This window comes from Haliotis asinina, chromosome 7, assembly GCF_037392515.1.
Source record: "Haliotis asinina isolate JCU_RB_2024 chromosome 7, JCU_Hal_asi_v2, whole genome shotgun sequence".
In the NCBI taxonomy this organism is placed as follows: domain Eukaryota; kingdom Metazoa; phylum Mollusca; class Gastropoda; order Lepetellida; family Haliotidae; genus Haliotis; species Haliotis asinina.
This window is the reverse complement of record NC_090286.1, coordinates 39,553,097-39,692,546: the sequence shown is the minus strand read 5'-3', so window position 1 is coordinate 39,692,546 and position 139,450 is coordinate 39,553,097. Positions and strand designations below refer to the sequence as shown.

Genomic DNA, 139,450 nt, shown 5'->3' with positions numbered 1-139,450 from the left:
GCACCTATCCTCTAACCAAACATACCCCACGTTACAGTTATTCTTAGGGCCGCCCTTATTAATACCTCCTGCTGATCTAGTATATACTCAACAGCTGTTTGACGCAGCGGAGCAAATGCCATTCGGACAACTGACCGAAGTTTATTTTACCATTAGTTTACGTGGAGATGATTCGCACATGATCCCAGGCAGAAGCAAAGTCTCTGTAAATATATAACTTTCACAGAAACAAATAACTCTGTTTATATTGAAAGGATGACCCAGTGTGATGGAAGATTTAGCACCTGAGTTGAATCTAGACTTGCCTATTTTACATCTTTCAGAGGCAAATATGAACCCTCTGAAATGAACATATTTACCGTTAACAAATTCACAAATTGTCTTCTTAAATTAATAAGAAACATGGGACGTGGGGACATTCTTCCTTTAAAAAATGAAACTGTGGTAATCTGGACTTTACACATATCCTGGACATACAGGGGCTGTATTCGTTTCACGGTCTGACTGAAAGGTTAGGCTTTTGAATAACAGAACGGACTGGGCGGAAGGGGAAATAATATGGTTCAGTGACTGTAGCATAGAGTAGGTCCATGACTGCCCCATTGTAGTCTTGTGAGCATTGTTGTTGTAGGTTTTGTTTCACCAGATCCTGGGCGGTGCTCGTGACACGCACCTTGTGGGCTGACGGGATCGGGGTTGCTGCACTCACTGTAGACCGAGGCAAGGTCTCCGAAAATCTGAAAAAAATATGTTTCACGAAAACAGAGAAGGTCATGTGATTTGATAAGGGATCTCGGTGCGGTCGGAAGATTCTAGTCATGTTTCATTAAGGGTTGTGTCATTGGAGTAGGACCTGTCTGAGATGAGAATTACTATGTCTGAACATGAGACAGATTAGGAGACCACCATTATATAGATCGATGTTCATTATGTCAATCATTTAATCGTCTTGTTCTGACACGATTCCTCACAGGTCGCCGTCATATACTGGAATATTGATGAGGTCACCGTTAAACATCAAATATATAAATAAATAAACAGCAAACATACAAACAAACACACCCAAACTTGGTGACTATTGCACTCAAAGGTATCCTACAAACTATGCATTATTTCCTATCATTTCCTATCCACGTTTCTTGCTTCAAGACTCATGAAGATCCAGGTTAGAATTGATCTTCAGAAACCCATGTTTGTCGTAAGAGGCAACTAACGAGATCGGGTGGTCAGGCTCGCTGACTTGGTTGACACGTCATCGGTTCCCAGTTGTGCCAATCGATGCTCATGCTGTTGATCACTGGATTGTCTGGTCCAGACTCGATTATTTACAGACCGCCGCCATATAACTGTAATATTGTTGAGTGCGGCGTAAAACTACACTACCTCACTCATTCTTGCTTAATTGAAGATGTGTGATGTACGATAGTGTACATGTTTGTTCAACACCGCACTCAGCACTACAGTGTGTGATCGTTGGTCATTATATCAATCACTGGATTGCTTGGTTCAGACTCGGTTATTTACATCATTAAACGACAAACTGAGTGTTTAACATTGGTTGTTTGACAGTGCCACTGACAATTTTCAGCCACATCAGTTTAGTGTGATTAGATGGTTTGTCGGCCTTCGTTCGAAATAGTGTGTGTTGCACGCGCCAAGCAAGTGTTTATGGGCAAAGGAATTAGAGGGCGGGTTGCTGTTATGAACAGATGTAGGTTCTGAACAACAGACCCGTGAAGATCCCGGGGTAGAATAGGCCTTCAGCAACCCAAGCTTGCCATGAAAGGTGACTATGCTTGTCGTAAGAGGCGACTAACGGGATCGAGTGGTCAGACTAGCTGACTTGGTTGACACATGTCATCGGTTCCCCATTGCGCAGATCGATGCTCATGTTGTTGATCACTGGATTGTCTGGTCCAGACTCGATTATTTACAGACCGTCGCCATATACTGAGTAGCTGGAATATTGCTAAGTGCGCCGTAAAACTAAACTCACTCACTCACTCACTCACTCTGAACAACACATACTTGATGTGTGGAGTTGTATGGAGTGATCAGGGCTTGTGTGTCAACAGCTGGTTTCCCATGCTTTCTTTGTTCCGATATCACATACTGACGAAGTATCCATTTTTGATCGCGAAAATATCAAGCCCAACTATACAATAAAGGGGCGAAAGAAATTGTATTCTCAACATGAACGTAAATTGCTGTCCCCTGCTCATTACTCTTCACATTTGCCAACCCTATGTTTCATAAGACGTCACGTGACCTGCTATGCGAAACTCGTGGATCTGATTTGTGTGACATCGTATCAGTGTGCTACTGGTCCACTAGCTCGTGGCAAGTAAAAATCATGTCGGGTCAGTAAATTTTCACTGTAGCTGTCTCGACTGACTATTCATTGGGTCATTTCGTAAGCATATATCACCCTCTCTGACTAGTTACGTTATAAAACACTGCAAGATTGTGGGCTGATAAAATGTCCATCATAAAAGCAGTTTAATGATGAAATCTATGTCTACATTCAAATTTCGGACTATTTTTAATTACTTTGTGGGTTGGTAACTTTAGGCATAGCTAGTCCGACCTGTTAGCAAAATTTGGAAACTATTTCACACACCGAATCGTATCAAATGTAGCACATACTGCTGAATGCGGCGTAAAATTAAACTCACTCACTCACCCATCAAATATAGCACCATCCACTATGTTTGTTTCACTTTCAGCAGCACACAAGTGTATACGTTTGTTTGCGAGGCTGTTTATACTGGAGACAGTAGTGAGGCATAAGTATACATAAGTTTAAAGAAATTGCCAACACTGGAGTAACCTTAAAGGAGCAATGTCATACCCCATATCCCTAAAAGTACATAATGCATTTCTCTCCATAATACTAGCTATCAGCCCTCAGGGAAGCAACCATACAATTTGTTCAAAAATTATTACGCATAGATTACAATATTATATAAAGTTCTAAAGCATTAATGCAACGTTGGATTTAATAGACTCTAGCGCCCTCTGCCGGCCGAACATTATTTCAAGCGAACCCTATAGAGTTATGTCCCTTGTCAGTCAGTTCGGCTATGACAGTTTCCGATGTATGGAGCAATCGTTTACGTTTCATATATAGCAAGTGTACTCTGTTGGGAAGATGTGTGTTCTCTTCGAAGTTTCAATTATCGATTTCAGGCAAGCCGTAATTGATAATATTATTTTCTTGCAAAAGTGAGTGCATATGCCCTCAGTACATAAAATATAGGCCAAAATGTTGTGGACAATGTGTGACACTGTCATTTAATAGCAGACCTTGACATTACAATCATCTCGAAGGTCTCACACCCTTGTTTAAAGAGCAACCATTTACTTACAAAATGACATCCATACGAATGCCGGAATTTAGGATTCGGAAAAGTTTTGTGTTCAAAGCCATCCATCTACTGTGTTGCAAAATAGACATTTGTCTTTCTGAAGCGTTTCTTTCACTTGCAATTTTAACTTGGGAGTGAGTGAGTGAGTTTAGTTTTACGCCGCACTCAGCAATATTACAGCTATATGGCGGCGGTCTATAAATAATCGAGTCTGGACCTGACAATCCAGTGATCAACAACATGAGCATCGATCTGCGCTATTGGGAACCGATGACATGCGTCAACCAAGTCAGCGATCCTGACCACCCGATTTTAACTTGGCATAGCGTTTATAATTCATACTACATATATTAATATGCTATTGTGTTACTGGATTGTCTGATCACGATGGAATTGTTCATACATCGCTGTCAAATGTCATTTCTACTGCTAAGCGATGTTAGCATTAAAAATACCATCTACTTTTTGCACAAATTGTATGATGCATCTGCCTGTATTGGATGCATCTGCTTGCACATATGGTTGCAGATTCGAGCACCTGTTGTCATCACTGATGTCCAGTCATCTAGACAAATTATATTCATCGTTGTTTCGTCAGATAACCGAGGCTGATTCTTCTCTAGCGTTAACATTGCATATTTACTGGACCAATTGGCAATACATCATGGTACAGTTACTTAGTTCAGCGTATAAAACGCTCAATAATGCTACTTAGTAATAGATCCAATGATCAACAGCATGAGCACCGAACTGCGCAATTAGGAACCGACGCATGTGCCAGCCAAGTCAATGAGCTTTAGCACCTGAAAGTGCAAGTGTTCCTATATTCTTTTCCAGAATTTCACCCACAGTGAAATACAAAGCGTGTGAAGAAACCTGGTAAGGAATATAGGAACACATGTACTTTCATGAGTTCCCTTATTCCTGTGATATAAGACTGATGACGAATTGATTTAAAACTGATTTTTTAAAATTGCCTTCCATGCTGTATCATGGCGGATTACACTGGATTACACATGGCTGGATATCAAACAAGGACCAAGTCGTTCAGTGCTTCAACCACAGACAATATAAGCAGATACATTCTAGCTGCGATTTGCTTTTCATGCTTCTGCCTAATGTACAATCCATCGTTAATCCCATCGACAAATACCCTTTACAATACACGAGAAACAACTGACATAACATTTGTCGCTTGGGGCAGGATCTTTAATTGGTTACGCTTGGTCTATACAGAATCAAAGATTACCACCAAAGGATCTCAATACTATAGCACCATCCGTTTCGACATTCCTTACTTCAAACACCTAACCAAGGCTAATGACTCAACCTGGGCTATATATATTTGATTTACACCCAGGAGCTCCATCTGGTACGCTCCCCATAGTGAAGTTCAATGTCGTCGCCAGATACTCATTCATCTGGCAAATATATCTTTTTATGAGCCGCGATCTATGCAGTAATATGAAAAGCCAGCCACATGGAAAGAGAACGAACCTGAGAAGTGTCTCCACGACCAGGCAGTTAACTTTATAAGGCTTGTTTTCTGTTCCTATTGATCAAGGACCCGTAACGTTCATTGAGAAATTGGCCCTACCGAGAAACGTGGTTTACCGCAACTATTTACCTACAAACTAATTATAAATCCCACTTTTCATTTGGGCTAAGAAATGAACCCGCGGTCGGTGCAAGGACCGCGAAGTATGGCGAAAATCCAGGTTTGGGCAGGTCCCTCTTGCAAATATTTGTACGGAGATTGAAGCAGACGACACATTTTAGCCAGCACGTGGCTCGTGCAACAAGCGCGAGCCAGACTTTTCCCAAGCTAATCCTTCTGTCAGCTCCGCTCATGCCTGTTCACGGGTCCACTTTGTTCGGACATTCATGTGAAATGCAGAACATCGCAGATCATGCCAGAACAAACGATAGGTGAAGTAACATTCGCGTTTGAGGAAATTTGATATGTTTCTGATCTTTTGCCAATGTTCGTGACGTCTCTGGTCCTATCGAGCGATGTCCGCGAATGACGTTGAAAGGATTTGGACACGGCTCTTCAACAGTACTTCGAATCCTAGCTATGCTGGTAGCTTGGGGGATAAACTGGGCTATTCAAGGGGAATCAGGCCTCTGGTAGTTCTAGAATCCCCACAAATGCGTTCGTGTTAACAGCACCATCTCTGACATTGCAAGACAACAATGGAAAGATGGTTCAATGAACGCTGAACCTTCAGACATGTATCAAAGATCCCGCCGAAATCTCCTATATTGACGTGTAACTTATGACATGCTGCGTTATAACATGTATGTTACCTAAAACAAGTTCATAAATAATTCGACCATTTAATGGAAATACTACTAAAGTACCAAACAAATATGCTCGTATGACATGTAACAGCTCTGACAATGAAAGGTACCATTCGGTCCGTGCTGACACCATATATTCGTCAAAATGGTAAGCATTTACCTTGTTTCAAACATGTTATCGATGGGTCAGTGTTGTGAAATGCTACTTTATTAAAACTTGGAGGTAAACACCATTTTAAAATATACTGAACAGCAAAAGAAACGCAAAATTTGAAATATTAAGCGTCATAAAAGTAAGCGTCAGTTCTATTCAAGAACTTGACAAAAACCTGTGTTGCGTTTCTTTTTGGTGGCAGTATAATTCATGTTTGTTTAAGGCCAGGAACGGCTAGAATATAGCTTATTATTTGGGTATGAGGGAACCTGGACAGTTTTTGTAGCCTGATTCTCCCCGATTGTGTTTCTATGTTCATCTTTATTCCCTTGTCCGTTGGTTTCACTTAAATCGAAAACTTCAAAGACCCGCTGTCGCTTCAGGCCTTCCGCCTGCATCAAGTGTAGGCGCCGTGATATAATTAAAATATTGTTGAAAGCGGCGTTAAACTAAATTGACACCTACCCTGGAGAAAAAAGAACTTTTCGCTTAATCTCTTGAGATATGAAACTATTAAATATCAACTTTTCATCTGAATGAAAATTCCTGCTTGCCAAGATGAAAAATAGATGCATTGCCCAGCAGAGAGAGAGAGACAGAGAGAGAGAGACAGAGACAGAGATCTATTTCTTGTTTAACGTATTTTTGTCCAGAACAAGGTGGAACTTTCATCTAGAAAATACCTAGTTTGTCTGAAAGATCTATTGGAGCGCTAATTGGCTAGGTGAAACTCTATGGGGTTCACTACACGCTGGTTGCACACTTCATGGTGACTGCGGATACAGATGGTTGTATATCCCTGCCAGATGGACACATTCCAGCACTAAAAAGGTATGACCATATGTGTATATCCGTGTGAGGAACCATAGACTAACGCTTTGTCTCTGAGTATATATCATGCTTATAGTAACAAACAAACCCATTTAAATTGAAAAGGAGTGCCAGGGGGACCAGGGATTCAGAACCAGAACCTGAGGAAATCTAGGCTTGCTTCATTTGGAGCTTTAAAACTGCAAAGAGGGCTAGGCAGTATGGAAAATAATGTGGTTCAGAGACTGTAAGGCAGTCTTGAGGAAGCCGATCAGACTTGTTTGTAGGCATGTAGAGAAACAAACGTCTGAAGCCATCGAACCAGCCTGTCTTGCCATGAACGGTCGGTGCAAGTACCACGACGTATAGCGTTCATTTCCCCTTCCATCTCTGCGATGTGATGCAAGTCTAGCTTTCTCACCAGCTGAATCTTTCATCTTACTGGGGTGCCTTTATTAATGTAAATGGAAAATATATTTCTATCAAAATTATATATAATTAGAGATTAACCTTTAATCTACCATCGAACGAACAGACTGTTCATTGAGTTTGGTTGTTTAACGTTTGGATGACAGTTAGTGCCAGGAATAATGTTATCTTATCATATATATATATATATATTTTAAAAAAAACTATAGATAAAATGAATTATGAGCCCAGAACAAATCCAACTTTCAGCCCATAAGCAATCTAAACTTTCCCAATCAGTCTAGACTTAGGTTTGGACACCTTCTCACTACAAGTACAAACAGCTTAACCACTGTGAATGGTTTTGTGTAACCATTCAGTATTATCTGGGCCCCGATCCACAAAGCGTTCCTAGCACCACGGCAGTCGTAACTCTATGATAAACTACACAGTTACGACTGGTCGTACAGTTACGAATGCTTTACGGATCGATAGGGTTTCCGATCCACACAATGTTTTTAGCGATAAGTCATCCGTGAGCTTATGATAAACTATAGATCTACGACAGGTCATAATATTGCGAAAGCTCTGTGGATCGGAATCCGGACCATGCAGTGGGTGTAATAACCACAAGAACCCGAGTGTTAATCAGTGTTCATCATCGGGTCGTTTGATGGTAAAATGTCAATACAGTTTCATTACTGGACTTCGGACTCGTGTGAACAGATGTTAGACTGAAATAGCCTCCTTCCGTAGTTTAAAGATATACTCTAACACTGAATAAGTCGATGGACCCAAATTTAATTTGCACCATATGTTTATACTGCCTTATGTCCTGTGGAAATCAGCGCCAAAGACTTTATCACAATCAGATATTAGAGCTTCCTGAAAACCTCCAAATCGTCCTTTTTGTCTAATGTTGCTTTTTTATGCTGATTGCACTACACATAAGTGTTTCAAAGTCACGCGACAACTTTTGCAAAAAGATAAAGGTTTCTTAATATTTTGCTTACTATTTTCTTATGTTTATGCTGATCCTGTGAGTAAAATAGGAACTCAATGCCTCGTCTCAAGAAGAGGAAAGTGTACATGACAACCGTGTCAAATATATTATTAATGTGGTAGCCTAGTGGCTAAAGCGTTCGGTCGTCACGCCGAAGACCCGGGTTTGATTCCCCAGGTGGTACCATGTGTGAAGTCCATTTCTGGTGTACCCTGCAGTGATACTGCTGGGATATTGCTAAAAGCGGCGTAAAACCCCAGTCTTTCACTCACTTATAACGTAGGTGGTGACTACCTAAGATATGTGTCGGTAAAAGGTTCAAGAAACACAACAGAGTGTTGAATTACACAAATTCTAACACATGATGGATTGTATGGCAAAAACCGACGGAAACAATTTTATCACAGGTGAACAAACCCGACAGTACTTGTGGTCAGGATGTTGTGGTCGATGATGTCAGAACCTATAGCGGCCATGGGTATCAATACAACTCCTGAAATGAAAGATGCCGAGGCGCTTTCGTCTTAATGGCACCAAGCATCTGGCCGCGTCAGTGAGAAATTAACGCAACCGATAAAGTTGGAGAGTAACTTCCCTTTGATGATCGCTTGACGAGTAGCCTACTCACACCTGTCACTGATTCCTTCAAGGAAGAGAAGCGCTGAGTGACTCATCCTTCGAACTGTGTGGCGTTTCATTACAACATGTTTCCGTTGAGACTGGAATGAAAATTCCTGGGCTGAAGGTGGTTATAATTCTTCCCGTTTTGTTGTTAACAGTAACTATGCAAGGGTCAAGATTGTACCAGTGTAGACTTGTCTATTGTTGACTACTGACAATATCACAGATTACTTGTAGGTGATTTGGAAGAGCAAAGTTTAAAATAATGTTGTATGAAAGACACCACAACCAGATTTTCCACATAGTAAGTCACAGTCAGCCAAAAAGTAGACCAGAAGATCTACTTGTTGTAGGTTTAAATCCCAGTTCTTCAGATAAAAATATTTTTGCCTCAATATTCATCTCACGTGTTATTACGTCTTGCATCTGGTAATACGCGTTAACTCCCCTTACGACGGCCAAGTAACAGATATTACCTCCCCTTGCCGAGACAATTTGTCAATCTGAAAATTAATACATGTTACTATCAGGCAGACAAGGGTGTTTCAAGGGAGAAGGGAATATTTATTCGGATCTTTTTGGAAGATACCAGGCCATCCATACATCTGCAGCTGACGTTTTGGCCAAATTGCCCCGCAAGTTACCTCCCCTTGCATCAGGTAAATAAAACGCGTTATCTTTCACCACAAGGTGTTTTGTCGCCGTGGCTCTTGTCGTCTTGACCCCTGACCCCATCTATCAAGATACGATCACAGTCCCCGACTTAAGTCCCTACTCGTTGTTCTCCCTAAACCACAGGGGTATCATTACGGGGGTGCTCACACGGCCGATTTTGAATATGAATCAGAAAGGCTAGCGTCATGACCCCAGCTTTCAGAAGCTGATTAAAAGCAAAATGCGGGCTTCTGGTTGAGTAGTTGCGCTGGTCCCAGTGTTACACTGACTTTTGTCCCCGCAATATCATACAAGGGTTGTCTGTAGAGAGATGGGTACCGTTGAGAGTTCCCTGGAAAGATAAGCGTCATGAATGTGATTGAAGTTCGGAATATGTACTGTCAAGTTAATGTATAAGCGTGAGACATATCACGGTCTTTTAACTGGTCGTTCTCGTCTATCATCGGCATCTTCTAAAGAATAAATTTAGCGTAAAGACTGACGTTTGAAACAGGCAGCCTTACGTTCACCCGTTTTGAAGAACTAAATAGGTCATTATGTCGTTAAAAAATAAACTTAATCATATCAAACGACTTGGGCTGGTCTCAAAGAAGCTTATCTAACCCGAATCGCTTTTGGTATTTGCCTTTTACATATAGGTGGAATTCTGTAGTCTGATTCGCTGGGTAGAGCCTAGCTTAACTCATCGCCTATGTAACTATATGGGATTTCTTATGGGAGGCACGGATGTACCTGTATCTATTTTTAGTCGCTGTGTCTCACAGATGGTACGCTGCAAGTCGAGTTCTAATACCACAGAATGAGTTTAGTTTTACGCCGCTTTTGGCATTATTTTAGCAAAATCACGGCGGGGGAAATGGGCGTCACACAATTTACCTATGTAGGCAATATAACTCAGGTCTTCAGCAGGACAAGCGAACGCTTTAACCATTAGGGTACCTTCACTACCCTGCTGATGTGAGATAAGACTCTTCCGTTCTCAGTGAGTGAGTGAGTTTTGGTTTACGCCGCTATGAGTGATATTCCAACAATATCACGGCGTGGGACACCAAAAATGGTCTTTACACATTCTACCCATGCTGGGAATCGAACCCGGGTGGCCTGACGAGCGGACGCTTTAACCACTAGGCTACTCCACGGTCGAGTACAACGGGACGTATACTATGACTGAAACATGAAGTCATATTGATCCGACCTCTGCCCACTTGTTTTGGTGTTCCCTCACCACCCGCCCCGACAATGAAGATACAGTCATAAGTAGCTGCTTCTATACATGGTTACAATACAGATATACTATTTCCACAGGGACAAAACATTCATTCTGTGAACACTTCCAACTCAAGCATACCAGCTGAGCCTTTAATCTGAGTTATCAATAAACAAACTCAGGTATGTTTGCAAAGTAGAACCGACCCTGGATACACTTTTTTATAAACGTAGATAAATGTGTGTGTGCTTGATTTATTCGCGAGTCCTTGAAGTTGGATAAACGATTCATGTTCATGATAGCTGTAATTTATGAAGGACAGGGGTATCGAATGCAGGTATGTGTCTAACATGTAGTCGGTCAGACAACAACTGCGCTGTTCTCATTATATTTCATGTAAAGGACCGAACATTCGTAGGAATGAGATGGGAGTATGTGTATGTATGTGCGTTCGTGTTTGATTATGCGTGAGCGTATGCCCGAGTGCGTGCATGTGTGTGCGTACGTGTGTGTGTGTATGTGTTGTTTTGTTTGTACTTCGTGCAAAACCGAGTTCGTTTTTTAAAAAAACAGTATTTTCATCAACATCCCCAACTCTTCGTTTATCAAACAGCTACTGTTTGGGTCATCTTTATCACGGTAAATGTGTTTTTACGTTAACGCACATTGTTTTTGATGTAAGGGACTGTCTGTGATACCCCGTTTTACCAATATCTGAGATACTAGACGTGGGCTTCACATATGGTACCCGTGTGGGGAATCGAACCCAGGTTTTCGGGATGAGGAGCGAGAACTTTAACCACCACTCCCCTTGAGACGTGAGTATGGTTTTATGTCGCTTTTAACAACATTCCAGCAATATAACGACGGGGGACACCAGAAATAGTCTTCACACATTGCACCCATGTGGGAATCGAACCTGGGTCTTCGACGTGAGGAGCAAACCCGTTAACCACCTCACTACCTCACCGCCCCTTGAAACACAAGTAATTTAGGATTGTGTGATGTCGATCTGGCTCGATTTGTTTTGTTCGTACAACAGGCTAAAGTGATTCACTTGATGATTCTCGTGAGTGCTGTTACTAGAGATTATAGACTTAGTGTTACTGTGCACCACTGCCCCGGTTTTCTGGCTGACGGGTTGACTGAAAGAGGCTGAGTCGTAACGGTTTCTGGCTTGTATTGCCAGTGTGTAAACAGAGAATATACCCAATGGTACACCATGATATAACCGACTTACTGCTCAACGAGAAGTTAACCCATATCACTTGCATGCATTTTGACTTACACCTGAGCCATGAAATTTTTATTATACGATGGATCTCACCCTTTAAATGCCACTTCTAATACTGGTTTTCTGCTTTATTGGTGGAATACACCGACCTCGGTGAGTCAGTCTTTTACCATTTACCGTTTTTGATGAATGGTTAACGCCGGCTCTGCTTAATTGCAAATACGCTGACCTTCCGATCCCTCTTTGGTCGAGACTATTAGTGTGCTACATTTCATTCAGTTAAATGCTCATAGCGCTACAATATTACCCCAGGCAATAGAACAGTATACAGGCGATTTCCATTCTCAGCTCCATGGGTGTACCTCACCTAGTCTACCCACAGGTGCTTGATTACTTGAGTCCTATTGTCATTTAGACTGTCGGGTACCCATTATACCGATGACCAAATAAAAACTTTATCTTTTGTGATGATGGTGGGTTAGGCGTACATGGACCAGTGAAACGTTCCAGTGAACGCTATAACCTACCTACTCAGGACTGAGTGAGTGAGTGAGTGAGTGAATGAAATACAGTGATTGGCGATCCAGGAGCAGACATTCCAGTCATGAACAGCATGAGCATCGATGTACGCACATGGGATATGATGACGTGTGTTAACCAAATCAGCGAGCCCGACCACCCGACCCCGATAGTCGCCTCTTACGACAAGCCTGGGTTACCGAAGATCAGTTTAAACCAGGATCTTCACGCGTCTCCTGCAATGGAAGCCTCACATTACAACCAATGTAGTTATGAACAAGTACTCTGAACTATCATCAGTCGGGACTTTCTAATTAAAAACGGCACATCTCAGTAGCAACCTTTAAGCTTCCTTAACACCGTCCGAAGGGTTGACACATGCACAGTAGACGCTCAATATGAGAGTTAAACACAGGACGTGAGATCCCTTTGAAAACAGAATATCACGACACTGAAACTGGAAGTCCTGATTCTCATGGGTACTAGTGCTGGAACATAAGACAAAAAACAACAATAAACAATGAAGAATTCTTGTTTTCACGCCACCCTCCTTGTCCACACATCCCGTCAATGACTCTCGCACATTTAGCATGGCGTCAGTAAGTTTACAATCAGCCAAGCATGGCAGGTACTATTTGGGTAAAGGCATGGGGTATTTTTCTTGTATGGGAAATGATTAGGAGGTTCATTGATGCGTTATGGGTTCCCGCACCCGTGTTTCATATAGTCCTTCCGTCTCTGCAGGCTGTTTACGTTTCGAACATAAAAAATAAGAAAAATGTATTTGATCCTTGGACGGGTCGCTCTTGCTGTCAACAAATTATTAAGTTGAAGAAAGGATAAAGTGTCGGGTGAAAGACACTATACGCTTGAAACTTTGGGTGAAAGACACTATACACCTGAAACACTGGATGAAAGACATTGTACACGTGAAACGCATGGTGAAAGACACTATACCCTTGAAACACTGGGTGAAAGACACTATACACCTGAAACACAGGGTGAAAGACACTGTACACGTGAAACGCATGGTGAAAGACACTATACACTTGAAACACTGGGTGAAAGACACTATGCACATGAAATACTGGGCGAAAGACATTAAACACTTGACAGACTTGGTGAAAGAGACCATACACTTGAAACGCTGGGTGAAAGCCACTATGCACATGAAATACTGGGTGAAAGACTCTAAACACTTGAAAGACTGGGTGAAAGACACTATACACTTGAAACACTGGGTGAAAGACACTATGCACACGAAAAACTGGGCGAAAGACACTATACAACTGAAACACTGGATTGAACAAAACAATTATAAACGTTACCATGCGGGAAACAGTTGATCAACCAGTACGATCTGAAAGTACAAACCACCATGCCATCCCTATCACACACATAAACATCGAAAAACAAATTCTAGTTTTGTTGTTGGTGCTTTGTTTTGGCCAGTGTACAAAATGGGCATGTAGTTTCTTTTCAAGCAGTTTGCATTGAATTTATTTCACAGGTGAAAGTTTTGTTGAAATAAAGAGGGAGGTCATTAAAAAGCACACACACATTTGTTATTTGTCGGTATGACTGATTTGACGTGTAAACGTTGTTGAGGTGCTTTCTTTCAATCTTCCTTATTACCAGGTAGCGTCATCATTTCTTGGACAATTCATGCTCTTTTAACTATACTTTATAATTACATATCAGTTTGTTCTGAAAATTGAAACTTCAATTTCCATTTGATTTTCCATTTCATTGATCATTATTATAGTTTTAGGGAACACTCAGCAATATTCCAGCTATATAACTGCGGTCTGTAAATAATCGAGTCTGGAGCAGACAATGCAGTGATCAACATCATGAGCATTGATCTGCGCAATTGGGAACCGATGACATGTGTCAACCAAGTCAGCTGGTCTGACCACCCGATCCCGTTAGTCGCCTCTTACGACAAGCATTGTGGCAAGCATGGGTTACTGAACCTCTATTCTACCAAGGATCTTCACGGGCATCGGATGAAGAGGAAATAAAACATCAACATAAAAACGAAATTGTTGCGAAGGCAAAGATATCCTCAAGAAATAAGGTTAATTTGTATTGGATGGATGACAACATTTCATGATCTGAAGTCTAAGTGACACGAGCCATAACCTTCATCTAACAAAGAAGTATTCTGAAGCACCGGGACAGACAATGACGGTAAACATTTTTCCTTAACGCCTAGCAAGCAGCCATTTCTGAGTGACTGCTTCTGTCTTTTCAAAACCATTCATAACTGCAGACTCGCCTGAGAGGTCAAACCGTGGCTCGCTGAATGGAAAGCACCCGTTTACTCTTGTACGAACAAATCACTGTTCAGGTTTATAACGATTCCCTTCACTTGGTCAAATCAAGGGACCATTCATCAATACCAACACACCTCGCCCTTGTACAACCTTAAAACAAGCTCCCCATACTTCTCCTTCAGAGGAACCACAGCCCCGAGATACAGTCGTGAAGTACGTTGTGGTTCATTTACTATGATATGAAGCCTAATGCCCCTTGGGTCTCGTGTAGCTTTTAAGGTTCAAAGGTGGCTAATTAATACCCTCATGCAGGTAAACCGGAGTAAAATGGCTTCAATGGGTGTCAGAACACCTGCAGGTAACCACAGACGTATTGTTTTACTGTCCAGCGTTGCACGTCACTGTAGGTGTTTGTGCTGTGTCAGCACATTTAGATTGCCATAGCGTGATAGCACAGGATCAGAATCGGATACGGTTCAAGACGGCGTGTCGTACAAAGTAATATTAGGGATTTTATGGCTAAACATTTAAAGAGTGCGCACCTCACACATATATGCTCACAGGGACCCGGAGTCGGGTTTCACAGAACATATAACGGTGGCAAAATGTTGAAAGAGATCTCCTTGAACATCTATGTTTCACAAGTTTCATTTAGAGGTTACGTATGTTTTGGCGAATTCAGCTTCGAGTTTCACTGAACGTTTCTAAGGAGGGAAATGTTATATGAGATCTTTTAGAACAGTTTATTTCACAGGTACCATTCATAGTTGACATATGTTTGGTTGGGGAACTCAGCGTCGAGTTTCAATGAGCGTTTCATAGAACGAGATAAAAAAAATATTTCACAAGTTTCATTTTACTCATGGAAGTTTTTAATTTCTATTCCACGAAATACATTTACAGTTTCTTTATGTTGCCACAAATGACTAGTGAGTGACTGTAGTTTAACGCCGCCTTTTGCAATATTCCAGCAATATCACGACACCAGGAATGGGTTTCACACATTGTATCCATTTGGGGAATCGAACTCAGTCGTCTGGTATGATTAGCAAACACTTTAACCACTAGCCTACCCTACTGCCCGCTGTCCGGATCGAACCCTGGTGTTCGGCGTGATGAACGAACGGTTTAAACCACTAGGGTACCCCACTGTCCCCATTTGTGACTAAGGCAAATGAGGCGCTAAAATGCAGTCCGCTCATTACGCACCAGGGTCCATACATCAAGAAAGTACTCTTTATTATTATCCCCCAAGCCTGTATAGCAGTGTATACTCAATATTGTCACTACCCACGGGAGTTTACAACCTGCCCTAGAAGGTTTACAACCACATTACTACCAGGTACCCATACAGTGCTGGGTGAACACAGTCTTTATTATCATTCCCCCAATCTCTCTAGCTGTGTATACTCAATATTCATTCTCACTTCCCTAGAAGGTTTACAACAACTTTACTACCAAGTACCCATACAGTGCTGGGTGAACACAGTCTTTATTATCATTCCCCCAATCTCTCTAGCTGTGTATACTCAATATTCATTCTCACTTCCCTAGAAGGTTTACAACATCTTTACTACCAAGTACCCATACAGTGCTGGGTGAACACAGTCTTTATTATCATTCCCCCAATCTCTCTAGCTGTGTATACTCAATATTCATTCTCACTTCCCTAGAAGGTTTACAACAACTTTACTACCAAGTACCCATACAGTGCTGGGTGAACACAGTCTTTATTATCATTCCCCCAATCTCTCTAGCTGTGTATACTCAATATTCATTCTCACTTCCCTAGAAGGTTTACAACTACTTTACTACCAAGTACCCATACAGTGCTGGGTGAACACAGTCTATATTATCATTCCCCCAATCTCTCTAGCTGTGTATACTCAATATTCATTCTCACTTCCCTAGAAGGTTTACAACTACTTTACTACCAAGCACCCATACAGTGCTGGGTGAGCAAACGTACATTTCGAATAAAGCATCTTTGTATATGTCACCGTGATTAGTGCGAATACCTTTTGTTTTTTGTCCTTTGTTTATTGATTAATGCCACGCACAATATTCCATCTGTTTGGGTCTGCGACTTGTCTATTCTGGGGAGGTGGGGTAGCCTTGTGGTTACAAAATGCGTTCGCTCGTTACGCCGAAGACCCGGGTTCGATTCCCCATATGGATGCAATGTGTGAAGTCCTTTTTCAGGTGTCCCCGCTAAGATGTTGCTGGAATATTGCTAAAAGCGGAGTAAAACTGAACTCACTCACTCACTCACTAGTCGATTGTGGTCCAGACAATCTAGTGATTGGTATTGAGGATAGATCTAGATATTCAGGATACAACGATATATAGGCATCTAGACCACCCGACTCTATTAGTCACTTCTCAGAACAAACACAGTCGCATCTAACGACCGCATGGGTTGGTGATGGCAGTGACGCTGACCCGGAACTTCACGGGTAGTGTAGGGATGGCTACATTGAGGGCTTCAGCATTGCAGGGAGGGCTAAGCATTAAGGGAAATACTATGGTTCGGCGACAGTGAGACAGATTAGTTCAGGGCACTGTACCTTCATTCTTTGGTGAATACGCAGGACTAGCTCACTACAATGCATCGTTTAGGAAGCGGAATGAGTGAATAGTCTTTAACGACTTGTCTCATCTCGACCAATATAAGGAAAGGAGTACCCCGCGTAATTAAATTGTGACCTGTCCGTTTTCAAGAGCGTGTACTTCACATAGCGTTGTCATCTGAGACTGATTTAGGATGAACAAACAAAACATAAAAATACCAACGTGTCGTATAGATCCGCGTAGATATCACATTCCTTGCCCTCCGGTCATCTGTCCATGTCGAGTTATTCACAGAAATGGACTCAATGTCATGTTTGTTTTCAGATGATTTACACTGCATTCTCAACACCGAAAAGACACAAACATACAATTTTTTTAAAACATAATGCTAAATGATTCATGTCTTCTTAAAAAATGCAAGGCATGCTCAAACACGTAAACACTGAAGGCTTATTGAGTGAATGAGTGAGTCTGGTTTTACGTCGCCTTCAGCAATGCTCCAGCAATATCACGCCGGGGAGACCACGAATGGTCGTCACATATTGCACCCATGTGGGGAATCGAACCCGGGTCTTCAGCGTGTGTCGAGTGAACCCTTTAACCACGAGACTACCCCACCACCCCTTGAATATTTGTAGCGAAAGTTAAAGCAATTACCATGATTAACACGAATTAGATATACTGATATTGAAATATGAATATGCAGATTAAGCAAGACAAGATGCTAACTGACTCTTCAATCAAACTTACGTTACTGTTCAGGGGCCCGTTTCACAAAACTCCCGTAAGCCTAAGATCTCGTACGTTTTCTCGTGGCCATTGTGCCTCCTATACTGTAACACAGGAGGTACGGATGTTACGAGATCATAGGCTTACGAGAGATTTGTGAAACGGGCCCCGGACTAGTCATGGAGAAACGTTTTACGTAGAGCTCATAACCACAGAATTTGAGACGTTAGTTTTAAACAGCGAGTCGGAAAATGTAGGAATGTTGGAACAGCCTTCGAAATTAACGCCGGTCCTTAGGCTCGAAGCCGACAGAAAACCGCTCGGACCCTAAACTTTTGTTTTCAGCAGGTCCTTATCCTTATCCTTTATCCTTATCCTTCTGCAGGTCAACGTCCTTTCCATCCCCAATAACTATAAGAGTATTAATTTTCAGAAAATATCACTCAGTTCTAGTTTAAATTCTAAATTATACTCACCTATTTTTGTTGTCACATTTTTTATTTGCCCATTTACTGATACTGTAGCTATAATACAGGGCCTACACATTCCGATCAGAATCATGTGTATGGTTCTGGATCCTGAAGACGTGCATCTTTTCAGGGACAAGGACAAACACTGCTGGAACGACTACATGGTGTATACTTCATGAATATTTCAGGTTTATGTAATGTTATTGGAAACACACACGCGCACGTACGCACACACATGCACACTCGCCTTTCCTTGCACATTAAGCTGGCACGTCGTACCATAACTGGAATATCGGTCAAGTAATGGTAAATTTATGTATCTTACAACTAGTAAGTCAAACTTGATGTTTGAGTAGGTACAGTGAACTGTTACGAAAATATTTCCCCATCTTCATATGAATCTAACAACTGTATCATTACAGTAACTACCCGTGAAGATCCGGGTGAGAACTGATCGTCATTAAGTCATGCTTATCGCAAAAGGCGACTAACGGGATCGGGTAGTCAGACTGAATGACTTGATTGGCACATGTCATCGCATCCCAATTATGTAGATCGATGCACGTGTTGATCACTGGATTATCTGGTCCAGATTATTTACAGACCGCCGTCATATAGTTGGAATCCTGCTGAGTGCGGCGTAAAACTAAACTCACTCACTCACTGAAATGTTACAGCCCTAAATAGAGCAAGGAGAGATTTTGCATGGGTTCTAAATATCCCGGATATTTCAGTAAGACTTACTGTGAAGTCACATGTGTGTTTAAAGTTATGGTTGATACTTTTTCAGAGATATAATCGTTGGTCTGAGAATGTTACTGAACAAATATAGAATTAACTGCTTATGAATGCAGGAAGTGTCGACACATGCTCGGACCTCTCGCGGAGATGTTAACAACAAATTAGTCGCTGCTCAACTACTGATTTCGTCTTCCTGGAGATGATATCCATCGACCATTGTGAAGACTCGAACAATCACAGGCCTTTATTTGATAACATCATAACATCCACATGCACCCGTGACGCTAGCTTTCATATGCTGATGCACTACTTGAGATGGGCATGTACATTTGAAGTTTAATAGCTTTATGATGTATTACATTTCATATCCCCACTGCCTAGGGTACCCTTTGTACGTTTTATGCAAAAGTAGGCCTACCTCCGTTGTTATATGCAATTACATTGAGTTCGCTTATTCACAGTCTTTCCGCTTATAGTGTACACACATTCTTTGAGAGTGAATTGCATGTATCCTATACTGTCATTGTGACCCAGAGAAAGCGTTTAAGACGTGTTAATTATAGTTTAAAGATTTATTGTGACTGGGATCATGTCTTCCCATTCATTTCTGCACGACCACGGGAAGTTATATGACCTTCACCTCAAGGTGCTGAGTAAGACTGCTGCAACGAACGACTTAATAGCTGTCGTCTACGCCCTGCAAGAAGAGCAATTCTGTCGCAATATATCGTAGTTAAAGGTGTGGGGAATAAATTGGGATAAATCGTTGTTTGTGTTATTGTAGATATTATGACCGCAAAGAGGATTTGAAAAGTAGAGAGCGACTGTTGGTGCGTTAGATTAACGGCGAATGAAGCGAGCTGATATGTAAGATAATGTCACAGTTATGCCAAAACAGAGCTTCCAAACCCACGAAAGAAGCACAGCTTGCGATGCGATTCCTGAACCATTCTGAAGCCAATGCACAATTGCAAATTCGCTTCTGAAAACGATGTATTCAGACCTTTTTGTCTGATTTTACATTTTCTTAAAAACCCAGTTTGGCGTGAGAATGATCAGTCTCGTGAGAGCGTGATGGGAGTAATAAAAGCGTGGGTCTCAAGCCAGGTGCATGAGAGTATGGGAATGGGATTGCCCGGATGTGACGACTGATGGACCTGTGCAGTAGCCAATAATGCATAAACGCTAAACATTAATGAGTTTGTGTGTGTTTTTCACAGTGGTGCCGGGTCTAACATTAAGACTTTACATTAATGGCAACACTAACTAGCGTGTTACTTGCTTTGCTGAAGACCCATCCAGTACATCAAGAGCCTTTTTGTCAGTTCCACACATGATGCGATCTGTTTGAGTGAACCGTATTTACCAATATTCCAGCAATATCCAGGCGCAGGACACTAGAAATGGACTTGACACATTGTACAATAGGAATCAAACCCAAACTCAGCAAACACCTTAGCCAGCCGACCTCCAACATATACGTGAAAGCTAGTATTTTTTATCTAACGAATTCGGTTGGTAAGGAAAGCTGACATGGTTGACACATGCCATCATATTGTGTAGATGGATGCTCATAATGTCAGTCACTGGATTGTTTGACCCAGTTTAGAATAATCACAGACTGGAACTTTCGTTGGATGCGACCTTAGTCAACACACGTCCTCGGTACTCGCGTTTTCATGTAAAAGCTGACGTAAGCGGGGTTCGAGAGGTCGCAATGTGTGACCTTGTTTATTGTTTTGTCGTTCGTGCGAACATGATTGTATGTGTGTGTCTGCGAGCGTCCGGGAGCGTCCGCATTAGGGAGGTGATACACAGATGTTTAAGCATATTCACATCCACATGTTCCTGCGCTCATATGGCAGTTTCCTGAACGTAATGTGAGGATACACGTTTGGACACCGTCGTCCCTTCATCCCACAAAAGTGCCAATTAGGTTAAACATGGCTCATTAGGACCAAAGGCCCTCTCGGTGTTCATGCCGAAGTCGACTTTTACATGGTTTAGCACCAACGTGGTAAGTGATCCCACTGCACCGGTCAACCAACAGACGCCCCTTTCTCCATATCTTAATCAACCAAATGACTCCCGAGTTGGGAGGCCATTAAACGAGACTTTTAGACCTCCAAAGTAATACCCCACCGCTTTAAGTTCAAACACCTTTCTGTGGATAATTACATTAATCTTCGTGAAGGAACCACCGGTGATTCTCTGCCATGTTCCGGTAGGGGGCAGCTTTGAAGCAATATCAGCAACCAGGTGAAAATCCGACGCCGTTTGAAGACGTAATGAGGCATTGGATCTGTGCACAGATCAACCAGAGCTGGTGTGGAGAGAAGACAAACAAAATGCTGAATTTGCTTAGGTTCGTTTTACGACTTGCTGGCGAGAATGGATCCAGAAACGACAATGGGAGGATTATCCTCTTCGCGCGTCCGTTTTCAAGCGGATTTGAGGTTTGTAACTCAAAACTGATTCATGAAATGTTCGATGACCCTGGCGTCTGTTTCGCTGGATATTGGTCCATCAAGGGAAACGCGAATGAGATGCAACTGTGATTAACAGCTAGTTATGTCATGGAAAGAAACAATTTACATGGCCACGTCGTAGGCAGGTCCATTCGTCAACATTAAAATGTGTGATGTCTTTATTGTGATGCAGACGGTAAATGGATCAAGTACTCGTCTCCCACCGGAAATTGCTTCAAGTCTAGAGACGCAGGTCGGGAACTGACAGTAAATTAGAGGGGTATGTAGGTACCAAGAAGGAACAAAACACGAAGATATACAGTCCAAGATTAACGGGTGACGGTTTAATGCGTTAGATACATCATAGTATAATCTCACAATAAATCTCTCAAGTAAAGAGACGTTTAATTAAACTATGTATAATAAAGTTACTTAATAGACTGTGGGGGACCAATCACCTATACAGCCGCTGTTGGCTGTACGTGGAGTAGAATTCTATGGTTCGGTTCAAATCCCACACAAGCCAGATTATGTTTCTTGGTTCGTCAGCCCAGGGCCCTGCATCCAAAATTAAGCTGACGGGATGATAATTAAGTGGAATGCTGTTCAAGTCGGCGTTAAGCGGACCTCACACCTGATTGCTGTCCGGATAATAATGATAGTAATAACCAGGCTCCAAATACTTAGAGCACTTGACAAGAAAATTTTAAGATCATAAGTAGATTGTTTGTATCTCTCAGAGGTGTGTATTTCTGCTCCTCTTGAAACTGTTTAGTGTTGGAGAAAACTTAGTAACATCTAATTTAATGTCCTACCAGAGTACAAGTTCATTTGGTTGGTGTGCGTCGCACTCAGCAATATTCCAGCCAGGACCAGAATATACAGTGATCAACAGCATGAGCATCTATTTGAGCAATTGAAACCGATGACATGTGTCAGCCATGTCAGCGAGCCTGACCACCCGATCCCGTTAGTGGTGCTCTTTATTGAGAAAGGTGGGGTGCACACTTTTTCATCCGAGTGTCTCTGGTCAGAAGTTGTTTAACAACAGCCCCCTACATGCATCTCTTCGGATGTTCATTAAGGATTGGAGTTGTACTTGTTGACGTTCAACAGCAGATGGGAACAGTGTCTCAGGCGAGAACAAGAACTGATTTTAGGGTACATTAAATATTAAGCAGATTCATTGACGTGCTCATGTCGATTCTACTCCACCGGGTTGAAACGTCTGTTGAATCGCATCATACACACTTGCAATACGATTTCACGAAACGTTTCCTATTTTCTCACTTCCTGTTGAATCAAAGGGCAGATGACTCTATTTCCCAAAGCCTGTCCCACGTGTCTATTGAACACCGGGAAGGAGGGAGGAGCGATCGGTCAGTAAATGTGGGGGTTATTCTTCATTAAATACCTCCCTTCGTCTTGATAAAGACCAGCTTGGCATACGCATACCCAACGAGCCTCTCACCACGACCGAGTGTGTGAAAACACGATCCAGCAAACACTGTCCTTGGGGGTGGAGGAAGAACAAGACGCAGCCAATTAAAAGAAGATTCCAGGAGTAACGACAATGTGCGGGCACCTGTGAACAGTGTGTCGTGACGGAGCGGTAGAACGTGACTGGGGTACGGTCAACAACGGCTGGTCAGCACATGATACAGTGTAATGAACAAGCCTTTGTCGTTGGCGGCTCCAGAAACACGTACATTGGGGATTTCCTCGGTTTAGAAAGTGTTGGGGCGGTTTCGCGACATTGGGTTATTTTTAAGACTAAAAACAGTATACAGTGTGTGTGGCTTTGTCAGCACTGTCACTAACGATCACTATACACCATTTCCCAACTCCATATGTTTTACAATCTTGAGCACCATAGAGTAAATGGTTATTATTTTTATGTCCTTTTGTCAGAGCCATTTCGTCTGAAATGTTTGGTAAACTAATCGCCGGGTTGGGGATTAGCCTCATGTACAAGTAACTAAACTCGGTTTAAGTAAGTGAGTGGGTGAGTTTACTTTTACGCAGACTCTACAAATATTAATTATTATAGCTTTATGGTGGAGGTCTGCAAAAATCGAGACAATCCAGTGATCAACATCATGAGCATCGATCTAGGCAACTGGGAACCGATGACGTGTCAACCCTGTCAACGAGTCTGACCACCCGATCCCGATAGTCGCCTCATACGAGAAGCATGGGTTAGTGAAGATCAACCGCTGGATCGGGTTGTTGCTGGGAAACATTGGTCGCTTGAAAACCGAGTTCCCTCTTCCTGTTCCATTTGTGATACCACATGAAATAATTTCATTAAGAAATACTCAGAATTCAAGGCACGTTTAATTATATGTATTGGGGGTATGGGAGATGGCAACGCATACACGTACTTTCACCTATCCAAAACTCTTATCTTGTTTTACGTAAGCATGTTACGTCCTCCAGAAATGTCTCCTTTGCATTTACATGCTTCTTTACCCTCTTTATGGCTCGTTTTTCTGTCACTGGTTGTTATGTTAATGCTCTGTCGTTATGGTGATTTATCGAGCCCTTGCAATGAATTCAGGTAAATAGTATTTGGTACGTTAAATATGACGTTTCAAGTTATCAATGTAAAGTGCAGAAGCTTAATTGACAGTTCCTGTTTAAGGTGAAGCTTAACGGGAATTAAATTACAAGGAAATGGGGAAGTTTACTTTATTTCACGTTCGAGTTTCCAGAACAGAAGCTGGTCTTCGGTGTCCCTCGTCGCGATCAAGCTAACGCTGACGGCGTAATTAACACTAATCTACCATTCCATTTTATATGATTACTTACACACACATCATTTCCTTCCCTCCCTTACACACACACACACACACACACACACACACACACACACACACACACACACACACACACACACTCACACAAACACACACACACACACACTCTCTCTCTCTCTCTCTCTCTCTCACACACACACACATCTCTCTCTCGCCATTAAGGTGTCATGATGTCACGGGATTTCATCTTCTACTCTCGCCAGTGGATTTCATCGAATGCTTAAACTCTCAGATCTGCATCACTTCGGGCTTTTCTCCCACATTAAGCAGGCACTCCGTGATGTAGCCGGGATGCTGTTCAAAACGCTGTTAAAGCCAACTGACGTCAAATAGTGTACACAGTATACTCGTAGTAGCCTTCCAGGTTTATCTTGTGATTAAAACTCTTTATTGCTAAAGTCCGTTTTGACCCTCGGTCACCTATGAATCCTGACTTGCAACACGTAGATTGCTCGAGTTACATCCTGATACCAAAGCTCAATTTATTCCTTCTGAAGCAAAGCCAACCCGCATCCTACTGCTTGAGAGATATTGTGACAAGAATCTTTGACATTAAATGCTGACTGTATCATAAACTGACACCCGCCTCCCCCTCGGGCCGCACACATAAATTGGACCCACTGCTCGTCCCCACCTCCCCGTGAACTCCCGGGGACACTCAACACTTGTAAATCACATTCCGAATGTCATCCAGTGTCCCGGGTTATCTCGGACGTCGCACACTGGGGTGCTCGCGAGACAACCCGAGCTACCGTCCTATTTTGACGACTCAGCACCTTTCGGGTATGTGCGATATGATTGATTAGAATAGGACGGGACCACACGGCAAAGTGAATTACGATTTACAGATAGGATTCACGCTGACTGCGAATCTACGCCTTGATAAGTCGGTCGCACATCAGGTGCGACATTGCCACAGAACAATGACTTTTACAACAAGTTAAAGAGTGTTTTAAATACATGGAATATATTATATAAGCATATTGCGATGGGCACTGTAGACTTCAGTGTGAAGCAACGGTAAAGAGATTGTTGACTTGTAGCAGTAAGCTTATAGCAACGGAAAACGTTAATTAAGCTGCACTAAGAATGCATTTTTTCTCTCAATAACACTCAGCCTCCAGGAATGCTACCATATGAATTATTCTCTGTTCGCCTTAAAGTTTCATTTATTCATTTCAGGCAAGTCGTAAGAGGTAATAAGTCTATATTATTGCATCTGCATGAAGATAACGTGGGTTCATATGCCCCAGTATGTATAATACAAGCCAAATATTGTCAGGCATGTCTGCCATTGAGCCTTAAAGGTACTTAACTGGGCATTTTGCAACCGCTAGCACAATATGGTAAGCATATTGACATGAACAAGCGCAGAGGCAACAGTAAGCACATTGTGGTTGGGGAACACCACATTGCGGTGAAGAGACAGCATATTGCAGTTGGGCAATAACATATTGCGGCTGAGTTGCAACATATTGCTGTTCAGTGAGTTGCGCAGAACACATTTGAACATGTATTGAAGTGTCAAACACACCGTTGGGGTAATGGGCATTGCTGTGATTTTACAATACAAAGCACATTGCTGTCAAGTAACAGCGAATACAGTATGCGTTGAACGTGACAGCAAGCACATCGTGGTGAAGTGATGTTTACAATAATGTGTTGATCAACAGTATTCTAGTGAAGTAATAGAAAGGCTGCATAAAAAAAAAAAATAAATAAAAAATTGAACATTTTTTTATCAAAAGTGACGATTGCGGTTGAGCTTATATTTATATCATTTTTGATAGAAAAAATTGTGACGAGGGAGAGGAGGATCAGATTTTTGTTTTGTTTTGTTTCTCTCTCCAAAAAATATAGCTTGGAAAGTTTTGCACGTGTTTGTAAGTTATAGATTTAGTCACACTCGTCCATACAGACATTCATTTTTTTAGTGGACAAATGAATGATCGGGACGCAGCCAAGTCAAAATTATTATTTTTTAGATGGCAATACAAATTGTAACAAATAAAAGCGATGGCCGAGAAACATGTCACTTTTTTATTTATTCTAAAACTTATTATAACGGACGGCGCACCGTCTCGCTCCCTGCACCACATTACTTCCCTACTGCCCAGCCCTTTCTACATTGCTGAAGCCCCGTACGAACAAGACTAAATTTTATCAGATGTAGATTCTGAATCCCCCACCTCACTGGGGCTTCTTTCCAACTTAAGAGGAATTTCTATCACAATTCTCTGTATTCAGAGACTAAACAGCCAACGTGCTAACGGTATCTGTGGTGTTGTGGGGTGCCACTGCAGGCTATATTTTACAGCCGCTTCAAACAATGTTGTGGGCTTGGTTGTTGGTTGGCTGTCTAACGCGGCACTCTACAATATTCAGACAATCCAGTGATCAACAGGATGAACATCGTACTCCGCAACTGAGATACGATGACATGTATCAAGCAAGACAGGGAACCTGACCACCCGATCCCGATAGTCACACTGTTTAGTGAAGACCAAATCTTAACTGGTTTGGCCTGGGGTGCTCATGATATTTGTACGTTATATATTCTTTCAGAGTAATCTTACATCGTCTTCACATTCCTGAATACTCCATATTTCACGGAAAGTGACACCTGAATAATCAAAAGAATATCACGATTCACGATCGAATCCGAGCCTTAGGCGTTACGAGCGGACGCTCTAACCATTAGGCTATTCCTGGCAAACACTGATGAAGCTGATACTCTAACATCTTAATAGGAAGTAATTTGGCCCTGTGACATCTTAATGGGTAAGGTAAATTGGCCCTGTCAGGCAACCATACACCTGCTAGAACAACCTGAAAACAAACTGACATGTTGGCCGTCTGGGGTACAGCCACATACATTGCGAATATACGGGAGCAGCGATCATCAGCTGTGATTTGTAATGCCACGTCCTCGCATCGACAGACGCCATCTCGTTAAGATCCCTACCCAATAAATATCCCATGGGGAACTAGTCGCGAACTCCACTTAAAAGAACAATAAACGATGATGGTCGTCCGTCATGACGAACATAAGGATATATCTCACTTTGACTGCGCGTAATGAAAGGAAACATGCGGCAGGAGGTAGAATCAGGTGGCATGGCCGACATACCCCAAGGGACATATAGCGATGAGCCAGCGCGTTATGCTGCATTATGAGGCGTGAGACGGGGCGAATCACTCACCCCCTTGCCTTTTGTACAGTGGATCTGCAGGACCGGCGGAAAGCAGGTGTTTTGTGAGAATGACTATCAGTGTCTGTCTATATTCTTACGCCGTACTTTAACTGGAATACTATTCAGTGCAACGTTAAACGTCACTCGTCCACGTCTCCGCAATCCATAATTTAGACGTTCAAGAGAGAGATGTGTGTTGGAAGTAATGATACATGTCGAATATTTTACGGGTGTTTCACCACCGTCATGCAGACTGTCCTGTGGAAATCTTCCGCACACGAAAGTTAGTTTTCAGCAGAAACGACGGATCAGGTTCAAACATATGCTCCTTCAAATGTGTACTTAAGCCATCCGCAGCTTAAGGAAACAACTGAGGTATTTAAGTCGCAGATGGTCCAGTGAAAACTACCCTCTTCAAATGTTCACTTCCACTGTAAATAAATAATAAGAGCTCCGTCGGTAACCCCACTCCCCAATCAAACGCCTACATTACAAACTGACATGCATACCACACCCTAAATTTTACATTCAATAAACTAGAACAGGTATAAAAAAACAATCAATGAACTTATTTCAGTGTTGGAATTTACACCGGGGGAGGTGGAAATATACGATGTAAAGAGAGAGGTGGAACTTTTAAATACGTAAATCCGTCAAGATCCGGGACAGAATTAGTCTTCAGCAACTCATGCCTGTCGTAAGAGCCGACTAACGGGATCGGGTGGTCAGTCTTGCTGACTTGGTTGACACATGTCATCGTATCCCGGTGGCGTAGAACGATGATCATGCTGTTGATCACCGGGTTATTTAAACACCATACCAACCAAACTTTTCAGTACATCGACGCTCATGATATCAACCACTGGACTGTCTGCTCCAGGATCGTCAGCCACTAGATTGTTTGCTCCAGAATCGTCAAGCACTGGAGTGTTTGTTCCCGGATTGTCAATTACTGGATTGTCTACTTCTGAATCATCAACCACTGGATTGTCTGCTCCTGAATCGTCAACCACTGGATTGTTTGGTCAGGATCGTCAATCACTGGACTGTCTGCTCCTGAATCGTCAACCATTGGATTGTTTGGTCAGGATCGTCAATCATTGGATTGTTTGTTCCAGAATCGTGAACCATTGGATTGTCTGCTCCTGAATATTCATGCACTGGATTGTTTGGTCAGGATCGCCAGTCACTGGATTGTCTGCTCCTGAATCGTCAACCACTGGATTGTTTGGTCAGGATCGTCAATCACTGGATTGTCTGCTCCTGAATCGTCAACCATTGGATTGTTTGGTCAGGATCGTCAATCATTGGATTGTTTGTTCCAGAATCGTGAACCATTGGATTGTCTGCTCCTGAATATTCATGCACTGGATTGTTTGGTCAGGATCGCCAGTCACTGGATTGTCTGCTCCTGAATCGTCAACCACTGGATTGTTTGGTCAGGATCGTCAATCACTGGATTGTCTGCTCCTGAATCGTCAACCATTGGATTGTTTGGTCAGGATCGTCAATCATTGGATTGTTTGCTCCAGAATCGTGAACCATTGGATTGTCTGCTCCTGAATATTCATGCACTGGATTGTTTGGTCAGGATCGCCAGTCACTGGATTGTCTGCTTCTGAATCGTCAACCACTGGATTGTTTGGTCAGGATCATCAGTCACTGGATTGTCTGCTTCTGAATCGTCAACCACTGGATTGTTTGGTCAGGATCGTCAATCACTGGATTGTCTGCTTCTGAATCGTCAACCACTGGATTGTTTGGTCAGGATCGTCAACCACTGGATTGTCTGCTCCTGAATCGTCAATCACTGGAGTGTTTGTTCCCGAATCGTCAATCACTGGATTGTCTGCTCCGGGATCGTGAGCCAGTGGAATTCATATTGCTGGAATTTAGTAAACAAACACAACAGTTGCTGAAGTTGAAGTATCCCTCTGTCCACCTCATTATTGAATGTAATAAATGCACAAATACCTTTATATGATTGAGTAAATTAAACATTGACGTCTTATCCACTATACAGCGATATAGGGTCTATATAAGTAACCCGTATAGAGCTGGTTACAAATATTTGTTGGCAGAAAATATTTATTAATGTTACTGTTCGTGTCCGGCATTTCGATAAAATTCATCAAGATTAAACGTCTCTTTGATGTCAATACCCGTAAAGTATTTTCCATCCCGTGGAAAGTTGAATAACTGAGATCAAAGGTTTCCGTAAAATGTCCTTAAACGTAAAACAATATCTCTATAAGTCCATATCGCATAACAATCAGCGTGGAACTATGTGTGGCCTACATTCAACCTCTCTAAAGTGTTCCCACAGAGCCCTGTAGGAGAAAATACCTGCCCAAAGATCAGGTGCTTAGATGACGACGGGCGTCCAATCTCGCCCTATACTTGACACCGCCTTGCAAAGTCGGGGATAACGCACATCCAGCCGTAATCCTGTAATTGCCTTCAGAAACAAATATTTCTCTTGATGTACTGAAACCGTTACAGAATCGTTACAGCGGGATTACAGTGACTGTTTGCTACTGTCGTGTTAAAGCCTTAAGTCAATCCATAAAGATATGGGTGAACGTTTGATAATACCCTCTGTTCATAATACGGCACCGACAAGATTAAACTTAATCCATTATATTATCATTGTTTATGTATTTGGTACAGCTCATGAATAGCGACACAATTTAAAATAGATCGTGTCACCCTTGGTTTGAGGGAGTTACTTTCAGACATTTTACTAAAATTATTCACAATTAATAGGTATCTTCCATCTTTTGTACAGACTGGAAAATATGGGGATTCAGCCATGTTCACTGTTAGTCTCTGTTACTCCTATAGACCGCCATGCATTTTCAATCACTGTTTTGAGTGCCTTGTGTTGTTTCATGACTATTGAAGACATTGGGAACGTAAAGGCAGTGTTTACCCTTAACCCCGCAGGATACAAAACGTCGTGGGTCCTGGTAAAAATGTGTAGGTCCTATATTTTAGCTACATTATAGGTAATTCCCAGCAAATGAGGCCTTAAGGACCTGCAGAAAACAAAAGCTGTGGGTCCGAGAGGTTTTCAGTGGATTCGGGCCTAAGGGCGGACGTTAATATCGAACGGTGCTTAAGAGAAGGTAGACTGATGGTTTTGATTAATCAGGTTGGTTCTCTGTCAAACGTATGTATGTATGTATGTATGTATGTATGTATGTATGTATGTATGTATGTATGTATGTATGTATGTATGTATGTATGTATGTATGTATGTATGTATGTATGTATGTATGTATGTATGTATGTATGTATGTATGTATGTATGTATGTATGTATGTATGTATGTATGTATGTATGTATGTATGTATGTATGCATGCATGCATGTCTGTGTGTGTGTGTGTGTGTATGTATGTATGTATGTATGTATGTATGTATGTATGTATGTATGTATGTATGTATGTATGTATGTATGTATGTATGTATGTATGTATGTATGCGTATACTGTGTATCAAGTATACGTGTCTATACTGTATAAAAGATAATACCCTATCATATATATCACAACTAGACGAATAAATAACAGGAACACATACAGTTTTTTCGCTTTCTGCTTCTACTGACAGGGCTAGTTCCTTTGTTATGTGGAGGCAGTCGCATATTTTGGCGTTATAGCATACATTTGTATATTTTATCATTGCAGACATAGGAGATTGTCGCTTGAGTATCGGGTACATTAATACTTGAAACGTTTTGTAACACCCGTAAGTCGCAATGCTTACACCCGAACCGCAAGCAAAGCAAAGAAAGGGACAACGTGATGCATGATACAAATATGAGTCACAGACTGGCTTGTTCTTATATTTCTGTCTGGTATCATATCGTATGCAGATTTATTGTCCCAAACGAGACTATTATATTTTAACAAAAGAATATATACATGCTTTTGTCACATGATCTACCCACATAAAAACGGTTGACACTATCCCTTTGTGTTTCATTTTGGATGATCATCTGTAACAGCATTAACACCACGTACACACCATCAAGGCCCCATTTACATCGTGCAGATATATGATACAATAATGTAACACTGTTGGTACAAGTGCTGTTTATAAGTATAGACCTGGGGAGGGTTTCAATAGAGAACTTAGTACATATTATTATTTCATTAAAAAAACATCTCAAAAAATGATTTCCGAAAGCATCGATGTATGATTTTTGGTGATAAACTTACATAACTTCGGTAGCACATTTACCTGACATTGTCAGAGTAAAATATTTATTTTTTTTTGTCAAAGACCTCGTCGTCTTTCTTTACATTTCCTGGTGACATCTGATCCTGTTTTCACTGAGTAAAGTTATGATTGATTCGATTAATATTTGCAATAAATATCTCCTATGATTATGCTTTTATGAAACACCTGGATGAATCGTAAAAGTATAAATATGAAAGGTCAACCAATAATAATTCTCAGTTGTTGGCCGAAAAACGTCTATGCATGCACGTACGTACGTATGTATGTACATGTATGTACACACACACAATCACATAGTGCCAGCACAAGTTCTCTAAAGAACTCGTGCTGTAAGTGGTCTGATATACATTTGAAGCGTCTTAAAATGACTCTTAATTATCATCAATATGGCTCTTGTTCCGTAGACCTAAATGATCTGTCTAATGTGCTAGAGAACAACCCAGAAACTACATATCTAAGGTCGATAAATGAATACATATTCTAACGGGATTGGGTAGTCACGCTCACATGTCATCGCAGTGGCGTAGATCGATGCTCATGCTCTTGATCACTGTATTGTCTGATCCAGACAGCATTGTTATTTACACACCGTCGCCATACAGCTGGAATATTGCTGTGTGTGACGTAAAACTAAACTCACTCAACACAGATGTACGCTATAATCCACGTAATTTATTTAACTCCATTTCGGCAATATTTAAGCCACATTGCGACTGGAAGATAGTTCTACATACAGGAGAACCACGCGTTATATATAGAACATAAAGATGACCACAGTACTACAGCTAAGGTGAAACATTCGGACACTCTGTACAACCGTATATATATGTATAACTATGTAAGGGTGTACCTTTTTTAACCCAATGCCAAATTCTATGGGTTTAATGTATTTATTTAAGCCACATTGCGACTGGAAGATAGTTGTAAGTTACTATGCCTTTTGACAATGTGTGAAACTAGTATTTATATAATAAGATAATATTTATATTGTTCATCTATCATACAATCTGTTTTCATTCTAGTCTAAACGTTTTAAGGTGAGAAGGACTGTTTCATGGTCAGCACCTTTCCAACGCAATACACTTGAAAACACACACAAACTAAAGTCACATTACTTGCGTTTCGCCTATTTTAACAGCGAGTCAGTGTTCAATATCGAAATGTAAATATTCTCAAGGGTATGATTAAGTATGTAATGAAGCACAAAACTACCTGTTTTCCAAACAGTGGGGTGTTGGCAGGGTCTGTGGTGTCCCTTAGGGACCCGCATCTCCCCGGGGTTGTGGTGATTAAACAAGGAAATTACACATGGCAACACTAGCTGATGTAGATGTGATCAGGCATTACTGCAAGGCCTAACACCCTTGATCTGGTTTATCAAATAATTACTTGTATAAACACCTGTGGGCTAGCTTTTCACACCAAACGTCTTACCCCGTCAACCGTAAAATACCCCTTGAGATTAACAAGTAACCAACCGCAGCGAACGGTACGCTAAACAACGTGTCTACTAGGGACTGTAAAGATTAACTTATTGTTTAGTTCCTCACTTAGATTAGAGACCCAGGAAGCACTGAATATCTCATGATAGGGTATTGTTTGAATGTTTTCTTAATTTTATCTTTTTGACGAAATGTTTTGCTTGTTAAAAAATTCAATACGAGACCTGTTCGCTCTGGCACTGGGTAACAATAATGGTGCATGGGGAACATAAGTTTTGAAATATGGTTGCAGTCTCGCCTGAAAATATTTATGATTGATGATGGTATTGTGATGGAAAACTTACTTCCCAGCAACACAAAGTAGACCACCTCACTCCCTGAACCATCTGTACTAACGTATAATTTCTGTAATAAACATATTTCACAAAAATGATAATAACAATTAAAAAAACATAGCAAAAAAAAGAAAGAAAAAGAATACAAAAAACAACAACTACAACAACAGTTCCTGCTTTTTCCTCATAAAATAAATTAAGAAGGAGAAAGAGATTGATTTTATTTTAATTTGAAACTGTGGCAATCTAGACCTGCTACATATTCCAGACTTTGTTTGAGTGGCATATTTAGAAGCAGGAAGTGATACAAAACAAGTGTGTATGGATGACCACTTCTTTAATTCTAGAGCAGGATGTTCGATACAGGTAAACACATATCAGTAAGTAACAGAACTGTAACGATGTCAACAAAACGTGCACATGGTGGGAAGTGAAGCAGTGGTTTGAATCCCATAAAGCTGCAACCTATGATACAATATATAAATATAACCCATACTTGTTCAAGGTGATTAACGCATATTCTTGTGATATGAAACGTGCATAGGGTTGTGTCCCTTGTTTGCTAGGACCTGATGATCTGTGATTAGCATCAGTTTCACCTCGACCATGACTGATCCATGAAGGCCTGTCTTTGGTCTGTTCGATTTCCATGATGGGTAAACTGGTGTTAAGCGTGACCGGTTCGATTTCCCAATTAGGCGCAGTAGTAAGACGGATTCCGGTCAGTTCGGTTCCACACACGGGGTCCAATGAGTGGAACCTAGTGCTTGGTCCGTTTGATTCCTCAAATGGGTGCAGTTCTTGATCATTGGCTAGATCGTTTTGCAAAATAGTTGAAGCTTGGTCTATGCTCTGTTCGATTCTGATGTATAGTCTTACATGCGGCGTAAAACCATACTCACTATGGTTCGGAGTCATATGGAATCTAAGTAACGGCCATATTGATAATGGTGACCAAGGTTACCTTAGTTGCTTTGTATTGGTGATGAAAAGAAAGTGAAATAAGCTGCTGGATACACTATCAATTACAGCTGCACTTAAGTGCAGTTCAGCAATGTTCAAAGTACTCCTTCCTGATAATACCTCTATAATTAGGCCTGTCAAACCGCAGCTGTACATATCGTCCTAATTAATCCCCCACTTCACTGTCTGACAACAGGGTCTTACCTGTAGGTGGCTAAATGTATGAAACAAAAAAAACCCATCTTGTTACAGATAACGTAATCATTTTTACACCTGTATGATATGAGCGGCAGGTAAACAGAGTGGGGTTAAGAGGGCTTCAATAAATCATGGTGAAACTCTCAATCTCGCAGTAGTGACCGTGTTATCCAAAATGCATGCCATACATTGCGAACTTTTGTGTAAGCATAACCACTACAACCAAAAGCGATTATACGCAAAAAGTGAATTTAATAAGTTACACGATACAGGATATATGGACGTGCTGTTAAGTGAACATTTAAGGCAGTTTTTTATTCGATTCCCCGCGTTTGATCCTGTGATGTCATAAATGGAAACTAACATACGCCCAACTGATTGAGTACAAAGGTGTGCTCGCGTTGTCTATGGTTCAGCTCGTATGACATAACACAATGGCACGCCTAGACTCTACACGCTGTTTTGTGCAGTGACAACACACAAGCTGCCATCTTTCTCAACAGTCCTCAAATTCAGTCAACAGCGCCCAAGATTCGACAAATTTTCATTTTTCATAATTTTGCTGACGACAATGACCCAAGACCGACAAGTTTTATGTCTTATTTTTGTGATTTTGATGACGAGAACGTTGGTAGTGATGATGATAACGACGACGATGATGATGATGATGGTGGTGGTGGTAATGATTGTAGTGTTGGTTCACCCAACAACAATGGTAATGATAATAAATAGGATGATGCAGTTGCAGATGCTAATTATCATTATTATTATCTGAGGTATTGAAATTGTTATGCAGAGTTGCATCCTTAGGCGCGTCGTGATCTTATGATCTTTGGGTGAGCCAAGGTTCTCGCTGATAATGATCACCGGATTGAACACCATGTCCTGAGCAGTGGTTGTGCCCGTGGTGGTGAACATTGTTAAGATCCTTACTAACTGAGACACGGTCCAGTGCAGCTTAGAGTGAGTGACTAATAGAGTGAGTGAGTGAGTGAGTGAGTGAGTGAGGTTTCACGCCTCATTGAACAATATCTCAACAAATATTACGGCAGTACACCCGGAATGGGCTTCAGATATTGTACCAGTGTGGGATTCGAACCCTTGTGACGAGCGAACACTTTAACCACTAACTGCGCTCCAGTGCAGCCTAGAACACTGCATGGTGATTATATACTAGGTAGATAACAAATTCACCTTAACACCGGTTCTGTAATAATTCAATTATGTATAATTGTCCTTAGTTCTTGACCTATAATTGGTACCTCTCACACACATGAATATGTTCCACATGCAAGACCTGAACAGATGGAACGGTTAACTCTGTGGCTAAGCTGATATTTTCCCTGACATTCTTAACCACACACACAAAGTTGCGTCGTTAGAAGAATTTCCTTCAGCTTAATGAAACAGTAAACAAGGATTATGGAACGTGGTTGTTCTTTGTCAATATTATTTCATCACTAAAAACTGAATTCGTACGTGTTTAATTGTCTGTATAGGTTTAACTATGCAAGTATGGTTTTTGGCGCTCTGAAGCTACTTAATTTAGCTGGTTAGAAATAATTTCGTTTACTCTTTCACTTTTTGCTATGTCTGTGTGCACTGCAATCAAATTCCGGGGTGACTTCATGCCACAGGAATTCTGAAACCCACGGGCAGAAAAGCAACGCTATAAATTTATGTTCGCGGCCCAAACCGTTTTAAGAGATAAAAAAGTGTATATACATATATGTCCGCAAATGAAATTATGATCCGCGAGTCGATAACGCCATCAATCACAGTGTAAGGGAGGTAACTCAAGTATATCGCTCTACTTCCCAACTTGATGTAAGTGAGAAAAGATAACGGCAGGTAAGTGTCACTGCCTGTAACAAACGCCGTCTACCTGACAATCAGCGATAGGTTTGTGTGCTGAACAATCAACAAGTGCAACGCTGTGTATGAAACACGCACACACGACAAGTGATTAATGAGGTATTAATTCCAGGCTACCACTAAACAAGGACGATAGGTACACACCAAGAAATACAAGTTAACAAACTGCTCTTTGTTCCCGAGTTGAGCGCCAATATAAAGGTTATTCAATAGGCGAGTGCACGGGCCCTAGCCGTGGTATTTCGGCGTTTCCACGGCTGTGTCTGTTTTCAATAGGACGAGCTGTAGGAATGTAGATACAGCTCTCCTCTACATTCATCACAGTTGCTGAAGCGGGCAGTCTCGGCGAGACAGGTATCTGGTATTAACATGTATAAGCCTGTGGCGTCATCGTTGATAGATGTTAAAGAACATATTTCAAACTTAACATTAACCCAGATGGGGTGCTTGCAAGATGTGAAAGGACACAGTTCCAGCATAACCTGGTATGGATAGGTGCTGAAGCAGTAGCTTAGTAGCTTGGGGAAAAATGAAAGAAGCTTGGGAAACATCTGCAGTGGTTGTACATCGTGAGAGAGAGAGCGAGAGAGAGAGAGAGAGCGAGAGAGAGAGAGAGAGAGAGAGAGAGAGATGCTGCTCACGGAGAAAGGGGAGATAGAGATAGGGAAAGAGGTGAGACAGAAAGGGAGAGAGGGAGGATGAGGGAACGGGGAAGAGAAGGGAGAGAGACAAAAAAGAGAGGAGGTGGGGAGATAGGGAGGAAGAGGAGAGAGGGAGGGAGAGAGAGGGGAGAGCGGGAAAGGGAAGGAGAGGGGGGAGGGACAGAGGTAGTAAGAGAAAGGGGACGGGGCTGTTTTGACATCTCAATGGAGGGTGTGTTTATTGTATTATTATTGCTCATATACATTTCGCCGTGCGAGATAGCCAGGTTCAAAGCAGTTTCTACTTGTTTACACCAACCAAGGTCTCGTGTACAGGAGTGCAGGACACACGACCTACAACGGATCATCTGGTTATAATACAATACCGCTTCCTGACGCCGGGAACCGCACAACCAGACGGTATCTATGTCTTGAGTTCAATCACTAGGAGACGCAGAGGTACCGAGGTAACGCCACATCAATGTAGGTTTACAGATACTTATTGATATCAATATATCAGAATTGATACTTCTGGGATAATGAGTATTTAGGGGAACGTAATATTGGCGTCTGGTCCGGTAACTAGGGTCTGGTGGATTTTTGTTTATTACAAACTTGAATAAACTCTGTGATATCTAATCTCTATAGTGGTGTCTACCGGTGACAGCCACCATAGTGTGTCTGAACTTGTACTGTGACAGACTTAGGTCACAGAAGATAGATATACAACTACTTACAGTATCTATTTAATATGGCATTAAACTATATTTGAAACAACCTCCATGGTCAATAAAAGTCTGTCTGGGTATCAATAGTATATTAAGTTACAAATACATGTCCCGAATATTTAGTATTGAGTGGGTGGCTGTTAAACAAGTTCACGTGATAGGTCGGTATTGAGGTTCGTTGTTAATAATTGACAGGTAGCCTAGACAGCGCCATGCAGGTCATGCCAAAGACGAGAACGAGAGTGGAGTGAGACAGGGTTGTGCTCTGGAGGTACCTACATTAGGCTCAGTCATACTTCAGTGCTCGGCTAAGCATCAGTTGTGTGGGACGGTCGGGGGCTGCAGTTTGTCAATCGCTGTGTCAATACCGTCCTCCAATGCAGTCAGACCCCGTCTCGATATGACGCTGTAGACGGCTTTCAGTAAACTAGCGTGTGGATTTAGCAACAGTAGCGCTTGCAATTGTGCTGTGGACCTCCCTCCTCCGACACGTGGGTAGGGGAGCGGAGAACAGCTGATCAGCAACGTCTCTGGTTGACTTACTCGAAAGGACAGTAATAACAGGCATTGCGCTGGGAGTGTGCGTATGCTCTGTACTAAATTGGACTATTTGCAGACGGAGGAAGGAGTTTTTCGCTGACTGAAATCCAGCTATGACGTCAAAGCGACGTATTCATGTACCCGAGATCATTTGGTGTGGTTCAACGGAACGCCTTTTGTGTTGAAGGAATTTCATGCGTTTGTGTGTAGGTAAAAGAGGAATGATTCATGCATGCAATCTCAACTGACCCAGCGGTAAACACGAACTGGGACGAACTTAATGTCGAGGAATATCCAACCCCGTATCCGCCTGTGATCGCCTGTGATGGTGTCTACCCTATGTAGGGGGGCACATAAACATATGTAAGTCACGGTAGTGGTGTAAACCTGTCTCTGTCTTGACAGTCTGTGGCAAACACTACCTATGTGTATTATTTAATCTGGGATCTATATTCACAAAGAACAGTCTATACCTGTTCGATTATATCACAGTTTATCTTTACGTGATTGAATTGCTGGCATAGTGTGCATATTTGTCGGTGATTCTTATCAGTGGTTTGTGATTTACTTGTTAACCCTTGGAGACTGAACAGACCTCGATAGAGGATGTAACAGATGTTGTATAAGAAGACAGAGTTGGCAGCCGCACAGGAAGACGGTCCCAGGTGATAATCTGAGTCCGGGAATGTGTATTGATGAAGCGGACCCGAACAAGACGTTGCCTTACACCTGCCAAGGAAACCAGGTTTTTAAAAATTGACATGTTTTGTGTTCTTGTAACAACGGATGTTCACAATGATGTGATCGTTCGTCAGCTCGTCACGTCTGGATAATGCACATGAATATAGGAATTTGTGTTAAAGAGGCAGGAGTTACTGTTAAAGAGGCAGGCGTTTGTGTTAAAGAGGCGAAGAGTTCTGTACATATATTTGAACGTTTCATTCTACAGTAGATGGCGTTTTATTTGGAACTTCCAATAACCATTTTGAAGCAATTGACATGACTGTATGATCACTCACCCATATGTGAACCAGAACACAGTGAGGACGTCATGACAACAAGTATGACCAAAGACCAAACCAAAGATCTTATCCCCCGGGCTGGTGCCCCACCCGGACAGGTGCCCGTCATGAGGAGAAGTCGATCCCTCAGTGAGCTCCCTGGGAGTGTTAGGGTACCCATTATCAGACGGACGGACAACGAGAGGATGAGGGCGAGGTTGGAAGCTAGTGCCCAAGGGTTGGAGGAGTTGAAGCTGTTGCGAGAGCAGCAGCAGAAACAGATGGAAGAGGTCCGGACGACGGCGTTACAGAGGAAACCCCCATCTTCGTCGTCAACGTCATCTCAGAATGGACGTTTTTCTCAGAATCAACCACAGGTAGGCATTACGTGTTGTTCATTTTAAACCTTCACGGATAGTCTGTATCAGGGTGTTGCTTTTAAGGTGTGTTTCATTCAAGGTAGCATTCGAATGGTCAAGAGAATAAACAGACATCAGTACAATAGCGAGGTACCTCTGTTAGGCAGTCGTACTGAAATAGACATGATATGGGTGTCGTGGGCGTGTGTTTAGTACAACAATTCGGTGTTACTACCGAATACAATAACAGTTTATTTCTGATCTATTGTGTGTCGTCTGTGAATATATGTGTGTGCCGTATGTGAAGGTCGATTCATAGACTGCTCAGGAATGTAGTCATTCGTCTGTATTTCCTTCGACAAGAACTGTATTTGAGCTTAAATCCGATGGGGTTATATGATGAATGGCCTGACAGACTGAACCAATGCACTGGCAACGTCCAGTCACGTATGCCAGGCATGCAGTGCTGTCACTCACAGCATGGCGTGCCACGGCAACTGCTGCATCCTCTTCTACATGGGACAACAAAACTGAAATCATCATGCACTGAGACAGGTCAATTACCACTTATACCGTAATACGCATGCCAAGGTTATATACCACCAAATAGTGGACACGTACAAAGGGTAGATATACTAGTTGATGTGCATTGCTTGTCAGTTTGTACATATACTGGGAATATATTTGTATAGGTCAAATATATTCCAGACAAGTACCATGTGGATATATGTAGCTTATGTGTAACATACACGAAAACATATGTAAATACATACACTCTCTTGTGTTTGTATGTAGGCATGTAGTGGATAAGCATGCTACATAGGTACGACATACTAGTGCATGTATGGTGCTTATCAATTTCTACTTTGACTAGAATTGTTTATTCATGGATCATATAGTCTTTACCTATAGACTATATATTACTGCACGTGCACAATTTGTCATTTTCTACATAACTAGGTATGTGTGTGTAGTTTATCAACTAAATACTCAACAGACTAGATTTCCATACATACTAATTGTTCTGTCGATTTGTACATAGAGACTGGGCATTGTCATAGTTTTCGGTTATAACAAATGAAAAGAGGATGAATATTGTTCCATATTAACACAAGGCAAACGACAATGGATGTTAAACATGAGCAGCATTTAGAAAATGCAGAAGCATGTGTTGTACGAATAATCCAAGAGAGCTGGGATACCTAATCTGGTCAACACGAGAAACACTATGCATGTATCAAATGTCCAGCCTGCCCCCTTGACTACGCCCCCCTACACTCACTCGAACAACTGTTGCCAACACGAGCCGATCAAAAAGGGGAGATCTGAATTGAATGGCAAGACTTACTGAAACTACCCATCAGATCCCAGCGTGTGTCCGTAACACTAGTCCAGACTCTTGTCAAGCGTTTCCATGCCACTGTTACCTCTGAATTTACTGAAGCAGGCGGTATATCCGCGGACTGTAAAGCGATATACAAGGTTTAGGGGATTATAATGCTGTAATTAAAAGGCTAAAACTCCATGTTTTGTTACAACACATGTGAACTCTAATTTGTGAATGAGCATTATGCAAACATGACTTTGTTCTATGGACAAAAGATCTAATTTGCATTAAAGGATTTTCACTTGATTTTAGGCTTATTAACGTTTTCATTCACTTTGGGTCATATTAACGAGTATCCAATGTCCGCGGGCAAAGCTAATGTCCTTGGCTCATTCCACACTTATGTTTGCGCGTTGCAGCTGATATTTTGTGTTTGATGTAGGGTTAATATGTGCACCCATTGTACTTACTCTGTGCTTTTTCTCATACGTGTAAACGTAACATATTTTCGAGGAGATTTATTTTCTCTTTATTATGAACATACCAAACAGCGGCAATAATCAGTTTTGTCATTTGAAAAGGACTTAAGTAATAAGATAAAATAACAATTGTACGTCACTGATTTGAAGTTGGGTACGCTTTTAGTACAGTGGATGTAGAATTGGTAGATAGATCAGATGCTTGTGGTATATTTTTCATTCAAGATGTTGCTCGTTACCGCGATGATACCCGTGAGTTTGTGAAATAGGTGTGTACAACACCGCCTACGTGGTCCCCCATCTCTGTCTTCCGGTGTATCCCGTCAGTTAATATACGATTAGCAGTGACCCTAAATAGCCCCTTAAATATTCCATTCAGTGGCTGATAGGTGCCGGCGTTCTCGTGAACATGTGTAGAGCGACGTCATTGTTTGCTGTCCACAACTACAGCATCGTCACGGGAGGACGAAACTACCGCTCGTTTCCAAGCATAAATCACGAATCTTCAAATGTTCATTTTTTTACAGTGAGGACACGTGCTTAAACAGAATAAAATTCGCCTTCGTCAGGTGAAAAAAAGACAGTTTACTCAGGTTTGTAAGTCACCGGGCGGAGACACACCAAACAGCTTGAAAAGATCATGTAGAAACATAGCAAACTGCTAGGATCGGTAGATTTACAGATTAGAGAAATATGCCAGACATGTTGGTGTCTTGATGCAAAACCCAGTCACTTTTAGGCTTGGATTAACGTAGCCCGGCCTTTGCCAAAACTCTTTAACACCACCTTGTTACCAAGCCAGATAGTCAAGCCAGTAAGCCAAATTCCACCGAAGAGTAGTCATAACGCTTTGTAGAAAATGTTTGAGTTGGAACGAAGACCTAGACAGACCCCTACGATCTGGTCACTTTTCTTTGAGTAAAAGCTGTGAAGCGCTAGGAGGTGGTCAAGGTGATTAGATGCCAGTGTTAAGTCTTAAGGAAACGATTGTGTTGTGGTCAGTGTTGGTCAAGAGTGACCCGTTAAGGTGTTGGACGTATGTGTAGGGTTATGCTTGTTTGGAAACATGGGTCATGAAAGGGAAAGCAGATAGTTTAGGCTTTAAGGTGTCATACAACAAACTGAAATCTAAGGGTTTGCAGAGGTTTCGAGGGTTAAAGTGAGTTTTCATAGCCTTTTCTGATGTGTCTTCTCTGTTTTACGATTTCAAATGGAAAGAAATCGTGAGAGTAATTCAGGGGTGTTTCCTTGATATTAATGTCAGATCACCAAGACTGTAAATATATTGGTACACTTCGTCATATGCTTATATTGTCTTATCTGCAAACATGTCTACGTATTAAAACAATCATTATCACAAGTTTATGGAAATTAGTTAGACGTTTGTAACTTTCAACATCATTTCACGAGGGCTGATAATTTATTAATTTTTCCCACAAAGGATTTCTAGGAATAATAATAAAAAAGCCGTTAGACGTTTGTAACTTTCAACATCATTTCACGAGGGCTGATAATTTATTAATTTTTCCCACAAAGGATTTCTAGGAATAATAATAAAAAAGCCGAAAGTCGAGGGGTGTCTCTGTACTGTATTGTTAGAACGACGTTACAATCGTTGTCAATGATGTGCGACAACATCCGTGTCATGGATCTTTTTTTAACATTCAGTACAAATGGAGTGAACTAGGCGGTCCCAACCACACAGTCAACTTGTGGTCTTCAGAAGATTTATCGTGAAACACTTCATCACCACTTAGTGTTCCACCCATTCACACAACTTAAAATTCTTTATATAATCTCTGCATTTCTAACCAAATCGCCCTAATTATTTTTGTAATTTCAAACGTTTCAAAACCGAGATCGCTGTTAAGGCCTTAATCCGAGAATAACAAGGTCTACTTGCGAGAGATGACAAAGTGTCAAAATAATTGGTCTTCGGTCATTCAACAGCACAAATGTCACGGTAAACGTCACTACAATGCGTTATCTCACCCATGTCGGGCACCTGTTCTGTCCAGTTACCTCCATGAATAATTGGGAAACTCAAATACGGGTCTCAGATGTGGGTAAATACTTGTTATGTGGGTAGCCGAGGCATCCATCTATTTTAGCGTAAAGACGTGTGACGTGTTTTATCACTGTTCAGTTTCTATGTTATGTATTTTGCCTCAGACCATAGAATTATTCTGTTACGCGCCTTTCTAGATTGATTGATATCAGTTTACATTATGAAAACAATGTTCTGCGTAAACGTCACGTTATATTTCATGAACGGTTGGTGTAAGACAAGGTTACGGTGTCCCCCCTAACGTTTTTCGTTAAGCATGAATACATTATGAGCGCATGCTGCTATGTAGTGACATACATTCCTGTGTATCAACTGCAGTTGATTGTGTTCTATAGAAATACATCAATGTGATTTAATTTGAGTGAAGGCCATTTAATAAGAAGTAATGCTTGATCATTTTATTCCGAGAGATCAGACTTAAGGTAGTGTTAGATAGTGATTATATCACGATGAATGGACACTTGTAAGGGGGTTAGTGGGATTACCATTGCGGTCACCCAGCGGTCAACGAGTTTCATCTCGTATTGATTAATCGGCATTAGACCTTAGCTGGACAGGAAGATACGGCGTTAATAAGAGGATGAAATAGATCTGGAACCTGTTTGATAGTGCCAGACATGGTTGGTTAGGAATTCTTCCACATATGAATATCCATAGGATTATGGATCGGCTAATATTGCATCAACACGAGTCTTAATTAGATGTGGTCAGTGCAATATTGACTTTCGGGCACGCAGAGTTTGTATAAACCAGGATTTGGAATGCTCACGTCAATAAAATGTGTAGTTGGTCACAGGCTCTGATTATTTGTGCGTGTATATGGGAGTAAGTGGGTGATTGAGCTTGGTTTAAATTCTTTTGGGGAAATATTTCAGTTTTCTCACGTCACATCAGCTTTATGTGGGAGGAAAGGCCGAAGTAGTGCCGGTCTCAGACATTTATCGCTGTGACGATCGTTAAAATGTGGTACTTTATGCCACCTTGCTTGTTAGCTTCACGTGGGAGGAAGGAATAACTAGAAAAATGGCCAAAGTAAGTCATTATTTTCAAGTCATGTACTATTTTCATAATCACTTGACTATCTCGCATTCCAGAACATGTATAACAAGCATTTCTTAAACATTTTTGGATTTTTATCCGAGAATGCTCACATCTAGGCAAATGGGCTTAGTTCCTGTTTTATGCACATTGCACATGAGGTTCTCATCTTACTTAAAGTGCACCGGCAGCAAAACAGGTCGATCAAAACATTTACGCTTCAGTCTATGCTAACAGAGCAGAAATTCTGCCACGAAAGATTGCATGATAATTGCTGCCATCTATGACACTTGATGTGAAGAGTGGTAACGGTGATATGATGCATTAAAAGCTTTCAGATCTCGCTTCAAGGACGCGGCTGACACTTAGCTCTGAATTACCCGTAGAACTTAAGAACGTCATTACGTTTCGTCATGGAGTTATAGCTTTCCAAATAATCCTATACATGGGTTCATAAACTGTGGGAGAGACTCACAAATGTGAAAGGCATGTTTGTAGTGGCTTAACGTGTACAGAGTAATGAGCCATGAATAATAGCCAACACAACCAACTGTTCTCAGCTGAGCAGTTAGTGTCATTCGTAACGTTTTATCACGTCTGTCACATGTCTACCGTCTGATATTTGCACCAGTTCTTTAATAGAAACGAGAAACCGGGGCATGCCTTGTTTATTCTCATTAATATGCTATGTGGTAGCAACATATTTTACCATTATTAACTGTTATATGTATATTACGAAAATATTACTATTAATATATGATTTAATTTAACATAGTGTGGTATTATTATGTTCATCTGTGCGAACTGGAGGCGGTAGGGTAGCCTAGTGGTTAAAGCGTCCGCTCGTCATACCGAAGACCCGGGTTCGATTTCTTCCAAGGATACGTTGTGTGAAGCAAATTTGTAGTGTCACTCGCCGCCATGTTGCGCGAATATTGTTAAGAGCGGTATACAAAATTGAGTTTACTCACTCACTCAGTGCGAACCGTCTCAATTTGTTCCAAACAACGTAATAGATTTCTATCTTTCTAAGGAGGTGTAATGCCAAATGTTATACATATGCCCACTTTCTCCATCTCACTGCTTACTCATGTAAGACCAGGCCAATTCACAAATCAAAGCTTTGTCTATTTACATGTCAAGTAATTGTCTATCTGCATATCAAATCACTATCTGTTCACGTATTATGATGTTTGAACAGACAGCAGAAGTTAGCTCGGACGCCGGATGTGCTTGAAGTTAGTCACCCATTCGATTGAACGTGCAAAAGTATAAACTATTTACGCGCGTTAACTGTCGCAGAGGTGAAACGTCAGCGGTGGTAAATTGCAAGCAAACAAAACTGATTACATCTCATTTTTATTTCCCAAATAGTCAATTTCACGCGGGTGTGCCTCTCTTAACTCCCTCTCACGTAAGAACAAGGTAGATATCAGCTCCTTATTGCGTCACGAAGGACATTTGGGCCATCTAGGACACAATTACCCTTTTTCAAGGTAACCCTTCATGGCTGATTGTTCTTAATGACTCTGACTGGCATGTCGGTACTCATCAGTTCGGCAAATAAAATCAATTTTAGCGGCAGGAAGCTACAAACCCTGCGACGGTCCCTATCATATTGCGTAAAGCTGGTTCCTAATTGTACTGTGGCTTAACAATGCCTCTCTGTATGTGGAACGCAGCGGTTTAATTGCGTTTGTTTGGCAATGGTTGGGTAAACACGTTCTCAACACATCCTTGTTTACTTGCGCCTATGGAACGAAATCTACTTTGATATTGCTTAACAGAACTAAGTCAGCGTGTTAGATTGACGGTTAGATGTGTGTCCAATTGTCTCCAAGAAGTTCACCGTGTGTGTCATGGCAACTATTTTATGTCACTAGAGCTGGTTGGTTTTCATTTAAACAGCTGTAATTAAAACAGTTTTGCTCAGAACGTAGATGTAGGACATTGAATACTGCGTCTAATCAAGTTCTAATAATCATCGAACAATGTTCTAAACACCGAACAATGATCTTTTCCAAACTGTAAATTTTGAATGTAACAAAGTGACGTCTTAGGCCCCCTAGGTTCGTTACATCTAGCGTTCACTATGGACACCAAAGACGTTCAGCAACGTTGCACGCATCCCTACATCCACGTTTTTTATGATTTATCAAAATGATCACGTCTCCAGATATTAACAGAGAAACTTCCCTTGGGCATTCAAGGAAGCCTTATATCTCCTTTGACGACTGTTTGACTTCTGCTGCTTGTAATAGGAGTGCACATACATCACTGTGTTAACTGTGTCTTGAGATATACTTAGCGAAAGTATATAGGTCGACGACGGGTTATATGTATGTTTTACATTGCTGACTGGCACTTCCACGTGAGTGGTGACGCGACGAATGGTTGTGCATTTTATACCTACAGCGAGGTATTTCATCCCGAGGGTAACGTTTGATGGGGGAATTATGATGATGTATGGTATGTAATGTACAGTTACAGATATATATCTAAAGTATATGACCTTTGAGAAAACAGATTCAAGACACCCAAATACTAAGGTAAAAGGTACAAAAAGCTAGTTAATATTTTCGAGCGCTGATGGGACATTGTTAATATGTTACTAGGTCCCATCAGCACAGGTTATCATATTACATGTATATCACGTATACGGAAATAGAAACCAACGTTTATGTATTTCTATGATAAAACGGAACTCTTTTATCTTTCATCGTCGTCTTTGTTTGACTAATTTATAGCACAGGTATGTTAAAAGCACAAACAAGCAGTAAATTGTGTGATACCTGTCCTCGATACCGTTTAGACCGTAAAAAGCAACGATTGATCACCGATCGCTGATCTAACCACAGAGATAAACCTGGCCTGTCTTAACACATATCTGCTACCTTGTGACTGGCCCTTCCAAGGGCTGTTATATCGGTATGTCAATATCATCTTCTGTTTTGCTTGTGGCTTACGAGGTCAGTCGGTGACGGGAGAATGACAGGTGGTATGCAGGGAAGTATGCTGGCTCCTTCTGAATTTATGCCCATTGTCTACTTTTGTGTTTTACAACAACAAAACATGAGGAACATGCCGTGATTTGGTTGTGGTTTGGCCATTTGTCATCCACTCCCTTCTTTGTGTATGTGTTCCCGAAGAACTTCGTGTATTGTTAAGGTTTCGTTGCCATTGGTTCAAACATATTGAACCACTTTGTAACATAGGACAGACAAATGGCGTCTCTGGAGTTTAACGCTCATATTCGGTTACCAATTGTGGTGTAGCACCTGTTATTACATGTTTGCTGTACAATCATCCTTGAGTGAACATATTTGCATTTTAGTAATTGGAATCCTTTATTGCAGTACATGTCGTAGATCTTAGTTACATGAAATTGTGTTCTTGAACTAACACTCCTTTTTCCCAATGTGCCCCAAATTTTCTTTGCAGCCACGCAATAGATTTATTTTATAAATACTGATCTGATTCCCATAATTATGTTTTAATCTGTTTAAGAACAGCTATGTTACTCATCAAATACGAACGGACACGTTAATAAGTGGTCGTAATGCCATAATGAATCTAACAAGACCGATGCCTTTGAATCGTTTGATCGGGCAAATCTGTGTTTTGTTTTGCGACGTGGTCTTTTAGTAGCCATAATGTAACAAACGAAAGTTTTTAATTCGAAATGTTTATGGGTAACACTTTATCTGTACCGTGTTATCTCCGGCAGCCTGCCGCCAAGGTAATCCCAAATTATAGCTCCTTCTTGCTATCTGCACAAGCATCGGATAGCTTTCGTTGATTCCAATCGTAAGGCTGGAAGTACTTGTTTTCTACCACGTAACACTAACAATACACCATTGAACAGTGAACTTTCACTCCTGTAGTATATAATTAAATGATGATTAACCTACTTCTTCCAGTATACAATTCTTGCAAATGTAAAGTTGTTGATTTTACTCGAGCTAGTCATAAATATTTAGAGACATATAAATGCCGTCTATGTGTAACCCATTGACTTATGACGTCAATTTAAGACGACAAAACACAATGGTAGGTGAGTGAGTGAGTGAGTGAGTGAGTGAGTAACGCTAGTTCACTATATGTAAGGATACAATCGCGACCGTATGGTGCCCTCCCTGGTAATATTATTATCTGGAGATCAGTGCTTCATGGCTTAAATAGAACCCGTGAAGGTTCCGGGGTAGAATAGGCCTTCAGCAACCCATGCTTGCCATAAAGGGCGACTATGCTTGTCGTAAGAGCCGACTAACGGGATCGGGTGGTCAGGCTCGCTGACTTGGTTGACACATGTCATCGGTTCCCAATTGCGCACATCGATGCTCATGTTGTTGATCACTGGATTGTCTGGTCCAAACTCGATTATTTACAGACCGCCGCTATATAATTGGAATATTGCTGAGTGTGGAGTATCGGTGAATGATTCAAGTATTTCTCTGGTGATACATACCCTACCACAGCTAGCATCAATACTCATTCCACCAGCCTTGATCTACTTTATGCTCTTTTACTCCGTACACACTGAACGTTTGAGTGGACTGATTTCCTACGCATGTTTAACTTAACATTTTTGTAATGTAGGCCATGTCAGAAATCTGGACCTCCTAAAGCCTTTTCCCCTTCACCGATAGTCTTACGCTCATATTAAAAAAGACAACTTGTTATGTATACCTTTTTTAAAAACATACTATTCCTATGCTGAGGACATCTAATATTGACTTATGTATAACGCCTATTGAAACTGTCATGTCACAGCCCGCCGAATCCCAAATGCCGTAACAAACCGCCATTGAGGGTACGAAATTCCTTTGCGATTGCCATGTCCGTGGAATTTACAAAGCCTATTTGCCGATATGTCATCAATAATTGCGCTCTTTGGAGGCTATAAATTCCCCATCGCTCGAAGATCCTCAAACCCATACGGCCACAAATGACCCTTTTCATAAAACCGGATTGGAGTGATCCTTGAGAGTGTTTGCCCCTCCACCAGCAGACAGTTCTAACCGACAGTAGGCTACCCATGGCAAACAGAGACGTGTGTGTTCAGGAGGCCCAGATGACAGCGTCCAGAGAACTACAGGAACATGAATGTAGATGTGTGTTTGAACAAAGTATTTCTTATAATGGATGAGGCGGTATAATGACTGTATTGTTTGATCCCCGCCACGTGTTGGGCGACGCAAGGGGGTGATTCTAGTCTGTAACTTCAGAAAGATGGATGGGGGCATGCCCCTCTCACAGTATTCTGAGACATGGATATGGGTAGATCTATGTGGAAGTTGTCAACTTCATGAGCTTGGTATTAAGTATTAAAAGGTTATTGATCCCTACATCAAACATCAATAACTTTTCGTACTATTCAGCGTTACAATACGCCGCACCATAACCCACTACTCCACAACCCACCCCACCCCATCCATGAACACTACATTGGATGCCGTACACAAATCAGGGTACACCACATTATACAGCGTACACTATACTACACTAGCGCCATGACTCCTCGTAATGGTTGTGGCTCAAAATTGTTTATCAGCAACCGATACTTGTGGTAAGAGGCGACTAACAGGATCGGGTAGTCAGACTCGCCGACTTTGCTGACACATGATACCGCTTTCCAGTTGCGTAGATCGATGATCATGATGACATTGTGAATCACTGGATTATCTGGTTCAGACGTGATCACATATATATGAAACTCATGAGGCGTTAAGCAACAAACAACCCAGTACCGATATTACTTCTGCTACCACTACACCTCTACAGATCAAAAGGAATATTGCAATCCCTACTATCCGTTCATCTATGATAATACCCACCTACAGCTTCAGGTACATGTCACGTACAACCCAGCAAGACCAAACAAGATGTCACTGAGTGCTTCGTACCCGTGGAGGTTGGACTTGAAACTTATCAGATTTGTTTCTGTGGCGTCGTTCCTCATCTGCAGTTGCATCGGATATTTAGATATCAAATACGGGCTCCTGTGACAATTTCCATAAAAATTAGGAGTCAAATTGTTTAAACCCTACACTGGACAACCCTCGTCCGTTGCCATAAGGTTCGTCAGGTACAACATAGTCATGGTTCAGTCATGAGAAAAGCTGTGGATATTTCTACTGCTGTTACGGAAATGCGACCTTCGAGAAGTGAATAATTCAGCGTGTTTACTGGCGTGGAAATTACGACTGATATATATTCAGATAAATTGTAAATACAACATTTATGCGTAGAATGGGTATACGGCATATATACATATTTCATATTACTCTGTGTGGCGAGGGGTGCTGCAGGGATATCATTGTCATCCCATTCTGTTTCTGGAGAGGCTGAGCACAGTAACACAGGTGGTTCTCACAATGAATCTCTTGTCTAGTCTTCTGTCTCCTGAAAATGTTTAGGATGATATTTAATGAAAACGTTATAGTTTTTCTCCAATGATCCACTAAACATGTACATTCCGTAGCCGTCGCCATATAGCTGGAATATTGCTAAGTGCGACGTAAAACTAAACTCACTCACTCACTCACATTCCGTAGTGTAAACATTGCGTAATAAGTGAAGCAAGCATATGCATGTACTTGTGACAATGTAAAATCAGCAGTGTTATATGCTCTACAGATGTATTAATAGTGTAAGGTTACCATCCATGTTTCAATACATAGATCGAGTAAGCGAGATGGGTTTTATGCCAGGAATGTGCTTCACCCATTCCTGATATGAGTTTTATGCTTCACACATTCCTGGCATAAAACCCATCTCACTCACTCACTCACTCAATGGCACGACAGCCAAACGCTTGAGCCACTAGACACCATACAGCCCATTAATGTGTAGAAGGGTTGTGTGGCTCAACGCCCCATTACTGCATATTGGTGCAGTGGACCAACAAAGCGCATCTACTCATCTCGACTCACCTGATTTCGTTTTATGTGGACTCAAATGATGTATAACGAAAATAATGCTAGAGAATGTGGCAAAAAATCATCTCGAAAGACACGTCAAACAAATGAAGCTGAATGCATTAGTGTTTCACGGCCACTTTGTGGTAATATTACCAGACTCTAACGCGACAACCAAACCTCAGACAAACGAGCCGGGACACGAACTAGTGTTTGTAGAAGAAGTGTGTAAAAGGTTCTCTCAATATGCGCAAACATGCACACTGATTACAAGTGTTTAATCAAATGTTAAACCTATTCATGTTTTGTCCTTATTTCTTGACCTAGATCTGTCCGCCATTATGTGTATGCTGAAATTAGCCATAGGGTCACTTATAATTTTTCCCTCTCATTGATACCGAAGCCAGGTATATGTTGTAGTCAGTATCCGCGCGCTTAAGAGGGATAGTGTACTCTGTCAATGTGACGTTAGCCCTAAAGTTCTGAAGAACAGCACTACAAGGGATACACCGATATAAACAAATATTTATGAGGTCACCGAGTCAATTTGTGTTGTGTTTAACTCGCCAAACAGACCGGAGAAAGTGACTGAAACCTCCATACACTGTCCAGTTCCTTGTGAGTTACAAACATTTGTGATTATATAGAATCATTTAGAGGGAAAATCGGTCAATATTGTCCATATTGTACACACAATGCTGCAAAGACTCGGCTATGGATCTGTAGACGGTCTTCATGCCATATGGCCTTGTTCCAAGCCCATTGTCTCCAGTGACCCGTACATATGTAAATTGATTTATAATATATACGTATACACATCTATTAAGACCACGCAGGAATGTTTATGACGTGTTGATGATATGTTGGGTTTGCTTCAAGTACTTACAGTTAGGAACAGTTGATCGGGTTTGGTTGAGTGCATATGTATACCCGCGACCCCAACAATACCTATTATTGCATAGGAGTCAGATACACTCTGCTAACTGACTTAATGAATATTATATCGACTGGCTTCAGTATCTCTGTGTAGGTGTAAGTGTAATTTTGTCTGTAAGAAACATATCCACGTGTGTTAAGGGACAATGAAATTAAAAAAATGCAAAACAGCAAAACCTGATAACCATATAAGGGTATTACAGTAGGACAGGATCTTGAAAGACAGAAATCAATGTAATACAACCCGACGCAATTTACACAGATTGTTTCAACCCCACAAATGATGTTTCGGTATCCATGGTGTCAAAGTGAATGAGATTTAAGGTCGCTTTATAGTTTTTGTTTCTTCATTGTAGACATGGATGCCCGTACATGGATAGAACCTATACTGACGAACGTATCAATGCATATGTATTTAATCATACATTAATTACTAAACATATAACGTCAGTGCCGAAGGGCACCCAGTGACTATCCTCGGGTACAGATTCCATCTGGTGTATTGATCAAAGGTTAATTCCATGCGCATTTGTGTCAGTGTCCTTCACGAAAACATTACGAAGAATCACAAAGAACAGTGTTAAAAAAGACAACTTAAGGCTGTATTCTTCTCCTAATCTAAATGCAGAGATAGTATGAACTCAGGTGATATGATACGCCAGGTCTTATCTGCCACATTGCATATCTTGACCATGTTGAACGTACAAGCTTGCCACCCTCCACAGACCAGAGGTGTAATGTTCATGTAGTCTATCATCTGACGTGTGGACTGCGTGTGTCAAGTAGTAGTTTGTTTTAGTAAGTTGAGCCATTTTTCTCGAAAAGTTCGTAGCCATCTGAAAACTTTCATTTCAGCCAGTGTGTTAAGATTGGACTTAAGGCGTCCCTTGGGCTACGAATATTTCGAGAATAGCCAGTCTAATACATTTTGTGGCAAGTTCCTAAAAGACAGACACTTTTGTTGCATTTGATCTTGGACTAATTATCACAACCACATCAACAAGAATTTCTTCAGGGTAGGAGGTGTCGTAGTAACTACCTGATAGCATTTTCACTGCCACGGGTCCTCAAAGGCAGACACTTTTCTTGCATTTGGCGTAGGACTAATTCTCTAAACGCAAATCCATCTCTGACCTTGGCCCAACACAAGGACCATCCACCTGAAAACAACCCACGAGGACCCTTCCCTGGTGACATGTGATCCCATCACAGGATGAACAGACTATCAGATGACCCTATTCCCGGGCCCATTATTCATACAAAAGGTAGTTTTATAAGATTTACGATCCTAACGGGGGCCACTCCGATGTACGGTTTACATATCATAAAGCATCTTTAGTATTACAGATCCGATATTATCTGTCCTTCATGCCCAGGATATAATGGTTTATCAGTCCCTGGATTTGTACAGTGCATAATAACTTACGTAACCCGATCAGAGAGGAGAGACTATGTCTTTATATGATGCTATTCTCATGTTTATGATGGTGCGGATGAGTGGTTGTTGAATTCTGTGATGGGTAAAGTATCTCCCCCATTGCTTTGGGCATTGTAGCATCTGTGACATTAAGTCCTGAGATATCTCTCACGGCCACTTATACATCCATCCACTTATACATGTCCATCTTTGTGAATATGATGCGATGATGCTCAACACATTGACCAAACTATGACCAAACAATGACCAAACTAACAATCAACACATTGTCATATATGGGGTCCTTACAGAAAGGAATTTGAACTTTGCAAAAAGTGCAAGATCGTTTTATTCATTATTCATGTGCTTGGCACATTCACAATACATAATTGTACACAGGCTGTGTGATTGTGATTTTGAAACATAAAAAGGTGATGCACTTTGCTGTGCTCCGGGTTTCACCACTATCTGATAGTGATAAACATGAACACCTACATTATGCCAAGCAATGGATTGTCCGGTGCACAATACAGACGCCAGATTGTCAAGTTGTAATCTTGATGAGTTAGGCTTTCGAAAAGAAACACAAAATCACACGCTGATAGTACAGTCGAAAGTTCTTGCAGATGTGGAACAAAGAGATTTATCGCTTTGTCTATAAAAAAAATGATAGTTTAAACACGGACTCTGTCTTTTTCCTTGACCAAGGTGCATGTGGTCAGTTCATTTTTTATATCTCTTGGGCTTTACAGGTTATCAGTATGTTAAAATGCTGTTTAAAATGCAACACTGCTCACATATACTGATATGTTGAGATGGTATGCACCCATGGAAAGGCATAAATTACATATTCAAAATGGAGACTGCATACTATCATCTAACACCTGGAATGTCATGCGCGATAACATGAGGTTACATTGCTGTTTTTACTTTTGTATCATTACAAAGTGGACAAGTTTGAATACAGACTATATTTCACAATGGTTTGATTTGATATACTTCTTATAATCTAAGATTGTTACCAACATAATCACACGTCCCAGGCCGATCAAAATCCCGGCTAAGGAATACTGTTTCACTTTTTCAAAGGCCAATCTCGAATGAGAGAGCTGGAATACCGCGCCGCACCTATACATACCGTTTACATCGCGCACACATTCGGTTTTCGCTACAAATGTTTTGTTGACATTGTGCAAGAGATTAAATTACAACCTTAAAGCTGTTTTGTGAAGGCTGCTCATGAACACGTATTTTTGTTAATTTCAGTACGCTATAAAACACAGACATTTATTGCTTTTGAAATATGATATACGAGCCTGGTATTCTGGATATATCTTGATTTTATCAGTAGACACGCTGGTTAGGGAATGTGGTTTGGTACCTTTGTACTTTGCTCTGGCATCTGCGCATGTTATTAATCTGGTTATGGTTATCGTGAAGTTCTTCGACGAACGTGATGAATGTGGGGAATAGCGTGTCAATTCCATGAGTGGGTATGCATGCGAATATGAGTGAACGAGTTTAGTTTTACAGCGCTTTTAGCAATATTCCAGCAATATCACAGCAGGGGACAGCAGAAATGGGCTGCACACATTATGTACACGTAGGAAATCGAACCGAGGTACACTGCGTGACGAGCGAATACCTTAACCACTAGGCTACACGAATATATGAGCCTGGGGACAAAATATGCATAAAATGATATAAAAATCACAACACGCAAGTACGCAACAATTTCAAGCAGTAACTACAAAACTGCCACGAATGTACATCATCAATAATTATTGTTCCTCATACAAAGGAAACTGTATCCTGGACAGGACGGTTGGCCATTTTGGTCTCTAAATTATTTATCGTTATAACCTCCAGTCTCTAAGCAATAGACGCGCAGTACCTGCTTGACAATGAATATTTAAAGACACAATTAATGGTGGCCAACTAACATCCATACCGTAGATTACCTTCCTGGAGATTTATGTTATCGTTTTACGCTTTTACGATAGACGCCGTTTGTTTCGGCAAACACGACAGCTATGGATACTTTTCACAGACCATAATCGTAAATTTCAAAGTAGAAACGCTGAAAGTATGCTCTGGCTGAGAGGATCTGAAAGTAAATGACTTGAGAAGGTATTTTCTGTATGACATGAATGTTTTAATTTAGTTGCAGAGTTATATGTAGACAAGATCCATGGCATTAATGAGCCTGTTACATATTTTATGAAACGACCCCTTGTAGATGTTTTTCGGCCAATAACTGAGAATGATGATTAGTTGACCTTTCATATTTATACTTTTACGATTCATCCAGGTGTTTCATAAACGCATAATCATGGGAGATATTTATTGCAAATATTAATCGAATTAATCATAACTTTACTCAGTGAAAATGAGATCAGATCAGGAAATGTAAAGAAAGACGACGAGGTCTTTGACAAAAAAAAAATATTTAACTCTGACAATGTCAGGTAAATCTGCTACCGAAGTTATGTAAGTTTATCACCAAAAATCATACATCGATACTTTCGGAAATCATTTTTTGAGATGTTTTTTTTTACGAAAAAATAATATGTACTAAGTTCTCTATTGAAACCCTCCCCAGGTCTATACTTAAAAACAGCACTTGTACCAACAGTGTTACATTACTGTATCATATATCCGCACCATGTAAGTGTAGACTTGATGGTGTGTACGTGGTGTTAATGCTGTTACAGATGAGCATCCAAAATGAAACACAAAGGGATAGTGTCAACCGTTTTTATGTGGGTAGATCAAGTGACAAAAGCATGTATATATTCTTTTGTTAAAATATAATAGTCTCGTTTGGGACAATAAATCTGCATACGATATGATACCAGACAGAACTATAAGAACGAGCCAGTCTGTGACTCATATTTGTATCATGCATCATGTTTTCCCTTTCTTTGCTTTGCTTGCGGTTCGGGTGTAAGCATTGCGACTTACGGGTGTTACAAAACGTTTCAAGTATTTATGTACCCGATACTAAGCGAAAATCTCCTATGTCTGAAATGATAAATATACAAATGTATGCTATAACGTCAATATATGTGACACACACACACACACACACACACACACACACACACACATACATACATACATACATACATACATACATACATACATACATACATACATACATACATACAGTCCAGGCACATTTGAAGCAAAGCCCTCAAACATCACATTGTTTTGTAACAAACCTGTAACACAACTGTTGTATAGATACATTTAAACTTTGGTTTTTTTTATATACATTAAAGTAATGAGCAGTCTCATGGCAATATTTCTGTTTCCCATGTATGGTTAGGTCGAGACATCGGTCAAAAACTGGCTCCAGAATGATGAGTCCATATCTTCTTCAAAATATAAACAAACCCAAACCATTGTAATGTTCAGCACAAAGAGTGCAAGGATAGCGTGTATAACACATGTCATTAGTTTGTCTAAAGAATACGATAGACACTCACGGAGACGACCCCGTGCATCCGATAACTTGTTGTCAGTAGCTAATGGTTACCTTCTGTCGTTCTGTGTCAAAAAACATTCTGGCTCTTGCACATCGGGACGTATTATTTTCCACGAAATTGGTACTCTTTTGGTCTTGTGTAATTTACTGTATTTTAATATTAGAGCCACGTCTCCCTTGTTCTGAATAGAGCCTGGATCACATACACCACGGCGATTACTATTACAGTATATTACGGTATTAGGTAAATCAGTACATACAACCGTCTTGCTCCGCGAGCGTTCAGATGGATCAAACATAGTAACAATCAGATGTCAATGACCCAATCGGGCTTCATAATCTTCTATACACCTGACATGCACCGGTATCCTATAAGATGACCCAAAGCACGTCAAGATCCATATATTTCATACACTCGAACTGGATCATCCCTTAGTACCCGTAGTCTTGACTACACTCAGATTTTTTTATTCTATGACGTTGTTATTTTCTAGTCATTTATAAGCGTTTGTGACCAGTGCAATTACACGATAAAAGAATGAAATAATTACATCATTATCTCCCATGTTTTTCGTTTGACTAACACAAGCGTATATTCGAAACTGAATTTCATATCTGTGCAGGTGAGGTTTCAGCCAGGTAATTAGCCCGACTCACGCTGTCTGCAATGGTTGCAATAGCAGCTTTACGACCTACCAGAACAACAACGGTGTGAACTGATCCTATCAAACAATTTGGTGAAGATCGCTGTACATGGTGTTCTGTACGGTCATCAGGGACAGCTCCGGCAGTGGAACTGGTTTGGCGTAAACATTAAGATATACCGTGTGATCAAATCCATGCAAAGGAACCTTTGATAATGGCGTTTGTGGTTAATCGTTGATGAGAAAATAGTACTAAAACATCAAGGATGTTGAGAGTAGAGAAGAACCCTGCTGGTTTATAGTCATCGTTCTCGAGGGTAATCTGGCAGATACAGCGAGGTACGATTAAGTGCAGTGGGAATATGTAAGCTTCATCGTGCTGGGTTAGGGTCATCGTTCTTGAGGGCGATCTGCCAGATGCAGCTAGGTACCCTCAAGAACACTGGGAATATGTAAGCGTTACCCTGGTGATTCAGAGTAATCTTTCTGGAGAGTAATCTGGCAGATGCAGTTAGGTACCAAAATGGAAGAGAACCACCGTATCGGGATTTAATCGCATTATTTTCAAATTAAACTGCGTTTATCTTTTTTTATTGACAGAAAGTAGAAAATTAATATTTACAAACTATCCAATATCACCTAAGCTCAGGCTTTCATTTTAGATTTTCAATAGTATGTTCATATAAGTTTGACAGTTATGTTTTCCTTTACAACAAACAGAACCTGTTTCTGAGGGTGGTCAAACCTGAGTATTCCTTTGCGAAGACGTTATATAATTTATAGCGGTAAACGTCACGACTACCAACACGAACGAAACTCGTACTATATATATTATCGGAAAATATTTAAAGCTGATATATTAAAAGTATAAGTTCATAGCTCCCCTTCGGGTTTGAGGCATGTAGCCAACATTATTTGTTAGCAAAGTAATTAGGTCATAGTGCCAGTTTTGACTTAATCACACAGATTGCCAATAAAACCAGAGTGTACCCACAACAGATGTCAGAGCAACAAATCCTCATGATTCAATATTCAGAAAATGGGACACCGACCCAGAACACAATAGTCAGCAGTTTGTCAAGAATTCCGAAGTCACATTTCTGCTATTAATAAGTAATAACATGTGATTGATGGCTGTGCTTTAGGTTTAGTGATAACACATCTGTCAAACCATGATCTTCTCGCTATGCCTGAAATCCTTCCTTATGCACATGTGATCCGTAGACACACAGGCTTTTATGGCGCATTGACGTAAATTGATTAGTGGGAACCCTGACACTTACTAAGGTCATTTATCTTGATTTCACGTCTAAATGTTCTGTTTTATGTTTTGCGGCTTGTTTTGTACTACAGAATCGTCTTTATGATAATCTCGAAGCTGCACGATCTTCAGATGCACCATGCTTGAAGCCTTCAAGTTGAATCTGTTTAATGGTTAGTACTTGGTAGACTGAAGCAGAAAGACAAGTAGTTACACGGGGTAGTTGTATTAATCGTATCTGTGAATTTAGGTTGGTTTGAAATGAGAGATACAATGATCTGCCATGTTACGAGGATCTGCTGAATATAATGTCTGACGCGCTATATACTTTCGTTGTAACAGATAGATATATTTTATAAGTGATTAACTGACCACTGTGGCTAACAGTCTATATCAACTATACAGTGTTGTTCAAGTTACGCTTAGGTCTTGAGAAACTATGATATATTTTTGATAAATCAAACTTGGCATTTTCATGGCTTGCTTGATTTTTGTTCTGTATCCATGCTTCTTATCACTGAATATTTATTTCAAAGTGGGGGATGCTAAATCTGTATTTACATTTTCTTTTAAAACAACTAAAACGCCACATCACCGCTGATAGTGCTTGGCATTATCAGCTCCAAACAATATATCAAAACTGAATGCAATACCGAAATAACTAAATATCATAACAATATAACACAGATTTCCAAATTAGCCGTGTTGTCTGTCTCCGAGTGTCAGCTTGTGCTGTGTACTGTTTGAACTTTCTGAAGCAGAAGCAGGTGCAAATTAATTTTTTAATTCTATTCAAAGTTTCCAAAATCTAGGTGCTGTCACTGTCTTAATATAGTTAACGAATCGTTTACCTTGTGTAAACCAAGATGTCTTTTGATGCCATGAGTGGAATATTTTCCATTCCCAGAGACATTTTGGACAGTTTTGGGGCAATTGTCAGTGTTCGACCACCCACTTCTGTACATAACCTTCTGTCGTCAGGACAACATATTGACGTTCTGTCTACATTCCTTGTCATGTCTCAGAACCATCGGAATTCCTACCTGCTTTACTGGCTAACTTCAATTACATTTTCATTGTATTAAGGTCATGTTCTCTGACCCATAGACACATATTAAACACGTGTAATTATTTGATAAAGAGCGTAATTAAGGATATATTGGTATTTGTTTATCTGTGAATTACCGTAGGCAATTTACGCGTTTTTGTCGTGCCCAGTACACGTAAGGACAACAAACAACTCTGGACAGTTAACAATGGTTTGGGAATGAGAGCATTCGTGTCAGAACTAATGGAATTTTAGACCAGCAAATTGAGACTAAAGTTTCAACAAGGTGCTTGTTTGCTTGTGTTGGATTTACATCCTTTGTGTCAATTGGTGATAGGTGGCACCTCCAATCTGATCCGTTGTACATACCTAGGAATTGTTAAATGTTAGATTCTTAAGTGGTTTAGGGTGTTAACTACGTTTGAGAAGATGGAAGGTAGAGAGTACATCTTTTAATCTACTTTTATTGACATTATACACGAATACTGCTTTCATAGAAAGGGCGTTTATGTAAAGCGGTGTCACCTTTATGAAAGACAACAATTCAGATTTGGTAACTCAAATATAATTACAAGAACATTGCAACATCATACAACATAATATGTTATTTTAAACAATAACCTGAACATGATGGTGATCACTGAATTGTCTGGTTCAGACTACATTATTTACAGACATCCGACGTATAGCTGGGATATTGCGGCGTAAAACTAAACTCAATCACTCACACAAGACCGGCGACAGCACGCTTTATCCCTCCACATTCACTTATGATTTCCACCTTATCGTGAGCAATTGTTAAACGGTGATACCATGCATTCGCGAAAGGCGAGCGTTTTTATACTAAAGATGGCACTTTTCAAAAATGCATGCAATGGCCTGTCAATTGTTCACCAAGACATTGGACGTGCGCTGAAACAGAACCAAATCCCACACAGGATTTACTTGCTAGGTTAAATTAAATATCTTTGTGATGAATGGTATAATATCTAGGCTGATTCTACCCCCGACAAACCAGGCATTGGTGTTATCACAACTGAAACGTATCGGTATCTGACCTTGTCCGGGCGCTCACACATGCCAGTATCATGAGGCAATTGCTCACCACATATCAATGAACTGAACGAACAATGTCTATATCTCATCATACGGTGCCAGTAACTTGGTGCTACAACGCAGCGGGAGTTACATCATCGTCGACATGTTTAGCTCTTGAACTTTGGTTGATTATAAAGGTCAAATGCGTGATGATTTGTGCCCTGGAAACTTGAGAGTTGTCTTGATAGTGTATCTATACACTATCTTCTTGATCATTTAAGGAGCAATGTAGAGATGTGACAAAATACAGGCAAGTGAATCTTATCTTGTATTATCTACATATTTAAAAATAACTGCGCACAGTTGCTGTTCTTGGAGAGAACCTTGTGCTTCTACGAGAATACGTACTTGGTATCCTAAACACAACACTGTCTATCTGGGCACACCTTCCCTTTGGCACATATCTAGGTACCCAGCTCACAGCACCCTATCTGGGCACATCTTCCCTTTGACACATATCTTGGTACCCAGCTCACAGCACCCTATCTGGGCACATCTTCAATTTTAAACATATGTAGGTACCCACATCGCAGCACTGATTATCAGGGCACACGTTCCCCTACCTATCTAGATACCGAAAACACAACACTGTCTATCTTGGCACATCTTCCCAAAGACACACATATAGGTACCCACCTCACAGCACTGCCTGCGCATATTTTCTCAAAGACACTTATCAAGGTACCCAAATCATTGCACTGTCTATCTAGGCACATCTTCCAGATACCCAAAATACAGCGCTGTCTATCTGGTCACATATTTCGTATACAAGTATATATCTAGGTACCAAACACGCGGTGTTGTCGCCCCAGGAGACGTTTGAGTTTAGGGTAGTTTGTAGCAGGTGCTTGGCGGCCGCCACTCCAATCAATCTTGATAATGTCTTACTGTGGGGTCCAGGGCGGAGCCCCGTGAGGACGTTCAATAGGAATGTGTTTAAGTGGCGTTTTTTATGATCAGGATAATGAAATAGAAATTATCTATCAACATTAAACAACCACATGGTGACATGTTACAACACAATATGACATATTAACTTATTAACATGACATATTCACAAACCACAAGACTCATCTGAAGTGTTGAAACAATTTATTGATATCATAACATCAACGTCTTGACAGATGGACCTTCATTTGCCAAACTGTTTATCCTAACTGACCAGATTCTGGTTAATAATCTGTATTACCCTTCGCAATAACTGAACTATTTGTCTAGGCAATGGTGGCTATTCACAGTATGTCAGTGTTAATATAAATAGTAACATACAACAGGCAAAAGGGGAAAATCATACACAACAGCAAAAAGCATGTTTAAAGGCACATCTACTTTAGGATCAAGTGTCTCGTCATTTGCATCTTACAGAAATTTAAGACCGTTTAGGATTATTTTGGTCAACAGTTCAGTCATGTATTTTTGTGGAAAGTAATTTCTGGTTATGAAGTCCATGTATGTCTGCATGTTAGTCACACAGTTTAATGTTGAATGTCAATGATTTAAATGTTAACTGAATGGGTTGTGATATTTAACTACCTCATAGAAGTACGATCTAAGAATGAGAAGCCCAGGGTAAGTACAGCCACCCCGTGATTGCCAGGGGTGTTCTGTATAGACAGCCATTATTTAGAGATTTTTACTTTATGTACTCGGAAACGGCAAGGTGGCGTTCTAGCACGGTTCTTATTCTAAAAAGAGCAAGATAAAACATTCACCTTTAATATGTCTCGTTATAAGAGCTGTAAGTTAAACGGGCTTCACCCTTTTAACTATTCTGTCAAAACTGTTTGAAGATAATCAGTGTTATACCCCTCGGGCTTATTGCTTGACCTTTATCACGGGTCGGTTTTTGGTTTTGGGTGGATTTCTAATAATGCACGCTGAGGCTTGTCCTTTCACTTCTGAAAAGAATATATGATTTACCAGAGTATTTCTGGCACAAAGAACCACATCGTTTGAGAAAGTAAGTACTATCCAGTTCATGCGAGCAATAGCCTCTGTTATTAGATATAAAGGGACTGCTTGTGAACAGAAAGAGCTCGTGTGACCTTTCAGCCCATATTGGCTATAAGCGGTAGGTGGGCCTGGCTGCACTAGATCCACAACCTAGAAATTGAAATTATGACTCTTTAATACCACGACACACTTTCGCCGACGGATCACGCTTAATAAGTTGATTATAAATAGGGTATAATATTTCTACTTTCCTTTTAGCAGATTAGTTGATATTTCAAACTGATATCGGATTAAATGAAGGTAGAAAAATATTTATACGTCAATGGGATATTTATGAAATTTTGGAATAAGTTTTTTTTATTGCATGTTCATAAAACCTATAGGCTGTATGTGGCAAAGTATTTTGTATTGTATCTAAGTGTACTTTAGAGGATGCAAGAAGACTTTTCACTCATTGTTAACGTTCACTGAAGCCTTTAGGGGTGACGGGCTTACCTCAATGCATTGAAGAGAGAGGCAATATATATGTCTGTAAAAGCGTAGGTGTCCTTCATAAATGAATCATAATGGCAAGAATTTCCTGTGTCCTTGAACAGAATCCCCCTTGGGTTACTCGGGTATACAACATGAACGATGTAAATCTTTTCCGACACTGGATTAAGGACTTTGTGAGTTCTTTCCGTGTGGCTGTTTACCTAAACATACAAGTAGTTTTCTTAAATCTCTTCAGGATATTTGAATTGAAATGTATGGCAAATATTGGTAAAAGATAATGCCCCGACGACGAGTTTCAGTAATGTGAAACGTTTCTAGTGAATGTTGTTTTGCTCCGCAGCTTGTATTTTTTCAACGTAAGAAATATATTGGAGCAAACCGTATTGTTTATCATGCCACGTGGATGTGAACGCATGGGAATATGATACGTGTACTTGAAGGCTACCTATGAATGTTTCATGACGGATATTAAATTACATTCATACATGTAACTGATCGGCTGCTTTGAATGCTCCCTTGTTTTAGCACGTCATAATATTTCTCTATACGCCTATAGCTGGTTTTCTGCACGTGCCCAGTACAGCGGATACGCATTTCCAAATGAAGCTGAGTGAGTAAGTGACTTCAGATTTTAGCCGCTTTTGCACTATTCCAGCAAAATCACGCCGGGGTACATAAGAAATGGGCTTCACACAAATTACCCATGTGGGGAATCGAACCTGGGTCTGCGGTGGGGACTATCGAACGCTTTAACTACTTGGCTACCCGATCATAAATGGAGTGAATTTATAATTTAACTATTGAAATTTAATCATGAATTCACTACATTTATGGTCGGTAGGGTAGCCAAGTAGTTAAAGAGTTCGGTTTTAATGTTGAAACCAGGAGGCAGCAGATCACAATGAAATGGATTTTGCGCGTTTTCTGCTTCCCCCTCATGTATCAGAACACCAAGTTAATCCGACTTTTCCCCGTTACCACAGAAACAGACCGGGTTAGCAATTTCCTGAATCACGCTTCGTGAGATAAATACGATTCCAGTAGTAATGCCAAAGAGTGGCTGTAATGCAGTGTTTCAAACAGTAATGCAGTAATACGACTGCGTGTAAGAATGGTGTGGGAGGGACGCAGGTCTTTGACCTTTATCACTTAAAAGTAACCTACCAGCATGAGTATTATGTGGACAAACGTATCAAAATAATTAAGGCGAACCGAGGTTCCAACCCGTGCATGACGACCGCAACTTTCCACGACTAATTGCAGCTTCGCTGTTTCGCACTGGGTCATTCATGCCTTCCTATTGCTCCGCAGGCCTTGTCTGAGTTTAAGAAAAAGGATCATCCTACCATTTATCATGCATCAACATTAACAACAAACAAACAAACAAAAAACAAAAACAAACAAAAAAACCCCAACATAACACACACACACACACACACACACACACACACACACACACACACAAACGGCGCAAACCCAATTCACTCACTCACCCGTGTTTCTTAAAGTTTTAATTCGTAAATTTCTCAACCTGAATTTTATAAGAATCAAGTTATGTTTATTTTATAACAAACATTCCGGAGAGTGAAAGCTATTCCAACTGTGTTTGATGTTTGGGCCACTGCAAAGAAACATCCCACTGTTAAGTACTCTTACACCCGTCTTTCCACGTCACAAACCCGTTAATGAGACTTTTGTCAGCCATCATAGTATTCTACGTTCCAGAGACAAAGGGACATGCTGTTTGATCTTACATCCTATTACAATAGATATAGTTAAATACCTATTCATTATACCGAAACGTGGCCCTGAAGTCACACATATTCGTATGTAGTAAAGATGTGAGTATACCACATGCGTCAAGAGGTGAAATACAAAATACACAGAGTGCTGTGGCAAGGACGATGTATACCACCTGCCTTATTTAAAGAATGTGACGTTCTGCTGTAAATTAAGCCTAAGCGTGAACATGTTCTCTGTAAAAAATGTTTGCTTTATTTCTTAGCGTTTTACGCTCAGTCTTTGGGGTTAAAGAAAATTATGTCTAAAGGAAAGCTCTGTAATAATGAGCCAAATACATGATTCTGTGTTTGCTTGCGGGTCTTTCTTACACGAGTGAATGACATTAGGCGTGTTTCTGGACGTTATGCGCTACTAGACAAAGGTGTTTTATACGCATGTGTTGACACGCTGATAGATTTGAAGAGAAGTCCTATAATATTTGTCATAACAGTGTTGTATTCCTGTGAATTGGATTGTACAGTGTGGCCACCTTGAAGAATAACAAACGAAGTAAAACGTGTCTGAGATATGCAAGTTATGTTTATACACTAACTTATTGTGAGATGTTAACTTTTTGGACAGCTTTGAACAGTATTAGATTGTTGACTGGTCTGCTTACAGGCCTTGGCGTGAGGCAAAACAATGATGTCATTGTTTCTATGACAATTGGTACTTTTCTACCCGCACAAATACAAATTTATTATAGACATGTGCCTATGAAGCACTGTTGAAACATAATGGCACCGTGTGTTCACAAAACATCCAAGGCAGGTCAGTTGTTTACATGAAAAAATACGCATGGGAACCTTTTAACTAAGTTATGGGAAAGTCAAAATTGGAATTGCATGGGTATGTTTTGTCACTGATGCGGGAAATTATCAAATTGCCTCCAAATCCAATACACGTCCATAGAGATCTCGAGCAGAAATCGTTTTGGAAGCTTTTGCTTAATGCCTTTGAAGTTGTAACCCTGACCAAACAACTTATGAATACGAGTCGGAAAGACTAGCGAGTAGCGAGTGCACGCTCGATCGAAATGTTGTTCAGTGTTGAAGTGTGAATTGATGACTGGAACTGTTTGATTACTCGTCAACGTAAAATAGACAAGTGACTATTGGGAAGCCTTTTGAAGAGGCTTGTGAAGATCATATCGAATCCAAGGTTTCATTTGATAGACCCCTACTTTTTGTTGCCCAAGCACCCTTCAGCCCAAGTCAGTATCACATCTAGTATTCTATTACAAATATCTCATTGCGTCACCGAGACATGAGTATACGTCCATTTTCCGCTCATGTGACAAGCGTTATTATCTCACTTAATCCAAACAACTGGCCCAGAAACTAATCACAGGTATGTAATTGGCGCCACCTGTGGTTCAGGCATAACTGTGTGGTTATCTGACCCATCAAGCAGGTAGGACGATAGTTGTATGGTCACTTTGCCGAGGAAAAAAGGATGGAGAATGTACCACAGCCTGAGGCATCAGGTCATGGTCTTTTGGGACAACATGTACTTAACGGGTCTGACAAAACTGTTCCCAGTTTTTTGTGTAATAGCGGACAATAAATGAACGAATGGGCGACAGAACCTTCCTGAAAATACTTCTTTTGAGTACGTTTCGGGCTGGTTGGTTGGTCAAGTGGTTTATCTTTCAGTCGCGATACCGGACTCCAGGGTTCGATTCCCAGCTTTGGTTCAAAATGTCAAATTTAGTTTGTTGTGTTCCCGGTTTTGATGTAGTCAGAATACTGTAATACGTGGCTTAAGGTCCAGTTGATAGGTATACCTATCATTGAAAGTATATCGTAGCATTCACGTTTCACTTATAAAAGCCCAACTGTAATGTCCCCCATGAAAATGTTAAATACAAAAGATTTATTTGCTAATCTTAGTAACATCTCGTTTATGTAGATGGATGAATTTTAATATATATGACTTCTGTCAGAATGCAGGTGCCGATGAAACACACACTGAGCATAAAAATTAAGCAAAACAGCGATAAGAGTGACATGTGTGGCTCACTGAAAATCTATATTGACACCATGAGTTTGCCACGGGGTAGCAAAATGGTTGGCTAGTTCCGTAGACCATTTAATCATGTATTGTCCACTGTTACAAAACAGCTAGGAAGAGTTTTGTCAGACCCATTAAGTACATGTTGACCCAGAAGTACGATGACCTAATGCTTGTCACGACTAAGCGGGTTCGGCTATTTAGATTTAAATATGTAAATCAGATGCATGGTGACGCCCGACGTAACGCCTCTCATCCACTCACGTATAATCATAACGATCAAGAGAGGTCATTAACACCTCAAAGGTCAATATTGACTCCCCAGTAAGCTTGGTGTCAGAATGTTTAGTACTCGCACACATAGGACCATAGGAATTCCACGGTTTCCGCGGTGGTGAAGCCTGCACGTTGTTTCATCATGAATATCATCACATCCACGTGATGCTGGCTGAGTGTACCCGATGTCCGCAAAGGACGTTACGTCGAGTGAGAGAGTATGGTTTTACGCCGCTTCTAGCAATATTCCAGAAACATCACGTCGGGGGAGTTGTGAACTGGCTTCACACATTGTACTCATGTGGGGAATCGAACCCCGATCTTCAGCGTGACGGGCGAACGCTTTAACCAATAGGCTACCCGTCGCCCCTGTTATGTCGATGTACCGTTACAAGGTATTTCAGAATGGCCATTGATATTTGGCAAACTGGCCGGACACATGACCTTAAACAAATGGCTATCAATTAGAAAGTGTTGACTGCGATGTCCAACACTATTAACACACTTATTGGTATGTCACGCTGCGTGTGGATTGTGACACTATTTACACCACATGCGCCCGTCAGCTTCATCAACCGAAGGTCCAATGTCGGGACTAGTTTCTACATACCTGCACTCCCTTTCACAGTAAACTGAAACGACCTTCATTAGAGAGGCCGTGACCCTGGTGCGGTCACCTCGTAACGCTGACACGGGAGTTACCGACTTCACAATTGGCTTTGCGTGGACAGTGTTAATACCATTATCACTTTAAGAACCGTTGATCATATGTGGACAGTGTTCCAGGCAATAGTTTCAATAATGACACCTGGTCAGTGTTCACAACGCTGGTTTATAGTAAATGGAAAATATACATGGGCTTATAGTAAAATAACGTAGGTTGGCTTCTATAGTGAAAATCAATATATGCTGGTTTACAGTAGCCAGAATACTAGTATACGAATTGGTATGCGGGAAAATGAAACAGAAGTTGGTTTATAGTGAAAAAACATATATGCTGGTTTACATAGTGAAGTAACATATAAGCTGTTTTATACTAAAACAAAATGAAAGTTGCTGCATAGTAAACAAAATATACGAATTGCAATTGGTTCATAGTAAAACAAAACATATGTTGGTTTATAGAAAAATCAAATATACGTTGGTTTAAATTAAAATAAAATATACGTTCATTTATGGCCAAATAATACTCATCATTATGGTGAATGTACTTCCGTATTTTGACATGTACCATATATTCCCATATTTTAACAGGTATACATTGACTTGCCTTTGCACGTGTTTGTGATTGGCGGAACATGCGCTAACCTCACCTTTTGCGAACACGTCCATCACGATTCGATAGTGGTTCTTAGGCCTGTTTATGATATATGAATGACACGTGGATAGTGATCATGATGGTAGTTTGTAGCAGATGTAGTTGAATAAATGAAACGCGACCAGTTACACGACAGCAGTGTATATGGACTATGGTCTTTGTTAATATGTCCACGACAGTCTCATGTGAACGGCTTGTGAACATTGTGTTCACTAAAGTGGTTGATAAAGTTTTAAGTTGTACATGGGGTTAAATGGTGTAAAGTATGTTAACTACACATGGACAGTTTCCTGTATCTGAAAATAACCACTCGCGCATACGTGTCATGGTAATATTTTTATTATATGGATGGCACGTGGATATTGTCCATGAAAATAGAAACAAAGTGGCAGAAGATACCAAGATAATGTGCCTGGCTGTGTTAATAATGTAGAAATGAATGAGTTTATATTTTGTAGCAATATTCCAGCAATATCACACAAGAAATGGGAAGAATATACCCATGTGTGGAATATACCCATGTGTGGAATCGAATCCGGCGTGACAAGCGTACGCTTTAACCACTAAACTACCCCACTGCCCAGAAATGAATGACACATAGGTGGTGTTATGGCTTTGGTTTATAGCGCTCATGCCTTAAATGTTAACGATATGCATGTTCTCATTGCGATAAAATGCCTTTGTATAATCAACAAACAGTAGAGCTTCTTTAGTTGGGTACAAACACTCAGCCTGAATACATGCATATGAGTGTATTGCAGTGTATTTGATGTTCGAAAATATAGGCATCGTTGGCTAAAAAACAGACACCTCGCATTTTGTCATAAACAATTTCATTGTGACAGACTGGGCACGTGTTAATACATATAATTTCATGTTTGTATAATGAAATACTCACTGTTCGGGTGCAACGTTCCTTTATATATATATATATATATAAGTGTTCACGTTTAACTGGACTGGTAAACAAGGTCGCCGTGTGCCCCTGGTCTTTGATGTCAGACAGTGGTTGACATTATAACATGATTTATTATATCCCCCGCACTGACGTTAGAGATCTTCATATATTTGCTGTGATACATTACTATTTGAGAACACGCATTACCGACAGTTACAATTAGGAATAAATAATAACTTCTTCCTTTATGTGAAATTTTGAGAACATGGTCTATTTAACTTTTGATTTTAAGTTACTTTATCGTAAGTTAGTGTTCTCAAGCTGCCAGGGGTTTAGTAGCAGTGTTGTTAGATATATACGTATGAAACAAGCGTTATTAAGATATTCAAATGTATGATTTACATGCAAAATATTCAAAGAGCCACCATGTTGTCCCCCTTCAGCTGTATGTTAATGTGAAGTAGTGATTTAGATAATTTCATGTAATCAGCTGAGTAGGGGACTTTAGTAAACAAGTTATGTCAGGACTAGAAACGACACTTCACTGATTGTTTCATATGATCGGCTGATCGGATGACGTTTGCAAATAAAAGTGACGTCAGGATTAGAAAGACACTTTTTATGGTTTCTTATGATCAGCTGAGTGGGTGACTTATGCAGTCAGACCTCAGGACCAGAAACGGCACTTTATTATTTGTTTCATGTGATCAGCTGATCGGGTGACATTTGCAAATAAAAATGACGTCAGGATTAGAAAGACACTTTTTATGGTTTCTTATGATCAGCTGAGTGGGTGACTTATGCAGTCAGACCTCAGGACCAGAAACGGCGCTTTATTATTTGTTTCATGTGATCAGCTGATCGGGTGACATTTGCAAATAAAAGCTATGTCGGGACATCTTACTGATTATTTCTGGTCTGAAAATTCAGATTTCCTATAAATAACCCAGCAGTATTTTTATTCCTATTTCCGAGGGAGCCATCCGTTCTTGAATTCCATTCAACACGGAGATGACCCTGCTGCCCTCACCATTTACCCACACGTTGGTGTGATAAATACAAAACCCTCTAGAGGATCGACTTTATTTACCCACAGATCTCATGTAAAACATTTCCCTTCCCTGCAGTAGGAGGTAAATGCGTGGCTGTCAAATTTTCAGAACTGTAAAACAATTAGCTACTAGCATACGGCCATTACGTAGTTTTCCAAGGAAAAACGTCAAAATGTATGGACTTTTAAAGAAACACTGAAAACGTTTACCCAAAATATATAACGTTGGAAAAAATCCACGAGATGTGAGGTCGGTTGCATGAGAAAAAAGGTATAAAGTAATCATTTTATGAACTACTTCAGTGAAAAAGGTCTTTGTTTTTACAGTCGTGAGAATTCCAATTCGAACGCAGTCAAAGAAACGTCTCGGTGTAGTGTTTGAAAATATTTTGGCTGTGCCATGTGGGGATGTCGCGGAGCCGTAATCCACTATTCAATCAAGGAACTATTGTGGAGAATTCGATAGCAAATTTATGCAAATATTTACTGGGGGGCTCATTGCAACCACTGTCATGCGACTAGGGGTTTAACTGCAATCTACAACGGGTTTCCAATGTTCAAATGGAATTATCTAATCCTGGAAAAACAAACTCGGCCATTAAGCAATTTGCAAGGTCACCTGAAGGACGAGCCACGTTGAGCGTCTCTCTGTCAGTGTTTAAGCTGCCGAGGAAATGTGAAATATTTTTAACATCCAGTACGTTGAGATCCCCGAAACGCAGATATGGACAGTGTTTTATATATTGATCCTTGTGTACATTAAACTGTTGTCAGAGCGATAGCCATAGTTCGACGACTGCCGGTGCACTACACGAACAGAACGACCTGCAATGTCCATGTCTCAAACAGACATTAGGTCAGATTAACGCATAAAAATACAGATGTATGTTCAGACTGCACCTCTCGGTTTCCTGCTGTGAAATGGACAAGTTTGAAATTAATGAGTGAATTAGTTAGCTTTGAACAGTGTTTTGAGCTACATCACGGTATGTCAGGTTGATCTGCCATGAAGCCCGGTGTGATGAAGGGCTTAGCCGGTGTTTACCACCTTGGTGAAATCATCCGACAGGTATCATACGGACTAACATGGAGACTTACATGTCATCAGGGGCGAACTGTGATTCAAAGACAATACATTCGGTATGTTTTAAAAACATTTACACCGAACTAACGGATGTAATTATCAGGTTGTTGTTTTCATGCATTTGCTGCATATGTTGGTGAAATCACGATGGAAAATTTGAGTTTGTTATAACCGTATTGTACTGTTCATTATAAGCAGTGTACAGGGGGCTATGATTTAATTGCGTTACCGACCAGATTCAAAGAGTGAGTGAATGAGTATGGTTTTACGCCGCTATTTTTTAGCAATATTTCCAGCCCTCCCGCTGGAAATGCACACAGTGCACCCATGTGTCATCGGGAGTCGAACTCATGTCTTCAGGATAGATGCAATGACCACTAGGCTACCCTACCTAACAAAAAAAATATTCCGTACAATAACAGGAAGGCGTACATTAACATCTATCTTTTAAACCCGGTTCCACGAAACCCGCTTCGAAGCAAGACTTCCTGTGAATGACGTCACCCCACAGCCTACCACAAACTACAAAGACTGGGCTTTGCACTGGAACACTATAGAAGAACTGTGTGCCAAAAGATAACACCATAGTTACTGACACATCAATGCGTAACCCCTGATTCACAGAAGGCAGTAAAAGTTGTTGAACGACTTAGCGGAGATCGGTGTGCCAGGAGTAATGCAGATGAGCTGTAAATAGTTTCGTTGTGAATCTGCCAGTTTCCTTATGTTTTGTCAGTTGTATATTCCTACAAGATAAGGGCGGAAAGATAGCATAGTGGTTAAACCGTTCGCTTGTCACGCTGAAGACCCGGGTTCGATTCCCCACATGGGTGCCATGTGTGAAGCCCATTTCTGTCGGCTCTGTTGTGATATTGCTGGAATATTGCTGGACTATTGCTAAATCCGAAGTAAGACCACACTTACTCTTAAAACGTATACAACTGCAATTTCTCTGACTGCCATATAAACTGATTAAAATTAGTCTTATGTAAACAAAGTACTTAATGTCAACATCATGTGTAGGTGTATCTGTTGTCAACAAACAATGACAGTGCATTATTCAGTAAATGAACATACCTGACAACACGTGAGTCTGGAATGCGTCAGTCTGACCTACATGGACAAAACAACAATATATGACTGTGCAAATATATTCCAGTATATCATCCAAGCATGACATATCTATCCTATAATAAGTGTTGTTCAAATACTAGATCCTGGGGATGACAGATGGCAGTGATAGCAGCAATGTATTATTAGCAGACCCACGGTTAACTTAGGACTATCTCTGGGAGGGTTAGACTTAAATCCTTCAGACACAGTCTACATTGTGCACAGCAGAATACTGCTTATATCTTCTTGGGGTAGCCGGCTAAGACATGCTGTCTCATCACACGTGGTCTTACCACAAATGAAACGTGACACGTTAACTGTTTTATCCATTTTGAAATACACTGAACACATGTCATTACATACAGGTGCTCAATGACACACAATAACATGTATACCTGGGGATCCTGTGAAACATGCAAACTGATTTCTATGCAGTAAAGGGGCTGTGGGATAGCGTAGAGGTTAAAGCGTTCGCTCGTCACGCCGAAGAGCCGGGTTCGACTCCCCACATGGGTGCCATGTGTGAAGCCCATTGCAAGTGTGCCCGGCCGTGATATTGCTGGAATGTTGCTTAAGGCGACGTAAAACCATACCCCACTCACTCACTCTATACAGTAGGCATGGCTTTGCTGTTTTAGAATGTACATAGGCCATGCTTGAACCGGCAGTTTAGAGTGTTGATGGATGCATGCATTATAATCCTTCACCTCTGTGTTTATGGCGGATGTCAGTAGTTGGCCCTGTACGCTATCACTGAACACACCTATTTGGCAGTGATTCGCACACCCCTGTTATGATGTAGACTAGTGCAATTGAGCTTTAACAGGGTGTTTCTATTCGTTCGCCCTCTTCGTTCGTCGTGTTTATTTTTCGACGTAAAAATATGCCTTGGCATAATTTTCCAAATGATCTCCAGGGACCCATTCAATAATTGGTAAACTGAGATATGCCATGTAGCTTTTGTTTGGAAAGTGTCAACTGTTTTGATGGTACTGTAAAACCTCAGGATGGAATTTTTCATATCATCCTCACGGGTACCCATTCACTGCTTGGTGACCTGAGGCATGTCATTTGCCTAGGTGACACCACACCACGCCGTGCTATATGTCCTCCAGTGTGTGGCAGAACCGCGGCTTTACAACAAATCCTAGACCTCTATGATATATAAGTATTGCATACAGTCGATAGATATATTCGACAGATTCTCTCAGATGTATTCGCCCATATCAAGATGTCCCAGACACGAGAATTATGTACCGAAAACCCGTACAAACATTGTTATAAATGATTCCCGTCGCTTATTAATACAAATCAAAATGATTTGGGGAAAGACGTTACGTCCATTTCAGGCTTCATTATAACAAAACGTTTACAGTGTAGAATCTCTGATGCGAGAACTATACGTACGGTTTAACAAAGTCGGCTTTCAGAGTTCTGCTCAATTGTGAAAGGAAAATTGAATATTGGCTCGTCTACCCTTGTCAGGTGGGGGGGGCGACTGGTAAACTGTTGTGAAGAAACTACCTAATGAGTACATTCTGGGTGGTACCACATATCCATGAAAACACGTATCTCTATTATCAGTGTCACCTGTCAGCACAGGATTCTATTGGAGACAGCTATTTGTCGTGCCTGCTATGCCAGGTAATAATGAAACCAATTATACCCGTATTGGTTATGATATCGGTGTGAACCCATGGTAGACATAATACATGTATCTGATGTGTTCAAAGGAGGCGACATACGTCATATGCCTAAATCAGATTAAAATTACTTTTACATCACTTTATTACAAATATTCCAACAATCTGACGGCGGAGACACCAACTCGACATTATTTTGATAAAATTATAATTTCATTATCGAAATATGATGGAATGATTAAATGGACAATAACATATACTGTAATATATTCTCCTGGGCTATACATTAACAAGTATCAAGATAATTGTGCGTTGACGTTTTTCAGATCCGCACAGCGTTATTCAAGTAACGGCTTCATTCACAGGCATTCAGATCTATCCTCTTGTTATATGCAATACAAATAGATAAAATAGCAAATCATATAATTCTGCACCTGAAACTAGTTTGTTCGTTATATGCTTACACATGCCAATACATTAAAAAATACATTTACACTCTTACAACGTTTACATTTCACACAAACTGTCAGTAGGTAGAGCGTGTGTCTTTGTTAATCCAGAGTGTGAAGCCCTGAATAGACAGGTCGTTTTCTAAGCTACCCTACTTTTGTCAACGTAGCGAGATTCGAACGAAGACAAGATGAGCAGTATTTGTTTGCTTTCCCTCACAATTTAAGTTCACGTAGTCCGCCCATTTGAAAGAGAATGCAGCATTTGGCTAAGCATGTTCCTGGATTGCATTGGAATGTCGAGTGCACCACCATTATGTGCAGGCCTGGGAGTATGGATGGCCAGCAGGGACAGGTTGTTGCATAAGAGCTTTTCGTGCAGTTGTACGTGTGAAATTCCAGATTGTATGACTCAGATCCGAGCAAATATTGTATGTCTCTTGAGAGCGAGATTTATTTACCTCTGTATGCTCTTAAAATGTTATTGGGTCCTTCAGAACTGTTTATCTATTAATCGCTGATCTACTTTATATACAAATAAACCAAAACATAACCGCCATTTTAGGTTGCGTGTTTTATTAGTGCTCATTTAAGTTTGAAATTTGAGCTTCACTGTCTACCTGACACTGTCATGCTGGTAGAGTTTACTAATCAGTTATACATACTTGTTAATTGGCCTATGGTGGATTAATACAATTTATGAATCGTTTAGTTGAAGGTCGTATCGACCCTTCAAGTACTTTAGAACTGGTTTATGTATCGTGCTCATAAGTAGTTTAATAATAGTCATTAACTTCTTCTCATTCGACATTTATGAAAAATGCTGCAATGTTATAATGACTAAGTTTGTAATAAGTTATATACACTTTAATATGGAATACTTTACTGGTCATTCTGGGATCTCAGGTAAAATATAACGGATTTTGATTTTCAGAGGCATCATAAATGAATTTATGTAATCCTACAAAATGTTGACTGTTTAAGAAGATACACAAATGTTAATTTTCACTGGCTGATTTTACAAACCTTCCTTCTTCTTCATGAGTACATGCTATACAGTTCCGAATTTTCTGAGGTATGGGCAAATAACATTACTAACGTTACGGAGCAAACAGGTCTGACTCACAGTCATCTCTCTGTTGTCTCAAAATGGCGAGCGTGACAAAGACGGAAGTGAGAGATGTGGTGGGCTCTTGGTGCCGTGACTGACATATCACCCCTTTCACTCCACAACGCGCCATCTACACGGACGGACATCGCTGCTAACCCTCTGGGCGCTATTACTAATTAAGATAATAAAAATCATTGAACTTGTTTGTACATTGATAACTACCTAATGTTTCTATTAGTCACCTGTACGGCGAGATACGTCTTAAATATTGTTTACTGGCGTTCCTCGTCTGTTATGACTGGAAAGATGGCGACATTTAAATTTTCACTAAGAAATGCGTTCAACCATACTAAATCACTCATACATGTTCAGGAATATGGTTTTCCATAGTATGAATTTTTATTACTTATAAATACATTACCCAGAAATATAATTGTCAATGCAAGAGAACCTTATGCCTACAGTTGCTCTCTCGCGTGTAGCCCTTATTACATAATTTCTTTTAACTGTTGAGTTTCAAAGACTATCGCTGCGAAAGTCATACCTTACAGTTGTCCGTGAACACGAGTTATCGCCCCGCAGGTTATCCATACAAAGCACGACACAAGAATAAACACATGTAGAAATACGACCGGGAACTGTAGGAGAGGCGGACATGTTTGTGGGTTTGGGGGCTTTTAAACACATGGAATAATCCAATAAATATCTCCAGTAGGGAGACTTGTACAATTTTGGACGAAATATGTTCACAGGTGGCGAGTCATTCAAGGATCGAAGAAAAACATATCACATGTCACCTTTATGCGTGAATCTTCCGAGAAGTCTGAAGTTAAATATTGAAGCGACCTCTCCCAAACTTATTCAGATACCTCTGATGAATATTATGAGGGTATTGAATGTTCTCGGGCTCTGTGTAATAAAAAGGAAAATGTTCAGAGGATAAAAATGAACACGTGATGATTCGGGGTCTACAAGCACCTCTACTGATATCAATAGAGATCTTACCTAGAGACCTTACCTATCTTGTACATTTCATTTTTTGTTCAAATGGTTCAGGAAGTGTTTTGTGAAGGGTGTGTGAGTTTACATATCTAATCTGCCCGTTGACATTGATGATATATAACATTTCATGTCCCAAAGCTTGAATAAAAGGCAACTATGCTTGTCGTAAGAGGCGACTAACGGGATAGGGTAGTCAGGCTCGCTGACTTGGTTGACACATATCATCGGTTCCCAATTGCGCAGATCGATGTTCATGTTGTTGATCACTGGATTGTCTGGTCCAGACTCGATTATTTACAGACCGCCGCCACATGGCTGGAATATTGCTGAGTGCGACGTATAACTAAACTCACTCAGTCAAAAGCGTGATTTCACATACCGGTGTTAAACTATACTAATTCGATGTCACACATGCACCGGATACTGTGGAATCCTAGACGGGATATTGCCGCGTTGTCATGATCATTCTCGCAAAAAGTCATTGTGGCAAAATTAACTAAAATGCAACAATTCGGCAATGGGACAATGTCCCTTGTAGACTTTCACTCTTATATATTTTTGTAGGTGGACAGTTAACCTTATATTGCATGTGTGGAGCGGGTACCACCGGTGGGGCAGAATATGCTTACTTTTTCGACACCTGGTGTCACTGCAATTTAGTTGTGACTCATGGTGTTGCTATAGTGGTTGTCAAAAATGCACAATCGCTCTGCTTTCACCTGAGATTTTTTATGAATGCGGAAACGGTTTGGACTATTTTTTTTAGAAAATGTAATCAATATGTAATATACTCTCACCCACTGTTACATGATTCACAGTATAAATACAATATAAATATTGTTTGACATTACGGATATTACTAATCCGATGTCACATAAAATGTTGTCATCTTTTGATGCACTAATCTAGGTTTTTGGAACTTCATTTGCTTGGAAAATAGAATTATGAATAATTGCCAAATCTGGTTTAGAAAACACACGGTGATGCAACATTTATTGTTTGACCCATATCTGTTCATATTTGTTCACAAGAGCTACTGTCATTGTGTTTTTCTTTGGAAAATACTAAATTTTTGTGAAGACGACAAAAGTGTGAACGTTGTGTTGGCGTCATATAAACATCAAGGATGTAATGTGCGACGTTGTAGACATACATATACTTCAATAAAGACGTCAAAAGATGATCTAAAAGTTCAACGAGGAGATTTCAACTGCAGCGTGGGAAAACCCTGATGTCAAGGATATTTTTTCCAGATACAGAAACTGCACACTTCTTCAAATTTTCAGTTGCAAAAAAAATATCTTGAAGAATGATTTTAAAATTTATCCCTGTATTTCGTTTCAATCCGATAAAAGTCACGTGTCGTTTACAATGGTCCCAATCTTGTAGTCAAATATCCCTAGATACCTTCATATTTACGGTTGAGACGTGTTTATGTGTTGAAGATTGTAAACAAGCTGGTCAATATTGGACGTTATAAGGTCTGATATCAGTAGTAGGCGCCAGGGTAACAATGCTCCTCGGTCCGTCAACAGCTTTTCGCGAATCCTCGTATGGTGAATTTCCAAAGCTTAGCGAACATCCCAAATAACTTTCTTCGGCACGGTAGCGTCTATTCTGTTTATGTGGCCACGGTAGTCGGGGCTTGGATAAACTTAAGTCAGCCCTAAAGATCTTTTGTTATGTTCTTTGTTCGGAATTCATAATCCTTTGGCAATCTCTGGTCGGATAGTTCGGAGATATGAAAGAGGATTTTCTGTACAAACCCGTTGTGAATTCAGGTGCTATCACGTATGTAGAAAAGCAGGTCGCGAGATATACCTTCCATAGTGGAGTTATTTGAACATGAAATCATTTTAGAGATGCCTTTTAGGCATGAATCGATAGAAGCAAGAATTCAAGCATGTTCTGACCAGGTTTGATGTTGGCCACTGGTCAAAGCCATTATAGGTATTTGGCAAGGATATTATTTTATCCCTATGTTGTTTTCATAAGAAATAAATGAATAACATGTAACTACATACTAAAACGTTTGAACGAATTTATTGCTGTATTTCACTGCTTCATGATTACAACGTTCGACTACACCTTTAGAAAACGCTCTACCCCTTTGGCTCGGTTTCACTGCTTATTGTTATAATAGAAGAAGAACTATATAATATCTTTTCACATTTATGAAGTTATAGGTTTCAGCAGACAAGGATATCTGTTTGGATACGTTCCTTTCTGTGGTGAGGTGTGTGATGGGACTGAATTTCTATTTAGTTACTTGAGAGGTGAAATGGGGTTTAACCTTCAAGTTATTACATTCCGTGGCGTTCTTGTAGGTCGCGGGATCGTGTGAGTGAGTGAGTTCACTTCTAGCGCCGCTTTACACATTATTCCAATGATAATACGGTGTGTCAGCCTAAGATTGGAGGCGATTCTTCTGTGATACAAGGTGAACATCCATAGAACGATCCTAGTGCTGCGACATTCGTAAGTCTATGATAAACCACCCAGAGTTACGACAGGTCGTAATGTTACGAACGCTTTGGGGATCGGGGCCAAATCTCAGGTGTGTACAACCATGAAGCCCACGACCACATGACAGAAGCGAGGAGAACCGGAGTTCGGACCATGGGTTTGCGGGCTCAGAACTCTGCCCGGAGAATTGACGGGCCTCAGAATCCCGGTATGAATCCCTGTAACAGCCCGGTATTGTTATTGGTTTTATAGGAAACAGGCACACTAGCACAGTGCGAAAAGGATGTTCCCTATTAACACATTTAATTAACTTCATGCCGACCTTCCTTGTTTCAAACGAGCGCAGGCAGGAAAATATCTAAAAGTTTTATGTAGCTACTTTATCACTCGCCCGTGGAAGATACTGCAGTGTAAGTTCTTTTTACGGCAATATTACACTAGAGTTATATCGCTAGATGTATGACGTCATAAGGGTTCAGAGTTATGACGTCACAATGCTAATGCCGCTGGAACTTGTTTGACTTCAGGAAAACTGGGAATCCTCACACTGTAGCCTCAGTTTCAATCAATTTGTGTTGGAAGTAATAAACAGTATACTAAACTCACTTCCGTGAAATATCATTTTTATTAAACGAGTGAATGATTTTTGTATCAACGAGCGAAAATATTACAAGGAAGGTCGTTTAGTATCCTCAATGTATGTCATGTCAAGGGAGTCGAATCACTGCCTTTTGTTGAACACCTTATACACTACACCACTGAGGTAGTTTCTTATAGAGACAGCATTGGTTGAAGACAAGGGTACAATAGTTACACATAGTACATGAAATGCATTCAAAGAAACTGCAAATGTAATGACAACGTGAAAAATGGAAATAAATTCACTGAAGCTGTCATACATATTCTGAGCACGTAGCTTCATGAATGGTTTAGTCAGTCACAATGGGACATTGTTTACCCGGTAGTTTGGTGGGTCGCTTCGGGGAGTGCTATCTGCAATGGGTATCGATTAGAAAACCGATATTGCTTTTAGGAAGCCTGTGCGATTCACACATACCCTTCCCAAGTCATTGTAACGGTAACGAAATACTGTTGATTGAATTAAGACAGGTACTGTGAGGTCTAAAATCTTTCACTGTATTCAAAACAGTTTGCTTTTACTATAATAGATTATAGTTATTTATACATAGATATAATGTATATTTATTTGAATCATTGATATTTCTCCAGAATGTTCATAAACAGTTTATGATGTTCTGTGTTTAAGGAAATACACTAAAAACTATCATAATGTTATTGTGAATATTTGTCAGTGAGTGAATGAGTGAGTGAGTTTAGGTCGGCAGGTGCTTCCAGGTACGATATGCATTGTAACGGTAAACCCGTATTTTGCCTGAACGTATTTCACCCAATGGAAACTGTTCGGTTGGATAATGGAAACTGGTTAGGTTTCGGTTCTGTAGTTTATGTTCAAACATGAAGCCGAATGACTGGAATGCTAAGAAAAATATTATATATTTTAGCTCTTCAGTTCCTTTGTCGTAACAAATTAGACATTAGACAAATTAAAATACTACAGTATATTTGTGTTGCTGTTTAACTCCGCACTCGGCAATATTCCAGCTATAAGGCGGTACTTAATATATTCGATGGTACGGTACTTTTCAATATGAGTGAGTTTGGTTTAACAATATTCCAGCAATATCACGGCGGGGGACTTCACACACGTACTCATGTGGGGAATCGAAAACGAGTCTTCGGCGTGACGAGCGAACGCTTTGCATCCACCCCCCACACCCCCACTTCCAAACCCCCCTCCCGCCCATGATCAATATGAAATATTGCTGATCATAAAGCTATATCAGAGCATTGGTGTCAGTTAATATGAACAAATATATAATTTCTTATTTCTTATTATTCTTCATATATTTGCTACTGTTCGTAGTTTCTGCATGGCCAGTGATGATTAACGGTCAGCCTTTGTATAGACCTTTCAAGCGAAAGCCATGTCGAGGGTCCCTTAAAGCTGATTTTCCAGGGTCAACAGTTTCAGAGTGTGTGTATTGGTGCCACCGGCTATTAGCGTACCACTGTTACCGTTTCTTCGGCTAATCCTTATCCGAAAATCAGGTTTTTGTGGAGACATATTTAGACGGTAGAACTAAAGGTCAAACGGGTATGGGGCTCTTTATATACAAATGACTTCAGCTTGGTTAAGACGTGGCTTTCCGTATGGAACTTGTCAGATGTCATTACACCTGTGAAAACTAGCAACTGATTTCTTTCACTTCTCTCTGCGGTTTGTGGTTGAAGACGATTATCCATATGGATACGTATGGAGATTGACATCTAATGTCAAATAAGATAAACTGTGTATGTCTTTTATCCCGAGGGGAAAGGGAAGATTTTAACACTTACCTTACACAAATAAAATATATGTACGTGATGGTGATGGTTTCCTACACTAGAATCTGTTCATATGCATTTCCATCAAACCTCTTACAAACCTCATAAAAGTCTTCTGGTCTAGAAAAGCAATTTTGCAACAATTTAGCTGAATTGAAAAATATACTGAACAGCAAACGAAACGCAAGTTTATACTAAATGAAATCAAATAAAAAGAAGCGTTGATGGTTATGTATTCTGTTTGAAAAGTTGCGTTTCTTTTGATGTTCAGTATTTGCATCAATTTCAGAGAGGATTACTAAGCGGACCGATAAATTGCAATCTAACTCGAAAACTAAAATAAACATAAAATACTCAATGAAACGCTGATCATAATCAAAACATCATGCCAACTCCTTGAGGGTTTTGCAGAATTTGTGTCAAGAAAGTGAAGAAGTTGTTTAACAAACTATCATGAACAGATTGACACAGTTCACTATTTGTTACGAGCGGGGGTGCAGAGAAAGTGACAGCCAGGTGTACGAGAAGGGGTGGAGACAGCACAGCACTGATTAATGAATAAAAAACTTTGTCGGCACTTGTGCACGTTCTTCTCGAACACCTGGCTGTCCAATTGTTTCAGGGTTACCTGTATGAGTCTCGAAACCAATATGCGTTTTGTTCAGTTAGATATGCATCAAACCATGATTGATTTATATATGTAAATACGATTTCATCTGTGTAAAACTGATATATAATATAAAACATAAGGTGTTCCGTTATACTTTATGTACTAGTTTGCATGTGGTAAACCATTTACAGACAAAAAACGTCTTATAGACACCTGTTAGACACACCTGTTTTAATATATATTCCTGTTATTAACAAGAGCTGAATTGTATGGTTGCTACGGTATGTAGATATTTACTGTAAACATATACATCAGTCATGTTATTTTCAATCAAAGTTCGGCTACTATGATTAAAAACACACTTTTTATAACACGTTTCAACTCTTGCATAAGAATCAATTTCTTGGTCTCGACCCAAACAAACAAAGGAAGCGAGTTGATAGTGTCAGTTTGACCGTGATTAATGTTAGAACCTGTTTTGCTAGTTGGGAACCTCTTGTCAGTTTTTTCGGGGCCCTGGGCGTGTGTCGAGGTAACTGCGACACCATAAGGCGATAAAAGAGAGAACCTTCTATTCATTTGAAGGTGCGCCATATCAGCACTCAACCGAGGGCATGGGATAAAGGACACAGTGTTGTCTCGTGTTCGAACTGGCGATCAATAGAAAAGTCTTTTAAAGGAATATCCTGTCTCAGACATCGCTTTGTTTGTTTCAACTGAAAGATACAGTGTTATGGTTGTAAAGACAATTATCTTATCAGGTATATTTTCTATCAAAATAGAGTGGTTGGGTGCAGATCAGGTTAAGGGTACTCTATGGGGGACATGTAATTTGAAGGTGGTAAAAGTGAAGTTATGATCGCCAATAACAACACCAAGTAGTGGAATTAGACATTCTGCACTCACTAAGTGGTAGAGTAAATTTACAATACTGGGAGAGTAATCCTGAAACTGGCTGTTATATATCCCATATCACACACAAACAGCATGGTAAAGAAAAGCAACAAAATTATTTTCACTCACATAAGTGAGTGAGTCTGGTGTTACGGTTTTAGCAGTATTCCAGCAGTATCACGCCGGGGACACCAGAAACAGACATGACATGTTGTATCCACGTGGAGAATCAAACCCGGGCCTTCAGAGTGAGGAGCGGACGCGTTAACCATTAGGCTACCCCACCTCCCATCCATATTCAGAAAAATAATTCTGCTAAAAGCAGAGTCGATTGAACAATTGTGACTGTATCATGAGCACATGTGTGTCAGCAGTATTACATTAAACAAATAGAGTGTGGGTCTGAACTCTTTCCTGGTATTGTAATGGTGAGGATGAAAGATACGGTTGTTGACATGATTATTGATGGGCACTATAGTGCGTTTGGCACAAAAGCGGACTGATGAATTGCAATCTAGCTCGAAAACTAATATACATAACACACTCAATGAAAGCTTTTGGCAGATTTATTTCCCAAAAATAAAACAAGTTGTTTAACAAACTATCATAAAAACATCAACACAGTTCACTGTGGTACGAGGGAATGGGTTGGGTTTAAATGGTTGGTCATTCACCTGTTTTCACACAGTTATTCCAGTAATGTCGCAGCTTATAAGCTAAATGTAGGTTCCAAGGAAATGTAGGTGCCAGTCATTTCTCACTTTGGTGCATAGAAACAGAATCGGTGTCAGCCGTGATTCGCTAGGCGCTTGTGTACCCATGGGACGCAACTCTGTACAGGGGATTGAGTCCTTTAGACGCCTGTGTCCCAAAGGAGATACAATGCGCTATTTCCGGTATTAAGTGGTTCCTTAAAATAGCATATTGACAGAAGTTATTGTCGGATGCTCCAATGAAAATGTCACAAAACTCTCGGTAAGTGTGAAAACTACACAGTAACCACAAAGCATTTGTCACCAAATTGTGAAACTTTAATTGCCTTGTTCTAACCGCCCTTCTAATCCCGGGGTTGCCAAATTTGAAAAATATGCCCTTTGAGGTATTAAACAACTATCCCAGGTAATCACTTCAGGAATCACTACATAGTCAGTTAACATGCGGAAGTTTGAACTGAAACTGTGCTTCTACTCTTTGCCAAATGATCATCTGTGTTCCAGTTCTGGCATCAAACGTGTGTAGTCGCTGGAATTCCTTTGTTTGTTCCTGAGCCTTGATTAACTGCTCAGAAATTAAGGTTGGGCACCTAGTCACCTTGCGCAATCCTTTAAGTAAAGAACTTTCAAGAAAACCATGTATTCATATCCAAATTCAAAATGTAGTCATTTACAATCCAAATGCCCCTCCGTTCCATTTTAGAAAGAATTTTGTTTAAGGCTTTTCTAAACAATACCTTTTTAAAGGATTATATTGTTTGTAAAACAGTGAATTTTATCAGAAACGTAACTCGTAGAGGAAGACTAGTATGTAAAAGATCAACAGACCGATTATTAGAATATTTAAGATGTTACAGATCTGATAACACAGGACCTGTTTTGTATATGTAATCTTAACAAAATATTTTTTTATTTTAGCTCAACCAGAGACGAATGTCTGCCTCATTACGCCTGTCTTCATCATGTCTGGCCAGCATCAACGAAGAAGGTGACGACGGTGGAGGAGTTTTCACCAACGGGAAACTACAAGACTGCACAAACCTGGGAGGTCCTGCAGTTGGACATAGAAGGCATTCAAGTTTCAGTCTGGAACCCTGTCGGAATAGGCGTCCTCTGAACACAACTGACATTGATATGTTTGAGCACCAACTTACCACCGAGTCTGACAGACTCCAAAAGTCGCAGTCATGGAGTTCGTTACTGTCTGGTTCTGCCTTCAGATCTGTGAGTTCAGAGAGTTTGAATGAGAGAAACAATGACATGACAGCACATCAGTTTGCAAACACTCCGAATACAAGGAAGAACCAGAGGAGTTATTCGTTTTCTGCCATTCCTGGAACAAATTATAATCAGCATTTTGCCAGACACGATCCAGTCGGCGAGGATCAAGCAGTGAATAATGAAAACATTGAGCCTAAGTTACGCCGAGCTAGCATTCAGTGTGAAGCTGTCTTGACAGGAGGCGGAAATAAGAAGAACCAAGGTATATTCAAAGATGTTGATTTGGCAAACGTGTCACAAGACATGCCGAGTCCTCTCCATGCAGTTTTGCATGGTTTCAAAGCTCCACAGTCCCAGAGTAAAACTGCGAGTATGGTGGAGCAGCCAGTCCAAAAATGTGTACAAAAAAACAGTTCACTATTTGGATCGCAAAGTGTGAACATATCCAGTTTTTCAAATGTTATTCAAAGGCGAAATTCGTTCAATGTCGAAACCAGTCTGTCTCCTAGAGGAAATGAACCGTATTATAATGGTCACTCCAGAACATTAAGCGAAGCTGACATGAACGTTTCCAGACTATCAAAGGGAAGTAGTGTACCAAGCAATATCCATGTTCTCAGTCGGGATACACCTAAAGTGAACAACTACTTTGCTAAACATTCTCCAAGCAGTTCCATCCTTTTTCAGAATATGAAGAATGAAAAGCACCATTCTGGAATTTCTGACAGGTCATATGGTCCAAGGACCCATTCTGATGGCAATCTGACACAAGACCCAAGACATAACTCCTTCCAGAATGTTAGACGGGTTGAACCCCGAACCTACACAAACAACCAAAATCAACAGAATGGCATCAAAGAAAGTAGAAAGAAATCCGAGGGTAATGTGTTTGTTGATGACAGAGTATCAGTATCTTGCATCTCACCAGCAGATGGCAACGCTATAAGCAAGGACAATATAGCAGCTGAAACAAAATCAACGGTTCATCCAACAGAATTATCTGAAAATAAAGACTGTGATAATGATCAAGGGAAGGAACAAGAACCAAACAAAGATGATCATTCATCTTCGGACACTGAACATGAACAGAACCAAACACCATCAATCCAGATCCCTTACCACGAGAAAAAGTTCAGCATAGCTTCTGATGAAGGGTACGTCACTTCTCCTCCAAGTACCCCGTGTGGACGTCACGCCCATAGTATTGTCTCCGAAAGCAGTTGGATCTCCACCGACTTCGACGACACTTCGTCAAGTTGCGAACCAAGTCCTGTTCACGGTATAGGGAAAGTGATGCCTGTATTTCTTAAGAGAAATGACATCTCTCACGACTATTCCAAAGCTAAACATTCCCGCCGATCATCTGACTATGGAAGTACTTCCGAGATTGACAGGGTTCAGGAGCGAGAGTGTGAGGCACATCGAAGTGATGACGGTGTAAAACAAGATTTATATAAGACTGATAGTTGTGCATCTTTGCCTTTCCGTCAAACAGAAGTGTGACTCTTGTCTCATGGGTAACAACTGTGTATTTGTCCTACTTTCGTTTCGATGTCTGTGTCTCAACGCCAACTGGAACAGTTGAGGTCTGACAAATGACAAGGGGTTCTGTTTTTTTAAAAAAAATCTATTTATTGGACACTGGTCCAACGAACATTCTTTTTGTACCACTTGTGATTTTTTCGTATGTTCATGTTTCACACGAGTGCATTTCATCAGTTCCACAGTTCCCGACCTTGCGTACTTTAGGTGCGTGACGTGGTGAGAATATCACGTTTTGTTGAAAACGTCTTGTTTTGACCCCCTTTCGCTTTAAATGCATTTCAATTTTATATGAATCTTGGATTACAACTGCCATGACAGTTTCTCGGTAACAAGGAATCCTTGCAAGTTGTTTTTCACCGTTGTCTTCATGAATTTGATAACCATATGCGTAAAACGGTTAATCTTTGTTCTCATGTATCTCCAGTGTCATTTATTATTAGGGCAACACTGGGAAAGGGTCTGTTTGTAAAACATAGGCGCATGGGCAATTGAGAATGCTAAACACTATCATGGCAGGAAAGTAGTTTATACCCACAATGCACACCGTTAAATCATACATGTTAGACATACTTATATTCCTCATTGGACACTTTGAATCAAAATAACATTTTTGATCTCTAACCATGAAACTACAAAGACAATCAAACTTGTACTTATATGTGTGTGGGCAACGGTACCGTTTATAACAAAACAGCAAGTTAGAATTGCTTTTTATAGTGCTAAAGTTTCTTTCTCCTTTCTGCGATTACTTGGCTTGTATTAAACATAGTACTGTTACGTGTGACAGCTGCAGTATAGAATAGGATAGTTTTCACCTGACAAGCATATCACCTGATCACATCATCAATATATTAATTATTCGTACAAGTTTCAGTGGACCTGCATTATGTGCAGATGCCAGTAAGAAACAGATTGGTATACCGGATATAATGTTGTAAACGCGTTCATGCATTTAAAATTGACTCCAACGTACATACAGTGGAAGCTGTCTAAACCAGCGCTCATTGGGACTGAAGAATTAATCCGGTTTAGACAATGCGCTGGATTGTAGAGCTGATGATACTGAGATTGTGTGCCAATGATGACAAGTTGCCGGATTGGTCAGATGCCGATTTTGACAGCTTCCACTGTACACAAATTTATTGACAACAGCGCATTATCTCTTAATGTAGATTGCTCGTACCGAAGAATTACTGTATTAACGTATAAATTGCCAGGCGACTGGATCGAGAACACTTTAACCTTGATACCTTCGTCTGAATGAACCAGGATATACCAGGTATTTCATATCCACAGTAATCAACACTCTGTTTGTGATAGTCAGTAGGCCAGCTTCTGTATTAGTTAACGAAAGGGTGCACACTATGTGCAATGATGAAAAGCGAAAATCCTGTTCGTTTCAACGTGCTTATATAATACGCGGATACATTCCAGTGATTCATTGATGAGGTAATGTTAGGTCATGCTCAAGCGATGAAATATGATTGATTGGTGTATGTAAACTATTTACAACGACAACTGATACTCATGTGTCAGTTTTCTTGTGTGTCACTGTGGAATTAACCCATGAAGGTATATCCCGGCATGGATTAAGTCAAGGCATTCATGTCTGGTGCAAAATGCTTGGAGGGGTTTTGGTAAAACGATACTGAGCTTGTCTTAAAGATGTTTGTAATCCTGTTGCAGATATGTTTTTGATTCATTGCAAGATATGTTGTGAAGGCATTCCTCGTCAGTTTATATACTGGCAACTGAAAGAAACGCAACACAGATTCAACGGATATGCTGGTTGTACCCTCAATAATTATTTAATCCATGTTTGAAAGTTCAAAGGTAACATATAACTACGATAGAATCAATTATGGCTTCTCCCGATAAGCAATCAGTTGTAAGGTAATGGAAGCGAAAGCGCGCTTGTCACCGAAAATATGCGGAATTAAAACGTGTTTATTAATCGATCTGTAGGAAAATCAGTCAATGAACATATTTCTGTCGTTTCTTTTGTCTCGCGTTTCTTTCACTAGGCAGTATTGCGCTTAGATTTCAGTTGGATGTGTTGTATGTGCTTTTTGTAGGTAACGAATATATGGGAAACAACTGTTATAGCATAGTATAGGCCAGACAGTGCTTAAATCCAATAGCTTGCACTATTGGGCATGTATATTATGGTAAAAAGATTCAAAGAGTTTGCAGTCGTGGTACTGCCCTGGTTCAAGAATTGCACTCGATGAAGTCCATACATACATTTCCCTCAATGAATATGATGGAATGGGTTCTAAAGTTGTATACTCATAAATGTGTAAAATAGATGCAACATGCAATTATCAAACTATCCAACGATTCTGCTACGACGAAATGGTTTATATAATTGTATCGTGAAGAGACGTGGCGTCAGCGTTGTGTATAATGAAGGGGACACCAAAATAAGTTCGTCAACATGAACAGAAACCATGTTTCATATCTTTTTGGGATACGAAGATTTAAACCGATTATTTTAACTCCAAGAGTAATGTTTGGCCTGAAATGACTGCAAAAGCAAGCGTATGTACAGACAGAAATCAAAGTGTGACAAAACATACTTGTTAGACTTTGGCTTCAATTTTGTAATGAAAACTAATTTATACTGACCCTGTCCAGTTTTACATAAGAACTTGACCAAGGTAAATTTGATGACATGTTAACATCGGAGGCGTGTACTGGCATGGCGCCTATAGCGGCAAGGGTATGTCTAATTTCAGGGCTTCTGTGGTGCAGTGGGTTAAAGCTTTCATCTCCCCAAGGGATATAGGTGCACTTGGTCACATGATGAACTGTGCGCCACGTGATACGCGTTTGCCCGTGATAAGACTCTTATATATGATATACGCTTGCGGCTAAGAACATGGTGTCACGTTATTGGTGAATAAAACCTATATTTATAAATCTGGTTCGTCCTGTTATAGCTGTGTACGCTTTGTGTTAATGTATTTATAGTGTTGTGTTCTCAATGTGCATGAGTCCTTTGATATTATGCATTTATTTTAATGCCAATTGTATTCAAATAAGGCCGTAGTGCTCGACACGCCCGCTTGTTATGCCGAAGATCAGGGTTCGATTCCCCACATGGGTACAATAAAAGTAGTTCACTCAGGGAACAAGTGCCACCCTCTCACCGCATTATGACCAGTGAACACGGTATTTATCTTATCGAACACCTCATTGTTAATTTTGAACGGTTTGAAACATGGACATCGGGTCGTACACTTCATCCAACCTGTGTAAATCAAACGATTCGAATTTTGCATCTTGCCTTTTTTCCCCGCAGGTATTTTCTTAGTAAAGTCCCCGTGTTGTAATTCCCCTTCATAATATTCACAGTGACTACGTTTGAACATTTTTATTTATTTATTGGAATGCGAGGGAAGTCTTTTCGTAGCCATCGCTAAATTTTGCAGACGACTCATCAAAACAGATCTCCCACCCTGGGACACAAAATGGAAAGTGCTTCAAACACTGTCGACTCCGTGCACAGACTGACAGTGACGGTTAAGAACATTCTTCATCATTCTGTGAGTCTACTTCTGCATCTATTAGACATATCCTGCTGAGACCCATTCAATGATAGGCAAGGTTAAGAAGGATGACTGACACCTGATGGCAATATATTGACATCCTGGGACATCTTCCCCGTTCAGTCTTCCCCATGTCCGCCATTGTGACGACCAATAATATATTACGACGCTCTGCTATCCAGTCAGTTCCGCAGTCAAACAAGTACACGATTCGTCACATCTTACACATTCAATACGTTACCTAAATATACTATTCAAAAACTGTAGGGAATATTCCATTTTACGAACATACCAGTAACCAATGCCAATTCATATGAGAAAATGTACAACACATCCATACATATGAAACATTTCCAAAGGAATGGAATAACATCTCTTAATCATCTATTTACCTATTGGCTTCATCGATTTCTTACAAGGACTGGAAAGGCATTTCTACAACGAAACAGAATTCATTCTCCAGTTGAAATTGTTCAGCAAATAGCATTCACTGGCAATAAAAATCCAGATTACTTCTAGACATTGGCATTCGTTTTGAAGGAGTTTCACAGTCAAATCACTACGTCACGTCATGACTCTGAGACACAAAACATCGGCATTGAAAGTGTGCACGCTGGACATTACCAATCTTCTGTTGCCAGGCGTCTGAGTGTAAGTCTGAGGAAGATATTATGGCTTGCAGCTCGTTGCAACCAAACAGGTACAGGCATACCTCTGGTTACCACTGCAGCCCAACATCATACATCCGGGTAACACAGTTGCGTGGTCTTACCACCACAAGTCAGAGCACAGCAGCCAGGGTGCCTGGACTTCAGAGGATATCCGATCAAACTGTAAGGAACGCGTTGGAAGAGATTGGTCTGAGAGCCAGGACACCCGACGTAGGGGTCGTGCTACTCGTCACTATTGGGCTCAGCGTCTCCGTTATCTAAAAATACCCATTTAGTTGTATAGACATTACCTTCTTCTAAACTGGTGTAAAATTGGTGCGCTAAAGTCTATTTGTGGACGAGTTATACATGTTTGAAAATACAACATTTTCGCAACAGATTTCTCGTCTAAGCCTTTCTCTTTTTTGGATAGTATAGTTCACACATTCAAATAAACAAAACAGGAAATTTAAATTTTTTTCGAACTTTTCGTTTCTATATTTATTTACGAATTTTGTTTGTTACTTTATTGCGCGGTTCGGGATTTGAATCTCGTTTGTAGCTGACAATACAGTCACCTGCGTACTGTGCTACCTGTGTCTGCTGCAGCGACAAGTCACTGGGAATATGCAAAGGTTCAGTTTATCGTGTATTGAAATGGACCGCAGTGCTCAGCATTCAGCATCAGTGGGTTTGTTTACGATCAAGAGGAAAGTCTGGTCACATGATATGTACCGAACAGAAAAAAATAATGCAATTTTCGAAAATATACAATCACATTAAAGTACGCTCTCAGGTTTATGCCTTAAACGCATGGTTGCGTTTCTTTTGCTGGTCAGTATACGCAAACTAACTTGTGTCACCGGCATCTCTCGTTGTGGGCAGTTCATATTCCGCAATATAGCTTGTGGGCTTTAGTGTAAACGTGGGGTCGCATCTGCAACTTGTCATTGTATATCTACATCATGGTAAATAGTAAAAATAGTTACAGTTTACCCAAACAAGTCACATAAATTAAGGGGCGGTGAGGCAGCCTAGTGTTAGGAGGTCTAAGACCCAGGTTCTGTTCCCCCAATGTGCGAAGCCCGTTTCAGGTGTACCTTTACTGTGATATTGCTGGAACATATCTAAGAGCGGAGTAGAACATACTCACCCATTCTTATCCTCTTCCAGGGAACCTGAACTTTGAAGTCTGGTAGAGGCAAAACACATTGAGGATCGTTACAAATGACATTCATCTTGTGTATGCTTCATCATTTCACGTTATCACCACACGCAAACACAATGCATGGAAAGCACGTGCACAACGTGATATCCTCCTACACGTGCATGGGGTATCATTATGAATCTTGACGTTTTTTCAGGCAAGTCGATAAATCATGGATTTCAAGGTCATATCACAGAAAATTGTAAACCCGAAATTTTCATGTCATACTCCAGTCACCTAACAAAGGGGATAACTGAACGAGCAGCTTTGCTTTGAATGAAATCCATGCGGTGATGCATTCTCAAAATATCCATTATTATTGTATCAGCATTGATTCAATCCCATATACCTCTCGATTTCGACAATCGCACATTGAAAGTACAGTTCCCCTACTTCTTTTAAGAGTGGATAATTGGCACAGGGTAAGTAATACAGGGGAGTAGAAACAGGGGAACCATTTGCCTTGACATCCCAATCAACTCTTTGATTAACTTAAGTGTGCAGGTAAATTACACAAAGTGTGGTATGCTCCTGTATAATTCAAGACACGTGGACAGTGTATGACCTACATATTTTATAGATTTGTCAAACTATGAAGAAAAATGGACAAATGTATAATTATTTTATTAAAACATTGCCTTCCACGTATCAGCTAAGCATTTCAGCGACTACGCTTGTCGTAAAAGGCGACTAACGGGATAGGGTGGTCAGGCTCCCTGGCTTGGTTGACACATGTCATCGGTTTCCGATTGCGCAGATCAATGCTCATGTTGTTGATCACTGGATTGTCTGGTCCAGACTCGATTATTTACAGACCGCCACCATATGGCTGGAATATTGTTGAGTGCGGCATAAAACTAAACTCACTCACTCACTCACAACATTTCATAGAATCTAGCGTACGGCATTGTGGCATCTGTCATGCCTGCACAGGACCCCCGGCAACGGATTGCCTTAGATAGGTTATGATACAGTGTAGTCTTATTTACCAAATAAAGAAAACAACACCTGACAATGCATTTGAAACTCTGTGTAGGTTTAACGTGTTGAGTAAACTGTTGTTTGGGCAAAATGACTCTACTCAAAAAATATCTCACAGTTTCACTTTGTTTAGAAAATTAATAAGAACATTACACCTAAAATAAAGACAGACAGGTGCGACCTTGAGAGTAAGTGAGTTTAGTTTTACGCCGCACTCAGCAATATTCCAGCTATATGGCGTTGGTCTGTAAATAATCGAGTCTGGGCCAGACAATTCGGTGATCAACAGCATGAGAATCGATCTGCGCTATTGGGAACCGATGGCATGAACCAATCAAGTTAGTTCCTCTTACGACAAGCAGAGTCGCCTTGTATGGCAAGCATGTGCTGCTAAGGCCTATTCTACCTTCACGGGTCGCGAACTTGAGAACACGTTGGGCAGTATTGCCTTTCAGCAACCCACATCATATACATGAACCCGTGAAGATCCAGGTTTGAATTGGTTGTTCTATAGCAACCAGTTCTTATCGTAGGAGGCGATAACGGTATCGGATGGTCAGACTCGATATTTTGGTTGGTGCTTGTCATCGTATAAAAATTGTTCATGATGTTGATCACTAGATTGTCTGGTGATGACTTGAACATTTACAGGCCGCCTCCATATAGCTGGTATATTTCTGAGGTGTAAAGCAACACACACGACATAAGTGATTTTAGACTCTTCAAGCGTTGTTTAGGCAGTATAGTCTTGTTAGGTTGAACAATCAGATGCAGATATTATACCTGATATCATACGACCGTGGTGTCGATGCACTTGGTGTGACGTTATACAACCACTGAGTTTACTTTTCCAGCCTTCACTGAATTCTCTCCATGACAAGCAGGTTACCAGTCACACCCTAGAGACGTCCTTTAGTATTGCCAGAGGTATGCCTTCTCTTGTCTCTCGGTCATACTCTTGGCATGTACGGAAACCCAAAAATGTCCAAAACAACGCTGAAAGATAAGGAGAGACGCTGGGTGATTTGAAATTTTTATTCCTAAACTGCTGACTGACTGTTTGTCATGCAATGTAAAGTAATGGACGATCACTTGTAAGGAGAACCTGCAACTGTGGAGAGCGATTAAAAACTGGAGTTCCAATGTCAGCACACTCTGGCTCAGCACCTACAAAAACATGTATCACGTAATCCCCGACCGTTGTTCAAAGTCACGTAATTCTACAAAACAAGTGATTTATTACTCGGGATCTATCTCTCCAGTTACCCAACAGACATACAGACTGGGAGAAGGTCATTAACAAAACCTATATCAGCAAACAGTCAAGTGAGTCAGTGAGATCAACGCCGGGGACGGCACGTTGTAAATACAGCCTCCACAGCACAGGTGGATAACATCCTGACAATAATCTCTAGACACATGTCAGGTGTTAGCTTAGTGATTTACACACTGTAATCAATGGCGTAGTCTAGGTGGTCTGTGTCATATAACAGGCGGAACAAGGGTGGCCCGGTCGTTTCTAGCTGTCTGCGTGTCAGGAGTCGATGATTGTGGGTTCGAATCCCGGTTCGTAATGATTATGCAAATTATGTTAAATTAAGGTAAAATCTGTATTGCGAGGACTGTGGAGGTAAATTTGAATTTTGAGATTTAAAAAGAGGTTTGAAAGAGTGAATGAGTAGTATGTGAGTTGGTATCAGAACACTGCGGTCTGTGTTCGAACCTGGACCAGAGAAATCATGGAAATGTTTCACATAACATGGGAGCATACAGTCAGAAAACAAAGGCACTATAAACCACCATCGGGGGCGGTGGGGTAGCGCAGTGGTTAAAGCGTCCGCTCGTCACTCTGAAGACCCGTGTTCGATTCCTCACATGGGTAGAATGTGTGAAGCCCATTTCTGGTATACCTTTTCTGTGATGTACTTGGAATATTGTCGAAGGAGGCGTAAGTTGAGCTGAGTTGAGTTTTATGTCGCATTGGCATTATTTCAGCCCTACAGGACCGGTGAAGGTATCGGGGTGGAATAGGCCTTCAGCAACCCATGCTTGCCATAAGAGGAGACAAAAGGGATAGGGTGGTCAGACTCGCTGACTTGGTTGACACATATCATCGGTTCCCAATAGCGCAAATCGATTCTCATGCTGTTGATCACTGGATTGTCTGGAATACTGCTGAGTGCGGCATAAAACTAAACTCACTCACTCACTCACTCACTCAGCCTTATAACGACGAAACCAAGTCTGCATCCATGGACATTTAAAGTACAAAGCTTAAATGATTTGAATTGTTGTTTTTATATATATATAAAAACGATGTAGAACCAGAATTATTACTTATCCACCTAAACCACCATTTAGACATTGTGACCAACCACTGGTAGATTTAATCAGATTTTTTTCTCAACTCGCTAGGTGTTCATGTGCTGTATAGTGTCCGTGGATGTAGAAACACACATGCACACGCACGCACGCACGCACGCACGCACACACGCACGCGCGCACGTACGCACATATTTATCCAGTACTATTGTTCTTTTAACTGTGATTGTGTATGGTATCTATTGCTGATCTCCTTTTCTCTTCTTGCATACCGTATTTGTTATTGTTTATCTTGTCTATTTGACTAAGCATGTTTTCTGTAAATGAACATTTATGTTATAGTGATCCGTTTATGTTACGCTGAGAGATTTCAGTTAAAGAGGTGGTGGCTTTCATGACAGCAGGTATAGACAGGTAAGAGATATTTAAATGGTAATGGTGCATTTTAGTTATTACCATGAACGGTATTAATTCACAGAAACTACGGCATCTAGTGATATATATGTATATTTTACATAACACACCAAACGTGTACACACGCGGGCCATGAAGGGACGGGCGCATGGTATAAGGGAGATAACTGTGTATGGACTACGGCCGGAGTCCTGGCGTCCCTGAGGATGTCAGTTTATTTTCTTCGCAGATAAACACGTCCACTTTATATCAGTATGGATGATCAGTTGACAGTCAGCCAAACCAGTTGATGATAGAATGAACAGTCAGAAGTCTAAAGTGAAACTGATCTTTGACTCTTAATTCTTTGATGAAACTTGTCTTTAGAAATAAACGATATGGGGAGTTGTTTATCGGCCATTGCCTTTAATAACTTTTCAGTTACCTACATCATTAGGTTGCGAAAGTACATTGAATTTCCAGAATGTACGTTGTCGTAGAGGAATGTTTTATGGTTAAAAAAACAAAAAAAACCCAACTAAACAAAAAAAATGAGTGTAGGTTTTGGGGAGACCTTTTTTGACATGAATACCCACGAGGGAAATATGTTTTACGTAAGAAGGTTAGTTGCACGCCCTCTGGGTACACCCTTCTTCTTATTCGGGTACACCATCGTATTTGGTACACAGTTTTATCCTTAAAACATCTGTTAAGGTGCACGATAATGCATTTTTTATATTCTACTCCCTGACAATACTTCGAATCATACACTTTTCTACAAGTCTCTGAGATTTATGCTAAATAGTCTTCCAGGCCAGTCTTAATGAGATAATGCATATTCCTGCAAAATATTGCCTGCGCCGAATACATGTGACAGTCAATGTGTAAAATCAGTCAGTTTGTAAATTGCCTGATTCACTCAGTCGCTTCCTATGACAGAAGATGAATACGATGAGCTCAAGGCTGTAGCACATGTCCTGTGAGTGTATCTTAGTTTTTTCTCGAAAGGTTTTTATACACATACAATGATAACACGCACTGACACTGACATTCAGTCAAATAAATCAACTAATTTTTCAGGCAATTTGTACATTGACAGAAATTTTCAGGCAATTTACAAATAACTGATTTCATACATTGACTGTAACAAACATGTATATACGAGTACTGGTGTTACGATGGCCAATGAGTCTCCTTGGCGTTCTGCAGTCTACTGTGTCAACTACACCCACTGAAAATCTCGATGTTTAAGAGAGCTAGTTTGTTATAAAAATAAACATGATAGGATGTTGTAGGCTTGCATTTTTGTCAAATCGATAGCAGGATATCGTTAATCAATTTGCTATGACGTCAGACTCTCACTAAAACGGTAATCTTTGGTTACCATGGGGACGTCATTTTGAAGTTGCGTGGTATCTGTTAATTATAGTTCTCATGGTTCCACATCAATCAGTCGGGGTAGTGCTCATTGATTATTACGAATGGATGCATTTGGCCTACAGCCACATCAACGCACAGTCGACTTATCAAGAGAATGAAGCTCCGTAAAATGTGACGTATGAGAGTCCAGGTGACTGGGAGAACGGTCATGTTCACAGACATGTACAGTTGTTTCTATCAGAGAAACCTTACATGGTACACATGGTTTGGCATGGTAATTCAGCGAGGTGTGCATATCACAGGAGTTGGAATCTTGCATATTTATTATGTATTTGGTTCATGTCTTACCTAGATTTCAATTTTATTTCCATAATTCCATGTAGATTTCCAGAATTCCAGTGCCTTTCGTCGCGATGTTTCTTCATGAGTCCAGAGGAAAACTGTAGGAAATGGGGTTGCGCAGCATAGAGAATATGGCCAGTCTTCTTACATGCTAACGAAGTGAGCAAAGGTTGGCAACGTACTTCTCTCGCTTCGGATCGAAAAATATTTTTCATGTTAAAGAAAATATCGCCACCATCAAAGGTACACTCACGGTTTCCTCACTTGGTTGTGCTCTCAGATGTCCTACCCCATTTTAAATAATTACTATTTGTGAAATATCTTTTATTCAACATTTTGAACGCCACTCGTAGTATTCAGATCGTTTTCGCCTCCATGGTGTCAGTTTCCGGTTGAACGGGGTGACGGAACAAGAATAAGCAGCAATTAAAAAGAAATACCATATTGCCTAATTTTATCTTGAACCTTTTGGAGTTTATTTGTCTGATCCGTCGTCACTATTGTTAGAATTTTCGTAACATTATTCTACATGAAAACACTTCTGGCGTAATGGGCGAATGAAGCAGGGGAGGCAACTGTAAGTATTCCGTATGGAATAATACCCTCCTGTTCCTTCACTCCGTTGAACCGGAAGCTGGAAGGGGGAATCGAGGCGAAGAACGGTCTGATATACCACGTGTCGCGCTTAAACCATTGAATAAAAACTATTTCACGTGAATAATTGTTCAGCATGGTGATGGAAATGTGAGAGTACAACCAAGTGAAGAAATGGGTGTATACTTTTGATGATGGCGATATTATATTTTGACATGAAAAATATTTTTCGAACCGAAGCGAGGAAAGTGCGTTGCCAACCTTTGCTCGCTTCGCTCGCATCGCTCGCATGTAAGGAGACTGGTCATTTTCCCTACGCTGCACAACACATTTGCGCTACAGTGTTCCTGTGATTAGTCCAAGAGGCACTTTCACATCATAAACCCCTACTGACTCTTTTGTCATGTCTCGCCTTTATGACTATCATGCTGTTCCGATTTCAGCATATCCGACCTTATTCTTATGTTGCTATCAAGCACTGGAGAAGAGGTTACTTTGTTTTTGACGGCTGTCTGTAAATCAAAGAATCGAAACCAGTGATTGATATCTGTGTCATATCTTCCTAAGTACCCTCTGTTCTAATACGGCCCTTTCATCGTGCGAGTGTTCTGGATTCGTGATAGGCTGCAATCAGACATGGTTTTGCAATAAGCTGTTTTTTTTAAAAGTGATCATTCCCAAAGCCTCGGTAATTTGCGTAGCTTCGAGAAAAATAGAACCTCTTCCCCAGCACGATGCCAAAACGTTTTGTCCAGATAGAAACCCGGCCAGTCATGTAATCGCAGATCAATGGCGTCTCCAACCCCATCTTTGACAAAAGACAAGGTAGCCATTACATGTCTTAAGTGACACATCAACGAAAACCACTACTTTCTGCTTTTCAGTTAAACATAAAATGCCAAATCTATCCGTCGCACGTTGATCCACAAGCAAACTGTAGCGCAAATGGTGTTGCGTAGCAGGAAGAAACAGACCAGTTTTCATGGGTCAGAGCAAAGGTTGGCAACTTACTTCCCTCGCATCGGATCGAAAATATTTTTCATGTCAAAGGTATACATCCATTTCATCACAGATTTGTAATTACTCACCTGAAATATACTTTATTCAACAATTTACGCGCAACTCGTGGTAATCGTTCTTCGCCTCCGTGTCCCCTACCAGCTTCCGGTTCAACGGAGTAAAGGAACAGGAGGGTAGTATACTTGTGTAATTACTTGTCCGTCATATGGAATGCTTCTGGAGTTACCTCCCCTGCTTCATTCACAAACTGCGCCAATTGTTTTTGTATGCAGAATAAGTCTTCGAAAACTCTAACAATAACGACGACAGATAAGAAAATTAAACTGGTAAAATTAAGCAATATGGTATTTCTTTTCAATTTCTGCTTATTCTTTCTCCTTCGCTGGCAGGGCAATGGAGGCGAAGAACAATCTGAACACCTCGAGCTGCGCTTAAAATGCTGAATAAAATGTATGAGAGCACTCTCAAGTGAGGAAATGGCAGTGTAGTTTTGATGGTGGCGATATTTTATTTTGACATGAAAAATACTTTTCTAACCGCAGCGGGGTAAGTACGTTTCCAGACTTGGCTCGCTTCGTTCGCATATAAAAAAGCTGGTGATATTGTCTATGTTGCGCAACCCTATTTCCGCTACATTTTAAATGTGGTTGATCAAATAACTCCATGGATCCATTGGATCTATATTTCTTCACATTTATCTGCTGATGAGTTTGGGTTTACGCTACTTGGCAATATTCCAGCAATATCACGGCGTGGGGAACCAGAAATGGACTTCATCCATGTACCAATGTGGGGAGTCAAACACGTGTCTTCAGCGTGACGAGCGAACGATTCAACCACTAGGCTACCCCACCGCCCTATCATCTGATGAAGACAATGCCCCATGAGAGCAAATTCTGTGATGCGCGAATCGTTTAATGGTAAATTGGCTCATGTGAGTCAATGGCTTCATTAACTGATGAACCTCAACAAATACAAATTCAATCATTCGATTGACAAATACATAAACACACAAAACAATTCATTAAACACCAAACTTTAAGAATTATAAGAGCCTATATCAGCGAGGAGGATCGTGATGTTTTCCGCCGTAAAATGTCTATTGGGAGTTATGTCCCTTTGTTTTATAACTCTCATAAAATGGCAGCAATGGTAATACATGTATTTCACCAGGATGACTGCAGTTGGAAAGAATTCCAGAACCGGCCAGGGGTGAAAATTGGGAAATATGGACGTTCTGTGTGCGCCTTATTTATCTGTTCAGCCATCGCGGTTGGATATACCGAAGCAAGATATGACAGCGTGGAGTTTATGGTGTTGTTGGTAAGTACACCATTCTGTGTTGCAGCTTAGTAGGGACGCTTTATTTCTGTGATACGACATAAACATGATCTTGACTTTAAAACCTGCATCGTTTGGGGCCTGAATCGACGTCGCTATCAGTGGATTGTGTAATGTTTTGACATTTGGAATATTTAAAAGCATCAGGCATGAACTTCTGAAAGTAGTTTCAATGATGATTTTGTGACCCCCCAAATGATTTACAAGTATATCAAATTTTGTGATTATCAAAATAGTGTCCTCAGGACTGGTTAAATAGAGAGATCGTCTGATGTATGGATAATTATGTTTTCAGTTTTGACTCACGAGTATAGTGCATTCTTCAGCTTTACGGCTAACGTCTGAGTTCATTCTAGACTATTTTCAACAGATGGGTTGCAAACTAACTGCAGTAGCACTAGTGTTCTCCGTGGTCTTGATAACTACGACTGCAGGGTTCACTCGACTCGCGAAGTCGTTTAAAAAACAGCTTGGGATGTTATGGAGAATGAATTATCATATACGGATCTGAGCTATTATGCATTCAGGTGAAAAATTTGATTCTGTCATTAGTTTTGTTGAAATGCACCAAATGTAAAAATGTGCTACGATCATGACATTGCGGGCTCCCAACACGTTATTGTTGACATAGAGAATTCCCCAAATGTTAGTACTGTATCTCTCCCCTCGACTGACAACGTAATCAGGCGGCATACGGGCGATCATCGGGACGGTCAGCTTGGAGTTGTTCATCAGGGGAGGTCAGCCGCTATTACCAATATTTATGCGGTGAGGTAGGAATTAAGGTCTACTTCAAGCTCTGAAACTCTGAGAAGGGCTTGTGGGTATTTTACTATCTTTTCACGTCCATTGGAGTGATGTGGAAGAGGATCGAACGATAGTTTCTGTTGTCCAGGCAGGCACTCTATCTTCAAGGCCAGAGTCCGTGTTCCATGCGAGGAAAGAGTTAATGTTTGATATAACGACAAATGACAATGATAGCTTTCTAATTAGTATTTTATCAAAACATCTATCATCAACGCTCACAGTCCAAAAGATATCCTTTCATTGGCAAGTATACATGCATAATGATAAAGTGTTTTCGAAAACATACTAGCAACATACATTGTTATGGTGATAGTCATCAGAAAGGGGACAATATATTGTGATTAGTTCAACACACAGCATCCAGCAATACATATTGTGAATAACAGTACAGTTCTGTATTAACTGGACCTTCTGTTGTAGAGACCTTAGGACATCCACTGATGCTGTATACAATTCAAATAGTAGGGGACATTGGATTTACAAGATGGATAAAATGCAAATGATGAAGCCAAGGAGGAAACAGATGATGAAGAGAAATTAAGGGAAATATGACAAGTTATTCCATTCCATTGAAAATGTTTCATCTGTATGTATTATATACATAATACTTTTTCTCATACGCATAGGCATTGGCTACTGGTATGCTTGCAAAATGGAATATTCCCTACTTTTTAAATGGTATACACTCAATAGAATATGGTCCAGCTTATATTGAAACTGTATGTCATTACTGAGTCAGTTAATATCATTCATAATAAAAGATCTGTTAATAAACATTTGTCAGCTTGAGTAGCCGGACAATAACCTCCCGTACTAAAGAAAACATTCACTTGAGAAATGGATGTTAATGAAAACTTATGAGAATGTGACTGGGAGAAACAGTTGCCGAGACCTACATTGTAAGGTAAGAAATATACCTGTGATGCTCGCATACATGACAACCGCATAACCACCGTCATTGCTTCACACTATATGTGTACGCTTTTTGCAAACAGGCACAATATAGTTTACATTCTCAATATTAAGCAACATTTTGTTACGTTGGACGAAGTATCCATTCCTGAGTCATTTTTCAAACACTGGATTCTTTCTCATACTGTTCATGCTACAGGCAAGTTTTCATTGTTTGAAAATGAATAAAACAACGTAAATGCTAGTCTGCACTTTCCTTGTATATCCCAGAAACAGTGTTTTCTGTGTCATGCAAATCATCATTTGGGTATTACAACTTCCTTATTCATCAAAGGCTGCCTTTTCTGATCCTAAAACTGAGTGTTTTCATCAATATTTTGTTAAAGGTGACCGTTCCAACGTTTGACAGTACAAAACAGCAGGTCTCTATGCAATTCATCTGGTTGAGATCGTCGGTGGGCGTCAAAAACACGATAAAGTATATATGGTAAGCATGTGTTAGTGTCACTATCAGATAGCGAAGATACAAGATGTTTGCTTTAAGTTGAGCGGTCTTTGCCCGACAGATGGCAAACGCAACGGTAACGGCAAGACAATCATCTTTATTTCGGTCGGTAAATATAGGCCAATATTCCAGGTTGACATTTACTTATATGACGTGTCGATTATATGCCAAACGTTTGACATGAAGTATCGTCTCTGATGCGTAAAACATACAGTTTTACGTAAGTTGAACAATCGGCTTTGCACGTATACGTATCGACAGATTTATAGTCAATGAGAGATGAGAGTTGAAAAAACATACAAACGACGGTAACGAATATATACGCTCTAGAGTAAAACTATACATGAAAAATATGAAAATATATAAATAACTGTATATTACACACGCTTAAAAAAAACACTCCTGTTCTATTTTCTGCCTGGCGATGTTAAACAGGTCGCAGTAACCTACTGTTTGTCGCATGGGCTGAGTTGATTGGTCAGGCATGGTCACTGGTCATATTGTGTTTCATGGTGTTTCAGTGTAGAATGTGGTTCAAATTACCACGGAGCATTCACAGGCTGTCTTGATTGATATTGAATATTGTGAACCCCTTGGTGACGGTGAGTATCGCTTAAACGGCCCTATTTAAGATGTATGTATGTATGAGTGAGTGAGTATTTACGTAGAAATGGGCTTCGTGCGTTGTACATGTCAGGAACAGAACCAGGCAAGACGAGCGAGGGCATTACCCACAGGGCCTGTAAACCGCCCCTACACGAACTCGTCCCATACACTATACATACAAGGTGGTTAAACCAAAATAAATATTTCTCTGGCTTCGTAAAGGAAACCTGCACCATCGTCATTCCTCATCAATAATATGAATCAAGAAGGAAAAGAGGCTCAGTGGCGGCAAACCTGAGTAGGAGTGTTACTTTGCTGTGGGTTGGCAGAAAACGAACCCGCTCTAACATCGTGGCAAATTAGATGGCGTGTCGGTATTAATGAACTATTTAGTAATGCTATCATTCTGTTGGGACTAACGTCTTGTAAATAGTTTTTAAAAACTTCTAGTCCTGTGACATATGCCACATTTCGTTCAAGACACTAAATAAAATGATTTCTATAAAAATATATATAAATTTGTCATCAAGAATCAGTGACTTCTTTCCTGACACACACATGATAAATCTGTTAAACGTTGTGAGTGTGAAGGGTGAGTGAGTAGGGTTTGACGTCGATTTGAGCAATATCACAGTCGTATCACGTTGTCAGCTGATTGTGAATTGAAGGCCCAAACCGTCGCAGGTCGTAGACGTTCAACATGGTGATGATACCCACACGTATGGGTATTGTGGCAAACCAAGGCCAGTCATTGCGACTCCTGGATACGCGAATCCTGATGAGACATTACATATGACTCATGACAGCAATGTAAGGATATGATAACAAGTTCACACTCAGATCATTACAGAGCTTTGTTTTTCTGCTTCATTTCCAATAAATTGTCTAGGTACGTTAGGAAAGGCTGGTAATGTCTCTTGCCTTCCAAATGATGGGCGTAATGTTTTCTGGGTCCTCCCATGATTCCAAACGGCACTATTTTGTGGAGGCCCCATGGGAGATCATACCCAGTATGGTTATCAATGAGTAGCCATATAAACACGGGGACGAACAACGCCCTGGTGGCAGGATGGCTGTTGAAAACCTTGAGTGCAAAGTTGGCTGACAGTATGAGCGCGAGTCTCTCTCCTACCGTCAGTTTGTTGGTGACGTGGGCGTGCATAACGTCATGGTCGTGGTGGAGGGCGTGGAAGGTTTTATACAACCAGAAGTTCTTGTGGAGAGCGAAATGCAGGAAGAAGAACATCGCATCGTACAACAAGACACTTGCGATAAGATCAAACACAAGCCCTGAGAAAGATGGCGGATCAAGCGGAAGCGCTCTTGTCGTCTGGATCCACGACTTCCGCTTCTCGACCCAAATCTCGGGGTCAACGCCGTGGTATTTCTTGACAATGAAAGTATCCAAAAGCATGAGAGGAGCAGTGTAAATAACAGCTTCAAGTAGTATACCTGCTATAGTCTGATGTTCGTATGTCACTGAAGGGTGGACCTTGTATTTATTTAGAGACTTCATATAATGGAGAGCGTAAGGGTAAATCGGTATAAGAACTGCATAACAAAATGTGGCTAACCAGCTCTCGAAGTAAACTGAATTGAAAACACTACTCTGTAACAACCAGTACCACGCCGAGTTGGTCCATCTCTGGATGGGATCATAGTAGTACACGCATGCTACTGCGGCAAGGACGATAACTCCTCTGATGATTGCCACTGTGAAAGCATGTCCTGACTGTTCAGTGCTCTCAGACAGGACGTCTTTTTCATGCTGTTGTTGTACCCTCTGTGCTTTCATTGCGGTGGCTGCAATAAAAGAGAATGCCATCAGTACAGCAACAAATTCAAATACCATCCCATTTCATACAAAGAAACATGCAGCTATCCAGATATAACTATTCTGACAAACGATCAATATGACGAATGAGATCAAGGAGTTAATTTCTTATATGTTGTGTTTAACATTATTGCCCACATCTTTGTTGGGTCCAAACACAAACGTACGACAACTGTAAACACATGAACATTTATTACAAACACCGATATGCTGACCTTGTATATGTCGAACTACGGTTGGATTGACGTAACCGACTGGTCCATCTATATATTCCACAGTTAAGTCACCATTTTGCACTTGTGTTGAACCTTGAGCTTAAGTATTTACGTACGTACGAGCTAAAGCCAAAGTATTTACGTACATCGCTTCAACTTCGACACATCGGCGTGATGGACTGTATCGTTTCTTTGGATCATTTTCTCACTACAGCTAGGTAGACAGTCAAACACCGCACCTGCTTCACGTGTAGTTTATACTCCTTACTAATGCTCTATCTACGGTAATAATTATATAATTTTGATAGAAACAGCGAACAGCAAGATGGAAAAGACAACCGGTGAGAGAGAAGATGTAGACCTTGTGCAAAATCTAGACTTTCATCATTCTGGGGCTTCTGCATTACAGTGGAGGCTGGGAAGAAGGGAGATAATCAGTGTCCTGAGGCTGTGTGATGGGCTACTAATACCCATATAAGCTTTCTCTCTATGATTAGGAAATAACCAGCACATCCTCCACAGGCTATGTAAATTAATATGAAGACATACGCGAATAAACTTGACGCTTACATATTTGTACTACTGTTCCAGCCAATCGGATTCACTATCAGTGCATATTCATAACCGTAAGGTAACACATATATCATGTGCATGTGCCGTGATACAGCATAAAATATCATTGTAACTAATATACAATGAGACAAACAGTTATCAAGTTCTTGAGACGACCCCTTCAAGTGTGAGGTTTCATGAAATACCCGATAACACCTTTCATACAAGATCGTAAGCTGCACTGGATCTATATCCACACAATAACAAATATTAGTCCCTCGATATGGAACCCGTGGTGTACAAAGATCTATCTCGGACATAGGGACAGGCGATAACAAGGGCCTTTCAGCGCCAAAGCTATAGCTACAATCAGCGTCTAAAGGATGCGTTGCGAGTCAGGTGTGATAAACATCATTCGTGGGGCCACCTGATATTTACCCATAATCCAACTTATTAAAGTATATAACAAATAACACACCTGTCACGTGATGGCATTGAATAGACACCGGTCAATAAATATTTATAGCAACATGCACAGACCACAGAACAAGTTATATCGTCGGACGTCATGAATTGAGTTATATGTTCGAGAAGGTGAACACATTGACGACAAAAATGTTTGTGTCACGGTTTGTGATCATCCGTCGCTTACGCAATGCAACCGCATTTTTAAACTATGTTTTTAAGTTTAAGCAGAAGGAAAAGCCCCATCTAATTCTGTCATTGTATCCACGGGTAGACAAAAAGACAAAAACATGCTGCATACTATCTGAGTTAGATGTCAGTTGTCACAAACGGACAGCATATGTTAAAAAATAGCTACATATACTTGGAGGAAGTGCATTGGACTAGTAATCACACAACACAGGTGGGAAAACAAAAGCATCGTCAAAAGCAATATCTTAAACGTATGAACAAACAGTCGCGAAATAAATGTACGCGCCATAAGGTCGTGGGTCGATGGAGTAGCCTAACTATTAAAGCGTCCGCTCGTCACGCCGAAGACCCGGTTCTATTCCCCACATGAATACAATGAATGTGAAGTCATGTTCTGGTGTTCCCGTCGGTGATATTGCTGATATATTGCAAAAAGCCACGAAAAAGCATACTGATTCACTCACTCGTAGCTTTGGGACGGCTTCAAACGGGGTCTGTCGTTGTTTGGAGCTGAATAGTGTCGATATAATAGTGTCGTCTTTGTAGTGACATCAAAATATGCAACAAGTGGCAAACTGACGATAAGCCAGGACTATTGCATATTTATATTGGATACATGAATGTGTTTGCACCTGTACTGTAACTACACGTGTGTATTACCATGATTATAAGTCTGTAGAAAAAGTCTCCACTGAAAGCAGAGATTTCTTATGCATGTTTTTTCATCTTTCGGTAGGGTAGCCTAGTGGTTAAAGTTTTCGCTCGACACGCCAAACACCCAGGTTCGAGTCCCCACATGGATACATTGTGTGAAGCCCATTTTGGTGATCCATGCAGTAGTATAGCTGGAATACTGCTTTTATAAATAGCGACACTTGGAAAGGGATTTTAATGCTTTATGGCGAGCTGTCAAACGCCATACAAAGGATTCCTTTGTCCTAAAACTGTCCTCGATAAATATTCTGAAAAATACACCAGGCTAGCTATTCTCGAAACGTTCGTAGTTTTACGAACTTCTTAAGCCCATTCTTAACACATTGGCTACGATCAAAGTTAAGAATTCTTAGGGCTACGAACGTTTCCAGAATAAGGGCCCAGTAACTTTGTGTGGGAAGGTTATTAGTACATGTGAGCAATCTCGGATGTGATAATTTACATACATTTTTGTTGTTTGACGTTTTAGTCCGCACTATCCCAGCTACTTGACGACAGCGTGTAAATCATCCAGTCTGGAGCAGACATTCCAAGGACAGACATAGTGAACATGCCCCTACCCCGCTGCCCCGTTATGGAGCCACCGAGTCTCACACCCGATACATTCGGTCGATTCTTACAACCAACACCGGTGGTTGGGGACCTATTATCACTCTGAGTCCTCACGGGTCAGATAAATATAGTATTTTATGACATGTATAATTTATTATAGCACACGGGTATTGTGATTCGACTTGAATTTTTCTTTGCATCTGTGCTGAAGCCTCAGGCAGGTATTGATCATGGTTATGGTTATCGTGAGGCTTGATAATTGCAAATGGAAAAGTAACGGACAGAAAAGAAACTTGGCAGGAGGCCCTGGTACAAAAATGGTTTTCAATTCACACTTGTTTAATAATGTAAGAAGTAGCCCATCACAGCTATAACATTGCATGACTGTGCGAATCTGGTAGAGCTTTGAAAAAATGCAAGTCACCTACTACACGCGTGTACTTATAGCCACTAGGGCAGATCAATACGATAATCGAGTTACGGTTGAGCAGGTTTCAAAAGGTGTTTGTTTGGTAGTGAAGACCACAAGAACCGGAGGTCATCTGAGGTAAGTGTGAAAAGCTCGACGTCATATTTCATCGCATCCTGGCCGATTATTAGAACTCGCGGAGGTGGCATCGACCGAACGATCAAACCAATCAATAACGTTGTCACAGAGGTCATATTCAGCGCGGCTTTCTCATTCCCGTTGATGCGGTCCCGTACTTTTACCACTGGTGGAATGAATGAAAGGCAGAGTGGAATTTACGGCCAACAAATGGATTGAGGACAATAGCATTTTTAAATGTAAGTCGTAAAACCAACAGCGTTGGTACTTGCCGTCTCATTTCAAAGTGGATATGTCTACCTACTGCGACAAGGTGAAAACACACGACAAAGCTTTTAGCTGAGAGTTTATATGTTCATGGAAATTGTTGCTACTATCAACACTTACATGCAAAGGCAGACTATGTGTACCTTGTTTATGAATAAGTGTTCGCATATATATGTATATGTATCCGCATATTCGTGACAGCTGACACATTAATGAAACGAATTATAGAAAGTCGCTTTGTTCATGCCTGTGCAGTGACTGTCCTTGGTCAATGTTAAAGCGATGAGTTACCACAGGTATAACGGTAAATACGTCATCTGCAAGTAAGGCCTTTGTGCCACCATTCTCTTTGGTCAATGTCAGCGTAAGAACTTACAACAGACGTTGTATATAAAGGTCAGAGCCTGGGCGGAGTTTTTTTGCTTCTAATTTCGGACACATACTACCTTCTTCCAAGAAACGAGAAGCTACAAGCTTTGATGCATATTTTGCACGTGTTAGTAAGTTTATATTACTGACTTACTGACATCTTGTAACTGTTTTACGTCAATGTCATTTGAGTAACGTCTCGCTGCAATTACTATGACATTCACTTATGGTCAATAGACATTTCTTCATGATTTTGTTCAATGATACAGGTCAAGGGCATATCAGGGCCATTATTGCAAAATCCCATAGTCGATGACGCTATGTGAAACAGAACACCGTGATGATTACTGGACGTAGCATCATGTGTTTACATTCTAAAGGGAATAACAAGCAACCTAGTCTCTGAGGAATATTAAAGTAACCCCCTTTTCGTGAAATTCGAATTTCCCTCGCTATGAACGCTACCAGTGACGTTTTACTCACGGTTAAAACTGGGTAAGCGTTGAAGAGGGATGTCATCAAGAGGCTTCACTGAAGTCAGAGCAAAGGTTGGCCGTCAAAGGCTGGCATTAAGTATACGTTCCTTTCTCGGCTCTTGTGACAATCAATCGTAATGGCATAAACGTGCATACAGCCGTGGATCCTCCAGTCCTTTCCTCTCATATGTAAGAACGTATGCCCATCCATGTGTACTGTCCATGCCCTATATATCATGTATCGCGCTTCGTTAAATCAGCCATTCAGTTAATTCAGTTGAGTATTTCAGGACAATATTCAAGCTCCTACTGAGTAGGATTCACTGATTTAATGGAGCAGAAATGTTTATGGAGATGCGCGTTCGAATAACTGAATACACTGGACAAAAATAGTTAGGGATATATGTAAATTTTGAAATTATTAATAATGATCTATTTATTTATTGACACACTGATAAAATATCAATAATAAAAATACCAATAACCCTAACTTATTTTGTCTAGCATATCATTTACTAAAAACAGTTAAAGACACGCGGGTACACATCCGAAGGTATCTTATGTCATTTGCGTTGTGTATGAGCGGGTGGATCGTCATCGCCAGCGTTCCTCCCAACCCTTTTCGCCGAGTTGAGGTAGCTGAAGGAGTATCCGAGCAGGTCGGATCGTCATATGAGCAGAAAAACAGGTGATCACATATACCGACAACTACTTGATACAGGGGTTATTGGATCGTTTGTTTTTTTCTTCAGAAGATTCAGTATGCGTCAACATGAGTGACGGCCCGCGCGTCGTGATTCAATGACATGCATTCTAGCTATCGTGCACTGATCCATTTGGTTGCGTCCTGGTACAATCAGCAGTAATGTTATAAGGATGCTGACAGCCTATTTCCCACGGTTCTTCTTAGAGATAAGGTGAGCGTAACACATAAAGTGACACTGACTTGTGGTTTCGGCGCTAAGTCTGGGTTAAAGTATGGGAGTACGTGACACTGACTTACGGTCTCAGCGCTAAGTCTGGGTTAAAGTATGGGAGTACGTGACACTGACTTACGGTCTCAGCGCTAAGTCTGGGTTAAAGTATGGGAGTACGTGACACTGACTTACGGTCTCAGCGCTAAGTCTGGGTTAAAGTATGGGAGTAAGTGACAATGACTTGTGGTCTCAGCACCAAGTCTGGGTTAAAGTATGGGAGTAACGATCACCATAGAACATAGGTAGCTGCGAGCAGCGGAGCCATTGCACCACTGCCGTTTCAGACAATTTCTATGCACAGAGCGTGTAGTAACATCACCTGCCGTGCATAATGAGTTTCGCATGGGCGTATCCGTTTCACAAATACATCACTGCGTCATGTTATGTCGATGAATGCTTTAGAATGCCTCACAACGTTTACACAATATCATTACCCACTAATCACGGATCTATTCATGAAATTGTGGTCGGTGGCGCGTTACAAAAAATACCTGTTCAAAATGAATCGTGTACTAGTTGGTAAATATTTATGAGGCGGTTGCAAAAAAAACCCCAAACCGGTTGTTCTGAGTGGTTGGCGTATGCGCTCGCTAAATATCCGGTCTAGAACCTATGTTTGAAGTGAGGGGTGGCTACAGAGATCGCTGCTTTTCATGCCCAGCCTTATCCAGACTCTATACGTACACGTATACGTAATAATAAAAATAATGTATTGCTGCGTCGGGCAAAAAACAAACAAAAAATAAATAAATAAACAAACAAACAAATAAATATATAAACAAACAAAATAAAATAAATATAAGGAAAACAATCGTCGTCACCGATACTTGTCAGAAACATTAAGTGAGTAAGTTTGGTTTTACGGCGCAGTTAGCAATATTCTATCAATATCACGGCAGGAGACACCAGAAAAGGGTTCCATATCTATCACACCACCTAATGTGTTAGGCACAGAGCCTTAGATGATGATGAAATACAATTCATTTGAGACTACACTTTCCGCGGCGGCTGAATGTGTTGAACCGTTCACCTTGTGTGCTGGTCATTAGGTGCCTTACTCTGAGAGCTTGCGTTCGGATCCGGGATGGGGCTCAGACCCTGAAAATTACCGAGGTAGTGTAATACTACATGTAGCATACGTTATAACGAAGTGTGTTGACCTCATGATACCGATACTGGGACCTTACTCCATATACAGTGAAACACACGCGGAGTAGAATCCTGGACTGCAACGCAAATTTTCATTGATATTATAATTATAGTAGCTCAACCAGGACATATACCACGCAGGCGGGTGTTGACTGAATAACATCCGATATGAGGATGAGGTAGGATTTGGCGTGTGCAGATTGGATGACGAAATACACATGACTGTGGGCTTGAATAGCAGCACAATGAGACCTATGGTTTCAGCAAGAAGACAGCCATCAGATAGATACTCGAGCGGCCTCGCATATTTAATCCCTTCAGCAAATTCTTTATCAGATTAAGTCATTTATCACACTGTTTTGTAACTGACAATAAACCCAACTTTGTTACTTCCTCACTAAGACGGACTATTGTACTCTTATTTCAAAAAGGTGTGTCTGTGCGTGCGTGCGTGCGTGCGTGAGCGCACACACCTGTAATTTCCGCCCGTTTTCAAGAGTTGCAATGATCAGTCAATATACATTCAGGACAAAAACGGGGTGCGCACCCCTTCTTTGGAACCCTCAGTAGTACTTGAGCATCGAGTTTACACGTGTGTCATCGAGTTTGTTAAGCTTGAGGCGGTCCCTTACCTGTTATGGGCTTCAGGTTATCAGAATACCGTGCTTTTATGGGATATAAATACTGGGTCGGTTTTATTTTTCATAGGACATAGATACTGAGACTGGTTATATTTTTCATGGGATATAAATACTCGGACCGGCTAAATTTTTCATAGGATATCAATACTCGGACCGGGCATATTTTTCATGGGATATCAATACAGGGGCAGGCTATATTTTGATATATATACTCGGACCCTCTACGTTTTTCGTGGGATATATAAATACTGGGACCGGCTATATTTTTGATGAGATATAAATACTGGGACCGGCCATATTTTCCATGGAATATAAAATACTGAGACCTGCTAAAATTTTCATGGGACGTATAAACTGGGTCCGGCTATACTTTAAATGGGATATATGTACTGAGACCGACTATGGGAAAGGCAATATTTTTCATGAGCTATAACTACTAGGACCAGCTATATATATCATGGGACAGAGATGTTGGGCTATATTTACAAGCGTATCATTAATCTGTGATACCCACTTACTAGTATTTCAAAGGTGGAATAACAGCAATCGACTTAACACCTGGTAGTCGGATAACTGGCCAATGTATTAGGACAACGTCATAATTACCCCAACATAATGATAATGAATGCATGCTGTAATTTCATAAAGTCAGTACTTCCGCATTTATAGTGAAATACTTTGGTGAGTAACGAGTCGAGTGACTCTAGTCAGTGAGTCCAGCTTTACGCCGCCTTTAGCAATATTCCAGAAATAGTACGACGGGGGCACCAGAAATGGGCCTCATGCAATGTACCCATGTGTGGAATCGAACCCGGGTCTTCGGCGTGACGAGCGAACGAATTAACCACTGAGCTACCCCACCGCCCCATGTAACAAAAACAGTTAACAGAAACTGTAGCATTAATACGCCATTTTTAAAAAAAATACAGTATATTAAAAGCATTCCTGAAATAAGTTCAACTAAACAGGTTCGAGCCTATTTGGCAATACTTCATAATATATTCGGAGTACTTTATTTGGAACGAGAAAAGATCGTATCGGTGTTTCCAGTATGTACGCCTGTGATCTCCGTAGCGTGATGGTGAGCGGCCTTGGGGTGTATCTACTGCTGGTCAAAGCAGGTAGCAAACATCTATCTCGTTTACTCTCTAAACGGGGCCAGTCGACCCTAGAGGACAGGGCTCGTATAAACCGCCCGCCCTTGAAAGTTGAATTCTTGTCTTTGAAACACCACTTCGTTTGCTACAACTACAATTTGGGCAAAGGTTCTCAGTCCATCGGTCAATGTTAACAGTAAACATACATATGCACTGATGTTTTTCATGCATATCACAGCATTTGGACCCAGGCATTAAATTTGTACACAAGTGGAGTGAGTATGACTTTTGTCATTTTATCATAACGGTAGATACAAATTTTACTCATGTGGGCATCGAACCCAGTTTCCGTGGCATGAAAAGCAAACACTCCCCTCTTTGAGCAAAAGCGTCTGTCCTAACCAAGCTGTCAGCATTACAGGTGGATAAGTCATTATCAGCATCTATAATGTCTAAAGTGGGTCATATATATAAAATAAATGCATTTGATGCAGGTCTGCAAAATCGTGCATTTATAACCGACTCGATAATCTTATAAGCCACGTCGATTTAACAGTCAGGACAGGAAGCACCAGGTGGTCGGTCCAGCAGCCGACTGGAGATGCTTAGTCATTCACTGTAGTATTGTGTCAAACCTGTTTAAATTTACATAGCAGTTAAATAACACAACAGAGCAGCCGACGTAGAAATTCTGAGCTTGTCAACGAGGAAGTGAAGATATTGGAACTAACTGATAGCAGATGACATGTAAACTAGTGATTACCCATGACTTCCGCATTGCAACAGGCACGTCAGGACTAAAGTCGACAAGTTAACTTACTTTAATGGTGTATGCACGCCCGCAGACAAATCGAGGACAGGCGATGAACACGCTCTCCTGGAGTAACACAGCTCCGGTGTTTGTTGACGCTCTCAGCGAACGAGCGGCGTTGAAGCAGCTGACCCAGCTGTGGACAATGTTTCACAATTCACACATGTAGAAGGCTCCGCTCCGTGCGCATGTCACGTTTTAATTCATATTTCGTGGATCAGTAGTATATGCGACCGCTCCCGGGTCACCGAAAGATATTGCCGCCCTCCGCTTCGTCAAACAGTTCGGCAGATGGAGTGTCGTCTGCCGGCGAGTCACAGCTGAATGAGCAACGCCTTCTACTGGCCACCAGTTTGTGTAGCGCGTTACCATGGTGACGATTGTCAGTCAATGCCGAGAGCAGATGAAGTGATGTTTATGTTTTACGTAGCGTGTGCTTGTTTGCTGATAAAGCTTTATCGGGGGAAACATGTTAATTTAGCTTGCAGATGACAATGTAATACAGGCACACCTGTATCACTCATTCACCATGTGGCCATACTCCCATATAACATTGTTGCATATAATCGATATCGCTTGCACGGCTGTATCAGCAAAGACAGTATCGATCTGACAATTTGAGCCAGGCACTGATTTACCTTAGCAAACAGCATGCACTGTTTTCATACATTTCGGGGAAAGAAAACATACACGGAAGTTGTGCCTGCATTGACAAGCCCCGAAAACTTATTTACATAGACGGGTCATAATAACATATTTTCTTACGTTGAAACTTCACCCCAACAATAAAAATAGTTTCTTAATTATTTACAAATGGGAGCTGTCATGACAGACTCGAACACAATATACCCGTACAACGCAATGTATGTTTGCTTAAACCAGGATGTGAAATTTGATATATGCCTTGTCCTTCGTTCTCGACTAAATATACGTAGTGCGGGTGGATCTAGAGTCACGTCTTTCGTGTGGTATATTTGATTATGATGACATTGTGTTGTACGTTTGATTATGGTGAAATGGTGATGTTGAAATGGATTTGAATGTGCCAAGGGATAAGAATGTAGGTCGTTCTAAAGTGTCAGCCCATTCTGCTGCCACTAGTGAGTGAGTGAGCGAGTGAGTGAGTGAGTAACAATGGGTTCATTTCACGGCGAAGATCCCCAGGACAGGTCTTCAGAGCAATATGAGGAGGACGTGTGAATGGGGGGTTCACATGAGAGGAGGTAGGGGAGGAATAGAATCGAACCATCACAGATTACTGGTCTACACTGCATGTTTGGCGCAATCGTCGAAACCCGTATTATAATACAATTTCGTGTATCGTATTAAAATTGTTTACCTGTTCTGCCATCGCGGCGTATCGGGAATCAGTTATTGACAGTGCAAATCTATACATTTTACTTGTCATATTTGTTTAATGAGCACACTGCTTACGCAGATCATGGCCAATTATTCCTATTCATCTTCATTAAAAGAAACTTATCGTGTGAAATTTGTGTTCATAGCGATAAAATGGGAATTTGAAATATGCTTATATGTAATCAATGGGCGGGAAACAGAGTTTCAAGCCGTTCAGATCGGGTCATCGATGTATACCTGGCTCCTAACACCCATACCCTGTACGCCGCTCAAATCACGTTTCTACGTGTTAAACGGACCCTTTCATCACTTAAATGTAACTCACTGCCTTGTCTATTTTGTTCTTCTTGTTGTTGTTGTGGGGCGGTAGGGTAGCCTCGTGGTTGGAGCGTGATCTCGTCACGCTGGACCTGGGTTCAATTCTCCACATGGGTACAATGTGTGAAGCCCATTTCTGGTGTCCTCCGCCGTGATATTGCTGGGAGGTAAAACGGGTAAAACGGCGTAAAACCATACTCACTCACTCACTTTTGTCGGTGTCATTGTTGTTGGAATAAAAACATAGTCAAGTGATGATATGTCACTCACGATTAAGGAAGGTATACAGTTCGTTCATGGATTAGTGAGTAAGAGATGTTTAGCAGCAGTGTAGACTAACAACAGGTCTCAGTAATGAGCACATTTTACAGAAAACTATAATGAAAAGGAGCCCTGAGACTTTCTAACTGTGGAAATCTTGCCACACAGTCTAGTCTTGCATGGGTTTTCTAGGAATGTCTTTGATTCACGGCCTGTATCGCAGACGAGCGAACGCTTTAACACCTAGGCTACACCACCGCCCCACAACAAAAATGAAAATAGGTGGTGAGGTATAGTTAAGTGATGAAAAGATCCGTTTATCACGCAGAAACATGGGCGGCTAACAGTGTATTAGTGTTAGGAACCAGACATACATCGATGACCTGGTCTGTGGAACCCTGTTTCCTGCCCAGTGCTAAGTGTTAATAGATGAACCTCTACCACCCGAGTGTCTCCTCCGTAGCAGAAAGTGACAGGGCTAATTTAGGCAGTATAATGCTTTGCACATATCAGAGGAGGCTCGGACAGTGTGAGAACCATTGCAGACCGAAACAGAGGCAGGCAGTGTGTGACATTCAAGAGAACAGAACAGAATTGGGCATGGTTTGGTGCATCGCCGAGTCGAGCAGAGTTGCGTAGCCATTGCAGAACATGATCACTCGAACAACAGAGCAGAACTATTTAGTACCCGAACCAGGGTATTGCAGAACCAGGCAGTTCATGACCCGTCGCAGATCAGACTATTCAGAACAAGACCCATCGTTGAAGAGTGTATTCAGAACAAGACCCATCGTTGAAGAGCGTATTCAGAACAAGACCCATCGTTGAAGAGTGTATTCAGAACAAGACCCATCGTTGAAGAGTGTATTCAGAACAAGACCCATCGTTGAAGAGTGTATTGAAGGGTGTATTCAGAACATGGCCCATCGTTGAAGAGTTTATTCAGAACAAGACCCATCGTTGAAGAGTGTATTCAGAACAAGACCCATCGTTGAAGAGTGTATTGAAGGGTGTATTCAGAACAGGACCCATCGTTGAAGAGTGTATTGAAGAGTGTATTCAGAACAAGACCCATCGTTGAAGAGTGTTTTCAGAACATGGCCCATCGTTGAAGAGTAGATTCAGAAGAGGACCCATCGTTGAAGAGTGTATTGAAGAGTGTATTCAGAACATGGCCCATCGTTGAAGAGTGTATTCAGAACAAGACCCATCGTTGAAGAGTGTATTGAAGAGCGTATTCAGAACATGGCCCATCGTTGAAGAGTGTATTGAAGAGTGTATTCAGAACAGGACCTATCGTTGAAGAGTGTATTCAGAGCAGGACCCATCGTTGAAGAGCGTATTCAGAACATGACCCATCGTTGAAGAGTGTATTTAGAACAGGACCCATCGTTGAAGAGTGTATTGAAGAGCGTATTCAGAACATGGCCCATCGTTGAAGAGTGTATTGAAGAGTGTATTCAGAACAGGACCCATCGTTGAAGAGTGTATTCAGAACAGGACCCATCGTTGAAGAGTGTCTTCAGAACAGGACCCATCGGTGAAGAGTGTATTGAAGAGTGTATTCAGAACATGGCCCATCGTTGAAGAGTTTATTCAGAACAGGACCCATCGTTGAAGAGTGTATTCAGAACATGGCCCAACGTTGTAGAGTGTATTCAGAACAGGACCCATCGTTGAAGAGTGTATTCAGAACAGGACCCATCGTTGAAGAGTGTATTCAGAACAGGACCCATCGTTGAAGAGTGTATTCAGAACAGGACCCATCGTTGAAGAGTGTGTTCAGAACATGGCCCATCGCAGAGTAGTGGAGGTAATTTTGTAATCAATAACAATACTTATATTTATTGCTTGTAAAGAATGGAAACATAATTCCAGCCATCAAATTACATTACATTGGTTTCTAACGTACCATTGTACACCTGCACCTTTTATGCACTGAAGGTCCAAGATGGTGCGAAGTATCGAATATCTGCTAATAGTTACATCGGCAAACACGCTTTCCTGTATACGTAAAAGTAGGATTGAGGAGAATGGTCGTTGTTATAATCCAACACTCCCGTCATTCAATGTTCTGCTCCGTTTATCACCATGGTTGTTAAGGCTCTTCAATGGAACCTTCCCATTGTGCTGCATTTGTGCAAACTCATTCTGAGTCAGCCATTAAGAGAACATTGCCATTGGCTACATGTAGCAATGGTCGCGCCAGCGCACGCAAGAAAACGAACTCGGCAATGGGTAATTTATAAAAGTCATTCTCATGCCATTATATTCTGAATTAATATTACATGAGATCGTTATTTCTTTGACGCACCGCACATACCCGCTCTCTCATGTAAAACCGATAGCCAAGTACCTTAATAATGACTAATATGAACTTCAAATGCACCAGTATATCACAGAGAGAGAGAGAGAGAGAGAAAGAGAGAGAGAAAGAAAGAGACAGAGAGAGACAGAGAGACTCATTGTCTTTTTAACGAATTCAGGTACCTAAAGTTTGAAATTATAACAGTTTTCAAATTTTCCATTTCAAATATTGATTAAGTTCCAGATATCCCAGTTATTTCAGGACGTGCAACCGTTTTGAAGGAAAACAGATGGGATTGTATTTGAATGAAATCCCAAACAAACTGACACGGCACCGATCTTTGTTTCCTTTCTTGCGTGCATAATAAAAATGGCATCAGAGAGTACATACAAAGTTCATTTTGTCTTTATTCTGTTATAAATTGACATATTATTATACATTTTGCATTTGAGTACAACTCTATTACATCATGGTGGTACAGTCTCAAGCTGTCCTAGATTGAGGACACCTGGTCCAAAGAACCATGAGTCAGCAATTCTCAACAGCTGAAGTTGACTGAACCCGTCCTCTAGTGAGAGAGACGTCGATGAAAGGAATATGCCTACAAGCTTTACAAGTAGTAAGTATGAATACAAGTATACAGTATGAATATACCTGTATCACGCTTGTGAAGTGTATTGGATTAACGACAACTGTTACGGTTCCTCGGGGGGCGTTTCAAAGAAAATGTAAGACGTTTATCACTATTCGGACACCCACGAGATAGGCGGGGATGGGGTGACGTAAAACTAAACTCACTCACTCACGAGATAGAATGAGGTGCTGACATTCCACACGGTAAATGGCATAGTAACCTGAAAATAGGACCCGGGATCAGAGGTGAGATGGTTGTCTCAAGACTGGTTTCTTCACGTGGTAACTGCGCGCTTAGAACGTCTGCACCAAAAGAGTGCGTCAGTGAGTTTTACGCCGCACTCAGCAATATTCCAGCTATATGGCGGCGGTCTGTAAATAATCGAGTCTGGACTGGACAATCCAGTGATCAACAACATGAGCATCGATCTGCGCAATTGGAAACCGATTACATGTGTCAACCAAGTCAGCGAGCCTGACCACCCAATCCCATTAGTAGCCTCTTACAAACATAGTCGCCTTTTATGGCAAGCATGGGTTGCTGAAAGCATATTCTACCCCGGACCTTCACGGGTCTGCACCAAAACATGTGAAAGACACATACATGCTGAGTCATCGTTAAATACACCTTCAATCGGTCATGGTTCAATGCTTCAGCCATGGGAGATAGGTAGGTATTTATATTCCCGTGGGTGATCCTGGTTGTCAGTAGATTATGGGCGTTGTCACTTACAGTCTATCGCCTTGTCGAGGACGGGAAGATTGGGTGTCCCAGCTAAACATTACACACATAAAACATAAACAAACATACATAAGCGCACAGAAAAACAGAAGCGCGTATATATAGGTAGGTACACACACATGTATACACGCAGACGTAAACACGTACACACGGACACTCACAGATACAAACGAACACATATCCACACACACCACATATCCACACACACACACACACACACACACACACACACACACACATATATATATATATATATATATATATATATGTGTGTGTGTGTGTGTTCGTTTGTATCTGTGAGTGTCCGTGTGTACGTGTTTACGTCTGCGTGTATACATGTGTGTGTACCTACCTATATATACGCGCTTCTGTTTTTCTGTGCGCTTATGTATGTTTGTTTGTTTGTATATATATATGTATATATGTATGTGTGTGTATATATATATATATATATATATATATATATATATATATATATATATATATATATATATATATATATATATATATATATGTGTGTGTGTGTGTGTGTGTGTGTGTGTACACACATATATATATGTATATATATACACACATATATATATGTGTACATACATACATACATACATACATACACACATACATACACACATACACACACACATACACACACGCATTTAGATACATACACGCACACTTCCATATATACACAGAGAGAAATGTAGAGAACCTATTTGTACTTGTACACATAGACATAGACACAGACTAACAGACAACCAGATACACGCATGGTTAGACAGAAAAGTACACCGGAATAGTCTTTCTCTCTCTCTCTCACTCACACACACACACACACGCACACACACAAACGTCCTCCTCTACTCCCTGGCTCCGCCGTGTCAACTACCTGCTGTCACCATCCTTCCGCACTCAGTGAAAGAAAAGGAAGCAAGTTCGGTGCAATCTGGGAGATACGCCTTTATCAACACCGCGCTGCTTAAAATGTTTGCATATATCATCAGCCATTTATTTGTTTGCATACCACATTAAGTTTCAAAATCACTACATCTGAATCACAGATAATGAGTGTCACGATTTGTGATCATTTCGACTCTCCGTTGTCTATCACCTGATGCAACTGACTAGTGTGTAGAACAGTCACGTCTTGCTAACGTCATGCGTGATATAAATTACGTCACGATATATTACAGTGCGTATCATCTATCATTTGTTTATAAACGAATAAAATGACCTCACCATGTGTAAGTTTATATAAAACTATCAAATTTTAGGATGTCCCCATACTTTTTATTTGTAGTCTGTGATTTGTTATTTGTTAATGATGGAAACATCAATTTATAGTTTAAACATTATTTGAAACATTTATGCATCATAACAAAATTACATGAGACTTCGTGAAGGCTGGGTCTACCACCTGCCACTGAAGGTTACGTTCTGGTGTATATAACCTAGCAATCAATATTACATGAGAGTAATCGATTGACTGACGTCAGACTGATGCGGAAAATACTGCACAAACTGCAGTCAAGTTGTAGTGCCCGGTGTTTCAGCATAACCGGCGTTAGAAAAACTGAACGTGTATTCATTATTGAACGGTTTTATTATGCAAGCAATAGAAAGCCATGGAACGATACCTGCATTGCTTGCAGATCAGTCAACTGTCAAATGAAAGCATTGAAATATCATCCTTGAAAATCAATCACTCAGTGTTGGTAAAACATTGTTTTCCCGAGCGAAACTATCGCTTTGTCGCCCTCAGAAAGCCAGGTGATAAATATACAAATTATTGATAACACAAGTCAATCATCCCTTATTTGAAATTAAGAAAGGGAGCGAATGTGTCATTGTGGCATTATAAGATAAAAACACTTATTAGAACAGAAGTTTTGTGTCATAGTTTTTGCATAGCGAAAAAATGCCCCCTAAAGGATTCCAATATGGTAATCCAAAGTCACGTGATGAAATGCGCATCCGAGCCTTCTTCAAGTGAGTGAGTGAGTTTAGGTTTACGCCGCTTTGAGCAATATTCCAGAAATATCACTGCAGTGGGCAACAGAAATGCCATCTTCGAAGAAATGGTCGGTTTGCATGTGGAGTTCGAAATAGCTCCACATAAGTAAAGTATTTAAATTCACACACAGCTATATAATACCATCATTAGTTGCGGCAGGGTACACAGATCGCAGGTTCGAATCCAAGATTCTTGATTCCACTGTTATGATCAGTTAAGGTCAATGACTTAAACATCGTCCTAAAACTGAAATACTTGGGGAAAGTGAGCGAGTGAATTTGGTTTTAGGCCGCCTTTAACGATATTCCAGAAATCTCACGGCGGGGACACTGGAATTGGACTTCATACATTGTACCCATGTGGGGAATCGAACCTGGGTGTTCTGCGTGACAAGGGAACACTTTAACCTCTATACTACCCGACCGCTACTGTAGGTGAAAACAAAATTCGTTGGTCCCCGTCACATCTCGAGATATCACTGACATGAAAACAGTCAGCACTGTAGCTCACATCCAAGATGCCACATAACATACATAACACACAAAATATCGGCGCCTAAACATGTCTCAGCAGATAGCATACACACACCGATATTAATCATCTGAAGGTTTTTTTCAAACCACGGCAATATACGACGTGACGCCGGCAATCTGTGCATTTCATGGATAACAACTTCTTCATATATAATTTCTTTAAGGAACGTTTCAGAGCTAATTTTTGCTCCCTCGTCAACTATCTAGGAAAACCAGCAGGATTTGGAGATCCGATTCCGTTTCATCCAAATGTGCTACATCAGCATATAGCAAAACGCAAGATAGACTTACCCTTACTTCAATATCTAAAGGCTCAGGTGCATATAAACAGATTAAATAAGATTGGCGACAACACGCTTCCCTGTGTTACTCCTCACATGAAGCAAGATATGCCCAACACTGCAAAGTTTGCATGAAGTGATGAGTTTGTAATAGAGACAAAAGACATTTCCAATATGGCTACTGCAGCAGTCATGTTTGCAATGTGATCAAAAGGTTTAGCGCTTGTTGGAGACATAACTCTAGACGGAAACAATACTATTGATGATTCCATACTGTTTTAGGCTGCAATCACCACTTTAAGCCCGTCGATCGAGCGAAAAGACACGTGGCAACACAGTTTCGCAGCGAGATCAACCTGTTGCAGTGTAACCGGATATCACACATCTGTGTGTATCTATTAAGTCAAATTATCACTGCTGTGTGATAGCAGATATTATCGCTAACAGCTGACATTATGCAAGTCCCTCATAAATGCATATTAACATGATACACTATGTTTACAATTAACGAGGAAAATGTATTTTGTTTGCACCGAAGAGGCATCGTAAGGAAAGCATGTCTGTTTGTTTCCATATTTGTTGTAAACGTTGAAATCAAACCACTAACACTGAATTTACTTATAAGTACATTTTTTCGTTTTCCCTCACATGACGTCAATAGCATCAAAACAAACAAAACAATACTATGGACCTTGACACGTGTCATTTGGGTATATCTAGACATCAAATAACGTATTAACATTGGCATTAATTGCAATGCTCTTCCCCGTTAAGCCTCAGGAAGATCCGGGTTAGAATTGATCTTCAGCAACTCGTCCTTGTTGTGAGAGGCGACTAAAGTGATCAGGTGATCAGGTATTCTGACTTGGCTGACACATGCCATGACATCCCATTTGCGCTGATCGATGCTCATGTTGTTGATCACTGGATTGTCTGGTTCAGACTGGATTATTTACAGACCACCATATAGCAGGAATATTGATGAGTATGGCGTTAATGAGCAAATCAACCAACCCACCAAACTGTTCTCTGATATTGCTATACATATTGTGAAAACGACAAATATTTCCAGTCAAATAAAAATCCCAAAATTCCTCTCTTAGCAGGAAATATAGCCGTGTGTCGGATAGCATGATATTTAAGGTCTCACGCAATATTCCACCTTCATGACAGAGGTAACTCGTCTCCTCAGACAACCCAGGATTCGTAACTCTAACCCCGATCCTTACGATCTGGGTCACCATGACATTAAGACCCTCGGTATGGGTCATCAACTTAATGTTCTAATAATATCGAATTACCAGTTTCAAAAATAGTACGTTAAGGCTTTACAACTCTACCAGTCATGTCTCCAGTAGGTTTATATTGTAATGTATTACATAACACATTACTACAGGTAGCGAACCGGACTGTACACATTACCCCTCAGGGCAGTGAGGCAAAGTGAGGTGATATTACTTATAATGGTAAGATTATAAGTATGATGATCTCCACATAAACTGTTCTATCAAAGTATGCATTAAACATGCGTCTGGGATTGACGAAACTTTGGTTTGATGTAATGTTTACCACAATCTGTAAATTATCGATTGTGGACTGTTGGCTTGCTTCATTACGAGCGATTAAAGCATCGAGTTCTGAAACATATGTTTTGAATGGTATGAAATATTGTATTACAATCATTAATCAACAACAATAATAACAGAACACGAAACATGAACTGACGCGATCGAAATTTGGGGACGATATTTCTAATGACTTCTTTGTTAAAGGTCACATGCAACCAAAAAATCAAACATAATCAAAATACAGTTATCACTTATTCATGATATATAAAATGCATTGCTGATTAAGAAAAACAAACATATAAACGAAATTATAAGCGTTTAATTGCAAATCAAAAGTGCAATATTTTGTCCTTGGATTTACCTCCCTCGAAAGGAAGCAGCCTTCGCGATACCGAACCCAGTCAGAGCTGGTGAATGTGCACTCCAGTGTAATGAGGCCTATGCATTGGCCACTGGTTCATTTGTCGAAAAGCTTAGCCAGCTCTTTGTTTAAGGCGTATAAGCCCGATTGGTGTTAATTTCAAATTGCATGTGGTCAATGACTGAAGTTGTGCATTGCATATTCTCATTAGCAGACAGGCAGGCAGACATATAAAGGTATCAATAAACCAGATATCGAGATTTCTCTGTGACAGTATGCTTATCACAATCAAAGTGGTGTTTTTTATGCAGCTAGGAGATTGTTTAAGATTAGACTAATGCTCACGACCTCATACCCCGTGCAGGTATACTGTCAAGCAGCGCGATCCTATTCAGTGCGCATGCGTTATGACCGCAGCACAGCATAGCTGTTGAAACCACTTTTTCCCACGGCGCTGGGGGAAAATTTGTGAATTCTTTGAACACCGATTTCACCGGCCCTTTTTCATCGCGTTTTTTTTTCAACTTTATAGGCTGAATCGATTTGTTTCGGTAAGTGCATACGGAAAGGTATCAGATTCTGCAAAGTTTTGCTTTACGTTGCATGTGACCTTTAAACTCGTGTCCTTTGCTGCAAGAAGTGAATAATGGGAGACGTACGATGATGATGAAGAAGAAGAAGACGACGATGATGCTGATGATGCTGATGATGCTGATGAAGATGATGATGATGAAGTTAATGATGATGATGATGGTGATGATACGATCATCACTCGTGCTGAATTACTGCAAATCACGTTGTCATATTGTTTGCGACCCCGCGCGCGCGCGCGCGCGCGTGCGTGCGTGCGTGCGTGCGTGCGTGCGTGCGTGCGTGCGTGCGTGCGTGTGTGTGTGTGTGTGTGTGTGTGTGTGTGTGAATTAGAGTTACTCGTCCTATACATAGATTCAAATAAGTGACGTAAAATCTCTCCCCCACCGACACAAATTTGTAAAGAGTATCACTCACACGGACTTCAGCGGAAATTTAAAAGCAGAAAAGGTTCAGTTACAATCCTAATGAAGGGTAGAATATCTAGACAGAACGGACATTTATAATGCCATAACAGTGAAGCAGGCATTTCAGTAGCCGTTGATGCGTATATATTAATAAAATTCTGTGATTAGTATCTGAGAAGGCAATGCTTCGTTGCGTCCGTACAGTCGACACGAAACGCTCTTAAAATCGTCACACAGACGTCAGTAGACACAGACACAAAATACAAATTGATAAAAAAGAGCCTTTCAGCAACATCGATTCCTGGTGTCGGTTAAGTGTACTTTTTTGTTGTATAGATATTGTGTGATATGAAAGGCCGCGCAATAACGCATCCAATGGAATATTCCCAGATCTTTTTCAAGCTCTGAAGGAATTTTGTACAGCTGTTTGTACCGCAGAATGCCCTGATATTTTACAGCAGCTTTGGTTGAATCTTGTCCGAGACTCCAGTTAAGTGAAATGTTTCAACTTACTGCGCGTTTTTAACTGTTTTTTTTCTTCTTCTTTATCTTTTCTGGTTACGTAAAGAAAACTTCTGCTAACACTAAACCCTTGACCTGTATAGCCATCTAAAGCTGAAGCGAAGTTCAGGTGGTAAAGCCTGGCAAGGAGAGGTATGTTCAGCTGTAACGCCGTGCTGCACATACATGCATCAAGCATAGCTGTACTGGGTGGCGTGAACTAGAACAGCAAATAGGATAGTACTACCTCGATGGACACTGGATATAATATAGGATATAATGCTCTTGATGGGAATCAAACATGACATTCGGAGTGGCAAGCAACCAACCAGCCAACATGAGACAGAAATGATCAACCATGTTAAGCCACTAACCGTAAATATTTTTGGGGATTACAGTCAGGCCGCAGCACTACGACTGTCGCAGCACTATGACTGTCGCAGCGCTATGACTGTCGCAGCACCGTGACTGTCACAGCACTATGACTGTCGCAGCACTATGATAGATCTCTGAAACGGGACCTAGTCAAAGAAACTGGGCGAAGCGCAAAAAATGGCGAATAATTTGAGGAATACCTCTGAGAGAAATCTTTTTGGCTAGAGAAATTCTAACAGAAGTCAGCAGTCGTACCTAGCCTTATATAATTAAATTGATTGTACGTGACGAACAAGGATATGGGATGATATTCCAACGAGTGAGTGCATTTCACTCAGATACTGAATCGCCCATCGTCATGACCTTAGAAAAGAAATATGGTAAAGTGATGTTGCTATGTCAGTTACAGAAATCAATAGTTGTTCAGGAGAATCTATCTGAACTCGAAGTACGAAGTACTGAAGTACGACTTTGATATTACAATATTTGGGAATGTGTAGCATTTTAGTTTTAACTTCCCCTTCTTCCCAGGTTTAGCCCTGGTATTCAAAGACGAAATAAGGGATAACACGACATTCAGACATCTCAAATATCTGTTAATTAAAAGCTGTTACAGAGAACAAATTTGGTGCTTTGTCGTTTCGGACATCACACTGTAAAATCAACTACACTTACGAAACACAAGTGAATGTTATAAATACATAACTTTCAGTATTATTTATCTATGATTCGATGCAGCCACCTATCTATACTCGTATTTTCTTTTCAAGATAATGAGCCAAAGAAGAGTCATTCCTCTTATAATACGCGGAAAGGATCCGAATATCTGAACACTCAAGTAGTACATCAGACAGACAGATGTTATGAATAATATATGATCCAAAGGCAATACAGTATCATTTGTAATACACAGACATCTCAATCAGCTATATTTATATTTATACATTTTCCAACAAGAAACACTAAATACTTGCAGTGACGTTGGTGCAACATTCATACTAAACGACATGTTGAATACACTTTCACATTATCTACAAACCTCGTTACAAAAACTTTGCTATTTGGCGATTCATCTTCAGTGATCATTCTCCCAAATCGTTGGCGACTGAGGCAAGTTAAGGGGGCGAGGTTGACATGCATGTATATCTCACAATGAATGTATTTGCAGTGCGTGGCAACCCTTCCGACAAACGACAACACATACCCGTGACAGAGAGGTACGCCCTCTGTGTTATACTGTTAACATCGAGGATTTAATTTTGTCATTTAACAGATTTGATCATACCGTCAACAGAAAGGTTATAACTATGTCATACTGGTAAGGGAAAAGAGATTTAATTATGCGATTTTGCCTACAGGTCTGGTCATATTGTCAGCAGAGATGTTATAAGTATGCCATACTGTTATCAGAGAGTGTGTAAATATGTCACACTGGTAACAGAGTGTAATATCATGTAGTTGACAGATATTGTGTAAATATGTCATACTGGTAACAGAGTGTTATATTATGCAGTTGACAGATATTGTGTAAATATGACTTTGTCATACTGGTAACAGTGTTATTTCATGTAGTTGACAGAAATTCTGTAAAACATGTCATGAAGTTGACAGATATTGTGTAATTATGTCATATTATTGACAGATATTGTGAACATATGTTTTACTGGTAACAGCGAAGGTGAAACCATGTCATACTGTTAAAAGAGAGAGTGTAACTATGTCATATTGTTGACAGTGATGGTATAAACAGGACATGTTGTTGAGGTTGTAAATATGTCATACCGGTAACAGAGAGGCCGTTATTGACGTGTGTTGTGAAACCTAACAGCTCTCGTAACCCCATCCAACATTCATGTCAACATATTGGTACCCAAAAGCCTGCTAACACCTGCAGCATGCCAATAATCTTTAATGAACCTTAAACTCTCCTTGGTAACAGCAGAACAACATTTAAAGCAATTACTTTGTTACTTATTACTTTAAAACACCCGATTCCTAGGTAAAAAGTCATTCTCCCTAGTGAGCACTGTCGTGTCTTACTTAATTAACTAATACGTTTTACCTGCCACCCGATTGGGGTCAAGGACACTACACGATAATAAAACCTACCCCCCGTCACTGCACAATCACAATGACGACGCCAGGTGCTGGTGACATGCTCTGGCGCAGTCTGCCAATAGTTCACGATGTCCATGTAGAAACATCACTCCAACCTGGAAATGGAATGAAACATTAAATGACAGTATGGAATCCTAGAGGGGACATTGTCGCCATGTCGCATTCTCGCGCCTTGAGTAATATTTTCTGTTAGTAATGAACACGTACGTTGTCGCCCTTCTGGTTTAATAAAAACTACTATTCAATGCGAAAACGCGGCAAAAAACCTTCTCGGACTCAATACATTACATACATAATACCTATGTGCCAACGCTTGAGTTACCCCCACTCCCCCCTCTCAAAAAACAAACAAAACAAAAAAAAAAAGAAAAAAAAAGAACAAAAACAAAAAACAAAAAAACAAAACAAAAAAAAAGCAAAAAACTAGCTATTTTCATAAGAAATTAAGATCTTAACATTTGTCAGTAGTTTTGTGTGTCTTCACTCTTCTATACAACATTACACCAAACTTATATCTGAACAGAAATGCACACTGACATCTTTCACAAACATCGAAGGCAAACTAATTCCTCAAATACGTTGGTCTGGAAACATGCATGAAACATTAAACTAAAAAATATTAAATGATATCTTAGGAATATTTAACATGCTGTTCCAATAAGATTCCTAGTTCATTCAAGAAACATCAAGCCGGGAACACCCCAAATAGGCTTCACCCCACACATTGTACCCATGTGGGGAATCGAACCCGGGTGTTCGGTGTGACGAGCGGACCCTTTAGCCACTAGGCTACTTCCATTATCAATAAGTGATATACCATGTATTAAATGTTGCTTTCAAGAATGTGGCGTCTTGAGTAGACCAAAACACTCTCATCCCACCTCTGTGACTGTTAGAATGCCATTTAATAGTTATTGATTTCTTCCAGCATCTTACTCACAGTAACAGACACGCACATGCACAGATGCTGTGTGCTGAATGAGTCTCTAGGTTATTGTTTAGCAAATTCTTTGACGTCCAAGTACTCATCAAAATACGCAGCATGAGCCGGGCGTGTGTTGACTTAATGGACAATACGGCTGTAGTTACCTAGCAACAGAGCTTTATATAATAACTAATAGCTGGCATATACGGGGCACCTGTGGTTGGCAGATAAAACTGGATTGAAGTATTAATACAAATATTTGTATCTGTCCTCGACGAATGTATTCTGTATCCAGTTATACTTGAATTGGTTCAATAAAGTGTCTGTTAACTTTACATCACCAGAATATCTTTACTCTGAATTAAGAATCAACAACATTATTAAACGCGATGAGTTCTGGAGCTAAGCGCTAAATGTCAGTGTGAACTGGGTACAACGCACAGACATCACGAATATGTTCTCAAGTACTAGCATGTATTGACACTACACCAGAATTCACAGTCTATGTAGTGTTATTTGAGCACACAGTGGTATCACCGTATCATTTCATTAAAAAAAACTCAACCCAAACCAAACCAAACCAAAACAAAAACTAAACCAAAAATGGTGGTTAGTTACTCCAACGATAAAGATAGCGTTGTGACAAAACCATAACTGATTTTGGTCTGCGTGGGTATAAACCCCTCACCCGATGTCGCAGCGTTGTAGCTGCCTCTTCAATTGTCACTGGCGGAGACTCAGGATGGGTACAACAAGTGCGTTCTGAAACTGAAATTTCTCAACTCACATTACAGCGTTCTCAGCTGAAAAGCAATGATTGCGCGATAAGGTGAGACTAGCTGGCATCAAATCATGCTCAAGGCTTCATCACAATCTTGTCTCGATAACTCAACCAATCCGTGTATTGTAAATGGCACCGTGAACATATTGGTAGTTCTGTGAGAGTGCTCGCTATGTACACAATCATGTTGTGCTCGATCCGCGCACACATCCAGAACAATCCACGTGGCGGAAATAGCCGTGTGATGTTCTTAAGAAATAGTCCACCCCATTCATTCTGTTTTATCATTGTTGTTTTATCATTACCTGGTGCATCGCGCATCATTTCGGTATCCAATGGAGACAAGATATTTATTGAAGTCAATATAGGCTCAGTAAACATTGTCATTTTAAAACAGATTGTGGATGTACGTGGCAGTGTTTGATGGTGCGTCTTCAAAGTTATGACGGAAAGCAGAACTTGCAGGAATATCAATATAGTGATATTTGGATGAATATGCATGAATAGGGACTTTGATGAATTGTTCAGAAAGGATCACCTGGTGTGTTCTCACACATCGCATCCTGATGTTGGCTTAAAGGAGCTTGTGTTACAGTGTTGTTCCAGAGTTTTGTGGGGTACAGTGTTGTTTCAGCGACGATAATGTATGGTGGTAGCAAGAGAGAACCAGATACGTTGTCAACAAACAGTCATTTCAATCGTTCAAACAGCATCACATCCGTAGCTAGAACAAGCTTGTGGTGAACACAGCGTAACCGCTGCAAGGGATAGGTATGGGAGGTGGAGGGAAACAGATGAATTCCTCATCTCAAGCGTTCTAACAGCACCGGCAAATTGAAGTAGATTTGTGGGGACAATATAACTAACCACAACAAGCCCAAGGTATGGGAGGTGGGGGGGAATGCTCGCCATTAACGTTGAAGAACTGCTTCAGTACCTTTTGTGAGCGGACAATGCGCTGATTTTGTAGGGACGGCAAGGCGGACGGCAGAGGGATCGAGATAAAGTCTACTACGACTGTTATATTAAACGTTCAGACGCCCGCACCTTGTATGAGTGTGTGACACGGACGGTGACTGTAACGGGACAGCATGATGGCTGGCCGAAGGAACCAGGTATGTAAACAGTAGATTATCAACATGCATGTTCTTTTATGAGGCAGCCTTTTCAGCCGTCTTGAATATCCAGAATTACGTACCAGATAAACCATCTCTTTGAAACAGATATTAGTTTCTTCGCCAAGAAGAATATACCCAATAATTTCTGTTGGTATATCGCAACAATATGTTGGTTCACATTCAGCTTTATGCATTTGCACACTTTCGTTGTGACACCTTTAGTTCCATTCTGTCAATCCCTATCATACCAGTCATAATGAGGAGGCTGTCAGAAAAGCACACCATTTTTCAAAGTGGTAGTTCATCATGACCCTTTGCTGAAACGTTAACTCTCACTCAGCTAATCTTCTGCAGGGTCCAGCAATACTTCACATACAATAGTTAAACTAGGTGACGTTTCTGTTTATTGATATACTATAGACTAACACAGTCAGTAAACAAAACAAATCTCCGCTAAACGTCAGTTGGACAAATTCGATTATGATTCACCATAAACAACATCAACTAGGGATTATCAATATTATGCATTCTTCGTGTTTATATGTAATGATAAAGACACCATACCTACACAACATCTTCGAGCAAGGTGAGCCCAGTGAGAGTAGGCGCGAGCAAGTGAGTTTAGTTTTTAGCAATATTTCATTACAATTTCACGGTGGGGGACACCGGAAATGGACCTAACACATTGTTCCCAAGTGGAGAATCGAATCCGGATCTTGTGCCTGACGAGCAACGTTTTACCACAAGGCCGGCCCCACCGCCACCCCGAACCCAATGAGAGACTACATTGTATTTCATTTTTTAAGGCAGAACATGTAAATATCCGCATTCAGAAACGCTCTTCAAAGCACCCTGTACCAGTTTCTCTGCACAGGCCACGTCTATCTTCTTCTATCACGTCTGAGACAAAGCTAAAACAAGTTGCTTAATCAAAAAGCAAAACAATGCACTTGAATGTTTCCTTAGACAGAAAGTTTCCGACCACTGCCTCTGCGCACAGGCCGTGAAAATCAGGAAGACAACTTGAATTCAACAACGCATGCTTGTGGCACCTAAATGGACGAAGTGGTCAAATTCGCTGACTTGATTGACGCATGTCATCATAGATCGATGCCTAAGGTCTTCATCACCAGTTTTCGATCATCTGACACAGACCAGATTATTTACAGACCGCCACCCTAGAGCTGGAATATTGCTGAGTACTGCGTTAAACAAACAAACAAACAAATAAGCCATCTATGTTTATAAGATTCACATGCATGATAATTATTTCATATCAAGTTCAAAATCTTACGTTACAATGGGAATGTTAAAGTTAATCAGGTGACATTTACATCTAGCCATTGTGACACTGTCACTGGAGTTGACACAACATCGATTTGGGCGTTTCAATATCGATTCAGCTGTTATGGCATTCTTCTTTGATGTCCAGTCGCGTTGTACTTGGTTCTGAAGCAGCATGTCATCACTGTTCAACCCTATGCTTCGATAACGTTACATGTGTTGTATATTACACCGGAGTTCGAACAGAGAGAACACATCTCATGCAGGTGTTGTCAATAGGGAAACCTGGGTCGGATTCGATACATTGATTGCTAAAAAAATGAATTACAACATTCTCAATGGAAAGATCAAAGTGTTTAACGAGCCATGGCTTACATTAAATTGAGTACTTGGTCAAAGTTATCAAAGTCTGAGAACCATCTCTCCTGGAATTTTTTGCTCTTCCTTCGATTATTTAGATCTAGATATGTGTGCGTGTGAATGAGTGTGTGCAAGCGGCGCGTTTATGAATCCATAACATTAAATATGATAATGTATGTATTCGAAAAAATATTCTGGTACCTTTGAACAAAACATTCCAAAGCCATATAGAAATACAGAATATTCATTATGCTGAGGAAACATGCACGACCTTAACAAGCAACTTTAATAGTGAGCGATATATGATATATATATATATATATATATATATGTGTGTGTGTGTGTGTGTGTGTGTGTGTGTGTGTGTGTGTGTGTGTGTGTGTGTGTGCAATACTCATGGATACCCGCCGATACAGCGCTGCTAGATAGTACACCTAGGTTACTATGCGTTTACCTTGTTACCTCTTTAAATCTTTATGTTTATATGTTCGATGTATTGTCCAATGCACGTCAGTGTTATGCTATATTATCACAGCTCCCAATACATCACTAATTCCCCTTTGGGCAATAAGGAACTGATATTATCATTATCATCATTGCACGACAATTCAGTCAGTGAATACAACAGTGATGACGTCAGTGTGCATGCAGCACGTTTCGTTCAAACGAATGTTCATTGCGATATTACTGCTCTCATCCAGATCAGTTAATCAGCGCACTCAATTTCTAATCTCAACTCCCTAGGGATTATGCATCCAAAGTTCATTGTGCATACGTCATCGTAAGCTTTTGAAAGTTTAATTTCTTACAGAGCACTGAAGGAATAATACAAACTCTGTAGATGAATACCATCGGATATGGAGTGCGGAAAATTAGGAGTTCATAATCCAAGGTGTCTATGTTTCATGGCAAGAAACCTCGCAGGTGCACGGCGATTTGCCTTCCTGTGGACACATTAAACTATAAGGACTGCTTAGTTCCAGTGATACTTGTCATAACCATTATTACCCTAGTGCTTCACACGACCAGGGAAACATCATTTTGTTCAGATCTACTGAAACCTGTTATCCAGTCCGAATGCAAACTAGATAATCATCAGTACGGATAAATAACAAGATATGCTAATGTCGTACATATCTGTACTGTGACCATCATGCATTGGATGTCATAGTTGTGATTAATTACTGACAGCAGGCTGTCGCCCGGGGGACATCACAAACTGCAGGTCACCATCCGTCAATACTCATCGTGGTTGACAGTCCCAGAGTGTAAGGAGGGTTAGCACTGTTAGATGCGAGACGTTGGATTCTTTATTCAACAGAATTACCCTGTTTAATTAACACACCTTGTTATGTATGGAGTCGAGAAGATTTTCACGTTCCCTTTTCTCAGGACTTCATAGCCAAACTGGATTCAAACGAGAGTATTTCTACCAGAAATCTAAAGGTAATTCGCCTTTGTCAAATGTGAAATAGTTTATAGTGGATGGAACTACGCATCATATCAAGGGACCAAAGGCTATTTTAGTGTAAATATCAAAGATGAATGACAAATGAAAGACACTGGTGAACAATTATACCAAACCGCGTGGGTTTAATATATTCTTAAAAGGCTAAAAATAGTAAAACCCTACATGAAAATCCGAAAGGAGGCAAGTTGTTTCAAAAGACTTACGACTCAATGCTGGACATAAGTTTAGGAGATAAACATCACGTGTTGGCCAATTTCTGGGTGTTCTTGAGTATTTGAAGCACGGGAATTCATTTGGAACGGACGGTTAAAGCATATGACATTTGAGATGTAAACACGTTCAAGCTTCCTAAAACGTGCTTTCATAACAGGTTTTAAGCGTTTTCAGCAAAAGTTGTAATTCATCGTGATATGATGTCCCGTTGAAGCAGTCAAGGAGAGACAGGTTTACTCTCAGGGTTCTCTTTAAACGTTAGAGAAGATGATGTTTAATTCCATCAGTGTCATAACAGTGTATGAAAATGCGTGGAATACAGTTGTAACATATGCATGCTATTATACCTTCGCATGTACAACAAGGCCGACCATTGACATGTACCATCATGGCATGACAAACGCTATTCCCTCGAATTCACATCACCAGCAATGTACATTGATAAATTAAATGTGCTTCCAGATAAAGACTATTTCCTCATAAGCTTCTTCGACTGTTTGCGGAACCAAAAACAGAATGGTGGCACCTCGAAAATTTCCCTCGGAAATAGTGTGACCAGTTTCAAAATGCCTTTAATACCATCTGCCTATTTTGATCACACCTTCACTAAAGTGGTTGCCGTGAGGTCGTCTATCATTGAAAACACCGCTGTATTAGTTAGATGCCTTCTATATTGATTAATTCCCGAAGTGCTGGAAGGTCAATATCGAGAAACACGTCATCATTAGGTTGAGTTTCATGAGGCGCCGTGGGCAAGATATGATTCAGCTCGGTTGCCCGCCACCTTTTCTGTGTATGTCATTATAAGTTCTCATGTCTTTTGAATTGAAATTACCCTTTTTCCAACTCAAGAAAGACGATAAATCGTTCCACATACATAATGGATACTTTGCAAGCATAGTGAGGGCGAAACAATATAACATGTCAGAGCGGACGAATGCACAGTTTCCACTATTCTCAGAAGCAGATTCATTCGGTGTAGTGGACAAAATAGCTGTGAAAATTTTTAATGACACCAGGTGTTCGCGGAAAGGGTAAGCATGTGTCGGCTGCTGCATTATATCTGATCCCATCTGTTTATGAGTTTGGGGAAAACATTTTCATTTCATCGCGTTTAAGTCGTTGGGAAGTATTATATCAAACGTCACCATGGTGACCAACTGCAGAAAGCGAGGTGGATATCGATATGAAATCGATAAGCATGACAGGCGTCTCTTCGGGAAAATATCAGCATATCACATTACGGGTAATTAGAAAAGAACTGAACGTCTGTTCATTGATTGTAAACTTGTTTTGTCTATGGTCGATAAAAGACATGATATATACTTTTTCCTATCATGATCCGTGGCATCATTCCTGTACATAATACCCTAAACACAACTTCTGGCGTTCTGGCTGACATGAAAATATACTTTAGAACTAAAACCACATTGACATATTGAAAAACAAATATTCATATTTTTAAAGAGAAGGTTGGATTCGTTCGAGAATGCTTGATAAAGGCTATTTTTCACTACCGACGCAAATTTCGAGGTTACTCGTGACAAATTTCCAACGCCAGGGCAGTGATAACTGAATTACAATGCTTAGATGCGACAAAGCATTGAAAAAATAAGATGGGGAAGAGGAGTTGCATAATAAGATGTACTTATGTTTACAGGCACATTGTCACACCACACTTCTCAAAACAAAAAATAAAAAAAACAGAACGCGCAGTGGTGAAAGCGTTCGCTGGTCACGATCAAGATTAGATCCGTGTAGAGAAATGTACTTACTCGACATCTTTCTTTTGCTAACTATGTTTGATGGCGCAACTGCTATCAGTTAGTAACACTGTAATATATTTACATGACATATATTTTCAGAATGATTCTGGAAGCAAGCCTTGGAACATAGCTCCCACATACAATGTTCGGGGCCTAGGAGAATGATGACGACAAAAGCACTGCTCCAACTATGGCAAAACGTTGTTTTATTTCCTTGGAGAGAAAGAAGAGGATTTTATTTTCTCTCATCGTCCTGGCTCTTTGTGGTATATATGTTACACATATTTACACAGTCTGGCCATCAATTTCAAACCTTCCCCTAGCACTAGGAGATAGTTTCTACCACAGAAGCAGAAGGAAATGCTCCGATGTCCTGTCGTCAATGTTAATGGGTACCTGGAAAAGGAGGAATCTGACCTACCTAGAAGAAACCGAAATGGAACTGTTCCTTTTAAAAGCTCGTGGTGGACACAGAATACCGATGACGCTTGACCGCAAGGATGGACGGTGTGGAAACGTGACCTTCGATTCAATGATGGCATACGTATTTCATCCTAAACTGTGGTTCCGTGCTCTGTGTAATCCAAGGGGAGATAAACCATGCTGTTTCAATGGCATGTGCGTCATGGCCACCGAGGAGCAGTGTCGCTGCCATGACTGTTATGACATGCGGCAACAGATTCATGCAGAATATGCTACATGGACACCTACTAATCCAGACTGTCAGCCAAAACAATACACGCAGACAGAAGCGTGTCGCCTTCTCAAGGGGAGCTTACTCTATATGAGTGGCGACTCTTTCATACGTCACATCTATACGGCTCTCATATTGTTGCTGAGAAATGATTATGAACACGGAGCAATACTGCAAACAGCATCAGAGGGTATGTACATCTAATCACTGCCTCACTGTAGCGGTGGGTCAGTCTAGTGGTTAAACCGTCCGCTCGTTACGCTGAAGACCCAGGTTCGATTCCCCACATGGGTACAAAGTGTGAAGCCCATTTCTGGTGTCCCCCGTCGTGATGTTGCTGGAATATTGTTATTCCAGAAAACGTCTCCCAGAAACAGATCTGTATACATCCGTGACGACTCATATTAACATATTATCAGTAGGCTGAAACATAAAGATGTGCTTTCAAATTTGCGGGATGAGATCTATCAAAACAAAACTACAAACTAAACATAACCTTTGTCAGAACCTGATTATATGTACGGAACGATGATTTTACAATTTTTTACGTCCATAAGTAAGATGCGGCTCTCTAAGAGTTGTGTTCCCTAGTTGTTACTGACGCTGTGTAATTAAGAAGAAGAAGCCTTTCATTTCCTATTTTCTGATCAATATGAATTGATTCTTCTTGATATATGACTCTTTGCTAACATGTCTTCCTTCGCTTATGGGCGGTGGGTAGCCTAGAGGTTAAAGACTCCTCTCGTTACGCCGACGATCCAGATTCGATTTCTGATGTCTCCCGCTGTGATATTACTGGAATGTTGCTAAACGTAGAAAATAACCATCTTCACTTTATGTCAATGATGTGACTTTTCTTGTTCCAGTGATGAAGAAGGAATGCCGAGGAATGTACATGTTTACTGAAAAGGTCTGCAGAATCTGGCTAGACAGAAGGGTCTCAGTCTGCGGTGGAACTGTGAACGTCGTCCTCAACGAACAAATATCATCAGCATACGGATCCTCCTTACCAAGACTGGCCCACAGCTTAGCAAACACCAGTAAATCTCTTCTAATCCTTGGCATAGGGATTCATGAAAATTATAATCCAAGACCCATAATGTTTTCATATTTCCATCCCTTGTTGGACACTCTTGTTAAATCCAAGCAAACATGGCCAAGGGTATTATGGGCAGGACCACATGCTCCGGGAATTCTGAAAAGTCCAATGTTACCGCAACAGAATTACCAAAGCGTTCTGAAGTATAACTCGATTATCAACAATTATCTGACGTCATGGGGTGTTCCTGTGTTTGATACGTTCAATCTGACAGAGGGTGTGATGAGCTTTG

At 40.6% G+C, this 139,450-nt stretch overlaps 3 protein-coding genes across 3 annotated transcripts in view; 2 read left to right on the top strand and 1 right to left on the bottom strand.

The window, feature by feature from the left end:
• The first annotated feature begins 38,185 nt into the window (after positions 1 to 38,185).
• LOC137290886 (uncharacterized) lies at positions 38,186 to 90,593 on the top strand. The gene is made up of 2 exons (XM_067822055.1): positions 38,186 to 39,920; positions 85,824 to 90,593. The coding sequence occupies exons 1-2, from the start codon at positions 39,594 to 39,596 to the stop codon at positions 87,627 to 87,629; spliced, it is 2,133 nt and encodes a 710-aa protein (XP_067678156.1). The 5' UTR covers positions 38,186 to 39,593; the 3' UTR covers positions 87,630 to 90,593.
• An 11,837-nt stretch (positions 90,594 to 102,430) lies between these two features.
• LOC137291552 (cholesterol 25-hydroxylase-like) lies at positions 102,431 to 115,466 on the bottom strand. The gene is made up of 2 exons (XM_067822930.1): positions 115,150 to 115,466; positions 102,431 to 106,085 (listed from the first exon to the last, which is right to left on the bottom strand). Exon 2 carries the CDS (start codon positions 106,075 to 106,077, stop codon positions 105,127 to 105,129), a length of 951 nt encoding a protein of 316 aa, XP_067679031.1. The 5' UTR covers positions 106,078 to 106,085; positions 115,150 to 115,466; the 3' UTR covers positions 102,431 to 105,126.
• Positions 115,467 to 137,765: 22,299 nt separating this feature from the next.
• Positions 137,766 to 139,450, top strand: part of LOC137291992 (uncharacterized) — a 1,777-nt gene continuing 92 nt past the window's right edge. The window contains exons 1-2 of the mRNA XM_067823544.1: positions 137,766 to 138,309; positions 138,986 to 139,450. The exon at positions 138,986 to 139,450 is cut by the window's right edge and continues 92 nt beyond it. Of these exons, the coding sequence (XP_067679645.1) occupies positions 137,808 to 138,309; positions 138,986 to 139,450 (967 nt within the window). The 5' untranslated portion in view covers positions 137,766 to 137,807. The remainder of the gene's footprint in view (positions 138,310 to 138,985) is intronic.

What these genes read in the sequence shown, in the direction of transcription:
- LOC137291552 (XM_067822930.1), bottom strand. Translation starts at nt 106,077, where the DNA reads ATGAAAGCACAGAGGGTACAACAACAGCATGAAAAAGACGTCCTGTCT.
- LOC137290886 (XM_067822055.1), top strand. Translation starts at nt 39,594, where the DNA reads ATGACAACAAGTATGACCAAAGACCAAACCAAAGATCTTATCCCCCGG. An exon ending in TTTCTCAGAATCAACCACAG is followed by an intron (nt 39,921 to 85,823) that starts GTAGGCATTACG and finishes TTTTTATTTTAG; the next exon opens with CTCAACCAGAGACGAATGTC.